Source organism: Phalacrocorax carbo, chromosome 2, assembly GCF_963921805.1.
Source record: "Phalacrocorax carbo chromosome 2, bPhaCar2.1, whole genome shotgun sequence".
NCBI lineage: Eukaryota > Metazoa > Chordata > Aves > Suliformes > Phalacrocoracidae > Phalacrocorax > Phalacrocorax carbo.
Genome location: NC_087514.1, coordinates 48,627,698 through 48,771,876, shown reverse-complemented (window position 1 = coordinate 48,771,876; position 144,179 = coordinate 48,627,698). Strand labels below are relative to the sequence as shown.

The 144,179-nt window shown below is 40.5% G+C and overlaps 2 protein-coding genes across 4 annotated transcripts; both read left to right on the top strand.

The window, feature by feature from the left end:
• The first annotated feature begins 69,132 nt into the window (after positions 1–69,132).
• LOC104052638 (desmoglein-1) lies at positions 69,133–91,370 on the top strand. The gene is made up of 16 exons (XM_064445447.1): positions 69,133–69,232; positions 75,891–75,926; positions 76,296–76,424; positions 77,129–77,284; positions 77,431–77,578; positions 78,477–78,640; positions 78,893–79,027; positions 79,570–79,755; positions 79,937–80,196; positions 81,103–81,245; positions 81,394–81,612; positions 82,779–83,339; positions 85,234–85,382; positions 85,878–85,938; positions 87,531–87,739; positions 89,145–91,370. The coding sequence occupies exons 1-16, from the start codon at positions 69,185–69,187 to the stop codon at positions 90,114–90,116; spliced, it is 3,576 nt and encodes a 1,191-aa protein (XP_064301517.1). The 5' UTR covers positions 69,133–69,184; the 3' UTR covers positions 90,117–91,370.
• A 14,406-nt stretch (positions 91,371–105,776) lies between these two features.
• LOC104053132 (desmoglein-2) lies at positions 105,777–129,860 on the top strand. Of its 3 annotated transcripts, XM_064442807.1 has the most exons (16): positions 105,778–106,047; positions 108,599–108,722; positions 112,307–112,342; positions 113,189–113,323; positions 114,512–114,667; positions 114,937–115,081; positions 116,308–116,468; positions 117,248–117,382; positions 117,528–117,713; positions 118,680–118,939; positions 119,793–119,935; positions 120,576–120,803; positions 122,107–122,337; positions 123,367–123,495; positions 124,621–124,982; positions 127,048–129,860. In XM_064442807.1, the coding sequence occupies exons 4-16, from the start codon at positions 113,216–113,218 to the stop codon at positions 128,053–128,055; spliced, it is 3,252 nt and encodes a 1,083-aa protein (XP_064298877.1). In that variant the 5' UTR covers positions 105,778–106,047; positions 108,599–108,722; positions 112,307–112,342; positions 113,189–113,215; the 3' UTR covers positions 128,056–129,860. The 3 variants fall into 3 exon arrangements, with proteins under 3 accessions (XP_064298876.1, XP_064298875.1, XP_064298877.1); XM_064442806.1 differs by lacking the exon at positions 108,599–108,722 and having other exon boundaries at positions 105,777–106,047; positions 123,367–123,491; positions 124,617–124,982; XM_064442805.1 differs by lacking the exon at positions 108,599–108,722 and having other exon boundaries at positions 105,777–106,047.
• The last annotated feature ends 14,319 nt before the right edge of the window (positions 129,861–144,179 follow it).

Genomic DNA, 144,179 nt, shown 5'->3' with positions numbered 1-144,179 from the left:
AATGTCAGAGTTTACAATCCTAATCCACATCTATCAGGCATGGAGGCATGACTTTATTCCTTTGGCTTTGTGAAGAAGCCTCGCAATTAACTTCAGACAGAGATACAAAGTAAATAAATTTCATAGGTACCCTTAAGAAGACATAGTAAGACAACTTTCCTTAAAAAGGCCTCTATTATCATATGTGTTATTATCATAACTTTTCAGGCATAGGCTGCTTTTCAGATTTTGCGTTCACAGACGCACGCACCCCTCCCAAACCCAAATCCAGCTTTCCCACATTGTTACAAAATTGCGCAGAGGAATAAACGGTAACAGAAATCTCAGTTTCTTTGTGTAACAGTGCCAACAGTCCACTGTGTCTCTGTCCCTTACCTTCCTCCCAGCTTGCAGGGTTTTGTGTTCACCTGATGCCTCAAGCCCCCTGTGCCCCCAGCCCCCAGCTCCCCTGGAAATCCGCCCTGAGATCCCCATTTTGACTGGAATCAAACTCCCCCCTAGTGAGCCAGAAAAGAGGTGTCAGAAAGCGATATCTTCTGGCTTTCTCCTATGGCAATTTTCCCTGTTCCCCCAGTCACTGTGATGGAAATTTTGCATATCTCTCTCCCTGCTTATCGGGTGTGTTTAAAAAAATGCCTCGGCATGGGACAAACAAAGAGAGCAACACAGGGATGTGGGAAAGTCCTGGAAATGTGGGGGGTCACCATCCTTAGCATCTTGCTTTACTGCTCAGCATTGCAGGGCTTATTCAGGCCTGTAGGGATGGAAAGCAACTATGGAGACTTGGTGCACTTCCATTGTCAAAGTACCAGTTCCAACCTTGGTAACTGAGAGAGAGTCTTTGCAGGATCACATGAAGTGTATTATTTATACATAAGTACTAAATCAGAGTTCAGGCTGGGTTAGAAAGTGACCGGCAGAAACTGAAGTGTGCAGGCAAGCATTGTCTTTCTTGGCACGGGACCTGAGCTTAGTGTAGAAGGTGATGCTTCCTTTGGTGGTTTTTATTTTTATTAATTGCATAAATGGAAAATAGGTTTGAGCCCTATTTAATACTGTTTTAAAAACAGTTCGTGTGGTTAAACTAAATATAGATAATGCTTGATTATCTGCTTTTATGGATACTTTGTCAATGACAAAGTGATTTATTAGTCTATTTGCTCTTGCTTTTCTACTACATACTTGCAGAAACGGCTTCAGTTCTTAAGGGAGAGACCCAGGCTGGGTCAGAGTGCAGTAAGGATGTTTAAGGCCACTTGTCAGAACTGGGGCGTATGCTGCAGCTGTGCTTGCTCCTCCTTAGCCCTGTGTTTGAAGCACCGTCTCTGCCAGGTCCATAGCTTCGCAGGATTATGCTCTGTGGCTGTCTTGGCTTGTTTTGTTTTGCTCAGGGGAAGAGACTGTACTTGTCAGTTGGCAATATGGGTATTGTTTATCTTCGTTTCCAGAGCCATTAATTGAATCCTGTATATTTTTTTTTTTTTTTTGGCATTTCTTGAATGCCAAGGAATCTTGAATCCTGTAATTTTTTTTGCCATTTTCTTGGCATTCATGAAAAGCAAAGACTTTTCATCCTCTTTTTATTTTTTCTGACCTGGTTTGAAATACCAACACAGTTCCTTTGAAAATCTGTAAAAAGAAGTTGATAATTTCCACTCCACAATTCATTATTTTCTACAGACACAGTATATGGTGGGAAATGCAAATGTTTACTAGGTTATATTCCCTTCCTTTCATTGGCTGCTGTGTGAAGTAAACACATTTCATGTGTGTCTTCGTGTATCCTCTGAAGTATAGAGACTGAGTGATGTGCTGTTGGTAATTCTAAATTATTTCTTTGTTGTTCTGTTTTTCACGAGTACCAAACTATAACACAGAATAAATCTCTGTAATTATTAGCTGAAATATCAGCTTTCCAACCATGGTCTAAGTGGCACAAGAGAAGCACAATTTATAAAGTGTCTTTGCAGATTTTACTTACTTTCTTCTGTTTTCATGGATTATTTTTTGTATCCTTTTCATCTATGTCCTTTTGAAGACAGCTGTGTTAAAATGCATAATTTAACAGGAAACTACTTGCTTTCAGGATACTAAATGCATTTCAGTTGTGACAGCTTTTTGTAAGGGTTAATCTTTATGATGATATCTAGTTATGATTTACAGTTATGTTATTTCATAGCTTATTTCTTTCAAAGTATCTAAAGAAAGCAATAAAATACTGAAAATCAAAAGCAAAGACTGCAAATGCATCTTGTAGTCTAGCATGCTATACAGCATTGTATACCCTTTACCCAACTTGTAACTCATTAACATGATAGGTATGTGCTTATGCATGCATTCATTCCATTTCTCATTTGTTTCCAACAAAACACATTTTAGGAGATTGATTATTGTAGTTCAGTATTTCTCTTAACTGGGAGATTTCCTTTCTTAATACCTCTTTACACCTTTAAAAATAACCTAAATGACTCGATTCATCATGTAAATTTAGACTGCTAATAAAAAATTAAAACATGAAATGATACTGTCAGACTACCAAGCTATGTATTTTCTTTCTGATGTTATACAACACATTTGGCACTGACTCACCTGACACATTCATTGCTGCTACTGCAAGTATCTTGCAGATTATCTTAAAAGAAAAAGCATCAAAATCAATTGCTAATGCTGAGAAGGTAGGAGATTGTAACCTGAAAAAAAATCACAGGTTTAGATTTTTTTTTTAAAATGGGTTTATTGTACGGGGTTATAAAAGAAAGCTCTGAAACACTGCTCTAAAACAAGGTCATAAATGTTGTGACACAAAAACCAGCAATTGTGGTCAGCATTATATTTTGACATGAAAAACTAATTTGTAGATGCTGTATAAGCTAGCAGTGCTTTAAACCTTTAGTAACAAATGCAAGCTGCCACGGCAGACAACGCGTGGCTGTGCCTGTCACATCTGGGTGGCCTTGGGACCACATGCAGGTTTCAAGAGTCCCATGTCCTAGCTCTTCAGGAGATCTTCTGTGACAAAACCCAAATGATGCCTGAAGTGTCACACAGCCCTGAAAAGAGGGTATGGTCTGTACACTCTCCAGTGTGCCATCCTGGCCAACAGACACACCCTACCCCTTCAAAATAGGGACAGAGAATGAATTCGCAGAGTAAAGAGAGCTAAGACAAGGGCTAGGGAGTGTGCAAGCCCCATTGCACGTTTGCTGAGGAAAGAGCCCTGCAGTTTTAGTCTTTCGTGTCTGGTAAAGTGTGGTTTCTCTGCAATTATCCCAATTTGGCCCGCAGGTTGTAAATAGAAATGGTTAGGTTAGGGCAAATTAAAACTCTAATCAGGCAATCCATACTAGTTTGTAGCATGGCAAAAGCTATAAACTCCAGAACTAATTTGCCAGCCCAGTTGCGAGCGAAAAGGAAAGAAATGTAGGTCACAGGAAATCATCATTTTTAGATATGAACTGTTCATATGCACATCAATCCTCATCTCCCGTATTTTGTGAAGGTCCATGGCCTCTCCAGACTTCCTAAACATTCAGAATTCAAAGTTCTTTCAGAATAAGATTTTGAAGAAATTTTGCATGACAGTATTTCTTCTTGAAACAAGTTTGCTCTACCTGGGAATCAAGTGAGCTTTAAATCTCCTATTAAATTCCACCTCCTTCAGCTAACCTTTTTGACCTCCTGTGTCTCCTTGCATCTATTCCTGTGCCTAATCCTTAAATTGTTAGTGTTGCAGTTGTTCAAAATAAGCTCTAAACTTCTCAGGGCGGGAACCTTGTCTAAATTTGTATTTGTAAAACACCATCCACACACTGTGCACCTGGGGCACTATTATGGACAGTAAATGATCATGAGTCTTCTTAGTGAATAACAGATGTGTCTAAAACTCTTTTTCCATGTACTCATTTGGAAAAAAAAGCAGCTTTTAAGGTTTACAATAAAAGTTATGCTTGGAACATAAACATTAGTGATACTAAAGATATTTAAATGCTGTTGCTTTTATCAATAAGAAGTGGAATTCAAATTTAATAACTGCAAGCAGACTTCACTGTAATTACCAATTATCTTTCAAAAACATTTAATTTTCTAATTGTGTTACTACTGCCATAAAGTAAGGAGGCATTGTCATAAAAAAAATATCTTTAAACGTAATTTGAACCTCACAAGGTCAGGAAGATATTTAAATCAAGTGTTTTGCCTGGGCCTACATTAAAAAAAAAATACACACCTACCATTGTTGACTGTATACCCTTATAACTCCACAGAATTTCAATGCAATTACTCTTGATTTGCACTCTCCTGTAAGAAGCAAGCACGTCATGTTTTTCCTCAGGAAATCACTGCACCAAGGATTGCTGTAGGCTGTATGAGCTTGCTAGGAACATGCCACTATATACCTGCCTCGTTCATATCCGCTTCCCTGGATCCATTATTGGCCACTATTGGAGAGAGGGAACTGGGCCAGCTGTGGTTTGATTTGGTACAGCCTTAGATGTCTGTAGAGGACTTAAGCTCATCCCATAAGATGCAGACCTAACAAGTAAAATTAAGACAATACAACTGTTGGTTAATAATAATTTGTGATACTTTTGCAAGAACCAACACGATTTAGAAGACTTGTTTCCATAGACAAAAGCCTGGAGATACTGTTTCAGTCTTATCTGACCTTCTGCAGCAAACCTCATTGGATTTGATTCTAATCTCACTTACTTTGCAAATGAGAAGCAGACTTCATGGAAATGAATGGAATGTCATAAAACTGGATTTTAAATTAGAATCAGGCCAATAACACTCTTGTAGAGGATTGTAACACAATTCACTTCAAAGACGTCTCTATGACCTAAATGTGAAGATAAGGGGAACTTGGTTTATTGACTTCATTTCAGATTTTTGCTTGAAATTACTCAGAATGTAATGTTTTATTCATAGTTCTAATTCAGATTTTAATGCAACTTAATTACAGTCCTATAAAGATGTGCAAAATACGATGAAAAGCACAAAGGTGGATTCAACATATGAATACCGAGGGAAAGCCAAGTTTCTCCAGTGCTGTTAAAAGGTCTCGTATTTCATGGGATTTACCAGATTGTACAGAGGCTGGCAGAGTTCATGTAGCTTTGCTGAACATCTGCTATGAGCTGTAATCTGGGGACAATGCGGCTGCCAGAGCTCAATTTCCAACTTGTCCTGAGGCCTTCTTATGCTTATATATGCCCCACCTACAAATGTGCTTAACTAAAAGGCTAGTACTTACGAGTGACGTTCAGTCAGCATTTTCACACGATTAACTTGCCAATTAAAAATGGGCTTGGTACTGAGTTTAGAAGTTAACTTAGATACTCCTAGCTTGGGCAGAGAGTTGCTTTCAGGCAGGGTGAGGCCAAGTGTGATTTTGTGGATGTCACGCCTGCTTGGAGAAAGACGCCGTGACTCGCCAGGGAGCTGGCGTGGCCTTGGCCAGAGCACTCGCTCCCTTCGGCCCTTTTCCCTGGATTGCAGCCAGAGGCAAAAGTATCGCTGTGAGATAGGAGTATGACTTTCATCCAGCGAGTGGCTGCAACTTTGCCCAGTGCCACTTCTTTCTTTACTGTGGTTTCTTTCACATCCTCAGTATTACTGCTGTACTTTGGCATACTCTACTACATATCATGGTTTCAGAAAAAAAAAAGTAATTTCCGTCATCGGTTTAAATTCTTTAAAATAATTACTCTGGGCATAGCATAATTACATGTTGTTTCCACTGTAAGAGGAAAACTATATGTGTCTGGAATTTGATGACTGTAAAGTACAAGAAAGAAGATTTACAGGGTTTTAAGTATATTAATTATATATATTTTATACTAAGAGAGAAGATAGAAGGTACCACAAGGATGCCTTTCCTCTAGGTGACGTACAGACAGAACAAAACAACAGTTCTCTGTTGTTGTCTGTGATTCTCTGTCTTTGGAAATGTCTCTCTGAGGGCTTTTTTGAGAGGAAATCCTTATCTTGGAGATAAAAACATGAAAATATCTAAAAAATAATAAATTGTTCAGATGTGGTATTGCACGTGGAAAATGCACACGTCAGTCTGGAAACAAATCGGTTATTGAATATATCTAATGATACGTATGTATGTGACATTCAATTTGTGCAAATAATTGTGATAATTTTGAGTATGGGTTAGATGTTTGTTATTTACATATATTTTGTCTGATATTTGGCTTATGTATTTACACATTAACACATGAGGTGTTGCGACATTACCTTCTTCACTTCCTCATGTAATAAACAAAAACGTTTGGATAATCAGAAAACAGAGCTTGATTATTTTAAACAATTGCAACAATTACTTTTGGTCTGTACTAATATTCTGAATTAGTCTGAATAATAATGAAGAAAATTATATTTCCCTATCACTGTCCAAATCAAATAGCAATACAAGTTCTCCCAGTGGCACTCGTGTAGGTATCACTTGTCAACACCTCCTACTCTTTGTGATCGCTTCAAGGCCTTATCTTCTGTACAAGCTGAAACTCGATTCATTTACATTTTCCCTTTTCAAAGCAACAAGTAGTAAAAGCCAGAAACTCTCTGAGACCTACATTTTTCACATGTTCCCTCTCACTGTCATTCAAGCCTCTTATGTCTTAAGTTAGCGTATTTTCCAAAGGAAATAAATGACACTCTGAAGAAACATCCCACAGATTTACTTCTGACCATCTCACTACCTTTGCTTTATTTAGTAGCATGGTGCAGATCTTTCAAGTGGAGGTATTATGTTTTTATGGTCTTACAGCATTTTCTGCATTATTGGTGCTTCCATAATACAAAGAACCTATAACGTTAATGAGAATCAAATGTCAGCAGACATATTTTAGTAGCTATTCCAGCCAGTAATTTTACTACTTTCATAGGCTTATCTTTTTTTCTCCAAAGATTACGTTATTATTCTTAATCAAACTGTAGAAAAGGTCCATACCATTGAGCCCCAAAGTACCTCTTTGGTTTCTGGGAGAAATTATTTATCTTTTGTTTAAATAGGTTTTTCATTTTTAATATCCTGCCTGAAAGCTTATTTGCCATTTTAAAATAATGCTGATAATTTGTAAAGACAGAGAGCTAATAGCAGCAAATAACATTCAGTGTCAATTCATCGAGATTAACTGGTGTAGACAGAAACAAAAATGAAAAAGTATATGTAAGCCTCATATGGTGAGGCAGGCTCCCTGCATACCAGACTTCTCAGCTCTGAAGTTCATATGACGGTTAAAGCAAAAACAAGGTCCTATCGTATTTTCTCTGTTTACAATGAAATATGGGAGCTGAATTCTGTCTATTCATTACATTGCCTCTGTTCACCAGTAAACTACAGAAGGCAAATGCTCCCCATCAAAAACAAGTTCTTCAGTTAGCATCTGTTGGCAGGCATCTCTGAAGTGAGTGGCACTGTGCCTGGGGTGTCACTCAGCGTAAACGCTTTACCTGCTTTCTTCAGCACAGCAGGATTTTTAAATTAATCGTAGAAGGCTGCGTTAATCACCCCTTCATGCAGCACCTTCCTCCTTCTGTCAATATTTGTGATGCCATCTTTCTTCAGTCCATCTCGCTCCCTGAAACACATTCACTGACCAATGTCAATGATGTATGTTTGGTTTGTGTATCCAATGGTGTATGCAAGGCTGTGCTGGCTTGAATATTTTATTGGTTTGCAAGACTGTGTAATGATGCCTCAGAGACATATCCTGATTAGGAATGATACTTAAATTGCCTCGTACTTCAAAGTTTTTAATTTTAAACCACTTAAAATAGGAACCTTAGTCTTGTTAGTCCTCCATTAGCTACAGATGATTGGCTCGCTCCAAGGAGCACCATCTGTACTCCTTCCATATATAACAAATGTGGGTTTAAGGTGACACAACCTTGACTGCTAACTTTTGTTTTGAAATGTATTTGTAGGCCAGGAAATGAACAGTAGCAGGAGAAAAGCAAATCACAACAAATTTAAGGAAATAGAGGATAACAGCGATACATTTTCAGTGATTAAATAACCTGATAAAACTACTGAATTCTTTTTGTAAGAGCTGAAGAGTGTCAGGGATTTAATAAGCACTTAGGATCTGCTTGACATTCAAAAGGCTGACACATTCAAGCAAATCTTTGTCCTCATCGTCTCCAGTCTGACTAAATGGTGATAAAATGATCAGCCCCCAGAGTTGAGTTTCATAATATAAGGCTATAAAAGACCTTTACAGGGTCACTGAGTCCAGCACCTTGTTGTTGTAAGCAAAACGTCAAAGATGTCCTTTCCCCAAAGCTATCAAGTTCCTATCTCCTAATAATTAGATATGTTGTTCGTTGTCCTTTAATTATAATCTCAGTGACACTGCAGAAAACTGATCCCTTCTTTGTTTACATTGCTTTAATTCATGGAAAAGTAGTACACCTTTGGGTGGAACATACACAGGTTCCTTTCCTTCAGTTACTGTTATAAACCTCTCCTATTACTTACTGTAACAAGATGTAGTTAGCATTTGTATTACAAGACCATAGGATTTCTGCTATAATTTGTGGGAACGGTGTATGCTCAGCAATTATAATATTTTTGTAATAGGACACTGATTCATTGTAAAACAGCTTTGTAAAGAAATACAAATAAGAAGACAAAAGAATGGCTTTTTATTCTTAACATTAAATAATTTTTTCACAAGTCACTGAAGCTTTTTAGAAGACAAAGCCAGAAAAATGTCCTTGACCCCAGATATAAAATAGTAATCTTTAAAGTGATACTGTCTTTCCAGGTGAGAGGAGGGTGTTGCTCAGAGGGTCTCTGTCACACAGATACGCATGACAGTTCTTGAAGGACTTCAGTACTCTTGGGCTGACATCAGGGAAAAGCAAGATTTAGGGTATATAAGCAATTTTTATTTGTCTATTTGATTTTTCTCTAAAACTATGGGTTTTTACTGTGAGGATAAATAAAGGTTTGAATTTAAGAAATTGGAGATTACCAAAGGAAAGAAATGTTTCCAATTTCAGTCCCAAGGACTTTACTGGTCGGGGGTAGCAGACTTGCAGTTTTCGACTGTGTGATGGAAATGACAAAGCCTGACAACTGTGAGGTACCTCAAAGTGACCAGAGGGGGACAGAGGCAAAGGCTTCCCATTTCTGGCTTCCGTGATTTGGCACTATTTCAGGGATGCCTCTAAAACAGAAATTCAATGATCTGGCTTGTCTTCCAGTCATTACCACTTTGTTTTAAATTTCCCTCTTCCTTTACTCAATCTTAGCTGAATCTGAGATGGTGGGGGAGATTGGTCTGATGTCACTACTTCTGCTATTGAGACAGACAATGAACAACTGATGCCTCTTCACCCTTCCCATGCCACTCCCCATTTTTTATGACTTTATCATATATCCCCTCAATTGTCTGTTTTCCAAGCTGAAGTTTCCTAGCCTGTGTAATTGTTCCTTCCATAGAAGTCATTCATACCTTTGATCATCTTTATTGCTCTTCTCTGGATCTGCTACAACTATTCCATATCCTTTTTTGAGGTGGGAGGATCAGCACTGCACAGAACATTCATTATGTAGGGACAAAGCAGCACCCCGTTAATCAGAAGAAATATTTCTCCAATAATTTAAAACATTTAATTCTCTCAATTACCTATTACAAGTAAGGGTTTGAAATTCAAGACTGACTAATGAATACTGCTTTTGGCATAGCAAATTCAAGTTTGTTTTTAAGTGATACAGCTCCAGGCAAGCTTATGTTTGCAAGCTGAGTTTGACTATGCTGAAACCAGACAACATAGATCCAGTTCTACCTTTGAATGCTTAGATAATAATGAGTCATGCTAACATATGCTGTCTAGAACAGTTCAACCCCAGCTAAAGAATTTATTATAAAATATATTAAACAGGGACACAGACACGAGTGAGTCATAGATGTTAGTAGACCGGAGCAGTCCAACGTACTAACAAGCAATGCAAGTGAGATTTGTCTTCTGAAAGATGTCCATGCTCTGGTGATAGCCCAGCTGGGACCGCTTGTCATACAGTATGAAAGTGCAAGCCATACAGTGAAAGAGCATGCCCTGAAAAAGGACACCAGCCCTGCCTCTTTCTCATATCCTGCTGCAGTTATTAAAAAAATTATTTAGCAGAAATTCATCCCAGACATCTGACAGGCCATTTATGAACATAGGCAGGGGATTAACTGGCCTGAATTAGCTCTTATGTAAGTGATGGGAGAATTTTACTCTGGTTTTTATTGAGCTTGTTATAATTCTATTAGAATTATAACTTACAAGCATAATTTATCCTTTTTGGTGCTATAATTATAATTTTTTTCAGTTTTTATTTAAGGAACGGTTACAATATTGTTTTAAAATCAAACATTTCATCAAATTATTCTAAACATGATACTTTAATCAATTTAGTAAATTCATTCTTGATCAAAATATCACGTGACCTACTCAGCAGTACAGAGAAGTTTCAACAGAGAGGCACGTCTTTCTTGAATAAAACCAATTGCTCCTTGCATTTTACAAGTGTTTTTACTTTAGGTATTATTATGTTTCTCAGATTTATTACTGGATTGTTTTGCAAAATTAAAGCTATAGAAAGTATTTTCTTCCTATTTTCCTTTAATTATGCATAAGTTGTAGTTCCATAATAAGCTTAAAAAATCATTCATGGAGTCCAAAGTGAATACATATTTTAACGAGCATTCATCTATTTCTATGCGTTACCAAGAAATTTAAAGCAAGGAGAAAAAACGTTGTTGGTTCAACATTATGACTGAAAAATTGAATAACACCATGTAAAGATGTTGAGGTTTACATTTCCTATCATATGAATTTCTGATTCGGAGTATTTGTGTCTTTTGTCACAGTGCTGTGACAACTAAAGTATTTCTCCCAACCTGTGCATTCAGCAAAAAATAAATTAATTAAACAACACAACAAAAGCTTGAATTTCTTTATTTTGGACCTGTGAATTAACCAAAGACAACAATCTCAGTGCAAGAGACCCTCTGCTCTGCCTGAGAAAACTTTACCAAATTGTCACATTTCTTCAAAAATACCTATAGTCATCTAACAAGTTTTCGCCAAATAAAAGTTTAATGAAGAATTAGCAAAAGATTCTTGAAATCACTCTGAAACTCCAGAATACATTATCACTTATTATTTTTAAATGTGTAATGAAGATTTATACGTCTTCTATGCAGTAGTTTCTTGTTGAGCAGGTTTGCGTTGCAATAAGTACTCCACCCATGCATGTATGAAAGATTAGCAATGAAAGGAATTGTTGAAAAATATAAGCTAGGGATGAATTAGTAAGTGTATGTCATATAAGTTCAGTTTGCTTTGGGAGGAAACAATGGAAAATACTCTGCGCTAAATCAGCAAAAAAAAATACTGAATTTTTCCTGTGCGCTTTGAGGATGGGGTTGGTGTTATACAGAGTTCAGTAGTCACATTACACTCCTCTCAGGCATGTCTGGCCTTCTGAGATAAACGTAAATTTGACTAAACGGAGTCAAGATTACATTTACTTCCCAACTCACCTACAAGTTGCATCTGTTCAGAGGAACGTAAATAATGCTGCAGTAAGAGGAGCTGTTGAATGTGTTGCAAGCAGATTTTGCAAGATACGGGAATCATGCTGGAAAAGCTTGTGATAAGACAGGACCTACGCAGAGGGTTGTTCCTGGGGAAGAGCTGATAACAGTTGCCAGCTGCACGTGACGCATGGTGTCAACAAAGAGAGAGGCTAGCTCGACGTGCTCCAAAACCTGAGACATCACCACGAGGTAACAGGCTGAGAGGGGGGCCGAAAGAGTGAGTGATCCTTTACTCAGCCCATGTGACTTGACAGGTCTGGGCAGGCTGTAGATGAAGCCTTTGAAACTGTAATTCCTTGCTAAGGAATGAACAAGGGATAATGAATGTATGGGAGATACCACACTGAAATCACACATCTCTTCCTTGCAATCCGTCCACTGCAGTGTGGCCCAGGAAAGGGCTAACCACAATCCAGTTTTACCTAATCTAGTGAATGAGTTGACATCATCTCTTGAAGTTAGCCAGCTGTGTATAGTATGAGGGCCATAAGGATATTTACAATTAAATCTGTAGCACACAAGCACAGCAATAATTATATGATATACTGATATTGCACATAGGGTCCAATGCCAAGGTTATGTTTCACACGGTCCAGCTATGATCATCCACTAGCAGGAACATGAGCAATGCCACCACCATGACAGAATAATATAAAAGATGAGCTGAAGTTGGGCAATAAAAAAGCTTCTTCAAAGATCTGTAGCCTGCAGTGTAGCCCCCACATCTACAGATCCCTGTTCTGTGTCACAGCCGAGGTTGACAGCACTGGAAGTAAATCAGAGCTGATCAGGCCTTTGAACTGTTCTACTCCGTGAAGCCGGCCTGTGGGAAACTGATTTTTTTAATCAAGAGTTAAAGATTTAATTATGCCTTTTAATTATAAAATTAAAATGTTGCTCCATAAAATAGTTAACTTTATTGTGCCCCTTTTTGTTTTCCTCTGATTACTACCCTCTAGTGACTGATCACCACCCATCTTACTCTGCTATTACTTCTTCAAGAAGGGATCATTTCAGGTAACAGCAAAGATTCCTGTAGTCAGCAATCACAGCAATTTAAACAAAACTAAACAGACGACCTTTCCTGCTTTCTGGTTGATATAGCTAGTGCACAATCTATAATAAAGCTTTTAGTCAAATGAAGTTCAACTAGCCCTCTCATTAGAAAGGAGCACTTGGTGAGTGAAGTTCATTCGGTCTTTCTCTACTTTGTGATCTGTGTTGGCTAAATCCTCAAGATTCCATGGGCCCCGAGCCCTCCGTTCTGCTGTTTTATTCATAGTCTCCAGAAAGTACCTCCCAGCTCAGGACATGCTCCATCACTAGAGAACTCTGCCCAGCGTGACACTGGGACTTGACTGCGCCACTGCAGTCAGTGTGAGTTCAGCAGCTGACTTCAGCAGTTAGGAACAGTTCTTAACCACTAGAAGTAGGAGAAATATGCTCATGTAGCACAAGTTGTGTAAAGGGTGCTAACATTCATTTTTTTTAGCCATTTCACCAGCAATAGAATACACAGTCCTTAAATTCAATTCAGAATCTTCCTGTAGCATATAGGGACAAAGCTTAGATCTTATGTGAGGATCCTGAAGAACTGGGGAGCAACATAAACTGACTTCTCAGCAGTATTCAGGAGGGAAACTTAGTGGTTAATCTATCGCTGTAAAGAGGATTAAGAAGCCACCTATTTGCTATTTGAATCTCCTTTTTGAGTTAGATGCTTAGATCAGTCCTTTCTCATAAATGTGGGAAGACAGAGTTTAAATCAGTCATCTATAGTACTCAGGCTGTAGTGCTTATTCTATTTATGGGGCATATGCATTTAAATTCATCTTCTGCCTCATTTCCGCACTACTCATGGGAGTGCCCAGAGGTATTAGGTATTAACCGTCTGCGAAGACAAGTTCAAAATGTCTCTCCAGGAGCCTGTTGGTTTTCCCGCTAGGCCGGGAGTTGGGATGCTCAGCTTTGAATCCCTGTTCCAATGAACACAACATAACATATTTAATGTTTATTGATAAATTGACACTACCCACTCCTCCTCCAAATATGTGGGTTTTGTGCCAAGAAATTGCTTACAGGGACCTCAGAGAGGACCTCACAGAGCTAACTCAGGGTTTCCCAGGGCTGGATTTGCCCTAGTAGCTTGCCTTTCCATACCCAGACTAGCTTTTCTCAAACCCCAATGACAATAGCAGGGGTGCACACAGCCTTTCATCACATATATCGTTAGATTTAAAACACTGTAGGCCAAATACTTTAAAAATATTGACCTATGTACAGCCATGTATTTTTACTAAGTGATTTCCAATGCCCTGTGGCTATTAAGGCTCTTGCGCTGTTGCTGCTGCTTCACAAACTGCTGAATAAACACAGACCTCAGCGGGAATGCTTGCAGTGTAATCTGAACACAGTGTGACTAAACAATATGGAGGAAAGAAAACAATAGCACAGCTATGCTGTTTCTGCTTTTCAAGTTAGCACATCGTGCCCGATGGAAGGCAGTGAACAAGAGAAGAAAAGGGGAAGGACGGTGACAGTGAGAAAAATGCACTTCTATTGCCATTTGTTGGCTATCGCACAGCTCAGCATCACCCAGTATTTCTGAGAGATTTGAAATCTCTGAATCTTCTTTTGTTTTCTGTTCCATCATGTCATTATGAGCATGTAGTCCTGCCCCTAGAGGAAAACCCTGCACGGATTACAGCTCATGTGTCAGCTGAAACACTGTCCAGGACTTCTGAAATTACTGTCTAAACCCTAGATAGCTTCCTTTGGAGAGATGATTCCTCCAGTGTGTCTCCCCACACCTCCAGGAGAACTCAGGCCTGACCATAGCAATGTGTATAAACAGGATGTACGGAAATACATGCCCTTCTAACCTTTTGCCCTCCAGTGCACAAAGTAATGAATGCCATGAGAAGGATAGATTTGTCTATATTGAAACTTGGAATTGACCCTGAAGGGCATGTTTCACTTGGGCCAAGCCACATGAACTGCCTTTCCCTGTCTCTATCTTATCTAGAAAGCAGTCTCATCTCCTCTTCTGAACTTTGCTCCTCACGGAAAATAGAAATAGAAGTGGGTGTATATGTGGAAGGGGAGGAAGTGAAGAAGTCTGGGAAAGAAAGCGATGGATGGCTGAGGGTGGATTTCCTATGTTTTGGGTGTGTCCTTGCAATGGTTCCTATGAGCCCTGTAGAATACAGCTGAGCGAGGACAACAGACTCTAAAATTCATTCATGCTTCTAAGCTCAGACTGGATGGTTATTAGAATGAGATGGAGAAGAACATGCTAATGGTTTTTATTAGTACAGATACATATAGCAAGTCTGTGTTTGAGAACTGATCAGAAGTGTAGGTAAAAACAACTTCTCGCTAGTCATATGAAATATGGGATTCCTCATTCCTTATTTTCTGTCCTCCCCTCATTCTGTCTGTTGAACAATTATTTATCAATAGTTTTAAGCATCTACAAATATCTGGTGCTATTTAGTATGTTTTTACGGTCAGGTTTTATTCAGCTGAATCTGGAGTTGTTGAGCTCGGCATTAATACTTTTAGATTAAGGAAGTTGTATCCTAGCTACACTGGCAAGTTACTTACATCTACAGCTAGAAAAGGATATAGGGAAATAATTGATAGGTATATACGCAGGATCTGCAAAGCCTCTGTCACTTGCTGTCTCTACTGGCAGTAGCTGCATTCCATCATCATTACATTACCACCAGTAAAGACCCATCAGCACCTAAAAGTCTGATGCGAGGACTGCCTGTAATGCCACTGTGCTTCTGTCATACCTGTGCCTCCCGATGTTTGCCAAACTGGGAACATGGATCCAGGGATGGCTTTAGGCTTAGGCAAAACAGGAAACCGCCTAGGTCAGTAGGCTGCCAAATAATCACAGTGCCGGTGAAGGCACTACTGGGGCAGCAGCTTTGCGTTGGCGCCAGGGCAGGGCATCAGCTTTTCCAGGGGCTGGGATGGCTCGAGTGGCCAATCCCTGCCTTTTGCTTGGAGCATTTCTTATTGCGGCCCCAGCTGACCTGATGATAGGTCAAGAGGAGAGCAATTGCGTGTATCTTTTCCCCAGGAGCAATTAAGCTTTAACTCCTAAATTCCAGGATCTTTTTCCAGCTTGTCTGTGAGTAAGACAGAAACATAAAGACTCCAGCAAAATATATTAGTCATGGGTATATCAGAAACATTGAGAAACTCAGTCTTTATAGGGAAATATCAGATAACAACAACCAGTTAGAAGACCATGTGACATTTATGGAGATTATCAGTAATGAGCAAAAGGCCTGTAAAGAAGAACTGCAGAAGAAACTGTCTCAGTGGATGAAGAATCCTGTAGGAAAGTGCTTTCACTGTGTGGAAGGATCTTGTTACCTTTAGTGTCCTTTTTGTACTGTTAGACAAACAGGAAGCCAAGAGTCTGGTAATGTTCACCATGACTTGGTAGAAAGGACGGAGCAGATAAATTCATTGATATACATGACAAAACAAAGAGTGCCTTGAGCACGCAACTGAGATGACAAAAGGCAGACCAGCCAAATGATTTCGGTGGATTTCAAGCTCTGCCACATGCAGAGAAGACTGAGGATAGTATTGAGATCAAAGGACTTTTGATTATTACCAGTGTTTAATAAAATTTGTCCTTCACAGATAGAGGTCTGCAGGGAGGTAAGTTGGAAAGCAACCAATGTCTCATGTTTGTAGAGCAAAGGCTACATTGCCAGAAATAATCTTTGTTTTTAATTTCTCACAGATCTTAACAGTACAAAAGTGAGACTCTGCATACTTACTACCAAATGGTTTACCTTATATCATATAGACTATATTGTGCATTTTTTTACTTGTGATATTCTACACATAACGCAAGAAAAAGTAAGTGTTCACGTGTTCTAAATATTTGGTGTTAAATATATTTGTCCCACATACTCTTTCTTTCTTTCTGCCCTAAATAAATATAACTGTAAAGAAATAACACGTCGCTGTAGAATAACATTTAAATAATTTTTAAAAAGTAGTTTTAACTAATACTAGTATTTTTTTGGCAAAAAAAAAAATCATTATTCTGGAATTACTGAGCTATTTAATTTTAAATGAAAGAACATTTGTCTTTTTTTCTCACCTATTCCATGGACAATAAATATTTCTGAATGTATGTATACATATAAATATTTAGAGGGACATATATTTCAAAATTAGCTGAAGGTTTATTTTAGCATTTCCTCAGTTGTGAATGAAACCTGATTTCCAGAAGACTATTGTTTGTTCAAAGTTGGGGAAAATATGATGATGCCCTTGGAAAAATTCACACTGCAAGCAAAAAAAGTGGAAAAGCAAACACAATTTTGATATTAATATCGATACATAAGTTTAGTAAAGATTCTTTTAATAGAAAATAAGTTTGTATTTGTTTCTTACATGGAGAGATGGTAGTGTCTTTCATAGTAGGATGGGTTAAAGCAATGCTTTAAAAAAAATCTGAAGTGAGATCTCGCTAAACTTATTAAAAATAAAATAAAATAAAATAAAATAAAATAAAATAAAATAAAATAAAATAAAATAAAATAAAATAAAATAAAATAAAATAAAATAAAATAAAATAAAATAAAATAAAATAAAATGAACAGTTGAGGTCTATATGTTAAAGAAATTGTATCACTGACTTTCAGATAATGGTTCAATTTGCAATTAGCTCCCTTTGGGCCACTCTGCTTGATAGTCAAAACTACGTATGTCTGTGAATGTATTTATGAGAAAATAATGTGTCTGTTCCAATATTATGTTTAAATGAAACAATAGCAATTAATCTCATTCCTTTGCCATGAGTTGTACCATGAAAATTTTCATTCCACATAGCTGATTTTTATACTTTTGCTGTTCCATTTGCTGCTGCTGCTTTCAATGAAAGATCTTTTTGGAAGATTGCTGTATGTTCATTGGTGCAATGTCTACTTCATGTGTTTCTCTGGGGAGAGCATAGTTTTTATTATTTTGCTCGTGTCTTTATGGTTAATAACTACTGATAATACAGCAGCACACTCTCTAAAATGTCTCTTCCCATTTAATGCTTTGCAGTCTCTCCACATTTGTTTAGCAGTGTAAGTTTGATAACTTTTCTCACCCACTATGTCTCTTAAAAAGGTTTGAAGCATATGGGACAGTCTTCTAGCTCCTGTTTGAAGGCAAGTAAACACTCAAAACAGTCAGTGCTTTTACATGGTCAAGGTCATACATCCTTATGTGATGACCTTGTTATTTCTGTTCTTTCCATGGCTTTTTTGAGTTCCCTTGTGTTTTTGTAGGTCAACAGAAAGACCAGTGCCACATATCTTGTCCCGGACCCTGTCTGTCCAGCTTGGGTGATGACACTGTCTTGCTGGCACCACCACTGCCATTGGAGTAGCTGCAGGACCACGAGAATACACCAGCTTTTCCACCACATCAAGGTCAAGCACTCGCTAAACGTTTGTGTTTTCTTGTTTTGGGAGAGTTTTGTTGTTGTTTCTAATATCAGAAGTTTACTTTTGAACTTGAACAGCTTACTATTAAAGCTCATGGGTAGATCACAGAAAAGACACTAACTCATAGCTATTTATATAATAAATGTATACATAGGAGGGGCAGATGGGCATAGAATAGCCTAAGCAACTAAAGCCGTGTGCAGACACAGTGAGATGCACGCATACCACAGAGGGTTTTATTGGAAAAGAAGCAGAGGGCCCAGTGGTGATAAACATCAAGAAAAACTGCACGTTTTCTCACGTGTGTTCCCAGACCCCAAATGAATTATCAGTAGATCAGGTTCGTTTGTTTGTTTTATTTTTATACCCATGTGTACAAAATAAAGAGGGCAACTGTTTTAAACAAAGAAGAATGGTTAAAATGCGAGGTTAATGAATTGTTCACTAAAGGAGAGTGAAAGCAGTCCTAAAGATGGACGTTACTGGATCTTCTTCACATAGTCACGCTGATAATTGATACTGATTGATGGGCAACCATTAAACTCAATATGAGGTTACCTACTGGTTTGTGGCAGTTTATTCATAAATAGCATCCTTCTCCTGAAACTTCCTTGAAACATATCACAGGGTAGGAATGTCTGTAGCCAGTTTTACAGGGAGGGAAACCAAAATACAGAGCTGTGAAGTGGCTTGTCCAAGGATGCAGACTCTGCTAGAAGGGCCCAGAAGATTCAGATCAGCTGGGTCTTAATACAGCCTTTAACCATTGGCTGATTTGTCTTTCTTAATATATTGGATCAAGATTAACTCAAGCCAAATAATTTGACTGTTATTTATATCACAGTCATTAATAAAACTTACTTTTTTGAGAGAAGCCCTGCTGTAGAGTTTGCTGGGGAGCTGGAGCATTAGCTGGGTTACTGAGGAAAGCATTTAAAAAGTCAGCATCAAGGAAATAGTGGTATGGCTTTATAGTGAGCATCCCTTTCGTGGCTTACTTCTCTGCCCCCCATATGCACTTCAGGAAATGCTATTCCTCCTTTTGGGTTTTCTGTCTCAGGGATGGCCAGGTATGTCCCTTTTATGGTTATATTGTGGTTCCATTGCCAGGGTTGCTCTACCAAAAGACTGACAGCAAAGTGATGTTGCTGTGGCAATTGCTGTGTGCCCAAAAGCCCTGGGAAAGGGAAAAAGCAGCAGCTCCCCCTTGGGCCCAGCTGCACATTGGGTCCTGCCTTGCTTCATGATAGGGCAAGGCAGCTCATAGGAAAAACACTGTGCTTTCTGCCAAAGCACCCTGATCCTTCATCTCTCTCATGTGTGTTCAAACCAGTGTATGTTCGGTACGGTTTGCAGGGCCAGGAAAACTGGCTTCCAGAGCTGGAGTCCTCACTGAACCTTGGAGTCACCTCTGGCAAGTGATCCAAATGGGAAAAAAGAAGTTTGACATCCAGGGTCCCATGTCAAGGTGCAAGAGAGCATGCTAAGCCTGCCTGCACTCAAACCATGGACGGTTTTGTTTTCTTTTATTCCTTCCACCTCCCAGCCCATCCTCCAATGAAGGAGGAAGGAAGGGGCACAAAATATTAAATCTCTGGGGTTACGTTCCCAATCCTAAAACTTGTCTGCAAGCAACCTTGCTTAGACCAAGGAAGAGATCTAGAATTAGCCAATTTATTTTGAACATATTCCAGATGCTTTACACAAAGTCTATTCATACATTTATTCCGTGTGAATCTGCTTGAGATATATGAAATTGTATGTACAGCTAGAAACCTTGTAAAAGTACCTAAATAATGTAACATGCATAACATGACAGGGAAGTCTGTACTCTGCAATAGAGAAGAAATCCCTGGGCTAGTACTGAGCTAGCACTGTTAACTGCATCAGTGGCAGGTTGTATTCAGATGAGTTAGCTGAAAAGCTGTTATGCCATTTCAAAACCTTACCTAGTGTTTCTTCGTGGTGCTATTATGTGCCTGTGAACACACATATTAGCTCAGGTATCAATAGCCACACTCTGTGACATCATATAGATGTTCTCCTGAGTAGGTTTGTTTTTAAAATTTTAACTCATAGTGTCCTTGTGCTGAACAGACTTTGTGGGACATTCTGATACAAAGCAGTACTGACTTCTATCAGGACTGATTCCTTATTCTGTAGCCTAGTGTTGTGGTTTAGCCAGTACAGAATACTTTAAACAAATAGCATCAGTAATTATTTCTGATGGCAGATGACAGGCATTTCAGGTGTCCTATTTTCACCATGTAAGAAGAATGCTGAGGAGCAAGATTTTGGTCTTTTGGAAAAACTGTCCAATTATTTGTTACTTATGAATAAAGCAGTACTGATGACAAGAGAATAAATACATTTTGACATGTTTGTCCAAATGTCAGATGAGGCCTTATTTTGATTTCTGTTTCATTTCTGTATTTGTCAAGGATGATAAATTCATCCAACTCAGATTATCCAGCTCAGGTCTCTCCAACTAGGAGAGCTTTGGTTTCAAGGTACTATAGAGCTGCAAAGTTTTGTTTGTTTTTTACACAAGCTTTTAGTTTGTTTTAAACAATAAATTGCTCCTGTCTTCCTCTTCATTGCAGCCTTTCCTGATCTACCCATTCCTTCTTCATTGACTAATAAATATTTGAATCACTGCAATTCTTTAACGGCTTCCTTTGACTTTGTTCCCCAAAGTGAAGGAGGAAGGAATGGGCTTACATCAGCATTACAGTATGGGTGGAAGCTAGTCAGCAGGGACTTCTGGGTCATCTTGCAACTCAGCAGTGCACCCATGCCAGCTGTACCCAAAATGGGACAGTGGACATCTGGGGCATACTATCACATCCTGACTTCTGCCTCTCAGCTACTCAGGCTTCATTATGTGTGTCCTGTGGTCTTCGGCCACATGTCAATTTTCAAAAGTCAGCAGTAGAACCTGTGCCTAATGGGTAAATCTGGCTAGTTTCCTAAGCATTTGTAATGATACTTTCATATTTAAAACATTGATCTAGAAAGAATGACAGATGGTATTTGTTGTGAACTTGGAGAGAGTGGATGATGCATCCTTCCTAACATCCACTTATAATTTCCAATCTCATAGAAAGTTAGATAGATAATAGGTCCAATAGTAAGGGATGTTTTCTTGATAAATTAAAGTACCTAACATAAGACTAGGTCCTGGGCAATGTGTTGTAGGTGACCCTGCTTGAGCTTTATTGGACTAGGCAATCTCCAGAGGTCCATTCCCTTCTCAACAATTCTGTGCTTCTGTAACTATAAAAGGATTCTGGTTTTCACATATTTATCATTTGGGTACTTGTATTTCCTTCCCTCTTCTTTTTTCACTCACACTTTTATTAACTTGCTTATTAATAACTAAAAATACTTATTAATGAAATTCAAATAATTCTTTGATATCTTCCCTGAGACAATGCTTGTCTTCTAGAGAAGCCAGGCTGAAATATGTATAGACATACATGCTAGTTATATGGCATTAGGTAGATGAAGTGTTCTACAAGCAGCTGGAGGAAGTATCACAATCAGTTGCCCTTGTTCTAGTGGGGGACTTCAATTCACCAGATGTCTGCTGGAAATACGACACAGCAGAGAAGAAACAGTCTAGGAGGTTCCTAGAGTGTGTGGAAGATAACTTCCTGACACAACTGGTAAGTGAACCTACCAGGTGAGGTGCCTCACTTGACCACAAGAAGACCAAACACAAACAGAGAAGGACTGGTGGGAGATGTGGTGGTCGGAGGCGGTCTTGGGCTTAGCGACCATAATATGATTAAGTTCTCAGTTCTTGGCGAAGTGAGAAGAGGGGTCAGCAGAACCACTACCATGGGCTTCCAGAAGGCAGACTTTGGCCTGTTCAGGGCACTGGTTGAGAGAGTCCCTTGGGAGGAAGTCCTGAAGGGCAAAGGGGTCCAGGGAGGCTGGGATTTCTTCAAGAAGGAAGTCTTGAAGGCGCAGGAGCAGGCTGTCCCCAAGTGCCGCAAGACGAACCGGCGGGGAAGACGACTGGCCTGGCTGAACAGGGAGCTTCTGGTGACCCTCAGGGGAAAAAGGAGAGTCCACCACTTTTGGAAGAAGGGGCAGGTAACACAAGAAGAGTACAGAGACCTCGTTAGGTCTGCAGGGAGAAAATAAGGCAAGCAAAAGCCCAGCTAGAACTCAACCTGGACACTGCTGTAAGGGGTAACAAAATATTTTTACAAATATATCAACAACAATAAGAGGATCAGAGGCAATCTCCATCCTCTATTGGATGCAAACATTACAACTGAGGATGAGGAAAAGGCTGGGGTACTAAATGCCTTCTTTCTCTCAGTCTTTAACAGTAAGACCAGTTATCCCCAGGGTACTTAGCGCCCTGAGCTGGAAGGCAGGGATGGATCACAGAATAAACCCCCCACAATCCAGGAGAAAGCAGTTTATGACCTGCTGCTCCACCTGGACACTCACAAGTCTATGGGGCCGGATGCGATCCACCCTGAGAGAGCTGGCAGAGGAGCTCGCCAAGCTACTCCATCATTTACCAGCAGTCCTGGTTAACAGGGGAGGTCCAAGATGACTGGAGGCTTGCTGATGTGACACCCATCTAAAAGAAGAGTCGGAAGGAGGATCCGGGGAACTACAGGCCTGTCAGCCTGACCTTGGTACCGGTGAAGGTTATAGAGCGGTTCATCTTCAGTGAGCTCACCAAGCATGTGCAGGACAACCAGGGGATCAGGCCCAGCCAGCATGGCTTCATGAAAGGCAGGTCCTGCCTGACCAACCTGATCTCCTTCTATGATAGGGTGACCCACTTGGTGACCCACCTGGTGGCCCACCTGGTGGATGAGGAAAAGGCTACCTGGACTTCAGCAAAGTCTTTAATACTGTCTCCCACAGTATCCTCCTAGAAACACTGGCGGCTCATGGCTTGGATGGGTGTACGCTTTGCTGGGTAAAAAAACTGGCTGCGTGGCCAAGCCCAAAGAGTTGTGGTGAACGGAGCTAAATCCAGTTGGCAGCTGGTCACAAACAGGGTTCCCCAGGACTCTGATACAAAGTATCTTTATCAATGATCTGGATGAGGGGATCGAGTACACCCCCAGTAAGTTTGCAGATGCCATCAAGTTGGGTGGGAGTGTTGGTCTGCTCAAGGGTAGGAAGGGTCTGCAGAGGGATCTGGACAGGCTGGATCAATGGGCCAAGGCCAACTGTATGAGGTTCAACAAGGCTCAGTGCCGAGTCCTGCACTTGGGTCACAACAACCGCATGCAATGCTACAGGCTTCGGGAAGAACGAGTGGAAAGCTGCCCAGCAGAAAAGGTCCTGAGGGTGCTGGTCAACAGCCAGCTGAATATGAGCCAACAGTGTGCCCAGGTGGGCAAGGGAGCCAACAGCATCCTGGCTTGTATCAGGAATAGTGTGGCCAGCAGGAGCAGGGAAATGATTGTGCCGCTGTACTCAGCGCTGGTGAGGCCACACCTTGAATACTGTGTTCAGTTTTTGGCCCCTCACTACAAGAAAGACATTGAGATGCTGGAGCGTGTCCAGAGAAGGGCAACGAAGCTGGTGAAGAGTGTAAAGCATAAGACTTAGGAGGAGTGACTGAGGGAGCTGGGTTTGTTTAGCCTGGAGAATAGGAGGCTGAGGGGAGACCTTATTGCTCTCTACAACTTACTGAAAGAGGTTGTAGTGAGGTGGGTGTTGGTCTCTTCTCCCCGGTCACTAGTGATAGAACAAGATGAAATGGCTTCAAGCTGCATTATGGGAGGTTTAGAATGGATAATTGGAAGAATTTCTTTACCAAGAGAGCGGTCAGGCATTGGCACAGGCTGCCCAGAGAGGTGGGGGAGTCGCCATCCCTGGAGGTATTTAAAAGACGTGTAGGTGTGGCACTTCAGGGCGTGGTTTAGTGGTGGACATGGTGGTGTTGCCTGATGGTTGGACTTGATGATCCCAGAGGTCTTTTCCAACCTAAATGATTCTATGATTATTTACAACCTCCACTACAGGAATATCACTGATTTAAGTACTGACTCAATTTTATTTTTATTTTCTTGTAGTATTGGGCCAGTAATGGTAAGAACACTGAAGAGTTACCTTCTCATCATCATCTGAGCTGTATTGTCCTCATGGGATATTAAATTTAAGATGGAGCATGCCATGTAATGTCTGTGGAGTTTGACTTTGTGACCCACAAATATAAAGAGAGAATCCATAAAATACATAAATAACAGTTAAGTTTATCTTCTAGCTAAATGGGAATAATAAGGCTGTGTGTTAATACATTATTCTTCTGTTAAAATGTGACCTTTGATCTTTGTTAACTACTCCAACGTGAACAGTGCAGTGCAAACACATCACAAATGATGGTGCAGAGTTTCTTCCTCTTAATGCTCTAATGACTGCAAAGCCCCTTGTTTGCCTGCACAAATATTTTTTGCATGTTTCATGTATTCGCTGTGGTATGTGTTTTGCATATTTTCAGTAGCAATTTGTCTCCTTCTCCTTATGTTTTAGCAAGGATGTTCAGAGCTTATTTAGGGCGGGTAAACAGGTGTAAAACCACTAATCTCAAAACATTTTATACCAAGTTGCCAAGCACAGTCCTAGAGGGTCCAACAGCCGCCTGCTCGGCACAGACTCCTGCCTGCTGCAGACTTATGGATATGGGACTGCCCAAACCTGCCAGATTAAGCTGGACCCAGCTCCTGAATTCTTCTTTCTCACAGCCTCAGTATCAAAGGTTCCCAGCGGTATAGCTCATCTTTCCAAGGACAAACTTGACTTGAGTCACAGAGGTATCTTTTTGGCAAGGGTTCAAAACCTTATCAATCTTTATCAAGCATAATAAAGAGCTCCATATCTAGATGAAATAACAGCCAGCTGCATGTGCTTTCCTGCCTTAGCTGATTGCTGGGCAGTCACTTAGGTCCAAGATCCCAGGAGATATAAAAACACTTCCCTCTCTCTCTGTTACAAACTTCTTTCAAAACACAGACCACACTCTCATTCCAGCTACAGACATTATGGTCTCTCTCACCCTCAGTTACCAGGTAGACACCATCAATATAATCATCATCTATTCCCTCTGCAGTCATACTCAAGCATCAGTCTTCTCAGAAACCTCCCCAAGGTAAATGCATTTAGTTTCCTCCCCTTTGCTAGGGTTGAAACCAGGGAAATGTGTGTATCCCACACAGAAGCTAAATCATTAAAGGCAGTCTTTTTGGCTTCTTACACATAAAAATATTAATAGAATGTAAAGGAAAGAGCCGTAATTTCCTCTGGGAGAATTATAGACAAAGGAGCCACACGTGAGCCCGGTAGTCATGTTGCTTAATATAACTTTGGGAAGCAATTATACAGGCACAACACTCAAACATGAGAAGAATGGGATCATTTTTGAAAATTGTCAAATACATGAAATGCAAAAGATGCTTTAATTTTAATCTAATTTCCTTTTCTGGAAGTGCTCTATTGGAAGCATGGATTTATTTTAGTTCCAGTGGAAAAAAAAGCATTATGTCATTTTTACTTAGAAAGACACTCCCTAATTTATCATACCATAACCAAATTACGCTTGAGAACTACTTATCAGTAGGTGTCTATTATACAGCAATGCATTAGCCTTAGCATGTACAATGCCTTTGGCATTCAACAGGGCATATACTGGAAATAAGAATTCCTTTGTCATTTGGCCAGGAAAGTAATTATCTTCATAGTTCATAATTTTATAATAATCCGTTAAAATTAGGTGTGTCATCTGCAGAAGCTCATGAAAAAATTAACATTCTGGTTCTTATTTAGCAGCTTTATCTTCTTAGATACTTGCAAAATTCATGAAAACACTGGCTGCATATTCATATAAATTGGTTTATCTTTCCACAGTGTGTCTTGGTCATAGCAGTCACAAAATGATAGAGTTTTGGATTCTTGAAGAAGTAAGAAGGGGTGTCAGCAGAACTGCTATCTTGGACTTCCAGAGGGCAGACTTAGGCCTGTTTAGGGTCCTGGTTGACAGAGTCCCCTGGGAGGCAGTCTTGAAGGGCAAAGGAGTCCAGGAAGGCTGGACAACCTTCAAGAAGGAAATCTTAAAGATGCAGGAGCAGGCTGTCCCCATGTGCCGAAAGACGAGGTGGCAGGGAATAACACTGGCCTGGCTGAACAGAGAACTTTGGCTGGACCTCAGGAGAAAAAGGCCTTCAGAAGAAGGGGCAGGCAACTCAGGAAGACTACAAGGATATCGTGAGGTTATACAGGGAGAAAATTAGAAGGACCAAAGCCCAGCTAGAACTTAATCTTGCTACTGCTGTAAAAGACAATACATTAGCAACAAAAGGAGGGCTAAGAAGAATCTCCATCCTTTATTGGATGCAGGGGGATACATAGTGACAAAGGATGAGGAAAAGGCTGAGGTACTTAATGCCTTCTTTGCCTCAGTTTTCTGAGTTTCTGACTAGTTGTTCTCTGGGTACCCAGCCCCCTGAGCTGGAAGACAGGGACAGGGAACCGAATGAAGCCCCCAAAATCCAAGGGGAAATGGTTAATGACCTGCTGCACCACTTAGACAAAAACAAGTTCATGGGGCTGGAATGGACCCACTGAAGGGTACTGAGGGAGCTGGCAGAAGTGCTCAATAACAACTTCCAATCCTTTATCAGCAGTCCTGGCTAACCAGGGAGGTCCCAGTTGACGAGAGGTTAGCAAATGTAACATCTATCAATAAGAAGGGCTGGAAGGAGGATCCAAGGAACTACAGGCCAGTCAGTCTGACCTCAGTGCTAGGGAAGGTTATGGAGCAGATCATCTTGAGTGCCATCACATGGCACATACAGGACAACAAACTGATGAGGCCCAGTCAGCCTCAGTTTATGAAAGAAGTCCTCCTTGACTAACCTGATCTCCTTTTGTGACAAGGTGGCTCGCCTAGGGGATGAGATAAAGGCTGTGGATGTTGTCCACCTAGACTTCACTAAAGCCTTTAACACTATTTCATACAGCATTCTCCTGAAGAAACTGGTGGCTCATGGCTTGGACAGGCATACTCTTCGCTTGGCAAAAATATAGCTGGATGGCCAGGCCCAAAGAGTTGTGGTGAATGAAGTTAAATCCAGTTGGTGGTCAATCACAAGTGCTGTTCCCCAGGGCTAAGTTTTGGGGCCAGTCTTATTTTAATATCTTTATCAATTATCTGGGTGAGGGGATTGAGTACACCCTCAGTAAGTTTGCAGATGACACCAAGTTGGGTGGGAGTGTTGGTCTGCTCGAGGGTAGGAAGGGTCTGCAGAGGGATCTGGACAGGCTGGATCAATGGGCCAAGGCCAACTGTATGAGGTTCAACAAGGCTCAGTGCCAAGTCCTGCACTTGGGTCACAACAACCGCATGCAACGCTACAGGCTTCGGGAAGAACGAGTGGAAAGCTGCCCAGCAGAAAAGGTCCTGAGGGTGCTGGTCAACAGCCAGCTGAATATGAGCCAGCAGTGTGCCCAGGTGGGCAAGGGAGCCAACAGCATCCTGGCTTGTATCAGGAATAGTGTGGCCAGCAGGAGCAGGGAAATGATTGTGCTGCTGTACTTGCACTGGTGAGGCCGCACCTTGAATACTGTGTTCAGTTTTTGGCCCCTCACTACAAGAAAGACATTGAGATGCTGGAGCGTGTCCAGAGAAGGGCAACGAAGCTGGTGAAGAGTGTAAAGCATAAGACTTAGGAGGAGTGACTGAGGGAGCTGGGTTTGTTTAGCCTGGAGAAGAGGAGGCTGAGGGGAGACCTTATTGCCCTCTATAACTACCTGAAAGGAGGTTGTAGTGAGGTGGGTGTTGGTCTCTTCTTCCAAGTAACTAGACATAGGATGAGAGGAAATGGCCTCAAGTTGCACCAGGGGAGGTTTAGATTGGATATTAGGAAAAATGTCTTCACCAAAAGTGTTGTCAAGCTTTGGAACAGGCTGCCCAGGGAAGTGGTTGTGTCACTGTCCCTGGAGGTATTTAAAAGACATGTAGATGTGGCACTTAGGGACATGGTTTAGTGGTGGACTTGGCAGTTCTAGGTTAACAGTTGGATTCAAGGATCTTAAAGTTGTTTTCCAACCTAAATGATTCTACCATTCTATGATTCTTTTCCCTCCTCTCCCCTCCAAAATACAGACCTTTAGAAAAAACTAGAAATTTCAGGTCACATTTAGTCTACAAAATCCCACACATTCTGATTTTCTGTCCCCAGTTCCAGGTATGCACAGTTGAACTACATATGTTCACATGTTTATGCATGATATCAACTCCTTGCTGCTATTTCCATACTAGCATGACAAACATTTCAGGTCAGATACCTGAGCCAGGCATGGCCAGTAAGCTCTAGCTTACCTTTGGTACCCTCAGGAGGCATTGTCTCTGAGAGAGCTCTCTGCTGCCCCTTTTCCCAGAGGAAGAAACGATACACGCGCTGTGAACACCACCACTAGCAGATTGTGTCATCTTGATATGCTGTTTCATGTGCTGTTTATTTAGTGTTATTTACACTAAATAATGTATTGTAAACTATTATAAAATATAAGCTATTGTAAACACTATTTATTTAGTGTTTACTTAATCCCCACCCATGTGAGTGGAGTTACCAGGCATGCAATCTACGATAGTCCACAAGTCTTTGAGCCCAAGGTCAGGCAACTTATATCTGACTTCCTTACATAGCATGTATTACAAATTAGACCAGCCTTTTGCTACTAGATATTTACCAAAAAAGGCTGCACTAATGGTACGACTTCAAGTGACAGAGACTGCTCCTATACACTCTTTTCAGTGACTTGGTTTTACTCAAAGAAAAGTAGAGATATTTAATATAGAATAACTAACAGTTTCTGATGAAATTTCAGACCACCATCCATATGCCTTCTTCACAAGACACTGCATTTTAACCATTGGGGATTGCAGGTGATCATCAAAATCCATATTAACAGCCTGTCTTACAGCTAGGAGACCACCCGATTACTCTGATTAAAACCATCTTAAGCATCACATCACTTGCAAGTCTCGTATCTCACATAAAGACCCAAAATCAAGTAAATTATATAAAAATAAAATGTTTAAGGTATTTGAAGTTCTGATCTTTTTTCATATAATTTTATTTCTCCATCCATGCTAAGACTGTGTTTGTTAGGATGAACCCCTGGTCTGATGGTCAAGCAAGTCTCAAGCACCCATTCCTAAGATCCCATGTAACTCTACTTCCTCCTCCAAGCTGCTGTCACTTACAAAAATTGTTCTGATGACATCATGAAGAATCTTTTTGAATGTAGGGTTTTCTGTTGGACTTCAAGAAAACTGTACTCTTGCCAAAAGCCCAGCTGCAACATAGTGAGGAGACTATATACATAAACACATATGTAAAAATGGCAGGAAGATTAAACTACTTATACTATTATTATTATTTTAATTCTTCTACATCATACTGATTCACTGAAAAAAAAGAACATAAAGATACATTAGTCTGCTCAGAAAGTGACAAAGTTACATCAAAAATATAATAATTCAATATTTTCCAATTACACAGCTCATAGATGGGAACTGAGGGAGAAATAATTCATCAGTGTAAAGGAATTAAGGGGTCTTTGTGATCTTCTAATCTGATACAAAAAGCGAAGTCATGCACAAACAGAACAAAGGAGAGAATCAGAATTACCTGAAAAAGTGTTATTTAATTTATTACAACTTTATTTTTACTCTGCTAAAAAAGTCATACAAAGCTTTCTCATTGGTATCAAAAGTATTAAATACAATGGCATTTTGACACAGATTCCACCTGAAAGGCTGAATCCTGTGAAGCCACAAAACACAGAAACGGTTTCTGTTTACCCATTCATAGGAGTTATAACCACCTAATAAAGTTAATTGACTAAAATAGTGTTTTTACGGAGGGAAAAAGGATACTTGCCTACCTACCTTAAAGAGGAAGCCAGTCTTTGGTGGCCTGTGGCCATACCAGAGCATCCTGTCCAGTGACCCAGTCAGCCTCTCTCTATGCAGGGATAACCCTTAATAAGTGGATCTTATGGCAGGTGTAGTATAGTGGACTAAACACAGCATTAAAACCCAGCCTTCCTGATCCCAATAAGAACGTACATAACCACTCATGTATATTTCTCTTTCCTCTAATAAAGTATCTGCATCCCAAAACATGCATAATGACACCTTCCTTATGAAAGTATTTTATTGGTTTGTTGATGTTTATAATATTATTGGAAGGTGACTAGTTCTTCAGATGTCCTTTTGTATGAAATCATTACTCATTCCTGAGTCAAATGGAGACTGTATTGTCTTCCAGGACAATTTTTACTGATTAAGAACCTCAGCTTTTATTGTTAAATTCAAATATTCATGCAAATTTACACCTTAGCTTACTTACCTCTTGAAAACTCTATGTGTGACAGATACTGGTACTTTTCATTACTATCAAGACATTTTTAACAGGTAAATATAGAAATACCAGGGCAGAAAGGAGAAAAAAATAAAGTATTTCAAATGAGAGCAGAGGCAGGCAGAACCAGTGTCCCCACAATCTTGACTGCTAGGAAAAAATAGATTCTTTAAAATAAATATTGGTGGCCATTTTAATAAATGTGTTGCTACTACTGAGGAATAAGGTTAATGTTTTCTATAGAGTTCTTGCTCAAATAATTGAATGGGGCTCTTGAATGGTCCAGCCGTACAATTAAAAAGCAATCCAGAAGAAAACATTGAACAGATTCAGAGCACTGCAACAAGAAACAGGATTGTCTCTGCTCTTTTAGCTTTAACTTGATGCCAAGGACAGAGTTATTGTCTCCATAAAAGTGCTGTTGTTTTTCTTTGTTAATCCTCCTTGTTCCTATGACAAGGACAGATGATTGTGATAAATTTTGGGGGTTTTTTCTGAGACAGACTGGAGCAGTCTTGATCAGAGCTGATGACTCATAAGCAAATAAAGGTAGAGGCTGTCTTTAAAAAAAGGTCTCTAAAAGTCTTTCTTTAAACTGTTATGATAGTTTGTGCATTTTTAAATTAGTTTTTTTGTTGTATGTAGTGTAATGTTTCACATATTTTGGTCATGTTCAGAATAATGTTTTTAGTAGGTTTGCTCTTGATGAAGTTAAAAGTTTCAGCTGTCTTTACAGTATTTTTCTTTTGCCTTTTCACTGAAATTGGTTTTAATTAGAGCTCAACATGAGCTCAAGGTTTTGGAAACTCCTGTCTGCTTCTGGGAGAGAAAACTGCATTCACGTGTAATCTGCAGTTGGTCAAATATCTCATAAAGTCTGTTAAATTGTTTTGGAAGCTGTAGTTTGTCATACAAAATAGCTGAGCTTAGGTAGTGTCTTCTCTAAAATGTCTACCAGCCAAAAGATAAACCTGCTAGACAACTCTCTAGGGTGGGGACTTTTTGTGAATAATTAGCCTTGAGCAATGAAACTCCAGAGCCACACCTGGGTTGAATCTTTGATCTGACTTTATAGACCTAGAACTGAGTTATAGGGTTTATGCATTATCCTGATGTTGCAGGCGATAAAATCTTTACTCTTGCATGCATACTGCATCAATATGTATGGGTGTGTATGTATACATGTATGTATCTCTCTCATTCACATATATATATATATATATCTCGTAAAAATGGATGTTAAAGATCACCATTCAATTATGTTTCTCCATTGTTCATTCTGGTGTAGTTTAATCATTTTTAGGATTTGTTATTTTTTCTTTCTTTCTCATAAAAGATGAAACTCAATGACACATTCTTTCTTGATGGCATCAGAACAATATGTAAAACAATCAGTGTGCTGACAGAGCAGAATCTTTACCTGACCAAGCAGGTACACTTGTCAAAGACCGTAAAATTAAATAAATTAATTGTTTACAATGTCTATGTTTATTTTTTACACATAATATCAGATTTTTTTAGACAGTTTTTATTAAATAAGAGAAAGGGCCAAATAGTCTCATGTATCTGATCTAGCTGCATATGGTCTTTACTGGACAGTGTACAAGAAGTGTGAACTGAATGGTTATCAGTTTGCCCTCCATTTTAATCCTTGATGCATTTCCAGCTCTACCTGTGGCCTTGGGCAAATCCCTGAACTTCTCTGTCTACCTTATACCTGCAATAAGAATTATAATAATATAGAATTAATTGGCTATTTGTTTGCCATTTTGAATATTGTTAGATACATTCTTCTCTTGTTTATATCAATTTAATATCCCAAGTGAATAAATATGTGACTGTGTAACAGAAAAAAATCAGTTTCTAGCCTCATACTTAATATTATAGATCTCTTGTATCATTAAGTTCTGTAAATACAATTGGGTAACGCACATGTTGTTATGAAAATTGTGAAGAATAAAAGACTTTGCTTCTTTCACCCTATGTAGCAATAATTGCTTCTGATTTAAAAAAGAAATTGCATGCCAACTATGTATTAAAGCTCTAGGTCTATTAGAAAAATTATTCTCATACAAAATTATTAGAAACTTGGTCTCCTTACCCACTGAACTGAGAAGCTCACCAGACCATTGTCTATTCACTTAATAAAATATGCCAAACGAATTGTTATGAGTGCTAAGTTTTTGCTGTCTGTAGTTCTTCAATAACATCAACAAGTACCTGTGTGTCTGGGCTGTTGAACTTGCTTCAGTCACACTCCTCATATGAATATTCAGATGTACTGAACTTATGCTGTTGATACCACTAAGAAATAACCATCTGACTAGTGGATAAATTATCAGGCAGGTATCTGTGAATTGTAATTCTTTCATATCTTTCACAGCGTTGAAAAAGTCAGGCTAACTTGAACACCCAAAGAGAAATTCAAGACGGTGGCTCTTTACACGCTGTCTCTCATGCTGAGATACCAAGTAACATGTTCAGAGCACAGTTTCTTTTTAAGACCCACGCAAAATGCTTTTGGCAAGCTGTTACAGGGCTGAAATCCACTTCAGTTAGCATTTTAGTTCAGGATTCATATATTCAAGCACTCCAAAACTTTTGCTAAGATTGTTGGTGGCAACAGAACTGGAGGACCGGGTGATTTGTCCAGCACATAGCTCAAAGGCAGCGTGCTACCCGGTCTCCTCATTAGCCTTATTTCCAGTCACACTGCACAGCTCTTTTTATAGTCTTCTGTTCCTGCTGTGGGTGCACTGTGCTTCCCTATTTCTGAGGTATGGTTTTTAAAAGCTGTGACTCCAGCATGAACTTTTCACTTGCATGCTCAGAATAATCACTATTTATTTTTTGTTATTTCTCCCTCATTTGCTCTGCTCAGCTAAACCCCAGACTATAAAATTCTGCTTTATTATGGCACACGCTCCAGCACAAAACCTGGACAAAATGCAATTCCCGAGTAGTTACAGGTTTGAGAATGATGGTGCCCATCAGCAAAAAATCCTAGTGGGAAAAGATGAGAAACCTCTATATTCTGTAAGAAATAAGATAACAGAAGGTGTAAGAATTTCCCCCCCCCCCTCAGATTTCTCACAGAGTCAGCAAGATTGGGCCAGCTTTTGGCTGCTGTAATTCACGGTCTGGTGCATTAACCAACATCCACTTTGGTCGATGGTAACACTTCGGGCTGTGAACGGCCATGCTTGAGGAACCGGTTCACAGCCATTTCTGTGACCCAGCTGAGGGGAGGCGATCATGAGCAGAAAGGTGGGGCAGACATCCCCGGTGCTATCCTTTGAAAATGCCTCGGCATTTATTTTAGTATGAGGTGCTTGTAATTCTAGAACTGGCAAAAAACTAGAGAGCATACTAGAACTGAAAAAATACAGGAAAAGAAGATTAAGCTTTCAGAATTCGATTTTAGACTTTACTTTTTACTCTAAATAAAATGGAACTAGTTCAATGAGTTAAGCTGTTCCTTTGTCCCAGCTGGTTTGTCTGTAAGAGCCTGAAGTAAGATTCACTTTAGAAAGGTGAGATTGTACCTAACTTGCTGTGGTTAGCTAGGCCACACTCCGTGACTCTTCTTTACATATTCTCTTTCATTTAAAGCTGTGATCACTTCCTTAAAAGAAGCAGGCAGAGCTGACTTCCAGGCTGTGCTGATGGTTCCAGACGCAGGCTTCTTAGCACTCGCATGTTTCATCTCTGTGGTGTTAAAAACAATTCAGTCTTGCCAGGTGAAATACTTCAGGATCGTGCGATGTTTTACTTCCTCATGTGGTTCTCACCTTCAGATAGTAAACACTGTCCGGTGTCATAAGTACAGGTTAGTTAAGATAAATATTTTTTTTATTTGTTTGAAAACGTGTCTTTTACATATGGATTTTGTATGCGTATGTAAAACATATATGCAACGTATATCTAATACATATGTGAATAAATAGGAAAATCACAAATATTATTATAAGTAAAAGGTTTCCAGCATTGGTAGTCGCATGCCCATTTAAAAAAAAATAAAATCTGCTTTGATTAGTGAGCAAGAATTATTTATTCCAGAAGTATTTCTAAGCATTTTTTTTTTTCGTTAACAGGAATAATTTCTTCTAAAAGTATTTTTGTGTAGTCAGGCAAACAAACGGTCTTTGTTGTTAATACCATTTTATTGGGCTATTTAGGACACATAAGTAGAACATACTCTAACACCCCTCCTACCCCATTCCTCAGGATGCACTCAATCTCCACGTTTTTCCTAGGGAAGCACATGGATCCACGGCCAGCTGTTGCCACTGCCGCTGAGATGCCAGAGCAGGGCTCAGGGCGTGTTAAGCTGCTCTGTCACGTCAGGTATTGCTTAGTCCTAGGAGGACTACAGCTCTGCATCAAAGGTGCAGAAGGCTAGATACTCTGGAATGAGAGGTAGGAAAAACCAGAGCACTCAGCAAAACACACCAAGGTGGCAGCATGCTTCTCTTGTCAGTATCATACCAGCTTCGGTAAAAATTGAAATTCACAGAAATAGTAAGCAAAGCATGTAGTTATTTTTGAAGGAATAAGTGATATAGATAACAGAATTATCATATCTCTTCAGCCAGCAAATGAAAATTCAGTGTTTCTACAAATGGAAAAATTGTAATACTGCTACTTTTTAACGACATTTTGGATTGTGCATGTAATTCGCAAGTGTGGTTTTTTTCTTGATAGATCTAATGTGGAAGCCCATCAAATTCGCTGTGCTTTTCTTCCTCCAAAGCAAATAGAATGTGGCTTAAATTTACTGTCGGTAATCAAACCACCTGACAAAAAAAAAAAATTTCATTTTTTTGCTAAATAGGTAATGAATATAAAAACAAGCTCACAATTGCCATTCTTTGTGTAGCATTTTCACTGCTTCATACACTGTTTTATGGTATAGTTAATACTAATATTTGATCATTTAGGGTTGACATTTCTTCTTTGAACTCTAGTGCCATTTCAAAACAAATTTTTGTTCTATGAGAGATTAGTGGTCAAGTTTATGAGAGATTAGTGGTCAAGTTTTTATTAAAAAACTTGAAAATAATTAACCGAGCTTGCACTTACTACAGGAAATCTGTCAGTTTCTTTTATGCTTAATCATTGCTTCCTTCCAGGTATGGAAAAGATAAACAGGTTTATAAAAAATTTATTTTTGTGTTTGTCTGGTTACCACCCAACAGTGTTTGAGTCCTCCTCTGTTGTTTTGTTACTCTTTGTCAGTCTCTAACTGCAGTTTGTTTCTCAGCTCAGTCTTCTGGGACTGTTCTGAGGCTCAAGGTGCTCTCTCTTTTTTAGTGCCAGTCATATTAATAAACAAATTATTTTTCTCCAAGTGTGGCAGCACATTCTCTACAAACTGAAGCCAAAAATGGCTGATGGCACAAACATGATTAAAGAAGAAGCCTCTTAAGGTATGACTTACCTTAGGAGATAATAAAATGTTAAAGTGTTGTATCATCAATTTAATATTTCCTTTAATTATGGTCAACAAAGATAGCTTATTTCCATCCAAGAAATTACTCTTAGAAAAGAGTTAATTACATCCAAGGTTTCAGGAACTCATTTTATATGAGAAATACCATCTATTTTTGTCCTTACTTTTAGTATTGTTAGTCAGCGTAATGCATAATGAACAATTTTGAACCAACCAGGAGCACTGTCGTTCACACCTACTTTATAAGCATGATAATGTTGTATGTCATTGGCTATAGTAGTCTCTCAGACAGGAAATGCTTTGAAGAGTCAAAAGGAAGATGTCTCCAGAACAATTTAACTCCTTCTGCAGTCCTCCAAAATATTTTGATTGACACCCAAATGCTACAGCACTTACTCAGTCAAAATGACCTTCAGAATCAAGAGCTCTAGCTTAGGTAGTCATTTTTCCATGTGGAAAGTGTGCAGAAAATAATTACAGTTATAAATGCTTGTAATATGAAATACATAATTGCTACTTCTCACTTTATAAATGACTGTACAAGGAAAGATTTAGTAGAGAGTAATGGAGTAGAGAATAACTACTTAATGGTACCTTATGTGAACAACTCTAAGCACAGTGGGCCTTGTTTCCTAATCAGTTGCACCTTTTTACATCTGCATAATACTGCTGATTTTTTTGAAACAGCTCTTAATAGTATTGATAGTAGTAAAGTGAACTGAGAAACAAGCCTACTCACTATTCTTCAAAAATATTAATATACATGATGAAACACATTGGATTGCATACCAATTAAGTAGAGACTAACTTGTTAAGACTATTTTTCTGGTGTTTTCTTGGACTGTGTTATTTAGTCAAAGCTAAGAGACAGGCAGCATCTTGTTCCCTAAAATGTGTGTGCCATAAGGTTCTGCACAATCTGAAGTTCTCTAAAGCCCACTGATGCATTTCTTCACAATTTACATTTTTACACCTTATCAAACCTGAAGAAGATATCTTGTCCCTTTCACTGTTTATGTTTTCCTTGTGTGTTTATCATTTTCATGATCACCATTCCCTCAAAGACCATATAAAATCCAACTCAGATCTGAAAAACTCTGTTGTCCTTTGTGTGGTTAAATGAAATCCAGGAGGAATGACTTAGCAAACCAAATCTACCTCCAGCCAGTTTTGCTCACCCTTACTTATCTCTGCAAAAAGCCAGATGAAAACAATCTGTAAATTCTGTAAATGAATGTTAAACAGCAAATGTATTCCAACTTCAGAAAACTATAAAGACTAAAAGCTTTCTTACCAGTTTAGGCTTTCTTTTCCTTCTTTTTTTTCAGAGATTTGCAGATGTGTTGTACTCCCAAACAAGGCTAATAGGCACTGAAAAGAGCAAGGAATGCTCTGATAACCAAGTTATCAGAATGGAATGCTATGATAACCAAGCTGCAACCTGCATGTTGATGTACAGATGCTAGTAGTGATTTATCAACACGATTTCCACATACAAGTACACCATTCAACGCACATCAACACATTCATAGACAAAATACACATTCACTGTTAGAAAACTTGTAGCTATGGGAACAAATTCTGTTCAGTGTAACCGCAGTAAGTTTGGGTTTAATTAACATCATTCATTATTCAGCAATATATGTAGTTTTTAAATTTTAAAGGAGGAAGCAATTCCATCTGTGTGAGTTACGTCAGAAACATACTGCTTCTGGATAAAAATACTTAGTTTCACAAATATGAGACGGAGAATGACTAAATAACCAATATGCAAAATAAGTTCTAAGGTTCTGAGGATCACAAGCGGAATTGGATCCTCAACTACTGCAGAAAAACTATCAATAGAACAACAAATTTGTTATTATCCTGATAACCCTCATATATAAACAGGCACTATTTGTAAGACATAGAACCCAACTTTCTGATGTCCTAATCTCTGATTAGTCTTCATTTCATGTGGGTCCTTTGTCGGATGCCTACAAGAGAGCTACAAGGTTGATCAAGGCCTGAGAAACCTGGCCTATGATAACAGTTTGAAAGAACTTTTATTTCTTAGTCTAAAGAAGAAGAGACCCAGAGGAGGCAGTAGAAGGAGGAAAGTAGAAGAGGAGGAAGGTAGTTTTGACATAAGTGAAACTGTGGGAGGATCTGTGGGAGGATGTCTATACAGAGGTGAGGTGGTCTAAGGCAAAACAGACTAAGACCCTTTTCCATGCCATTTGTGATCATCTCTCAGCCCTGAATATGGGCAGTGTGCCCGCCTAGCTTTCTTTCCTTGCCTTTACCCTCCTGGACCATCTTTCCCATCCCTCCCTAATTCCCAGAGAGATAGAGCTCTCTGAGAGCACCACTGGTCCCCCTTGACACAGGAACAGCAAAATCCGCCACAGCCCTTCCTACTGCTAGTCTCTTTCCCTTCCTTTCTGCCTTGGTTGTCCCCCCATCTCCCAGATTAACTTTATATTTCCAAAGAACCTTGAACATGCTCTGTGTGAAGGCCCTCAAGGACTTCATGACTGCCAAATAGTGAAGTTCTGTCTTACTTATAGGATACAAAAACTTGCAAGTCTGTTTTTGGGGAAGCCTAAAACATTGCAGAAACATTAACTACTTGAGCACTCACAACAACTTTTTAAATACTGTCATATGATCTGTTTGGTTTTCAGAGGGAAAAACCGACCCTGGGAAGCAGCATGTCTTGCCACACTTTTTCCATTGCAGAAGTAATCAATGTCAGGGGAGACAATAAAAGATGGGAACTCCTGGGCCTTGGACTTCAACCTCTAAACTCATAACAGTAAATTTATCTGTCTAGAAAAAAGAAACATTTAATTATTTGGTAGACTTGCCTTAGGTCCATACCTTTATATATCTGAAAACTGATTTGAAATGCATATAAAAAAGACTTACCTAAAGTACCCCTATATTTGGACTGTCTCATTTCATTGTTAACTGTTTGTCCATTTATGTCTATATTTAGATTATCTGGTTCATAATAAGCTATTTTCCCTACTGAAGAACAGGTTCATTCATTATTTTGTAAACTCACTACTTTTTTTTTTTAAAGCTCAAAATCAGGCCCCATATTCCTCCATTATCAGATGCTTGTTAAACTGGAGCTCATCCACATGCTTTCTGAGGTCAATAAACTTAAAGTACTATTTCACTTACCTGTGATGTCATTTTGTAAATGATTCATTTTAACTAACCAGGTATACTTGCGGATTTATGTAAAGTCTGAATGCATTTTATTAGCTTCCTGAGAGATGTATTGTGGCCAGAAAATGAAAATGTAAGAAACATGGCTGGAGTTTCTGTCTGTTTGGTTTTGTTTGTGTGTTTAATGGATGGAAGAAATAATATTACTCCACATGTTGAATAAAGCACACATTTCAATTATGACTGCAATATCTACTTTAAACTTGAATTGCTGTACAAAATGAAACCTCCTCTGACAAAATTCTTTATTCTCCATTCTAATGTTTTTATTTATAAAGTGTTTACTCCTTTTCTTGCAAAGGGAGAAGTAAAGAACTAAAAAAGAAGAAATATTTATATCCTGAAGGTGATGGACTCGAGACGGCATTTCACCAAACTTTGATACATTAGTTATTGCATATGGTGATGATATTGGGACAATGAAACCATGTTGTTGAGATGGAAAGTACTAGAAAGTACCTTGCAGGGATGTTTTATTTTCTACTGGATGTAGAAATTAGCCCTTCCCATAGTAAAATTGTTATTATTCCCTGTAACTGTGAAACCAGAGGGACATATTCCATGAGATAACTCACACCCAAGCTTTTTGTCACAACTTTCAGATGCTTAACAGATAAAGAAATGTATTTTAAAAATACGCACGTAACTTTTGGATTTTAAGTTTTTCTGGGTTGCCTTGTCCTTTGTCTTTATTTGTATTTATTCCTCCTTCTGTTAATTCTTGTATAAAATACAGTGACTTAGAAAACTGCAATCAATCAAAATTCTGTCTTGGTTTTGAAGAAGACAAAACATTACCCTGTACCTACAAAATGTTAGAAGATACTAGAATGAAAATCGTTATTATTCCACAGGGTTTACAGCTGACTGGACTCCTCTGCCATTTGCACCTTCATTGATACTTTTTTTCTTAAATTCACACATCAAAAAGAAAGAAAAATGCTGTTACACCTGAGGTGTAATACTGCCACAACAGAAGTTGTGATGAAGTGATAAAGGAAAGGGCAATATTTGAAAACTTATACTGCAAGCTGTTTGTTTCACATTCAGAAGGGGAAGTATTTGAGGGTGAGGCTGCATCCATGTATTTACACCATCAAGGCTTTTCCCTTGCTGTTGAAAGTAACTCTCCAAAAGCATACGTGTCTCAGGTTCCTATCAAGGCAAAGCAGCTGGTACCTGATAGCATTCTCTCTTTCTCTTCTGGATCCAGGCCAATTGCTATTGAAGTCACCAGAAAGAACCCCTCTGGCCTGAGCAAGAAGTTAAATTGGGCTTCCTTGGGTTTGTGGTATAGTGTTGGGCAAGACACAAACCCTCTGTCCCATAATTAATTTATCTGCATGCTACCTTCCAATATTATACCAAGCCAAGTTAATACTGCATTTGGAGTGTGCAGTTCTTTTATGTTGCATTTCAAGCAGTTCAAAGCAAAGTCTTATTTTAGGTACCTATATATAATTACCAAACTGAGATCATCAGATGTTAGAGGCAGATAAAATCTGTAGGGTACACAAGGATATTACAGAGCTGTTGGGGTGTTTTTTCCTTCCTATAAGATAATTAACTTTCTGTTTACTACATTATCTGGAAAACGGACAGCATAAGATGGGGACTGGCTAACAAAGACTAATAATAATTTTAATGACATTTACATTTTTTCCCTTATGAGGACTTTAAAGCTATGATACATGGATGCCGTAATACTGCATTAGATGAAATTTTTAAAAAGTGAAAGTAAGGAAGGACAAATTCTACTTCAGATACAAGAAAAAATACCTTTTATAAGTTGAAAGCCTTTTCTTATGGCTTACACTCAGTTTTAGGCAGGAAAGTTTCAATTTCTGAGGAAATTTGTAGGAATATTAAGTAATAAAATGTATACATGCAATTTTTTATTTCAGCTGAAACGTGATTTAAAGGACAGAGGAAGGATTGGTACAATGCTTGCTTCCAAACTCAGGTTGAAGCTCTATCCTACAAAAATCAGATCAATCACAGAATCAGGCTTGCTGACCAAAAAGTATTTAATTGTCTTTACGATGTGGACCAGGACTGATAGGTTAGGAGTATGCGAGAAAATTAGTAAAGGAAACATTTAACCTTTGTTCCCAAACACCCAAGGTAAATATCATAACCAAGCCCTGAAATTTAGTTAATGTGGGGAATTGTGTGAGACTCATCTGACTAAATGGATGTTTACTACACCAACACAAACATCTGAGCTTAGGCTTTTTTATAGTCAGCAGAGATCTGACCAATAGTTGATGGATTTGTCTCATCCTAAACTAGATGCTTACATCTGGTCAGATTAATTTTGACCAACGTGGCATTGATCATACTTACTCTACTTCCACTGACTACAGATGGTGACTAGGTGATCCTATGTTACCTGTGTGACTAGCTCAGATGTAGACATCTACATTGTAGACACTAAAAACTTAGATAAATTAATATTGGCCCTTGTGATACTGTGAACATGGTTTTTGTAAGATTCACTCATATGTTAAACAGATCTAATAGATCTTGCATGAGCAAGGCATAGTTTCAAATAGCCAACTGATTTGGTTACTTTCTTGGAATAGGAAAGATCTGGGGACAAATCTTTGTTCTTAATTTTTCAAAGCAAGGACTGAAATCAATATATTTTACATCCTATCAAAGTCTACTAACTACAGGGCTACCGTAGTTACTATTCTGATGTGAATGGCATTTAAAGCTTTGGAAGATCCCCTTTTCACTCCAGTGCAGTACAGGATTCATTTGAAAATCTCTAATAGTTCAAAGGGATTAAAAAAATATCTTTTGCTCATTCCAGTTCCACACCTTTTTTTTGCCACAGTCTGTGCCTCCAAGGCACATTTGAACATCTAACCCTTTTGATCCATCTGGTGAAATATATACACAGAGCGGGAGTAATTTAAAAGGGGAGTTGACTTACTTTAATTTACACATTCATATAGCTTTCTGCTATCTGCTTAACATGGCACACTCTTACCTGGTCCCCTGCACACTAATTGAACCAGGCTTAGATTGCCTTAGAAATTCTTAGCCTTAGACTATGAAGGTTAAATTCAGGGATGATCTATCAGATGAACAGGAAATCCAGTGTGGATCTAAGGTGGTTTACATACCTGGCAAATTAGATAAACTTAGATTACCACTAGAGTTCTTTCATCTCACAACTGTAGTTACTTTAAATTTACATAAAACTTAATTCCTGAAGGTGGCAGCATCATGAGCAAATCAATATACAGCTTTCAATGCATGTAAAAACCCAGAACGTGACCATGTAACTATAAGAGTTAACACTAATGCCAGATATGACCTTTTAGCATGTATAATTGAGAGTAAGTTCTGTGCTAGCAGTTAGTTCAAGGTTTGCACTGAGTATTTCCATGTTTTTCTCTTGAGCTGTAAAACTTAAAAAGGACATCCTCTCCCTTAGGTGCCTTTTATCATTTCATGCTACTGGTCTTCATGAATTATTACAACCATTACGTACCAGAAATGGTGAATTTTGAACATTTTTGGCTTCTTTATTTCACAAAGGTCATTTTACATAACACAGGCACTGTAAAAGGGCTCACATCATAGATGGATTGTCTTCTCTATCCACTTTAAAGCCCTTTTCATAATGTGAACACTGTAGGGAGTCCCCATTTGCCTACAAGTATTTTTTTTTTTTTACTTTATTCTTCATAGTTACCAGCTATGCCTGTGTAGGCTGGCTGGTTACAGAAAAAGGAGGGCATAAGTGTTCACACACCATTGTCCCTATGTATACAGAGGCATGAATCACCCATTTGCTTATTTCATAAATAAGCAATCTTTTTTAAAACTGCCTTTGGTAGCAAACACTCGATCTCATACTGAAATCAGAGGAGTGAAAGTTCCATTATGCTTAAAAGATTATGGGATAAACTTTTATTTAACTAGACTCGAATCAGAAAAAGCAGAGAAGAGGTACCGGTCGTACTTGCAAAGTCGCTGGGACAGCCAGAGGGAATTTCACTCTGCCCCCCAGAGGAATGTAAGTTTACTCCATCCCCATCTCAGAAAAAAACAGGCTTTTCAGAGAGGGCGAGTCCAGCCTTTCACACCTGGGTAAGCAGGGCAAACCACCCCATGCAGGGTGGCGTAGCTACCGGAGGGTAAAGCAATATGTGGGCACGTTCCCTGGTGCTTCCTTCTGGAAGAAAGAATTTGCATCATTCCTTGATAATGGCTATACCTAAACATTGCAGACTAGCCCTCAGTTCTTCCTAGCCATTTTCTGGTATGCAGAGCACATTTTCCAGTCCATCAGGACTCTCTCCTTTCTGTAGCAGAGGCCTCTGGTTGTCAGGTTCCCAGAGCAGAAACCTCCAGACTAGTGTTTTGCCTTTTGGTCTCATTCAGCTGGTGAGAGTGGCCTGGGGTCCCTGCACCTCTCCTAGCATGCTGTTCTCTCAGAGGCATCCAGCAAACAGCCAGCTCCATAAAGCACATACTATTTAATTAGAAAAAGCATTTAGGAGAAAACATGCCTTAAAAGTGTTGAAATAGCATGAACAATACTTAGCTTACCTGCTTGTCACATGGTTTTTTTCCACATCGAAATCTTTTAGAGGGTTTGCCTCTGTCTCGCTCTGTCTTACATCTGTCAGTGATGAGATGGGTAAAATACCTTTTCTCTCATGTCAGAACCAAGATTCTCTGCATTTTCAGATCCTGTGTCTTCTAACACTTCCCAAACCTGACCAAACTAGTCTAAGCTAGTCCCACAGGGCAATACTTCAAAAGGCTTTTTTTTCTGCTTAATTTTAGTATTGCAACTTACCCTCATTATTTTCAGTTCCTACTGCAAGCATTCCTTGCGTTAACAGATAAGCCAGGAAGACTTTAACAAACAGCTCTGTAAAAATGCGTATATAACCTCAGTAAAATGAGGATAGTTGCTATTGAATAGTCTGTGCTCCTATAACATCTGCAATATTAGCACAGATGAAATGACGCCAGTGCTGACAGCCTGTTATTTGTGTTGGGGAGTTCCTGATGCAGCTTCTTTAGAATTTTGCTCCAAAAATTTCTTTATTGGCTCTCTCTGGCAAAAATGCAGCTTTTATGTTAGAGATCCACTGCATTGCCTCTGGCCCCAGGTCTGCCAAGGCAGAATTAGCTCATCCCTGGTGTGGCTGCACTCTAGTCAGTATTATAGCTGTGGTTTTGTTTTCACCTGGGCCGCTTCACCCTCCAGACATCCTTGTAGACTGAAACATGAAGACAACATGTTGGAGTATATCACAAAGAAAACTTGACTGGCTGAGTGGTATTACCTAAGATAATGGCAAGTGTTACTTACCTCATGTTCTGAATAATCAGAAAAAAATAATAATTACAGGGAGATTTTTAAAAATATATACAACGAAGGGCAAAAGCTAAATGAAGTGGAAATTAGGCCTGTGACTTCCTTCTGTTTTTGAAATAAATGTAGACTTTTAGAAGAGCCCTGAGTGTAACAAGGCATATAAACTGGACTGTGCCCAGACAAGGCAGGGGCCATCTCTAGAACGCAGTCCTTCTTGTATACCCTTCTTGCAATGGCCGTTTGTCTGTCTCCTACCTCTGTATCCATTCATCTCTGGTGACTGTCACACAAAGAAGGCAGAATCCCAGCTCTCTATTCCTCTTTCCACTCCCTTTTCTCTTAAGAGCAATCCTTTCAGAAATCTGTTTTCCCCACTTCTACCCAGAGCTGTCACCCAGGCTATGACTAGATAAGCCATAAATACTTTACAGGCCATTCAGATCTAGCTGAATGATAAGAAAGGTCATCTAATTAGCTGCTGCTTAAAAGCTTTTGTCAATGATTGATTTAAATCCTTGCATTTTTAAATTAATTTAAAGTTTTTCTTGTTTTACGTGCCGGTTGACAGTATATCACATATTTTGGAGTGGAAATGAATCTATATTTAGGGAAAAAAATGTCAATGCAATTGCACAATAAGAGCCTTGGAGCCTTTCCAGCATTCGCAGGTTAAAGATGTCCAAGGGTGTTTTATAAAATGGTAAACAGACACATACCTGATCTCTTAGTCACAGGTAGAGTTTTACCATTACATCTGGTAGTTGCACCTCCAAAAAATATTCACAATTTTCTTCTGACAATGTGAAAGTGGCTGGAATTAATCCCAGGGATTTTCTCCATTTAAAATTATAAACAACAATGCCTGATGTGCAAAGATAGGAGAAGTGCAATACAGCCTTCATATAAAAAAAATCCTTTTAATGCACATGCCTGTGCTTGATGATCTAACACCTATAAACAGATACTTCCAATTTGTAAGTACTTCCTTCTATTAACCTAGAAGGACCAAGATGTGCGGCATAGGTATTTGTGTGCTCTAAAGCTCATTTGTGCTTCTGCTTTTACAGGCTTTACTTAGAGAAAGCCTCCAAATGAGGTGTTTCAATTGTATCTGAATCTCCAGATATCAGGCTTTCATGGGAACCGAGAGCTTCAGAAAGTGGTTTTTAAATCAAGGTGACTTGGCTTGGGAGTTTACATTGGCTCCTGTCCAAGCAGAAAGATCCAAAAGAGCAAATTACACCTCCACACCCAGTTAGAAAGTCTGCAGGTATTAAGTTGTTTGTTAGGTAGTCATTGCGTTAGTAATTTTAGCCGTGCTTGTTCTTTGTGGAAGGCAACAGGCTCTTCCAGATAGTTTCAAAACATGGCAGGGCAAAACTTGATCCTATTAAAACTAAGTTTCTACACGAACTGTTGTTTCTTGCTTCACAGGTTTCCTCTGCTCTTCTCAACCAAAATTATTGCTAATGTCTCTTTCTCTGTGAAATATTTTTTCACAAATATTTATTTCAGAAATGACAATAAAATCCTTTGCTTTAGGGAAAACATGAAAAATCACAATGTTCACAGCAGACTCCTTTGCCTCAAGGGCCTGTCATCTTATCCTTGTTATCTTATACTTCTCCCAATTGGAAGAAAAACTGTACCTCTCTGTTGCAGAAAAGTTCTGCTACCTTTTAGTTTTTAATTTAAAATAAAACATGCTTGCACAAGGACGGTAAATCAGATAAATGCTTTGTAAGCTTCCTTAGACTTTTGAGTTTCAGGATTACTTTAAGCTGTATCTCAGTTTTGATCAATGAATGCCTTATTATAGAAGCCTGGTCAGAAATATTTACTTTTCTGAACAGATTTGGCTCGTCTTCAGAAAGCAAGGATGACTGAATGATTACAGTAACAATCGTATGTTTCACTTGGCCCTTTGCTGTTGTACTGAAAAATTGCTCTTGGAACTTCAAAATGAGTGAAAAAGTCTAGAGCTGTCACCTTACCTCCTTAACAGCAATGAAACATCCCAGCTAATTTCAGTGAAGTGCAGACTTACCCCAATTCACAGAGGTGTAACTGAAGGTAGAGTCTAGTTCAAAGACTGATGTGCACATAACCTACAAGCCCAGCCTGTTCCTCTGGCTCAGTGGGACTCCTCATATGAGGAGGGAAAGCAGGATTGTGTTTTGCAGAGGGAAACATTGATTTAACTCTTACTGTGTTAAACCACAACACAACCCAGAGGAAGTCTGTTATGCAGCTGTCTACAGTACCTAGCAAAGACAACCTTCCAAGCAGAGGACTCCAGTGCAATGCAGGGCCCTCAACCACCCATATATCTTTAGGATGTAGCTGTGGCAACCAGACATGCAGAACTTGCAGGAACAAATCTCTCAAACTTCCTTTGCCTTGCATACTGCTGTGAAATTGCTGTGCAGACTCCTATCCCCTCACTGAGGAGCCCAGCTGTCCCTCAGGCTCAGTGACTACTGCTGACAGTGGCTAAGGTGGTTTGAATTATGCTAGCTCGCAGAGGTGATTCATCCTTCTCATGCCCATGTCTCCAAGCATGCTCAAAATCAACATGTTTCAACTTACGTATGGTTTCTAGGCCCAGAAAGGTTCAGCTGTCATTGCTGTGGACTGTAGGATTAATTTCCAAGTTTAAGAGGCATGAATGCCTCCTTGTTGGTTGAATTTGTAATCTGCAAATGATAGGATAGACTTCCTTTTGACTTCTCATACCCCTGTGGAATTTCTCATAAATTCAGCTCCAGCATAGACATCGATGTTTATTTTGCAAACTATGCAGAAGTGAGCTGGTAACATATCTAAACAGAGCATAAGCCTTGAGGCTTCTTTTCCAGCCAGCTGTCAAAGCCTTGAAACTAGCATATGTTTAAGGCACTGAAAGGACTGTGGAGCATGAGTCTGATGGAATTTGCGGTATTCATTTATCTCTGGAAGTTTACATGTCCTCCTTGATGAATTAGAGCTACAAAGTGACAAAGCAAAAGATGAAAGAAGCTGCAAAGGAGTAAAAGCCTCTGCAGTTATACAAGTTGCTTGGAAGCTTGAGTTCACCAAGCAAAACTTTGGTTCTTCATTGAAAATACTTTCAGGGATGAACAATTGATCTTGTACCTGGATGGATTGCACCTTGATGGTGCTTGACTCCAGCACAATTTATAACAACCACTCTAGAAAAGGACAGTATTTTCCATTTAATGGATAGTTTGAGCTCCGAAGCCAAAATGTGAGTAGATGCCTGACCCTGCGTCGCAGAGGAAAGGCGACAGGAGAGAGAATAAGCAACATGTACACCCTCACCACAGAATCATCCCTCTTTTTTTGGGAGTCAGCTTTAATTTTGTGCTAAGTGTCCACAAACATGTCCACAAAAATTGAGATCTTGGATGCTCTGATTCATCTTCCACAGGTGACTTCCTTCTCCACTGACTGCACAGGGAAACTGTACTTCTCCTTCTCAGATATGCCTGTTGCCTTTCTAGATACTTCCTTGTGGGACAAGTAAGCCATCTGGGGGATCACTTTTCCAGTGAAATATTGCATGAGGAGGAAAGGAGAAGGGAGAGCAAAGCAGACTGTGGCCTGGTGTGTGTGGGAATTATGGCAGGTAGAAAGGAAATGGCACAGGAGCATTTGGATACAGAGTCTAACATCCCCTCATCAATCACACTTACAATGATGAACAGTTACTAGGAGATTTTGAATGGCTGTTGCCCACCTCTCTCACTTCTCTCCTCTCAAGTCTGCTGTTTGTAGTGTGCAATTGGCCATTTATGTATTTAAATCTGATTGCATAGTTCAGATGCAAAAAAGAAGGAGAACAGGGAGCTCTTGATTAAAAGATGGAGACTGGTTTTGTAGAGACAGAGGAAAAGGTCTTGCAGCTCACGATGTCTTCTGGGAGGAAAAGCTAGTTGTGACTGTTGCTGGTGTCACTACTTGTGACAGGGAGTAGAGAGGTCCATAGGTATTTTCATGTGCCATAATTACGTACATGAGTGGAAGATTTTGACATTAGAGGACTCTCTGATTTCAGTAAACTATGGCATAGCAAAACTCAGAATCTGGAAGCTGTATGCTAGAGAAACACAGGCTGTAAATGCAGTGCCAGTTTTTCAGGTGGAAGTATAATAAATATTAAACAAATAACCAGGGGAAGCAATGGAATCTCCAGCATGTGAAGGCTTTAAGTCAAGACCAGATATATTTCTGAACTATGTATTCTGTTTCTAATGCATGGCAAGTAAAATTATTGTAATGGTCCCCTCTAGCCTTAAAATGTATGAACTGCTTCCTCTGGTGTAGCAACCTAATGCAGCAGGCCAAGGGGAGAAGGAGTTTACTACACCAGCTCCTGCTGCTGTTCTTAAAACCACACCCAAAAGGTAAGGTGCTTCAGAGGAAATTGGTGCAGTAGGTTAATGAAAGGCAACAGTGACCAACACAGAGACAGGATTCATCTATACTGCTCTCTGTACAAGTACCATTTGCACCAGCAGGGGCAGAAGGACCAGGAGAAGCATCTGGGAAATCACAACTGAGGGTGAAAACCAGGATTTAGGAATGTTCTTCTATTGGTGATGGTGGTCCAACCCTTTTGTTTTGGTTGCTATGTTTGCACCTTTTCTGAATGTGGTACCTTTCTTTTCCAGGAAAAAATATCAAGTGCAAACTCAGCTCACTGCAGCCACCACAAATTACTTATCTGCAGTTTCCTCAAACTTTTCCAGATGGCCTCCTCCTACTCAAAAACTAGTTGAACCTGCACTGTATACCCTTTTAAGGTAAAGAATCAAATCTGAAGTGATTTGGAAAATGTGAAGGTTTTGATGTCCTTTCCTCAAATCATTTCAACTTTATGGTAAAATCAGATTTCAAAATGTTAGGATTTTTTCCAGAAAATGAGAAACTCCAAGATTGTGCCAACAGGCATAATTATATCAGATAATATTTTCCACCCATTTCTAGTGATCAACAGCAAAGAACAGCAGAAATAGTGTCCATAGTGGCAGCTGGTTTTGGTAGGGTTTTTTTTTAAGGATTGACTTTTTATTCATGATAAATCATGATTGAATTTTAGCAGGATTCTTAGAAAAACTGTTTCCGCCCCTAATCTGTGGATTTGCTGAAAGCTGAAAGAACTACATTCACTGAAGAGAATGACAGCCTGCTTTTTGCTTTCTCAGCAATTTCCATACCAAACTACTGGCTGTGTCACTGCCTTTCTCAGCAGTTTCCTAAATCCAGTTGTACCAGTAGAGTGAGGTTGATTTATTACCCTTATTCTAGCTTTTTTGACAACTGTTAAGAAAAAGACTGTTATGTTATTTTAGAAGATCATGTAGTTTACACAGAAAGAACCAGTAGCTTTCATAATATACAAAGTTCTCATTTTAAGTTTATTACAGGCACCTAGTCCCATTATCCAAAATATTCAGTATTCCTTTATTTTAACAGATTCTTTGGGTTTTTTTATTTCTTATAGATTCTTTACATTTCTGGTTTTGTCTGCTGTTCCTTTCAAGTCTAAAATATCTCAGCAATCACTTAAGGGGAAAAAACAAGTATTTTTTTTCAAGAAAGATTCCGTTGCACACCTCACAAGTTTTCTTGTTTCCCCATTGTTGTTACCATTATTAATACCATTACTACTAATATAAAACCTTTATGCCACACTGTAATTTTTAGAAACATGACTAAAAACAAATTCTCTTTCCCAACGAGGCTTGACATTAATTAATAAAAAAGATAGACTCAGTTACAGTCAGATCACGGTCCAAAGGTGGGAGGGCAAAAATAACATATACCTATATATATATGTATAGTTAGCAGAGTGGCATGTCCTTGCACAACATGCAGCATCCTGTGCATCGCTTCAAGAAGCCGTGCTCTCCCAGTTGACCTGAAGTCAGTGCTTTGCTGAAGTATGCTTCGGGTCCGCGCACCTTTCTAAAGGTAGCTTGCCAGACCTGCACTTTTCGGAGTCACAGCTGAAACAGTGGACAAAGCATCTGCCTCGCCAGAGTTTGGCTTATCACGTTGGATGTGGGGTACAGAAACTGTTTATCAGTTTCCTGAGTGACTGGCTGTTTTCTTAGGTGTGTGCCTGTACTCAGTGCACTATAAAGCCACACCTCTCCATTTTCACCACTCTCCTTCCCTGTCTAATTACATGTGCACTGTCATACTCTTGAGAAACCAAGTGGGTAACTTGCTAATATCAAGACAATTTATTTTTTTTTTTATGTTGAGGCATCAATTTTATATCTAACAATGACTAAGACATTTTTAGTGTTTAATCTTTGCTTCTTCTGACAACATCCTTTGTTGATCATAGTCATAAAGGCATAAACCACTGGTAATGTTTTACTTTTTTCAGAACAAAACACTAGTGTGAAATCCAGTATTTGAAGACTTGTCTTTGTTCTTACTACCTGCTTTTCTCTTGTTGGCTTCATTTTCTCACCCTTTGTCTTTGTGCATGAAGAAACCCAAACGGTTTAAAAGTATCTTAGAAGCTCAAAGATGGCAATCTGTGGGTCAGTGGCCTGTGGGTTTTTTTAAATTTGCTACAAGAAGCAGCTTTCTCTCAAGGTCAAAGGTTGGTACATCCCTAGCTGAGGAATGTATGCAGGGGGAGGTAAGGAATTTGGGTTCAGCCAAATAGCAGACAATTTAATACTGTCTGAAGTTACACAGGTATCTCACCAACTTCTGGCACATGCAAGGTGTTTATACATTCCCGTTACATTCCTTAATTTGTGAATGTATGTTCAAGTATGTTGCCAAATTTCATGCATGCATTAGATATACCAAATAATCAGAACGATCAGTGCCTGGAATAACTTATGTATCTTCCATAGTGGTGAGGGAGCTCTCCTCAGAGAGTGCACCAGAAGAGGAAGCTGGTGGGGGCTCTAAAGGTCTGGAGGGTGCAGATCCCCCACTGCATGTGCCAGGGAAGGACCTACCATGGTGACAAGGCCTGCCCTCTTGAGGGGCACCTCTGAGACACCCCCAGAGGTGCCACAGGGCTCAGCACCAGTCCCTGAAAGTACATACTGCCACTGTGGGTGTGTAGCAGGCACTAATGAAAAACAGTCACTTTTTTGTATTATGTATCATATTTGTATGGCTCAGGTCTGAACTATTTTAGCCAAAATGCCATGCAAATAAAATTAGAAAAATATATATCTGCTGGTTTGATAGGGTTTTCTAGAGGCACTTTTCCCACATAAACCACCGGAAGGAGGAAAATAACAAAAAAAAAAAGAAATAGTCAACATGGAGAATGCATACTTCTCTAGAATTTCTAGTATACCTAGAATGATTGTTCAAGTGACCTAAAGCAAGCATGACTTCAAAAATGTAATGTGTCCTTTAGATAACACATACAGGGCGAGCGAACACCTGGCATCAGTTTTTGCAGTCCCATTGGCTCCCCCATGCTCAGAGGCAGCCCTGTCGTCACTGTGCTGTGGTTGTTGTGGTGGGTGATATCTGGGAAAACTGAGAGCAGACAACAGAGAACAAGGAGTTTCAAGAGGTCTAGTAAAAGACGCATTAATTAAACTGGTGAGCAACAGGAACCAAAACTTTGCAGGGGGGCAATGCCCTTCTTCCACATTATGGTGACCAAACCAGAAAATTAATCTCTTGAGATTCAAGAGGAAACAAACCCAGGTTGATTTATGAGAAAGATCTGGGTAAAATGCAGAACTTTATAACAGACCTAAATCTCTGCATTGTACACAAATGTAATGGAAATTAATAGACAAATGTTTTTGTAAGAAGTGTTTAGAAGAGAAGCTTCAATAAATGCCAAAGTGGATATTTGCTTGCACAGAATCTCAGTTGTACATGTAATCTCAGTAATTGCTTCCTTCTAATTAGACTTGTAATAGGTACCCAACCCAGTCTAGGTGTTCTTCAGCAACTTGTCTGAGATGTCTGTGGGCCAGATTGCAACAGAAGCTGACACAGGAACGATGGAGCAACGCACAGTGAGCCTGGACATCATTAAGTGACCAGTGCAAGGGTCAGCCATATCTTCAGTTCGTGCACAAGTTTAATTCAGGCATGGATAAATCATACCTGTCTGAGTAAGCACCCACCCAACAAAGGCACCAGGGTAAGAAGCATAATGTTAGAAGCACAGTCACTTCAACTTTATAAATAGTCAGAAAGAGCCATCTATGGCGGCTTATCTTTGAGTTGCCTTGAGCAGGTGACACTATTGACTATATATGTATTTGGGATGCTTACATTAGTCAGGTGATATCAATGCAGGCTTTGGAGGGATATAAAGGAAAGCTGGTCCACAGAGCAGGCATGATAGGCTATTGGAAACAGGCTGCCTTGTACCAATAGCAGACACACAACTTGTTAAATGCTGCTCAGTCTCTGGTTGTCCACTTTAGGCCCTGAGGGGATTTATTTCTTGGTTTTAGGGATGTGAGAGATCTCCATCACCTGTTCTTCAGCAAGGCCCTAGCAAGGGTGGCTGTTTAGGTCTTCTGGTGGTGTTCATATTCACCTGTGTCAGGAGAATAAATTAAAAGCATGAATCACATAATTTAGGGCTCTGACTTCATGGATCTGTATTGAGGCCTCCTGTAGAGGCACTTCTTACTCTCCTTGATTACATAAATTAAGAAAACCCATTTCACCCACAGAAGCAGATTTCCCCTTATGGAACCTGTTTCGGAGTTCAGTGAACTCAAAGATATCCTTTCCCATGAATTCAATAATCTCTGGGTCAGTCACTTCCCAGAGATGAAAGACAGAATCCAGAACAACTGGAGAGATAAAACAAGCTGATCTTCATTTCCAGCAACGCACCGTGTTCATCCTTAATGGTGCATAATGACTGTTATTTACAGGGAAGGCTGGCTCTTGATTAAAAGAAAAGTTTAGTAGTCATTCTTAGAAGGTATGCACTTTATTTTGTTGTGTAAGTCTCCATCATTCAGTAGGATGCCAGTAAATGACCTGGAGAAGGTGACTAATGAACTACTTGCTGCTTCTCATAGCAGAGTGCATTCAGTGAAATAATCAGTCCTCATGTTTAAAACAACAGAAGGAAGAACTTTTTCACATTGCACATAACTAAATCTGAGGAACTCATTGCCAGAGGATGTTTTGGTGGTATAAAAGTGTTAAAACAAATTAATGGAAGAAAGGTGCATCCAATAATGTTAGGCATAACTGTATGGATGCAATTTCCAGCTCATGAAGTTCGTAACCACCAATGACCCTTTTCTGTGAGTTCCTTTCTGAACTTGGCTATTACACTAAGCAACTGCTATTGGCCACTCTCGAATGCAAGCTGTTAGGCTAGAGGGAACTTTGGTCTGATGTCTACGGCTAGTGATGTGATACATTCTTATGTCATTACCTCCACTTAATATTGTTAATAAGACATCTTCTCACAAATTCAGTATACAAGCGTAGAATATGCAAAGATCTTCAGCCATACATAATGCTTTATAGACTTTGTCTGAAACATAAAAACAGTTCAGATGCATACATTACTAGTGCTCATATAAAACCAGAAAATAACAATGCCATTGCATTAAAGAAGATGATGTGTAATGCGTTATGTAAATAAAATGTAAACCAGAATTCTTACATTGTGGAAAACACTAAAATATTTATTTCAGGCTTTTTTCCCAAGAAAACAAATAAAAAATCTGACATCTTAAAATATTTTTTGTGGGTGATATGGAAATTTGTGATCATTTCACAAAAGCTGGTTGTTGAAACAGAAAGAACAGGGGTCACTAAGGAATTCAGTAATTTTTATTGGTCACAGAATATTGAAATACCGCGGTTGTCCCTCTTCAAAGGAAAAAGAAAATAGCATTAATTTTATTTGGTGATTTCCATGTCTAATTACTAATTTTTAATAAAGCACTGTATTAGAGAGGTGGTTTTGACTAGATACTGTTTGCAGTGATATGTTAATGATGATTGCTGGACCATATGGCTTCCACTTTCTCATTGCCTCAACACTCAGATGCAGGGTACACCAGAAAGATCTGCTCTGCAAAAAAGACATGGGTATCCATGCACCAAAATAATCTGGAGGGGCAGGGCAGCACCTGAAGTCATTATCAATGTAGCGATGACTAAGACAGCAAAAAAATCCAAGCAAATGGGTACTTCTTCAGGGAGCCAGTTCATACTTGAATAAGGCTGGATTCAGAATGTGTTTGTGCTATTTAGTCATGCAATTCACACACTAATCAATGCCTGAGCAGTCAGATTAGACAAGAAGCTGCATGCTTTGCTTGTGGCTCATATGCCTGCTCTATTCAGTCAGTTGAAAAGAAATGATCATACTCCCAGTAGTGTCATGACAGCTCGCTTACTAGTGCTATGGACGTGTAAATACTCCCTGAGTCTCAGCAAAGGCAGCAGAAGACTGCTGACCATGCCCTGCAGCAGCGTATACAAAGACCTGATGATTGCTATCTAAAACCTATGTTGGATTTCTATAATCGCCTTCAGGCATACTCCGTTAATTAGAGTACAGGCTCTAAGGGCTAGAAAGAAAGGCATTGGTTTGCTTTCTCTCATCTGTCCTTCCTTTCTTCCCAGGAAGAAGGCACAGTTGAGGGATTAGCTCTACTCCCACCACATGTGAAAGCCTTGCGAGGGGCACTGGCCCAGCAAAACTCCTGCTGCCTCTCCTTTAGCTCCACTGCAGCAAGAGCAGGAGGGAGAGCAGGCCTGTCTGTCTGTCTCTCACATGACTTGCAGGTGGAAACAGATGGCCAGAGCCGTACATAAACTGGGAGGAAAAGATATTCTCAGATTATGCTAGAAATAGAGGTGGAACAGGGTGCCATACCAGATAGCCTAATCAGGTATTTCATTGCTAATTAAAACCAGAAACAAGTGAGTGAGTATGTACGAAGTGCTAAGATTGACAAGCAGTCTGTTCTGAGATACGTCTGATGTTAGCCAATGGAGATTAGGATGGGAAAAGCTCATTAAAATGCCCTGCCTTTTAAAACCCACAGGTGAAAAACCTTAAGATGTCTCCTTTAAACTGCTATCCAGAGTTAGACAAAGCATGGCAGTGCCATTGCAGGTGCCTGGCTCTAGTGCCACTCCAAACACACAGCCCTCCTCAGACCCATCGTCTTCACCAGTTCTTGCCCTCAGCACCCTCTCGTCTGCCATCCTGCTCAGCAGCTTTCAGGGGGAAGGATCCAGGTGCAGAACTTGTGCAGGGTGCCTGAGATAACGCAGTTTTCCAGACAACCAAGACTTTGCTTGAGCCAAGATGGGAATGTGACTTTCGATCACATTCTGTTGGCAAGAGTGGAAAATAGTTGAAAGTAAAACTAGGATGAGAGCGCTATGCTTCAGGGGTTTACTTGCCTTTGGGCACTGAAGGCAGTAAGACTGGATAACAATATAACATTGCTCAGGGTTTTGACTCCATGGGTGTTTTGGTGCAATATATTTAAATAGAGATGGTGAGTTTGTTTGTGTGAGTTTAGACATACATTCCTGGTTCATTTGGGGCTGATCATGGACTTGAAATATATATATATGTAAAAATATGTGTATAAATATATATATGAATATTTATCTAAAAAAATCCAAATTATCCTGTCATGAATGTTGAGCTTTGCAAGCTTATACACAGACCTTATCCTTGCTGTTTACTTCTCCAATTCTTAAGTGGTACGTGTCCTTGCATGCCCTCCACCTGTGAAGACAGAACTTCTGCAGCATGCGTGAGGTAGCACCACCATTCAGAAAACAGTTTAATTTAAGGTAAGATGGGAATTTTTAGCTGCAGCTGATATCAAAAGGCCAAACACTCGTACCTTTGCGTCTTACTAATATCCACATTGCAGAAATATGAGATGTCAATGTAGATTTTTCTTTTTAGTTGAGAGAACAAACTGCAAAATTGAACTGAGTACCCCGCATTTTTAACAGCACTAATAGTCAGTGAAATTATTCCTAAAGCCTAGAAAAAAATCTCTTTACCATGTGCAAAAGGTTAGCAAGTCAGCTGAGGGAGGCACAGTGGAAGAGTGTCGAAGGACTCCAGACACAGTTTTATAACTGTCTATGCCCAGGCATACATCTGCTCTTCACTTGCTTATCTGAAGTCAAACCTGTTGAAAGTGATATCTAACTTTGCACCATCTCAAGCAAATTCACCTTTAAAGCATATAAGTGTAGGGGTTTATGCTTTAGATTGCCAAGCCAAGATTTTCTGGTTGGGTTTTTTTCTAGTGGCTGCTGAAGTTAGACTCTTAAAATCATCTTTTGAAGTGATGCTGTTACCCAACTCAGTTTTCTAATTAGCAGGCCTGATTTTAGCAGCACTAATCTGGTGATCCTTGACATGTTTGAAAGTCATGCCACTTAGATGCTTGGACATGACTTTACAAACCTGTTACTTGATAAGAACTTTCAGAGATGTTGCTTGAAGTTGAGCCTCCACTTGTCACAGAATTGGTCCTGGGTAGCTCCAGATTGCTCTTATAGTTCCTAGAGCTTCTTTCTTTTCTTGCTTCTTTGGCTTTTTTCTCCCTTAAATCTAGGATTATAATTGTTCTTTGTCCCAGCACAGAGGTTCACTTCTTTATCTGTAAGCAGGATCGTTCATGAGCTTTCTAATACATTTTCAGTTAAGCAAAATACATGGTAAAAGCATCTTTTCCAAATGAATGTTAGTGGTTTACTCTTTAGCCACTAAAAAGCCTGATCTAAACAGTAAAATATAGAATACAGTTCAGACATTAGGGTAAACATTGGTTTAGCCACCCTACTATTCTCCAAACCTAGCTTTAACTTCCCTCACATGCTCTTCCTTCTTTTGTTTTTTTTTTTTTTTTTGGCTTCTGTGGATATAATATAAGCCTTCAGCATTATTTAAATTCCAGAAATGTAATCAGATACCACTAATTATCTTTCACACAACACTGATGATTCAGAAAACCTGAAATAAATAATTGAAGAGATAATAAAGTTAAAATATTTGCAATTTAATATGAATAGTAGGGGGGTTTTTTTGTTTAATAAGCTATAATGGCTGCAAGATGTCTGGAACCAAATGCATATAGATATTTTCTTTTAGAGATAAGACAAAAGCCTTTGGAAAGTACTACATGCTCTCTGAGGGAAGCAGCAGAATGATGTTCCTGAGACACCATTCTTTCTCTGCTCTGCTTCTTTGTACACACCATGTACATACCCACGTATGTACATGGATACAAGGGACATAGTATCACCTGAATAATTATAGACTTGGTTTACAGCATCCATATAATGAATATATCATTTATTCAGAAACTGTGGTATTATACTGACCTATAAAAACAATTTAAAGTGCATCCTCAATTCAGAGGACAGAAAGGAAAGCAGGATTACAAGTGGAGAAGTGGAGTTCTGACTGCTTTAAAATATTGGCATGAGACTGAAAACTCTTTTTAAAAATTGTGAATCTGTTTTCTGCACTGCGAGCTCCTCAGATGGGAGACCATGTCAGTGTGAGTTATTTAGCAACAAACACAATGGGACCAGATGCCGAGGGCAGCCTCTGGGCAGTCTCTGGGCAGTCTCTGTGGGCTACTGTAACACAGATTCCATCATACTAGTTATGAGGTGACTTCAGTTTTGGTTTTGATGCCAAATATAATACAAAATACAGCATTGCCCTTCAATAAAACACACATTTCATGGCTTCTGATGGATGTTTCTACTAACATTACAGTCTCTTTAGTTCTGATGATTTTTCATTATTTATCTATCTGCCTATACATATATTTCCCAGGTACTGCAAAGACCAACTTTCCAATAGCTTTTAATGAAGTAAGACGTTTTATGAGATAATTCTAGAAGCATACTGGGTTTTCTTCACTTTTTTTTTTTTACAAATCTGCTTTTTACTTTTTCATGCATTTTATGGTGAGAGACTGATTGCTCTCCAGTGCTTCTGAGGTCAAACAAATGACAGTGTCTCCTTCACTCCTGAATCTATGGCATCTGTATTGTGAGTTTGGTTCTTTGTCTCCAACCCTACAACAGAATAGAAACTTGTGGTGGATTATGTCCAGAAGCTTCAAAATGCTGACAAGACATTGGCACAGCACAGGACAGTACATCAACTTCACCCATGCCCAAAGCAAGTCAGGCAAGTTACCAGCTGAGATAGATTTATAAATTGACCAGTCTTCAGATAAAATGGTTAAGCCATTGTATTAGATTAATAAGAAGGAAGTTAATTATATAATGCAAATGATGTTTTAACTGTTGTGAATATTAAAAAAATTAATATATTCCATTTATTTTACACTCACATAACCTTTGCTTACTGTATGAATTAAGCAGGTTTTCTTTCTCCTATTGTATCAGAACTTTTTATAACTTTTTTTTCTCTATTTAGTAAAGTAGGAGGAACCAGACCACTGTACAGGCAGCTTTGTTTTCTCCATGCAGCATCCCAGATTTAGTAACCTGCAGTGAAGCAGCACACAGGTCCTGTTGCTGACCTGTCTAATCTTCTCATACTAAGACCATTTCCTCAGCTCAGCAACAGGTATACCCCTCTGGTTTCAGTTCCCTGCTCCAAGGCTTCTTGTCCTCATAACTAAACCCCTCCAAAACAGCAGCTCCAAAAACAATGTCAAAGGCTGAAGCCAGTGAAGATACAGATTCATAACAACTTTGCTAATCCCACCAGGAATACAAGATGTTCATAGAATCACAGAATGGCTTGGGTTGGAAGGGACATTTAGAGGTCATCTAGTCCAACACCCCTGCAGTGAGCAGGGACATCTTCAGCTAGATCAGGTTGCTCAGAGCCCCATCCAACCTGGCCTGGAATGTTTCTAGGGATGGGGCATCTACCACCTCTCTGGGCAACCTGTTCCAGGGTTTCACCACCATCACTGTAAAAAATATTCTCCTCATATCTAATCTAAATCTACCCTCTTTTAGTTTAAAACTATCACCCCTTGTCCTAATCACAACAGGCCTTGCTAAAGCAGTTGTCCCCATCTTTCTTATAAGCCTCCTTTAAGTACTGAAAGGCTGCAATAAGGTCTCCCCACAGCCTTCTCCGGGCTGAACAACCCCAACTTTCTCAGCCTGTCCTCACAGGAGAGGTGTTCCATCCCTCTGATTAATTTTGTGGCCCTCCTCTGAACCCGCTCCAAAAGGTCCATGTCCTTTCTGTGCTGAGGGCTCCAGAACTGGATGCAGCACTCCAGAGTGGAGTAGAGGGACAGAATCACCTCCCTCAACCTGCTGGCTATGCTTCTTTTGATGCCACCCAGGATGCGGTTGGCCTTCTGGGCTGCAAGTGCACATTGTTCACTCATGTCCAGCTATTCAGTCACCAGTACCCCCAAGTCCTTCTCCACAGGGCTACCCTCAATTCCTTCATCCCCCAGCCTATATTGATATCATGGGTTGCCCTGACCCAGGTGCACTTGTCCTTGTTGTACCTCATGAGGTTCTCACAGGCCGATGTCTCCAGCTTGTCTAGGTCTCTCTGGATGACATCCTGTCCTTCTGATGTGTCAGCTGCACTGCTCAGCTTGGTGTCATCTGCAAACTTGCTGAGGGTCCACTCAATCCCACTGTCTATGTCATTGATGAAGATATTAAACAGTCCTGGTCCCAGTAGAGACCCCTGGAGGACACCACTCGTCACTGGTCTCCATCTGGATGTTGAGCCATTGACCACTATCCTCTGGATGTGACCATCCAACGAATTCCTTATCCACTGAACAGTCCACCCATCAAATCTGTATCTCTCCAGTTTAGAGAGAAGGATGCTGCGGGGGACCATGTCAAAGGCCTTCAACTTCATTAGTATGAACTGTAAGTCTCTAGCTTTATTATTTTCTGTGATACCTAAGCAAAAACTGTGTAGGAGTTACTGAGTATCTCCTTCCTTTTGTTTGACTTTGAAGTAAAAGTTAAGCTAAGTTTTGTTCATGATGGATACGTTTAGAATTTCTCTCTGTGCTGGGAGGCCATTGCCTTCACCTTCCTCCAGCACTCCTGCCTCCGGCTCAGTGCTATGGTCCTGTGCCTCTCTATGACTCTGGTGAAAATGAGATAGGAGCAAGGCACAGTCCATTGCCTACAGATACTCATTCGCCAGAAACAAAAGCAAAATCTAGTCTGGGCAAATACCAGAAACCTTTTATATACAACTGCAGCTACTGCTGTGGAGCCTCAGGTTGTTACAAGGCCAAGGCCAAGCACCCTTGGATCTTGCAGGAGGGAGTGGGAGACACTGCATCCAGGGTGTTTCTGAAAACCAAATAGAGGAGGCATTAATCAGCAGTAAAACCCAGAAAAGGAAATTAAGGCAGTCATCATCCCCATCTTTAAAGAATAACTTGTGAGATTGGCCATTGCATATGAAGCTTGCCACTTGCTCAGAGACTTCTTTGATCTTTACTGCTCCTGGCTTGCTGTTGTTTTCTAGACCCTATCTGGTGGTCTATTACCCTGCCTTCAGTTCTTTCTCTCTAGATACTGAAGACAGTCTAAGTAAACTCAATGAGAGAAAAAAAACTGCTGATCATCTTTTCCTCAAAGAGGTACAGTGGCAGCAAGCAAGGAAGCTTGGGATGGTTCAGCAGTAAGTGAATTTAGACACATACCACAGACATGTTAGCTCTTCACTGGTCTTCCACCTGTGCACATACTGACCAATCATTTTCTCTTGAGGCTATGAGGACAAGATTAATTCTGCCTCCTGAATTAACTCTTCCTCAGGAGATAATAGTGGATAAGAGAGGATAACTTTGGGGTTGAGAGAGATGGGGAGGGCTGTGTGCCTCTTAGACTTTCTTGACTTTCCACCACGGTACTTGAAGACCTCTGAAGAACTTCACTGGTCATACCTGGTGTATTCTCTGATATCACCTCCCAGCTGCTGCCACCATGGGCATGTGCCAGTGAATTTTCTATTCTATACCAGAAGTCTGTGCTTTGTGGCTACAGACCTGCCTTACACAGAAGACTCAAAGGAGTGGCATGGTGTCATGGTTTATCCCCAATCAGCAACTAAGCACCACACAGCCACTCGCTTACTCCCCCCCACCCCAGTGGGATGGGGAGAGAATCAGGAGAGCAAAGGTAAGAAATCTCATGGGTTTAGATAAGAATATCGTCATCATCACCATCATCATCATCATCATCATCATCAGAAGAAGAAGAAGAAGAAGAAGAAGAAGAAGACGAAGAAAGGAAAAGGAAAAGGAAAAGGAAAAGGAAAAGGAAAAGGAAAAGGAAAAGGAAAAGGAAAAGGAAAAGGAAAAGGAAAAGGAAAAGGAAAAGGAAAAGGAAAAGGAAAAGGAAAAGGAAAAGGAAAAGGAAAAGGAAAAGGAAAAGGAAAAGGAAAAGGGAGGGAAAGAGAGGCAAAACCCAGAAAAAAGCCCAAATGATGCAGACTTTCAGCACTCTCAGACTGACGCCACCAGTCCCTGAGCCGTGATGATCACTTCCTCCAGCCAGCTCCCCCCAGTTAATATATTGAGCATGACATCATATGATATGGAATATCACTTTGGCCAGTTTGGATCTGCCCTCTTAGCTGTGCCCCCTCCCCTCCCGGCTTCTTGTGCACCCGGCAGAGCATGGGAAGCTGGAGAAGTCCTTGAGTAGTACAAGCGCTACCCAGCAACAACCAGAACATCGGGGTGTTATCAATGTTATTCTTATACCAAATCCAAAACACAGCACTATACCAGCTATACAATGAAGAAAATTAACTCTATCCCAGCCAAAACTATGACACATGGTTTGTACATGGGTCTTGGAGAGTTCCCGGGCTGTGCAGCCAAGCCCAGGAGCTGGGAAGTGCTCCTACGCTTGTCATAGCAGAGATACGGCATGAGCATTAATACTGACTTTCAATGGTGGGACTCATCATTCAGAGGGGGTCATGCAGGCAACATTAACCTGCATGTAAGCCTAGACCCTACTGCAAACCCTACAGTCAGTCCATCTGGCTTCACTAGAAGATAAATCTCCCTAGCTGTTTATTACAAATAACAGGAAAAGCATACCCCAGATTGGTAGAATAAGAAGGCAGCCAGGAGATGCTAGCTCCCTGAAAAAGTAGCAGATGACTATTACCTGGGGCACTTATGAATCTGAACATTTTTCTGTTGCTGTTGACTCCAAAAGTTTGACAGAGAAGGCAGGCATCATCTCAGAATAAGCAATTTCATGACTGCATTGCTCTAATCATTCTCATTTCTGCATACTTTGTTGTTCTTCTTTACCTTCTACTCCTTGCATCATGTTTAATTTTTCTAGTTTTGTTGCAAGGCTGTCTCTCTGATTATATTCCTAGGTTTGCCCCACACATCTTCAGCAACTCAGAAATGGCAATATCATCATCACGATTATTATTATCAACAGTTACTAATAATAGCAGTAAGCTGAAATGAATAGGCTGCAAAAATCATCTATTCTGAGGAAACTGAAAAATTGCCTTTGTCATCATCCTGCCTAAATCAAATTTTAACATTCAATTTCATATCCAGACAGATGGGTTGATAATATAAGGCATGGTGGTGTTAATCAGGCTGATAACAAGAGATACTACCCATCCTAGCAACTTTTTTTCTGAGAGAGAAATTCTTTTGGACCAAAATGGATGCTTAGCGGTCAGAAATAATCTTGACAGGAGAAGTCCGTACTCCATAAAAGTTTTATCAGCAGCCACAGTGATCCCGCTGATATTCAAGTGAGATTCCCAAAACATGTCAAAACATAAAGTATATGATGAAAAACAGGCCTGTATATCATAAGCATTGCAAAGTGCATCCGTGTGCCTTACCTGTCAAGTAATTCCCAGGAGCTCCAGCCCCATAAATGTAAAATAAGATCTGTCAGAGGTGAGTGCATACCCATATGCCACTTGCAAGATATCTTAAAGTGCAGCAGGTGAGACAGAGTGCTATCCCTGCTTTGCTGAGGTATTCCAGACAAGTCACTTCATCTTGTTGTACCTTGGGTTCCTCATATTAAAATATGGCAAATGGTGCCAACTTCATCATAAACTGCTTTGATAGAGCTAATGGCATTTTCCCATTTGCCTTCTGTTGCTGTTACAGAAACTCTTTTTTTAGCCTTCCATGTAGGTCTGAATATAACTTTGATAAAATAAATTAAATCTACATTCCTGTGTGCCTGTCAGAAAACAGATAGTTTAGGAAAGACTTAGGCTGGCTTCCACTTTCAGAATGGAGGTCTGTAATAACTTAGGGATGACAAATCCTCCAGGTAACTGCTGGGGAAATATGCTTCCTTTAATCAAGGAGGAAAGGCTAGAGCAGAACAATTATTTAAGTTGTTGGGGTTTTTCACTTCCCACACAGGAGACTTTCACTCAGGGCTAAGTCTGAGACTGCAGTATTAGGGGGTGTGTTCATGGTTATCTCCTGTAGATCCAAGCCCTTGCTACAGCCCAAAAGGGCTGTCCTACACATCCTCTGCCCCTAGCTTGTCACCCTCAGCTTTTCCTCCCTGCCATCATCTACTGTGGATGTTTAGCATCTTTAAAAAATGCTGGGTTTAAGCCATTTAGGAAACCTGAAAATTATTTGCAACCTCTCACACAATTGAGTATATGCGTGTTTCTTACAGTTGTGGGTAATATAAAATTGTATAAATATGTATGCTTAGTTAAGAAATAAAAACTGCAAAAATATTTAACAAAACGTCTAAAAAAAAAAAAAAATCAGAAAGCCAAAATGAAACTCCCCCTAAAAAACCATACTGAAGCAAAGCCAAAAAAAAAAAAAGAAGGTAAACTGCAAAATAAATATTCCTAAAAAAGAAGAACTTTACAAGATGAGATCGATGTTATAAAACTGAAAGCTAAAGGGAATATACTAGAAGTGATAAATCTTTTACTTTAAAAATTCAATTAAGACATCCACATTAGCCTGTTCTATAATAGTCTAATACAATCATGATGAATTGATGAATAAGTCAGTTCCGGGTTTATCATCCCAGACTGTACTATGCTTACTTTTAAAGGCACATTTAGTTTCTTTCATGTGTTTTCCCTTTATAGTACAATTCTTGTGTAATGTTTAGCCTACAGGAACATTAATGTTAGCCATCTGTGAAAATACCTGCAGCATACGTCTGACTGAGATACCTGGTCTGACACCCCATTTCCCTAAGTCGTTTAGCATTCCCACTTGGTAACCTCATTACTCATTCTGAAGGGAAGGGGCCTTGGGAGCTGGTTTAGCTCTCAAGGATTAGCTCTCCTTGAGCAAAGTTTTCCAACAGCCTCCACACTAAAGCAAGTGCTGGAGATCGATTTATGCCAGTAGGAATTTCTTATCCGCAACTCAGTTACTTCTTCATTATCAGTGACTACCTCCTCCTTCACCTGTGACACAAACAAGCCAACAAAATCACAGAGCCTTTCCTTTTGTAGTCATATCACACTGCAGGATGATACTGATCCTTCAACCCATCTGTAACGAGAACAAACTTATGGGTAAATTTAGGTCATATTGATTTCATTATCATGCGTTTTGCAAATGACAGATAATGTATTGGTCAGTTTTGTTCAATGAGGAGCACTAATTTAGAGATGCAATTAATAATCACATAGCATTGCCAGAAATTTTATCGAGTGAAAAATTTTACCACGGTTTGCCATCTAGATGAGACACAAAAGTTGTACTTAGCCATCTAAATATAAAGAAAGTTTCTGTTAAAATTAAATGCACAGAGCAGCATTCTATTATTGTTATTACTGCTTTTACATGTATCTTACACCACTAACTTTTCTGCATGTCTCCCTCTCACTGGACATCTTACAGATTCTGCAGAAAAATCAAACTTTGTTTCTCTGAGATGTGGCCACTTTGTGGAAGGGCTACCCTAGCATTTACCTAAATTGTTCTCAGAATATAAAAACATGACAAGTACCAAAATTTTATCAGAATACACATATATCCCTAGCTTTTCTGTAATTAAGGTATTTATTATTACTTCATCATGTCATTCTTTGTTATTTCCTGGTCTTTTTTTCTAGGTCCTATGAAGCTTATTTTTTGCTTCTGCATATCGTGCACCATGGGAAATATTAAAAAATAATATATCTCCAATGTCTCTGAGTATGAAAATAACATAGGCAGAAAGTAAAGCAGCTTTTCTGAGTGTGGAGCAGATTTATTTATTTTGACCTTCAGAAAGGCACTGAGTGGGCACTGACGCAGCAAGGACAGCAACTGACCCTTGACTGGGGGACTTGTGAGTTGCTGACCCGGGGCAAAATCCCCACTCTGGGGCACCATGACAGGGGCAGGCGTAAGTCATGTAAGTGCAGGACAAAACGTATTCTTTTGAGATGCTCAGAAAGTTGTCTTAAATGTGTACATATATATATATATATATATATATATTTGTGTGAAAGTAGGCTGCATCAAATACGAATGAATGTCGTGGTTTAGCCCCAGTCAGCAACCAAGCACCACACAGCCACTCACTCAGGTTTGAAATCAGCTGTGGGCTTGGGCTGATGATGCAGTCTTGGAGGCTTAAAAGCTTATGCCCCATTTTAAAAAATTACTCAGGAACACTGTTTTAAAAGTAATGAGACCACTGCAATAGGAAAAGGGTGCGTTCTGAAACATGCAAACATGTTAGTTACTTTGCACAAATGGAAGTCACTAGGAACTGGACTCTTGGCTGGCTTTGCAATACCAGTAGGTGACTGGCTGAACTTTTAGTCATCAAAATATGTTTGAAAAACCTTTCCATGAAAAGAAAAGTGAAATTTTAATTAACTGCATTATACGCCAATTATATTTTGAATTTTACAGCTCTGTTTACACAATGATCCAAGGCCCTTTCCTCTGCTGTTCTATAAGGTGCTAGCAGGGTTAAGAGGAAAAAAAACAAAAATCTTCTTACAAAATGTAAAGAAGATAAAAGGTCCAAGATGACTGTTAGGTGGATGTCACTAATTCTGTCTTATTAACTCCAGTATTCCCAAAGGGTAATGGTCAGAGGTTTAGGATTTCTTTTTCAAGTTAAATCAAACTACTGTAGCTTTTTCGGTCATTTTTGTTTAGATTAAACTATTTTTTTAATAAATAATGTGCAAATTATATTTTTGAAAGTCTGAACATTTGTTTTGAAATCCTCTTTGAAATTACGTGACAAATTTTCCCACTGAACAATTGTTCTTATTTATCTTTTCTGACAAGTCCATGTGCACTCTTCTTCATAATGAGGTATGGCACAGAGAGATATAGTGTAAGACCTGGGGCTTTTGTTTTCACATTTGCTGGGGCTATTATTGTTGTTTGAGGCATTTTATCATCTTTTGGAGATCAAATTATCTACAACACAAATCCAACACAACAAAATTGAGGTATTTTGGCCTATAAAAGAACATACATATTTTATATTTGCAAGAAATAACTTATTCTATCCAGTGGTCAAAATGGAAATTCAGAACTGCCAGGAGCCATTTTGAGTGATACACACTTTCAGCCTTTCTTGGTTTTTATCAAGGCTTCTATATAGCTTTCACATGCACTGATTTCTCAGTAATCTAAATAAAATAGGTTTTATCAATCTTCTTTCAAAGATACTACAAAAATAGTGTACTGACCCAACTCTCTGAAAGCCTGTAGAAAAGTTCGAGAAGTATGCGTTCTGAAGCCGTGTTTACCCTTATTCTATGTATTTCCCTTACATAGAAAGTATAGAATTAACTTTTAAATTCCAGGGTACCAGCCCACTTCAACCACTGACTATTGCATTAGTAATATGGATATTTTACGTGTTACTGCAATGATGATCATACCAGTATGACATGAAACATTAAAAAACATACAAAAATAATATTAAAAATTCTGCAAAATAAAAAAATAAACCTTCCAAACCAAACATTTGAAAAATCTACAAGGAAAACTGCTTTAAATTTGGCAAGGTTTGGAATATTTGATGAAGCAAAAGTTCTGAAATAAGTTACTCCGATTCATAAAAGAATATGCATATTTTATACGCATGGGAAGCTGGAAAGGTCCCTGACTACTACAGGTGCTACAGCGAAGAGAATTAACTCTTTCTCAGCCAAAACCAGCACAACAACAAATAACTTCTTATTTTTACTTAATCCAAAAGCAAATTTCAGATGGTTGAAAATTTCCCAGAAAAGGGAAAATCTAGATGTGATCCATGTAACAGTTGCCTGTCCCAGTTTGCCTCACTGACTGGATGGGCATGTTGAGCTCAGTACCGACAACTGCGTGGCAGCAGGGACATGCACCGCTGGCTTTGGCAGCCTCAGCCAGCTGCAAGGCAGCAAAGCACCCATGCTAAGCGGTGTGTAGGCATGGCATGCTGCGAAGCTGCGAAGCTGCTTACCCAGCAGGAGCATGGGGCCTTGTCCTGGGACGTGCTGAGTAACCCCAGAGGTGCTGAGCCCTCTTTTCCCAGCGTGAGTTCAGTCCTGGGAGATGTGGTGAGCTTGGCAGGCTCAGGAGCACACCAGTTGTATTGCACTTTCAGGGATGAAGCGTGCAGCCTCCTCCCAGGTACAGTGGCAGAGCAGAAGCTCATTCATTTTCTTGCCCATTATGGGGCAGTTCAGGTGTCCCAAGGGTGCAAGGAGGGACTTGCAATGCCTCTGCTGCAGAACGGAGGGACCTATTGCTGAGCAAAGTGGGGAATCCTCTTTGATTTCTCTGTCCCTCACATATTTGTGTTCTTGCCATCCAAAATAAAGCCAGAAGTGAGCTGTGCAGCACATCTTCCCTTCACTGCTGTTCTGAGCAGCTTTCCAGCTTCTCTGGCACAAAGCATGGGTACATCTCCCTCTCCACCATGTCAGCGAGAGCACAGCCCATAGGAAGGGAAAGGTATGGCATGAGGAGGCTCTGCAGTTGGTGAAAGCAGAAAGTTTTCTTCCTCTGCTGCAGACATTCTTGTGGCCTAATGAATAAAACACTATTTTTTCCCCCAAATTAATACGTTCCCTCTTTAATGACAAGCCATTCTGCTCTGAGTGCTGTACGTCTGTCAACAATGTGCACGGAACTGACTTCTTCACACCTGGAAGTAAACAAATGGACTTAGATTTTAACTCAAACTAATAATTTCTTAAAGTCCATATTCTTTACAGTAATATTCATTAAGATCTTCTATTGTACTTGGTGCAAGGAGAAAACTGGTGATTGCATTCAGAGCAATGATAAGCTACCATTTTAATGATTCCTGGTGTTGTGAGTAATTTATAAATCACTTGGTATCTTCCCAGCAAAGCTTGCCTTCTGTTTTTAAAATGTACCCTTTCGTATCCAACAAAGTGTTTCAATGCAATAAGAATTAAGGTGTGTCTCTTAGCTTTTACCTGCCAGCAATAATGATGTTGTCAAGCGTTTCAGGTGAGACCAGCCCAGGATTTTGGGGTGGGGAAAGACACTCTGTTATACAGCATCTTCAGTGCTTCCCTCAGAGGGAGGCAGAGACACCTTGAAGGGCTGAGTATAAGGACATCTACCGAGTGTCTTTTTAAATAGACACCAGAGTTGGGGGGGGGAGGGGAAAAGGAACAGGCTTGTAACCATAACTCACTTGGACTTGTATCCGAGAAGGCAGATGCCATGGATTGGCTCCCTCACCGAATGGCTGCTTTTCTGTTCCTTTTATTGGTAAGTCAGATTTTAAAACAATATTTGTAAATTCTGTGATTATGCCAGTAGAACTTTCCTCAGCAGACCATTACATTTTACAGTGTAAATTACCCCCAAAAAGATCCTGTGAAATTTAGCATAAAAACCAAAGCTGTGCTTATTTTAAACTGCACTTCTGAAGATTCTATAGAAATAATTTAGTTTTCCATTAAATGCTGGTAAATATTTATTTTCATTTAGACTTTCTGCAGTCCGTTGATGTTCAATATGTAACTTTTTATGTTCAGTGCATGACTTTTCAGGTGAATGTTGCCCGTGGTTACTATTTAAGAAGTCACTGTTATTAATAAAAGTCTTATTGTTATAAAACTTCTAATGACTGGATATAATTTGGTTCTATGTCTTTATTTTTTTATGAGTTGAGGGAATATGAAGAGCAAATATCTTTTTCTAAACTGATTAGCCAGAGCGCTTCAGAGCTGACCAAATCCTACAGCTATATTAAAAAAACAAAAAAACATGAAGTTTAGTGAAGACCTTAGCTGAGTAAAAATCAAGACATGGCCTATTATTTCACGTTACGAAGAATTCCTGTCTTGTGGTGCATTAGTGTCTGAGCCGCCATAAGCTGAGCAAGTGAATGCATGATGAAAGTGTCACTCTTTTGGTTTGTGTTTCTCACTGTAAAAGGAAAGTTGTGGCTATGGTCAAGTGGCATAGCTGTATAACATGTTCATCAAGGCACAGAAATTATCCAGAAAGGATTTGAAAGAATTATGGAGGCCCTTCTACTCCTGCAATGTGATTTTTGCATGGATTATTTTTACTGCTCTGTGCTGATCTTCTGAAATTAGGTAGAAGTTTTAGGCCATGAAGATTGAAAAGCGTAGGATTTCTATTATAGTTATATCACTCTGTGGCTTTCACACAATTTTACATTTTAGACAATGTATTAGTAAGAGTAAATGTTTGTTAACGTCTCATTACTGACGTCTCTAGAAATGTTATAGTCAGGGAAAAAGTGTTTGTTGTCATAGAATATGAAATCCTAAGACGTTGAAAAGATAATCCATTAATTTCAGGTGACAGCTCTGCAGTCAGTAGAGTAGATACAAGCAACACAGGGCAGCTGCCAAGCAGACAACGACAAAACTTGGCAAAAGCAAGTTACGGTTCGGATGAGTTTCTGCTTGTTTAATGCAGCACCGAGGTCTCTCAGATTGGCATGTTGCATGTCACACTAACGCTTCTGAATTTTCGTGTAGCATTAGTGACTATTTGTTTTACTCAGTTACCTGGTGATGCATACTCCTGATGTGTCAAAGTTTAAAAAAAGAGTTAATCTGTCCATTCAAAAGAGATTTTACTGCTTTCTCTTCTCTCAGCAACTCTGGAGACATTTTCATTCTTTATGTATATTACTGTTAAAATAGTGACTGATGCAGGATATTTGTTGGGTCAGGAAAAGGAGCAATTGTGAAAATTCCTATTACATTTTGATGACTATCAAATATTTGAACTTCTACTACCCAATCAGAACAATTGTTCTTATTATGCATTCTTCTGCACAGCAGTGTTCGTGGTGGCCTGTACAGTTTAATAGCATCTTTCAGCACTTTATAGAAAGCTGACTGACAAACTGTAGAGATTAAATAAATTAGAATTATGTATCCCATTTTAGTGTATTCTGAGAAACAGTCTTGGGTTTCAGCTTGATTAATCTTTCATGAAAATCACCTGTCTGAATGGTGTATCTGGTTAGTATATTGTTAAGCTGTATCAAATAAAATTGTTGTGAAGTAGTACACTACTACACTTTCAAGAGAAGAAAACTTACCAGCCCCGAAACTAATAATTTCCTATATGCATTTCACCATTGGTGGGACTGATTCTGCAACCCTTGCTCACGTGACTTCAAAGGCGTTATTCTCATGAGTAAGGGAGTTCTGTTTGTGATACTTGCAGAGACACGTTTTATGGAAATAACCTGTTTGATCAGGTATGACTCTTCTCCTGCCAGCTATCATGTGACAGCTAATGATTGTAAATTCACCACATCTCTTATATGCACTTTTGTCTGGCTACATTTTCCCATGTGCTATCTATGCTGCTTTCCCCCCCCCCCCGCCCCCCCCAAGTTGTTAGGCTATGGTTATACCTCCTACGCATAACTTGGTTGAACATAAAAATATTAAGGGGCCAAATCCTCTCCCTGCATATGCATATGAAATGTCTGCTAGGATATAGCCAGGAACCTGCAGGCTCTTCTGCCAAAGAATTTTGTTGTAGAAATAGAAACTAAAGCAATTCCACATCTAGGAATTATCACTTCAGATTAGGTTCTTAAGTCTGTAGCGTTACATTCCTAAGTAACAGTGGCCCCTAAGCAAACATGCATTTGCAGCTAGAGCACCCTAAGCCATATTAGAATTCAGGTTTTATTGAGGAGACTTACCATGACTAATTTGAGAAACTCAAATTTTAATTATAATGACATACACCCTCTATTGAAATTACTTTTCTGTTCATTTTTCTAATGGTTAAGCTCAGTTACTGTATGGAAATTCATTATATTTGTACAACTCAGCAGAACAGAAACAATCTCAGTGGAAACTTTCCCAAAATGGCCAGTTCTTTGAATAAACATATTTTAAAATAAATAAAACTTTGTAACGTGTTCTTCTGGCTGACACGAGCATTGCCATAGCTCTTCTGAAATAGCAATGGATTTTCCATCCTGGGTGCAATACAAAATATTGATGTCAGTTGCTAACACAGGAAGCAATAGGAACACCTGACTTCTGCAGAATTAGAAAACAAAATGCCAGAAAAATCACCCTGAAAAACTTCCCCTTTAAATTGGAAGAAGCACATTCATTAGTGGCCTACAAAAATGAAAAGCATAGACAAAAACACATTCATGTTTTGATTTAAAAGTGATCAAATGGCTGCTTTTTAAAAGATGAGGTTTTGTCTAATGTTTCAACTCTGCTTCTCATTATTTCATATGCACTGATTTATCATTTTTTAAAGGGATGCAGAATGAATAAAGGGAAGGGTTCGTTATTTCAACTCTTTACTAGTCAGAGCTTTGGCTGAGTAAGAAAGACGTAAAAGTCCCAAAACGCTGACACAACCAGAGCTACCATGGCACCCTGATGACTAATATAATATGTGTGAGTTCTCAGCACTCCTCCCATCCAGCCCAATAACAATACCGCTGCTGACTTCAAAGAGAGAGAAGCAGATCCAAAATGAATAATGCTGGGAACGTTTTAAAGGCGTGTTCAGTCATTCAGATTTGAGTAGGTGGAGGAGGGAGGATTCCATAATTGCGTATAATATTGCTTGGCACTCAATTAATGATTAGTTAATTCTTGTTTGTAAATTGCTTTGAAGGTGCAAAGAACCATACACATCCTATGGGCCTAATTCTGTTCCCAGTTACATCAGAATAAATCTGGAATAACTCCAGTGTGACTCTAAAGTGTCATTTTGGACACAAGGTTCAGGTTCTGTACCATTACAATAAAACACAAGCTTTCAGGCAGGCCACTGTGCAAATGACAGTCACCATAAACATGTTTCCTGTCTGCACCTCTCCCAACCCAAACCAAAAACAGCTTGTGCAATAAGCCTCTAGCTTCTCTACAAAGTTTCCATTTTTTCAGTCTCTGAGAGACTAACAGGACTGCAAATGTTTATATAATTCTGATCAGCATGCCTACCCCAAGGTCCTCAGGATGCATCCCACACATTCCAGTGGCTCCTATTGCTTTAATTATCACTAATCACTGAATCTATGGAAAGTACTGTACTTGGATACTAGTTTAGAAGGGAAATCTGTTCACTACCTAGAAGTATGCTGGAGTCAGCTGCTAGGAGACAGCACTTCTCTGCTGGAAATAGCACTAGAAAAAAAAAGGGGTTGTATCGCAGAAAGATATTAGAAATAGACAGCTGGTGTGGAGGGAGCCTTCTAACTGCTGGTGATAGTGGAGAATCAAAAAACATTACTTGGGGAGGCAGAAGAGCCTCCGTCACTGGATCAAGTTGGATAGATGTCACTCCAGAATTGTTGAGGATTAGCTGGTGAACTAGACAACCTCGTCTGGTGTCTGCCTGCCCTCCTTCCTATAACACAGCTGTAGCTGAGAGAGACATACCAAACACAGTTCATCGGATCAGCCTTTTCAAATAATATCACAAACTCTACTAAGGACTGTGGATTAAAAAACATGAAGACTTCTTTCAAGATTAGCAACGCATAGCAGAATGGGGTTTTCCTTAGTTAGCACGGGACAAGTGTGGAAGTACAAAGCCTAAATTTACAGTCCCAGCATTACTGATACTGATATTCCTGCTCAAAAACCAAGGGTGAAACTCCAGTGTAAAATGTATATTTTTCACTGCTTGAAAACAGAAATCCCTATAGGCTGAAATCAAGTGGTTAATGAATATTCATGCCCTTAAAGAACAGGCATAATTCTTATTTCAGAGATACTCAATGCAGTTTGTCAGTTAGGCCTGCTGACCATTTGAGTGATGTGGCTGGACATGAGATACTAGTTTCACTGTTAAATAACAGAATAGGCCACAGGATGCAGACAGTAGACAAGATTCACTAACATTGCACTGAGAGGCGTATACCCATAGTTTTCTGGGTCAAGACAATTGCTTGCATGCCAGAAGAGATTTCAGCTTAAGGGTGGGGAGGATTTCACTTTACTCACAAAAGGAGGCTCTGCTCCGCCGGTGGGAACAACTGATAAGAGACTGAGACGTTGAATCAGTGCTATTCCAGGTGGACTTTATCACTCAGGCTCTCTGGTGAGGGTGTAATCTGTCCCTTCTACTCTCCCATGTTTCCCCAGGCTCCAAGGGGAAATATAAAAGAACAGGCCTGAGCTCCGACTGGGGTGAAAAACCCCCACAGTTTAAATGGAGTCTGATATTGTCCCTTCTCTGAGATGAGTAATGGCTGCACATGAATTTGAAACCCATTCTGCAGCTGAAGATTTAAATAGTCAACAAGACATAAACTCAGATTAAAAGATGTAATCATGCTTTTAGCACAACATGAACATATTGTAATAATTTTCCCCCAGAGTACTTTTCTTAACCATTTATGTCAATAAATTGCTCAAAGAAACAAGAAAAAAAAATCCTTACTCCAGCAATAGTCAAAAACATTTCAAGGTATATGCACACCAAATGGGCAGATCCACAGTCTGAATTCCCTCATTCAGAAGCAGATTAGGGCAGCCCTTATGTGCCAAGGTCTCAGGGAATGTTCTGGGCCAGATGACATCACTGGGGACATTGCTTTGTAAATGACAGATGGTGGACCCCTTACAGCATATAGGTAAATGAGAAAAAGAGGGAGAAGAGAGAAAGAAGGGTGAAGCCGCTGTTCATTAATTTATTGCATATAAGAGGTTGTTTTAACATGAGGTAAATTGAAAAAAGTCTGTGCCCATCTTCCAGCCTTGACAGAACAATGCAATAAATTTGAAGTGAGGAAAGTCCCATGAGGTAAAGCTACCATAGAGAAAAAGATTGCCAGAGATTTTATCCAAGTATAACTGACATAAAAGCCACCAGATAAAATATGTCAGCCAAAACAAATAAAAGCTACTCTACAGTACTGGGAAATAATAAGGAAATTGGAGATTGATAACTACAGCTGTTAACAACATTGGGCAAGAAAAGGGAAACTCTGCAACACTTTTTGAGTCACCTGGATATTTTGTTTCTCCCAATGATGAATGAAGCAAGCATCCAGTCCCGCAAATCACATGTTCTTAACCTTTTATCATCTGAAGAGAGCAGAGGCAGGTCCTAAACTCAGAAGAGATGCTCTGAAGAGTACATTCACCAAGTGAACTTCATTTTCATATTTTATTTAGGAACAAGATTAACTAAACTATGCCTTCTTTTAAATGGTGCTAATCAAGAAATTGAGGATTCTCTATTATTTGAATTTTAATTTTAAATTACAATATTGCATCTGATCCTGCCACCTTTATTTACTCAAGACTTTGGTTGCATAGTTAGACCTCAAATCAAAGCCCACAGCACTCCAGGAAAATCTGCCTGATGACTGCAGTTGGCTTTCCATCTTACACTTAATTTCTTCAACCTCAGTGGGAAGTTTCAATAAAACATTTTTGTTCTTTTTGGATAAACTACATAGTTATGTACTCCAGGTCTACTGTGGAGTTTCTTAAATAAGGAAAAATAAAGAATAAGGAATAAATTCTTTAGAATATATAAATACTCCTCATTTCCTAAACATACCTTTTAATAACAACTCTTGCAACCACTTCTTTCTTCAGCTGAGGAGTTACACCCTAAAAATCTGTGCGAAAGCTGTATTTTGATGTAGGTATAACTTGAAATTTGCTATGGCACATCCATCCAAAGTCAAAGTGCTACCCTGAAAGACATAATTAATTTTGAAGGTGTTAACTGTCAAGTAATTCAAGTGATGGATATAGAAAAAATGAATTGCATGAATTGCACAAAGTCATTTATGGAAATCCTGTAGCTACCGCCTAGATAGGCTATTGCAATAGACATGAGAAAAAGTAGTGCTCCAGTCCTGCAGTAGGGCAATGTATAGCAGTTGCATTTTGCCCTGAATTTTTATATGCCAATCTTCTTGTTCTTGCAGGTGCTCTTGGATTTCAGCACAGGATTTCATGTAGAGGTAATATATATTTCTTTAGAACCTGATTTTCTGCTCAATGAAATGTAACCACTCAAAAATTAAATGGAAAATACTGAACTAAGACATTTCTGAAGATTGAAAAAAAATATTTAAATATTAAAGAGTTACAGGTAAACCTGCTCACCCTCTCAAGAGAAGTTCTCTTGACCACAAGGGAGTATCTCATACACAGGAATAATTTTAAAGTAAACATGTACAGTCTTAGAGTTTGGGACTCACAGGCATATAAAAAAGCACATGAACTATAAAAAACACTTTTCTCCTTATTTTTGGAAATTCTGAATGTTTGTATTACTTTAAAATGGATTGCGGTTGCTGGTCATATGATATTGGAACTCTCTGTCAAAGGTAAAAGAATGGAATGAAAATGGAACAACAAAATGGAAAACCTTCAGAAGACAAAAACGCGAATGGATCAAATTTGCTGCAGCCTGTAGAGAAGGAGAAGATAATTCTAAGAGAAATCCAATTGCCAGAGTAAGTAGAAAGAAAAACAAAAGTGTTCACTGTCTAGGAAGTTTTTCTAAAGACAGGATGATAAAAGCAGAGAGGTTTAAACATATATTTGCTTAGAGTAGTCAAAGCGAGGAAAGTAGAATAAAAGAAAGATGATGCAGTATTTCCAGATCTCCTGAGACAGTCTCATAAGGTGAACTCACGTGGCTGCTGAGGAGTGACCAAAGGCTTCCTAGAACACTGACGTCTGTCTACCTCCTGGACAGCTCCAACCACAGTCTCTTCACGTGCAGCACCTGTGTACTAGATCACAATATTTTTCTTTTCTCTGTCACCTTGAGAAACCCCTGAGCAGAAGTTCAAGGATAGGGCATGACTTCTGTGGGCAACAGAGCAAAGATGTCTTCCCAGCCTCTCAGCCTGACTGTAACCTTACTGAGGTCCAGCCACAGTGTGATACTCTTGGAAGTTTCTCTCTCCACTTCCCTGCCAGAAGATTCAAGAGAAATAGAAAGCCTATCCAGCACTTAAGGGGAGATGATCTCGAGGCCGACTGTTTTGTAGAAGAGCTTTCCGTTGGTTCTGTCAGTTGTGTTCTGTCAATCTTGTGATATGTGGTTGAGAAACTGAAATTATATAGAATTTTTTACTGGAACTAATAATAGGGAAAAAAGCCCTGCAGGTGTCCTCAGTAAACTAGCATAAATTATTATCTATTATTGTAGATCCGATCAGACTGTGAAGAAAACAATCCAATCACATACAGCATCTCTGGAGTTGGAATTGATCGGGCCCCCTACGGAATATTTGTTATTAACCCAAGAACAGGAGAAATTAATATAACGGCAATAGTGGATAGGGAAGTAACCCCAATATTTGTTGTAAGTATTCCCTTTTTTCTTTTACCTTCATAATGATGGATCCAGGGTGGGGCAGGGAGACCAGAAGGAGGCAAATCCATTTTTTTCAGATTGTTACTTAACTTACTTCACTTTTGGTTTTAAAATTAGAAAATCTTTTTATCTAGATACGTTGCTTTGCTAAACACTCAGTGACGGGTGTAGATTTGGAACCACCTCTTGAACTTCGAGTCAGAGTTCTGGATATAAATGATAACCCTCCTGTATTTGCACAAGCTGTATTTACAGGATCTATTGAAGAAAGCAGTATGGACAGTAAGTAACTACGTTATGCCTATTATAGTATAGTTAGTGAAGCTCCCAGAATACAGTTAATATAAACCTGGGGTGCTCATTCTATGTTTTCTCAGGCCATGACATATATTGACCAGGGCTACTGCAGAGGAAGGAGTGGCAGATGCTTCTCCAAATGCTATTCAAGCCAGGGCCCAAGCTCATTGCCTAAAATTAAGCAGCGATGCTTCCTTCCCCCTTTCCTCCCACACATTGCTGAATGTTCCAGTTTCTAACCATACCATCATGCAAATTCTTTCAGATGTGAAAATTTTAAATAAATCAGTTCGTTCCTTATCATTAAAAAAAAATAACATTACACCTACATTTATTTCCTTTGAGTGTATATAAAATACATTTTTTACCATTTTTTCTATTTCAGGTATTTGTATTTGTAACCTGAGTATTGCAGTTGCAGCAGAATATTACTAAATAAACCCTTACTTCAACCACAAAAATGGTTCCTTTTACCAAAAGTACAGCAATCAATATTAGGCACACCAATAGCACCAAGGCAATGGTGCCTAACACTCATTTTTTACTTGCTAGAAATTCTCATTTAAAACTGTAGAGATTTCTTACATTAATATCTACAACCTCAGTACTTACTGTTTTTACATAGCCCCCAAGGTGACTTAAAGAAGTTCAGCGAAGAGCTGCATTACTCCATCTGACCTCAATTTTTAATACATTTTAAAGTAATTAACATTCAGTCACAATCAGTACTACAAAATTAAACTTCTTTCTTTGCAAATGTCAATGAACAGATAGAAATCTATCCCTTTTATACACCAAGATGTAGCATTGTCTTGAGGAGTTGTTTGCATGAACAAAATAGATTTTCTGATTTGTTTTTTTAATTATTATTTTTTATTTTTAGACACACTGGTGATGAAAATAATTGCATCAGATGCAGATGAACCTAATCACTTGAATTCAAAAATTGCCTTCAAGATAGAGAGTCAGGAACCTTCAGGTCCACCCATGTTTATTATGAACAAATATACTGGAGAACTCCATATTGCAAATTTTCTTGACAGAGAGGTAACATTTCTCTTTTCAAAGTTAAACAACATGATGTTGTGGTGTATATATGTTGGCGGGGGGGGGGGGGGGGGCGGAGAAAAGTTGTAGTTTTTACAAAAATTAAGGGAGAAATGCATTTTTTCTTTATGTTACAATAAAGCATCTAAGGCAAAGCCCTGCATTAGGAAATAGTAGCAAGACATGAGTATTTATAACATTTAAGATGTACAGGTAGTCCTTCTAATATGCTCATTTCTTTTTCTGTGACAGCAACATAGTAGCTACACTCTTGTTGTGAAGGCATCAGACCGGGATGGAGCTGCAGATGGAATATCATCCCTTTGTAGCTGTGTTGTTAAAGTTATTGATGTCAATGACAACTTCCCAACTCTTGCTCAAAGCTCTGTAAGTTTTTAATACCAAAAGCAGTAGCACTGTTTTAAAACCCTGTTCAAAACCCCAGATGATAACAAAGCCTTTCCTAACGCGCTTTCAAATGCTTTCACATTTGAATGGCCCGCTAGATTAACAGGGTTGTTTCCTTGAAGCATGCTCAAAATCCAATCCATCGCTTGCACAACAATTCTGATAGCATACACATAGACTATTTTTGTATTCAGAGAAATCAGTGTCAGAAAAATCCAGTCATTCAAGTGTCCAGACCTGCGCAATATGGCCAGATTACATAGATTAACCCAATCTTTCTATGATCTTTTGTTATAGAAAGCACAAATCCATTTCCTTTAAACTGCCTCTGCAAACACTTGAGGTGATACAGCTCTTCAGATCTGCAGCCAGAATCACAGTTTACCTAGAACCCATGATTTTTATTAAATTAGCATGGACTGCGGGCAGGACATCCTTCAAAAGAATCTCTGCAGTCAGCTGTGTTTTCCTCACATTATATATTTTAGTGTTCACTAATAGGTATTTATCTGTTATTCCAGTTTTCAGCAAGTATTGCAGAAAATGCACTCAGTTCAGAAGTGCTACGTATACAAGCTCTGGATGCTGATGAAGAGAATACACCCAATTGGAGAGCAAAATTTGTAATTTTATCTGGTAATGAAAACCACTGGTTTAAAATTGATACCGACCCCAACACAAATGAAGGAATCGTTCGAGTAGTTAAGGTACGTATAAATCTTGTGATTCAACTGCTGAAATAATAATCTTAAAATAGTTTTCATTAATTGTCAACAAAATTAAATGAGCAGTAGAAACACTGCCACTAAACCATTTAAAATAGAAAATATATAATAAAATTAAAAGAACTCCTATTTATTTTTTAGTTCTCTGTGGTTTATCTTTTAGGAACTGAATTATGAACAACACCAAGTTCACCCACTGACTATTGGTGTCATCAACGAAAATTCCTTCCACAAGTCTGTTGCGCATTCCTTCCAAATGTCTGGAACACCCCTCACAATAGCAGTAAAAAATGTGGTTGAACCACCATATTTTCATCCATCTTCAATTGTGTTTTCTCTATCAGAAAGCACAAGAGTGAATTATATTGTGGGAGCATACACAGCCATTGATGAAGACACCGGAGCTATTGCATCAAATGTCGTGTAAGCTCTGCTCTGCTTAACACTCTGGATGGAATAATTCTTTTAACTGAGATTTCAATGGGATGAGGAATAGGTATTTTAAACGATGCTTTAAAAAAAACAACTTACAAAATACTACTAGATTAGTAATAGAATAGTACGTGCTTCAGCCCATTTCTGTGCTATGATTGCTTTTGTTTCCTGACCTACTTTCCTTAGCTTTGTGCACAAGACAAAGAAAATATCATTGTTCTAACAGGTGTAACTTAAATAAATCAGAAGAGATTTTTTTTCTAACCCAACCTAAGAATTTTTTTTCTCAAAATGCCTGCTACAAATAGGGAATTCGTTAGCATCTCTAAAAAAGCAATAAGAAAACACCAATAATGGGCAATATTAAACAATTAAAATAGGTCACTACCAGCTCATTCTACAGTAAAAAAAAAAATTATTTGAACATTATTTCTGCTGAAATTAATGATAATTAATGGGACCATAATTTGCTTTTTAAATGTGTGTAGAAATAAATGCATGCAATTTACAAAGGTTTGAAAAGTTTTCATAAAGCAGAGAGATATGTTAGCAAATACAACCGTAGAATATTATAGGAACAGCTGTGGATTTAATTACTGATATCAACAAGGTTTCTAATAAATGTTTACAGGGCCCAGAAAGATTTTACTTTTAGACTATGATACCACTTTCAAAATATAAGGGACTGCTATGCATTTACTTTATTCTTAATTATTTTTCTAGTCTACATCTTTTGAAGTCTACAGGCATTTTGCTTGAACAGGGTGAAATGCAATACACCGTAGCGCAGCCTGAAGAAAAATATTCCAAAATGTCAAATATTATTTGCAAAATGAATATGTAATACATATATTTGTAACATAATGCTGAGTATTTGTACTTCATCAAATACAGGTATAGTATGGGTCGTGATCCAGGTGCCTGGTTCAGAGTCAACCAAAACACTGGTGAAATCACACTGAACAAAGTTATTGACCGGGAATCAATCTATGTAACCAATGGGCAGTACAGAGCAGAGGTTCTGGCTATCACCAGAGGTAAGAAAAGACATTAAGTTTTCTGAAACAAAAGTCTCTTTGTTGCAGATTTCTTTCAGTGTTTCTTCCTGTTTCTAGCCTTCGCAACCCGAAGTGCAATATTTATAGTATCAATATTCCCCCGATCACAAATATCTTCTTTTTACAGGTGTTCCTCAATATACTGCTACTGGTACCATTGTGCTTTCAATACAAGACGTCAATGACAATTGCCCAACTATTAATACTGAGTTAAGGAAAGTATGTATGCATTCCCCATCAGTGATTATCACAGCAAAGGATATGGATGGTGATCCATATGGTCCCCCCTTTACATTCAGCATACATGGTGAACCTCAAACTACATGGATTATCAGATCAATAAATGGTAAATTAACCTACATTCTATAACAGAATAAACCATTGTAATAAGCTCTTACCTAAGATAACAGATTAGAATAACCATTTAATAACAAACAAAACAGTTACTAGAATCTATTCTAATCTCACTTAAATGTGATTTTATGCTCAAATGAATCCAAGAAATTCCTCTGGTTTTATATGTGTGTGTGTGTGTGTGTGTATATATATTATATTAGCACTAGAATCAGAATCATTACATGTGTTTTATCTAGTTATCACCTTTTAAAGGAAACTAAAAATATAGTAATAAAAATAGAGCAGCAAAACTGTACTTTACTTGAGTATGGCTATGATAAACACCTCAGTCTAAACCTACTGAGGTAATTCAAAAGGAGTAATTTGATACCTTTTTATTTCTACATTCTCTAAAAAATTCTAAGCATATGACAAAACTCTCAAATTTCTTTGTTAGAGTATAAAGTTATTAGTTGACAGAGCTTTACTTTTATGAAAGGCATATAAAAATGGCAAATAAAGATTACAGCTTTTGCAATTTATTGTACAACTTGTACTTGTATTTCTAAGAAAACATTTTAGTCAGTGCCCAGTGAAGCTTTTCTAGTTTCCTCCAAAAGGATATAACAAACTAATGAATTAATCAAATCTCATACACTGCTAAATGACATAAATTGCATAACTTACTGTATACATAGAAGACTATATTAAGTGGCAAATACAAAAATTACAACTACTCTTGTGCCTCCTGTTTGTTCTAAACAGATGTAAGTGCGTAACTTGAAATACTTTTGAAAAACACATGTAAATTCCTTCTGAGAGAAAAAAAATGTATAAAATTTGCAGTTCGTATGCTCACCATTGTACAGATAAAGATCAGGAAAAGCAGCAGTAGATATAAAAAGGCATTTGCCCCTTTTATATTTCTCAGGTTAAAAACTGATGGCTACACTGATCTGGCTCAGGTTTTCCAAAGGAAAAAACTAGCATACAATGAACATCATAAGTTTCAGGTTTGAGTAAGTACTGTAGACACATAAGTAGCTGAAGATCTTAGAATGGGAATGCTTGGTCTTCATTCTGTTCTATGAACATTACTCACAAAAATTACATATTTGTACAGTATATATAGTCAATATCTTAATCTAAATATTTTTCCCTTTTTTTTTTCTGCAGCTTCCTCCGCAGAACTAGTGTGTCAGAACATTGACTTTTACATGTACAGGATCTATATCAGTGTAAAAGATAACCAAGGCCGAAGCTGCCCTAAACCACATATAATTCCTGTGCAAGCTTGTCAGTGTGATAGTCGTAATTACTGCACCAATGGGGCCACAAAAATAACTATCATCGGTGGTGGTGGCAGAGGCACTGATGTTAGTGGTGATGCTGGCAGTAGTGGAGGAGCAGCAGGAGCTAGTGGCGGTGGTGGTGGTGTTGGTGGCGGTGGTGGTGGTGTTGGTGGTGGTGGTGTTGGTGGTGGCGGTGTTGGTGGTGGCGGTGTTGGTGGTGGCGGTGTTGGTGGTGGCGGTGTTGGTGGTGATACTGGGCCTGGTGTAGACCAAATGGAGGACCACACAGACGGGCAGGTTTACACTTATGGATACGGTGATGAAGGATATACTCCAGCCACTGATGATATTTATAATGGAAATTTGGGCAGACAGGCCCCATCTTCTACCACACTTAGCGGTGCTGCCATTGGCCTGATGTTTCTCGGTGGATTAATATTTGTTTGTAAGTATAAAATTCAGAAAACAATTTAATTAATTTTCTAAAGAGTGTATTTTTTAAAATTCTTCTAAAAAAAGGTGAATTTTCTGGTTAACTATTAACCTGTTGGCTCCCATGGGCCATTTGACAGAGAAAAACTTACCTTTTAAATTTTAAAAATTTCTATATATTTTATATTCTATATATTTATATACATATTTCATTTAGAAATAATTACTTCCTTCCCAAGACTTTGGAGTTTTTTCCTAAGGTGTTATCCAGGTTTGTTCTCAGGCCATCAGACAGGGTAAAAATATGTAGTAGAAGATTCAGAAGATTTTGGGCAAGAGCTTCCACATCACTTACACTTTGCAATTCATACTTCCATTCCATTACTAAAATGAATGCGGAAGTATGAGCTCCAAGTCAGCTATGAAAAGATGTAAGAAATAAGCTTCCTTTGGACTCAAAGCCAGATTTCAGTAGTAGAACAATAAAAATAATAATCTTAAAATTTGAACATTTTGGCTATTGCTGCCAAACGTCACCTCTATTAAAAACAAGTAGCATTTGTGATAACAGGACCAAACCAGACCATTCATTGATATGTCCCAGTATTTTTGAAGAAATATGAGTTTCAGGGATAAGAATGACTCAAGTTAGACCTTATGCAAGCAATTACTTCTCAGACGACCACAATCAGATGTGATCATCTCTCTTTCACGGCCCGGGCGTCAAGAAATCAACATCTAAAATTTCCCAGTGCAGTAATACTGACTACAAAACCAGAGGAAATGGGTTTTTCCCCTGATTTTTTGAGGAGGCCGGTTTGTTTTGGGTTTTGATCTTTGATTAGTAGGAATCAACAAACACAAAATTTTGAAGCTGCAAAAGACTCTTTTGTTTGTAGCTCCAGGTGGTTAATGTTACAGGACAGACTGCGTTTCTTCCTTTGGGAATCTCTCCTAGTTGGTAGTCTGGAGTAAATATGTCCTTAGCTGAGCAGTGTGAGGTAGCACTTTGTACACTGTGTAGTCCTTTCCCCTTTCCAGTTCACTTTGATGTTAAACTGAGAGTTTTAGATGCTCTGCTTAGTCTCGTGTAAGAAACTCTCTCTCTCCACTCCCTCTGCAGTGATACAAGGTTACTAACTTAGCCATTTAGGTTAAGGACCTAAAGACAGCCGGAATTAATATTGCAGTGCCTTTCTAAAACGAGCAATGTTGGCATTTAAAGCATTCAGCAATTTCCAACACTGAGTTCTTGAAACAGCTAAGCATAATACAGCACACTGGGAAACCTGACTCACTCTACACAACCATTTGTTAAAACTGGGGTTTAGGGTTTGCCTCTATTGTTTTTTCAAATCAAGCATTATGTATATGTGATGTCAAAAATGCAACTGGAGCCTCACCCAAAGATCACTGTAGCCAGACGGATATCTCTCCACTGATTCTCATATGTCTATTATTACTAATGTGTATTTCTTTTCAATTACAATATCTGAAGAAACAAATGTATGCATATATATATCAAGAATGAATCTCACTGAATGCTATACATAGCAAGACTGGTTCTGTTTGTTTAATTTTCATATGTATGCAACTTAAATTCATTCCGATGAGATAGATCAAAGTCTCTTCCCAAGTGTATAGGCATAAAGTTGGAGCAACAGCCCTACTCCACCCCCCCTTTGCTCTGCTATAGCTAAAGGTACAAATTATTCTGAATTTCCAAATACATATATTTCCAAAAGCAGCTGATGGTTCTATAAGCCAGACTTGCAGGCTGCTTTGTTTGAAACATTTTAAATTACATATTTTCAAAAGTTTTTGAGCACCTGCCCTCTGGGGAAAGCAACAATTCCTGTGAGGAAGAGATGTCCTAAATCACTCTTTCCTGTTTCTTTCCTGTTAAGTGATTCCAATTTTGATGTCAATGAGTGACTGTTGTGGATGTGGACCTGGCGCTGCAGGTGGAGTTGGAACTGGATTTGAACCTGTACCTGAATGCACAGAAGGGGCAATTCATCCATGGGGAATAGAAGGCGCACAGCCTGAAGACAGGGTCAGTACATCCTATATCCCATGTTTCTAAAACTCACAGTAACTCGTATTTACAGAAAAGACTACATTTAACTAGAAGCGTGAAAGTGATTGCAGCACTGTGTTGTCATCTAAAAGAAGCCTGACATTGTCAACAATTGCCAGGCAGATATGAAAGGTGATTCTTAATTAACATTTGCAGATGGAGTTTGTGTGTTTTAAGTTGTGTTCGGTTAGCTTGGCCCAACAGTTTGATGTTACTATTCCCTCAGCTGAAACACAATAATTAGCAAGCTTTTTCAGTGCAAAGTAAGACAAGGTAACACAAACCATCCTCACTGATCATCTTTTACATTGACAATGAAAAAAACTCGGAGTACATTTTTTTTTATGGGGATGGTTATTAGTAGCTGTTGTTAACAGTTTAGACTGCTAATTCGTTAACATGATTCACAAAGGCTTGGTCTTCATATGGGAATAACGTCATCATTCAAAGAGTCAAAATGTTGTTTTCCAGGATGTCTCACATATTCTTGCCCCAACAACAGCTGCAGGAGGTGATTTTGGTGAACCCTCTGGTAAGCAGATCCTAAAATCCCCTATGTATGCTTTCATAAAATTATCTTTCAGAACTTCATGTCTTCTGAATCAAGCAGCACTTCGGTTTCACAGCTGTAACTCAACCCTTCCACCTTACATCTGCAGTCAGTCAAACTGTAGCTAGTAGGACTTCCAGTATGAATAAAGGACCTGAGTTTTCAGCCTTTGATCAGATTCATTCCCACAAACTACATTTATTTTGAAAAATCTGCCAAGGCTTTCAAATCTCAGGCAATTTTTCCTTATCATTCCAGCTAGTGAATGGTCTTTTCAAGACACCAGTTTTAGTAGAAATCGATCTTGAGGCCACAATAAGGAAATTTTCTTTCCTAATTCAGTGGTGAAAGTTTCAGTTCTTCCCAATTTTCAGGCTCTGCTTCCCGCAAGGGAGAATAGGACCTGTCAAGTAGCCAGTTAATTACTGATCATTTGTGTTCATAGCACAATAAATTTATGCTTCTGAGATAAGGCTCCCCCAGGAATTCAATGGCCATAGAGAATAAATCAAGCTGTGCAGTGCCACTTTCTCTTTTTCCCCATTCCTTCCTCCACAACAGGAAGGATGCTGGCACAGATCCATTTTCACTAGTTTCTGGCAGGAAGAAAAGGCATTCTGCAAGACAACTTCTCTGACGACTATTGATTATTCAAAAATGTTCTCATCCTTAGAGTAAAATCAAAAGAGAACTTTTGGGGGCATAAATATAAATTAAGAGTCTTCATTCTTAGAGAAGTTCTGCTGCCATGACAATTGAAATGTTTAAGACTTACACATATGGTTTACTTCATTTCCACTGTTGAGTACCATTATGGTGAAAGCCCCTGGTTCAAATTCTATAAACTGGAAGTAACAAGATTAAATTTTAAAAACAACCAACATAATTTAGCCTATGTTTCTTAATGTAATCATAGTCAAGACTACTGTATGCAATTGGTTTATTATATTACATGCTAATATTTAAGAAGACTCATTCCTTGTTATCATATATGAAAAAATCTGGAGAAGATAAAGTCCTGTAAGTATGACTTTATAATTTATTTTAAAGGTCATTTTCATTCTGCATTATGAATGCTGGCCACTATTATGATCTAATATTGTTCTCAGAAATCCCCTGTAACAATCTAACTAGAAAATGTGAAAGGAGTTACAAAGCTGTTTCTTTTATAAAAGATTTTAACGCAAAACAGTTTTAACCATGATATGATCATATACATTTATGTATTTGCATAAATATCCATAAGCATTTTCTGATTTTCTAATGTAAATCCCATGACAGCACATACGTGCACCAGACAGAAATCTCTCCAGTCAATTAAACAAATACATCATTGATTTTCTAATGTACATATGCACATGCTGCCTAGCCTCAGGAATAAAATCAATGTCTTAGCTGTCTGCTAATATGCGCTTAATTTTTATTGCGGTTTCAATGTTTTGCACCTGTGACTGAAATTAGTCTAAAATACCTTTAGAAACTCAGTAGTATCATTGTACTATTTGTAAAAACAACTGGCAAATTCTGTGTAAATTTTCAAAGAGCACAGGAAGAATAACTTTTTCTGTTTTCAGACATATATACGAACACATATGGAGGAGGCGGAGTAGTAGCTTCTGGTGTTGAAGAAACTACAGGGGTTGGCTATGGCACTGGTACTGGTTACGGAACAGCTGGAGGAATTTCTGGAACAGGAGAAGTGAAAGGGTCAGTTGGAGGAACAATAAAAGAGTATCGAGAAGGAGGGGTTAACATGGCCTTCCTAGACAACTACTTCTCTGAGGTAATCCTGATCTTCTTTGTGTTATATCTGTGAGCCTACTGTTAGATTCTCCTCCCCAAGTTACATGGTGGAAATCCAAAATAACTCCACCCAAATTGAAACTTCCATGATATAAGACTGGTGTGAAAGCAAAGCTGACTGTACTAGTAGGACAAACTGCTACACTAGTAGTCCTAGTTTTGAGCGACTGGCACAGGAGATTTGATTGCTCAACAGCCTTTTTGTAAAACTGATGGACACAGCGCAGTTATGGGTAGCAAGCAATTAAATGATTTCAGCTTCATAAGTGACCACCAAATTTATATATTTGCCACCTTTTTCAGTTTATGAATAGATAAGAACTTTGTGAAATTGTTCACATGTACTTCCTGTACAGCTTAATTAATGAAGTGACTTTAACCCTTCTGTTCCCTAAATGACTTGCTAACTGCAACTGACACAAATATGCAGTTTTGTAATTGGCAGCATATTAATTAGCCTTTATATATGGGATAAAAAATGCTGTGGAATTTAGATGATTAATGCATTAATGGGATATATTTTCATAATTAGCATGAACTGTGAGTCATAAATACTACAATTGCATATATCACCAAAATATCAATTAATATATAACAGTCGCTGTATTTCAAAATCTAGACAATATTCACTGGAGGACAGAACAGTCCTGAAGTCCTGAGCATGGACTTCTCCCAGACCGCAATCTCCCTGCACAGTCTGGGAGCACTACGTATTAACTGTCTGCCAGCTATAAGCCCTCACAGATTATCCCTCCTACTGACCATCTCAATCTCCAAACCCTCTGCCTCTCCCTTCCAGGCCTCCCCTTCTGTCTTTCCATGCTTCCTCCAACATCACCCCTCACTTTTTTTAAATTCTCCGCTTTCCTGTCCGACCCCTCTGCACTGACCACCCCACCATCCCCAAGGCCATCATAAACCAGTGGTCTCCATCCTGCCCAAAATGGGTTCTGCTCTGGGCTCACCAAGGCTTCCCTCTGTCCCATCCCCTCTGTCCTGGCTTCTCCACTGCTCCCCTTGCCATCCTGCTTTGCTCCTCTGCCTACTGCTTCACCCGGATATTGCTGCCCAAAAAGTACATTCGTCCCCCATTCCCTTTCGTTCTCTCGCTGCACCCCACCATCAGACCCACTGATGGCAGACCAAATTTGAGATGCTAAGTGTTTGCAGAAACAAGAATAAAATATCAGTAACGTTTGAATAAAACTTATTTAAAGGTCACAAAAATGTTGATGATATAATTTATCTAGTTGTTGTTCTGTTTTTCAAGTCAGCTGGACCTTACTGTGGTTAGGGAACCCTTACTACAATTTGAGCCTTCATGGTTAAAAACCTGACGAGAAGTCACTCTGTTCTACTTTTTTTTCTGGTTTTGCAAACTGCAGAAAGCATTTGTGTATGCAGATGAAGATGAAGGTCGGCCGGCAAATGACTGCTTATTAATATATGATCATGAAGGCGTCGGTACTCCTGTTGGCTCTGTGGGTTGCTGCAGCTTTATTGGAGAAGATACAGATGAAACATATTTGGATACATTAGGACCAAAATTTAAGACCCTGGCAGAGATCTGTCTGGGCAAAGAGATTGAACCTTTCCCTGATGTCAACCCACCCTGGCCAAGCGTTAACGTCACCTTTCCCAGCCCTGAAAGTGATCTAAACCTCCCACCACCTGGAACCACCATCATTGTCAACGGAAGTGCACCTATGCCTCCCCCAGTCGGCACCACAACGGTTGTTACTGAAAACACCTACACATCTGCGTCAACCATACAGCCCCCAAGGCCGATGCCAGATCCTTTGCTCCACGGCAACATGACAGTGACTGAGACCTACACCTCCGGCTCCCCCTCTCTTGGTGTTGACCCTCTGCGTGCATCCAACGTTGTTGTAACAGAAAGGGTTGTCGGTCCTGCATCTGCCTCTGATTTGCGTGGCATGCTAGATATCCCTGATCTCACAGACGGGTCCAACGTTATTGTCACAGAAAGAGTAATCGCACCTAACTCCCGGCTTCCGACCTCTCTAAGCATTCCTGATTTGGTAGATGGGTCAAATGTGGTAGTGACAGAAAGGGTGTTCAGGCCTGCCTCCGGCATGCCAGGCAGCTTAATAAATATTCCCTCGGAGTTATCTAACACCCACAATGTGGTGGTCACCGAGAGGGTAGTGTCAGGGTCTGGGATGAGCAGCCTGGGTGGGGCAAGCCTAGGAGGGGCAAATCTGGGGGGCCTGAGCAGCACGAGTCAGATGCTCAGCGCCGACTGCCACCTTGGCCAGGCAATGGGCACGGCGTCCCCCGGCACCTCCCGGAGAAGAGTGACAAAGTACAGCACCGTGCAATACTCCAGTCAGTAAGCCCTCTGCCGGCACTCCTTCCCGCCGAAATCGCCATTTGCACCAACCCTCATTAGTTGCCACCCAACAAGGATATTTTTATTATTTATAACTAGGAAATAGCGCTAAAGTTTCAGGGATTCCTACTTGTGTGAGAATCTCCAAAGGCTGCCCTATTTCAAGGTCAAATTCAGGACTTTGTCAGTGAAGGGAAAGTTGAGGTTAGCTTTAAATTTCTTTCTTTCTCTCCACCTAGCACTACAGGTGTATGAACAGATACTAATGTTTTTGGAGAAAGACCTGATTACCAAGCAGAGCAGTGAGAGGGGATCCTTGTGTGCATTAATGTCATGTAGAAAAGTGTTAAAATACTGTACAGCTGAGTGATCTCTCACAATAAGTAGATTTGGGTTAACAGCACCTCACTGGCAAGGCAGGAAAAATAATATAATTAACAATTAGTCAACTCAAGACTAAATAAGCACTTTCAAATGCATCACTTTACTTCGCATGTAATTTAAGGAGCGCTACAAAATGGCACTTTCAATCATTTCTCCCATCACCAGCAATAGTTATAAATAATAATCATATAAACACAATACATTTGCATCACTTTCTGAAGTTCTCAATAAAGCAAACACTCTGCCATGGCCTGCCATGTTGTTACTCTCATGGCAAGGAGTGTGACCAGCAGTTTGCCACAGCTGGTGCTGCCGCATTGGCACTGTCACCTAGGAAGATGTTGGCTTCATCTTTTCTCCATTACCGTTACAGCTTTACTTAAATCTAAAAGGACTTCAGTGATAACCAGGAGCTCTTAGTCAGATTTTTGTGCCAAACTATGACTACCATTTAAGTCTCCAATGTCATTTTGCATTAAGAAGGCTATAATATATCATGCCAGTTTGCTTTTCTAATACTGATAAGAAAATAAGGTCTTAGAAGCTTTGTGATGTGGGGAGGCAATAGCAAGTATTGTGTCACTGACACTGGTAGCTGAAGTCCTTCATGAAAAGAAAAAAACACTTGGGAGCAATATAAATTTGCTAATAAGCAATGTGGAGAACTGTTATTTTATATGTCAATGTATATTGCATTGATATTTTGAAAGTTTATTTGATTGTCTTAACTGAGAAAGTCTTTATGATTCTATAATCTTAATTAAATCTGGCTTTTATTTTCCCACAAAAACAGCTCTACTGGACTCTGTTATTCTAATAATACCTGAAAGTGGCTTAGAATATGATCTGAAGGAGCAAAGTACTGAAATATAGCACCTATTTTATTTCTGTATCATATGTATAGTAACCATAGTGTACGCAACATCGCTTCAGTGTAAATACATTAGAGTTATACAGAGGGACTAGCTTTTTTTGCTAGACCACCAAATCAGTAGTTTTCCCTCAAATTTTGCTTCTTCAGCTTTGATGGATAGGTTAGTGAAAAGTTTAAGAGTTGTCTGTGACCCTCCCATTCTATAAAACGAAGAATAAAATTTCAGTTGCATATCCAGGTTAACTCATCTCAGAAGAACTGGATGACAAGTTTCTGAGCCTGGTATGAGGAAAAGGCTTTTTAAAAGATGCTTTTGGAAATGCAACTAGATCCCCTGCCAAAGACAACCTGCAGTGCCCTCTGAGTCAATGCCACAGCCATTAACATCAGTAATCCCCAGAAGTCACGACCAAATCCTAGGCTACATCAAGAACGAGTCCATTTCATGGCTTCAATTATTTTTCTGAAGCAACTGAGCATGCTAGATGCTCTCCTCATAATATCTGAAGTATTGCTGTTTTTACTTCAACCTGTAGCCTTGATTATCTTAAGGATCCCTAAAATTGCATTGAGTTCAGTGGCATTAGCCTCTCCTATATGTTATGTACCAACTATAAGTATGGTTTTTGGAACCATTCTTTAAAGAAGGAAAATAGGTGCTAATATATAAGGCTGTATCCTTTTATACCTGCAGAATTTGTGCTGAAATTCACTAAAATTATGACAAGCTCCCTTTCGTTTTGCTAACCACCTATTTACATAAAAAAGCAAACATTTGAAAGATGTATGACTCTCTGGACATTTAAAAAGCCTATCCAGTATAGCCAAAGCCCATCAGAGATATTTTTAATGTAAAAAAAATGAAGTCTTGTGTAAATATTTCCATAATCATCTTATGCAAATCAGAAATATTTTTCCTAATTGTGCTTCAAAGTAATATCTAGTCTTCAGAAGCACATGCTGAGTTCTTTGTGACCCACTTGAACAGCAATGATGTGTGAAGTACGAGTGTCTGAACTAACTATGGTCTCTTGCATGTCTAAAAATAGAAAGGGGAAGTATTAATAGGGAAAAATGTTTTTTCAAAGTACATCTCTTGGTTATGTAGTGGTTGTCTACTTCTAGTACTAGCTTTTACCAACTTTTTAAAGATAAATGTTTTATTATTTAATATACTTTCTTGAAAGATTTCTAGCATTTTTTAATATTGGTGTCTCACATCAAACAGCAATCACAACATTATCCCTCAGCACATTTCCAGTGCATTTCTGAATATTAATTTTTATTGCTGTGTAATTTTTACAAACTTTCTCAAAATTGTTTTCTTAGTGAGATGTGAACATTTTTAGGTAACTGCAAACTGTGGAAGATAAATGTATCTGAAGATGAGAACAATTACCTGGTTCATTAAAAATTCTGTGCAAATTCTTTTTCTAGATCTATTCTTTAAAAATAGCACATAGTTTAATCCTGACTAACAGGGATTAGTTTCGTTTCTTTTACTTCTGTTGTAATTTAGAAGCCTGCTTGCGGTCTACCTTTAATCATATTGTTTAATAATGAAGAATTAATGGTTTTCAGGAAAGAAAGACAACTTTGAGTAGTGATATTAATCGTACTCTAAACCATTCAAGCAAGAAATGAAGCATCAGCAGCGTGCAACACTGAGTCTATGACTTTCTTTCTTAACTTGGGCTTTGTAGAGCAGGATCCTACAATTTTAAACAGGCTTATTGACATCTTGGCAGCATCTTGGATACTGCCATAGAAAAAATAGGGCCACAAGCTGAGGGTCTCATTAGACTTCTGTCTTGGGGGCACTGTCTGAATTTGAACTGCAGATTTCAATTCTTTTTACTCAGTCCAGATTTTGTGGTAATAAATAAGACATTTAAACTGTTGTGAGCAGCACCTACTACCTGTAATATGAAAAGACCACAAAATTTAAGCAAAATTTTAAAAAAGCCTACTGTTTTGCTTGAATTAACATAACTGCATAATTGAAATGCTCCTTACTATTAAGTAACCAAATGCATAATTTTCGTTCTATTTAAAATATAGTTAATATTATGGTGTTATTGTGTTTTCACAAATAAAATATTAGAGATTTGTTTGTAATAATTTCTGAATGGCACTGAAAAAATACAATAAATAATCATTGGGAATATCATGTTTTAAGTAGAGTGGCTGAGGATATTTTTTTTTCCATTTATCAGTGTGAAGGGTAGTTCCCATAAAACTGCTGGTTTCACAGGAAAATTCTAGTATTAATTTTATTTCAGAAAAAAAAAAATTGCAAGAAAAGGTGTTAATCTAGAAAGCCAGGGCATCCCAGGGTGAAACTATATATCATGTGCCAAATTGACTAAGATCCTTCATTTCAGGTTGACAGGCAGACACTTGTGTCAGGTCTCACAAGAATTATAATACAATTTCCCAAAGCCATCATTCTCTGTGTTGTTCTCTCTTTAGATGGCCTTTTCTGTGATACCCTTCTGTCCTGCAACTCTGAAACACTGCTTCAGAGGAGCTATAGATAAACGCTGGAGTACAAGCCACAGAGAAGAAAGAGAGCAAAAGACACTTGAATCACAGTACATGGGCTGCACAGGCATCGCAGGTACATCCAGTGCATACAGGTCAAGCTGAGTTGAGCCAAGCAAAACCACTTTGGTTCTAAAAGTAAAACCAGTACATTTTGACATTTCTGAATCAAATTTCTTTCTAACATTCCAGACCAGTATTCATTATATTAATGATTTTTTTGTACAGAGATTTTTCAAACAAGTTGATGTGAATGCAGTAAAATATTGCTTTTAAAAAGAGAACCATATACCTACTTCTAAGTCTAATGTATCATTTTATTATGCCTTAACATTTTGTCATCTATTTTCTCAGTATTTCATACAGCATGTTTTTGGCACTCACACATACCTCAGATAATGATTTAAATATCTTTTCAGGAACTTAAGTTAGAAAAAATAATTGTCCATTTTCCAAATTATAGCAAGAATAATGCTATCAGTCTGATGACACTGTTAATTCCAGTGCAACAAAGATAATCTATCATTTATCTTCTGTGTATTTAAAACCTGCTTAAGTGGAAATAAAGCAAAATTCTGTTAAACAAAACCATTTGTTATGCCCAAGGAACTTCTGTTGAAATCTATGTGAGTACATGTACAAGTCAAAAATGGGTCAATAGACATAAAGTTCTTTCATTTTCCAAGTGCACCGAAATTTTACAAAAAGGAAAACAATTACAAAATTACAGTTGGTGACAGCTTTGGATGCACTTTTGTATAATGACGGATTTGTCGTATTTTCCTGTTGTGACCCATAGTTAAACAGCATCTTGTAATTCAGGATATAGCACAATAAGTTATGAAACGGGACAGTCATGAAAAGCCCATTTAGGAAACAAAATCTGCTTAATTAACATCCATCACATACCCTGTATTTATCATACACAATTGGGCCTATGTGCAAATTTAGTTAGCTAGCTGTTTAGCCCTTTTATCTTTCCTGTTTTTTTAGCAAAGCTCTAAAAAAATAAAACAAAATATATATATTACTTACAGGCTTTTTTCCAGCTCATTCATTAAAGATTTGATTCAAGCCAGCCAAAATCTAGGTAAAATAAATGGTAATTTTGCACCTGCAGGCTTTTTTCTTACAGTGATCCAGTACCAAAGGTCTGGGCAAGGGTCTGTCCACATGCCAGTCAATGCAGGGTGAGGTTGTCAGGTAGGTGAATTGTCTTGTGACACTGGACCAGGACTCAAGAGACAAAGATCTCCCCAGGACTCCTTATAGGACCTTGGTAAGTTGTTTAATTTTTCTGAATTTTCAATAAATTGCCCTTGAAAAGGGGAATGGCAAGTTAATGTTTTCCTCTTGGGAATAAGATTATAAATTCATCAATATTTGCAAGATGCTCAAGTCTCTGATGCTGAATGTCTATTAAAATAAATGCCATTTGATTGTAAAATCCAATCTAGATCAATTATTTGTATATAAACAGAAAAATAACATGCAAAATTTATTAATAATAGAAGGAAAGTAATGCTTTTCTTGTGTTGTTTCTGGGTATGTAAGCCTAACTCTCATCTCCTTGATTTCTTTAGTTAATATATTACTGAACACAAATGACCATGGTAGGCTGTCGGTGCACCATCAACAGGCTTAGAAAGGGACTAGAGAAATTCATGTGTAACCGGTCTATAAATACAAACAAAATAGCCTTATCTGGGTGAGTACATGGGGGTGGACTGCAAACAATGTCCATGCTTGCACACACTAAGTGACATCTCCCATTGCCATTGTCAGAGACAGAATGAAAATACACACAGCCATTTTTCTTCTAAGGCTTATCAATTTTGCTCCACTGTCACATGGGGGCGTGCTTTCAATTCGGAGTCTAATCCGAAAATTCTGCAGGAGTTTTGAAAGTGATTGCAAATGGCTTTCTTTATCACCTTTGAAAAGCTGCAGATTGTCTGGGATTTGCACTTTTTATAGAGGAATCATCTGAAAGCATCTGAAATAGGCAAGTCTTAATGGAAAGTTGTCAGTCTTAACATTGATGTTAACCAGCATGGTTTGCACTTTCTTACATTCATAGCTGCGTGGGAGAAAAATGAATGCAGTCCTTGGGTCATTTGGCATTTTTTGCCTTTTGCCATCAAAATCAGAAAATATTTTGATTCAGTAGAATAACAGTGGTCTCAAGGTGGTGGGATACACATCCTGTGATCATCCCACACAGAAATGTGCATGTCCATGGCCCACTCTGACAGAAGTATTACCAGAGCCAGCTCTTATTTTGTTTTTCACTGTTTGTGTTTCACAAAGTAACTCTGTAATTCTTTTTATCAATATAATTTTATACTTCAAAAAGAAAATATTATTAGGGTAAGTGTGCAAAAACTTGGCATCATCCTTGCATTTCGTTTCTCTACGAAAAGCCTATGTAGAATGGCTGCATTTTTAACAGTTGCATAAGCCCACTGGGGAATAAAAACGACAGGTCTTATGTGTGACAGACTTGCAGCACTTTACAGTACTTCATATATGTGCACTTCAGTGTAATATATCACAAGTTGTGCCACACCACACACCATAAATGTTGCAGACAAAATCGTCAGCAAAAGTTTCACCTCAAAAGTTCCACTGGCTTCTTTATACACACAATGAATTAAGAGCTTGCAGGATAAAGTTAGCATATATAATGAAATATCTGAATACAATAGGCCCTCATTTCCCTCATATTGAGGTACCAAAAAATATTAAATATGTCGAGAGCATATCTTTCTGCCCCACAAAGCAAACTCTTGCTGATATTTTTAACTTTATATTCAATTGAACTCCCTGTTGAAATCAGCTGTGACTAGACTGATTCATCTGATTTTTTAAGCTCCTGAAACAATAGGTCATTTAGCCTTAAAATAATTTCCTTGATTAAATTTGTCTAAGATTAAAGTATTTTCACTTGTGACGGGCCTTTGACACTAATATTTGATGACAGGCATGAGTCTACTTCACAGGATTACTTCTTTCCTCTTTTGTCATCAGTAAGCACTTTTAAAGAGCGTGGGCCACATGAAACCCCTACAGTATGAATATAAAGAAGTGGAGAGTGAATCTAGGATTCACAGTAAAGCCCACAAGCAATATTCAAGAGAAGAGGGGCTGAGGTGCAAAGTTTGCGTATAACTAGGCAATACAGCAACCTGGACACTCACAAGTCTATGGGGCTGGATGCGAACCACCCAAGAGTACTGAGTGAGCTGGCAGAGAAGCTTGCCAAGCCACTCTCCATCATTTATCAGCAGTCCTAGTTAACAGGGGAGGTCCCACATGACTGGAGGCTTGCCGACATGACACCCATCTACAGGAAGGGCCGGAAGGAGGATCCGGGTAACTACAAGCATGTCAGCCTGACCTTGGTACTGGGGGAGGTTATGGAGTGATACATCTTGAGTGAGCTCACCAGGGAAGTGCAGGACAACCGGGGCATCAGGCCCAGCCAGCATGTCTTCATGAAAGGCAAGTCCTGCCTGATCAACCTGATCTTCTTCTATGGTAGGTTGACCCACCTAGTGGATGAGGAAAAAGCTGTGGATGTTGTCTACCTGGACTTTAGCAAAGCCTTTAACACTGTCTCCCATAGCATTCTCCTAGAGAAGCTGGCTGGTGATGGCTTGGATGGTGTACTCTTCACTGTGTAAAAAGCTGGCTGCATGGCCAAACCCAGAGACTTGTGGTGAATGGAGGTAAATACAGTTGTCGACCAGTCACAAGCAGGGTTCCCCCAGGGCTCAGTGTTGAGGCCAGTCTTGTTTAGTATCATTATCAATGATCTGGATGAGGGGATCGAGTGCACCCCCAGTAAGTTTGCAGATGACACCAAGTTGGGCAGGAGTGTTGGTGTGCTTGAGGGTAGGAAGGCTTTACAGAGGGATCTGGACAGGCTGGATGGATGGTCAACTGTATGAGGTTTAACAAAGCCAAGTCCCGGGTCCTGCATTTGGGTCACAACAACCCCCTGCAATGCTACAGGCTTGGGGAAGAGTGGCTGGAAAGCTGCCCGGCAGAGAAGGGTCTGGGGGTGTTGGTTGACAGCCAGCTGAACATGAGCCAGCAGTGTGCCCAGGTGGCCAGGAAGGCCAACAGTATCCTGGCTTGTATCAGGAACAGCGTGGCCAGCAGGAGCAGGGAAGTGATTGTGCCCCTGTACTCGGCACTGGTGAGGCCGCACCTCGACTACTGTGTGCAGTTTTGGGGTCCTCACTACAAGGGTGGCTGGAGCATGTCCAGAGAAGGGCAATGAAGCTGGTGAAGGGTCTGGAGAGCAGGTCTTATGAGGAGTGGCTAAGAGGACTGTGGTTGTTTAGCCTGGAGAAAAGGAGGCTGAGGGGAATCTTTATCGCTCTCTACAACTACCTGAAAGGAGGTTGTAGTGAGGTGGGTGTTGGTCCCTTCTCCCAAGTTACAAGAGTAAATGTCCTCAAGCTGTGTCAGGAGAGGTTTAGACTGAATATTAGGAAAACTTTCTTCACTGAAAGAGTGTTCAGGCTTTAGAACAGGCTGCCCAGAGTGGTGGTAGAGTCACCATCCCTGGAGGTGTTCAAAAAATGTGTAGACGTGGCACTTCAGGGCATGGTTTAGGAGACATGGTGGTGCTGGATTGACAGTTGGAGTTGATGACCCTAGAAGTCTTTTCCAACCTTAATGATTCTAAGGTTCAATGATTCTTGGCAATATATATCCTTGGTCTGATTCCTAGGTGAAAAGAAAAGGAGAAGGTGTAAGAGCATCCAGACCTTTTCCTTGGGGCATGGAAGGGGGGTGTGGTGTGAGGGGATGCAAGGGGAAAAGAGAGAAAAAAAAAGTCTAATTCTGGGAAGTGATTTAGACCCCAGTACCATCCATTCAAGTCATTACAAGAAAAATCAAGTGCACACAAAGTTACAGCATCAGATTCTACATCCCCAATCACAAATGAACAGCACCTGACTACATCAGCAGCCCCTCTCAGATTACCAGGAGATGCTGAATAGGAAAGCCCAGTGGTTTAAAGGACTGGACCTTGCAGTCCCATCTGACTTGTTTGTGTTTTATTCAGTTGAATCACCTTCTGTTAATGAAAATGGGAACAGAAGCGATTCAACACAAGGATCAGCTCTATCGCCCTCTTTCCTGACAAATGGCCATTCTAATGCTAAGATCTTCCGGTAATGAGGATTCAACAGCCTGCCAGCTGATACAAGTCCGTTAATTACTACTGGAAAGTTCAATTGTTATCTTACTTAAATCCTCCTTTTTGCAGTTTCTCATCCTCTCTAAATGCAGAGAACACATAGGCCCTTTTTAAAATACCCTTTAAATATGATGGAATCATAGAATGGTCTGGGTTGGAAGGGGACTTCAAAGATTATCTAGTCCAACCCCCTGGGCTTGTGATTCATCCTGCTTTACTGAAGTTTCTTGGACTCTGTGAGGATATGGGAATCAAGATTTCCTTTTATCTTCAGATTGACCTGTCTATCTTTACTAGCTTGAATCATGTGACATCTGCAGACTGCCCTTCTCACTTTATAAATCAAAACTTTGAAAAATTAAGAATATGTATATAAACTGTGTCCTGAGATTTTTTGCTTTTCCAGTTAACTTGGAATTATTTTTATTATTATATATAAATTATTAACTGCTTATAGTATTTCCTTGGCCCAATATGTATTCTCAATTATCCTGCAAAAAGCTTTCAGAGAACGTTAGTAGTAGTTTAACGTAAACGCAACTAATGGCACTGTATTCCAAAATCAAACATTTCTTTTGATAATTTAGCTATGCAAAATACCTCAGTGAGAATAACCCAGCTAACCTCACAGGAATGATTAATATGAAAGCCAAGTCACAAAGTTCTGCAACAACAGTCCTTTAGGAAATCTTACAAATAATGATAGCACAGCGTTCAATTCCATACATTTTTTCAGCCTTGGGTATTTTGTATCGCTTTAATAGATTTCTTTCTCATAAATAGTTTACTTTTTTATGATGACCACCACCATAGATATATATGAGGTAATGTCCATGCACAAGGTGAAAGCAGTTATTTTTGCTCCAAAGCTTTTCAGGTGGTCTTAGATGGTTCTTTGCCATAGAAATGAGGTGAGTTATTTTAGGACATTTTCTTCCTGGTGGGTTGTGGGTTGACTTGTGGAGTCATGTAACGAATTCAGGGTAGGCATTAGAAGAGTATCAGCTCTGAATGGGTTAGTCTGCAAGCAGATAAATTAGCAGGACAATTAGAAGCAGAGCCACAGGTTGAAGCATCCCCTCCACTATACCATCATCAGCATAATTTAATGAGAGGTTTTCACACATGGATGGTATTTTGGTGACTCTCAACAAAGAACGTGAGTTAAATGTAGTGAAAAGATCCTAACACACCAGCCAGTTCCTACGCTTATTGATATGACAGACATTTACTCTCCAACAAGCTAGCCGACACTTGTAAAGAGCACAGTCTTTCAACAAGGTACTCCGTGGTGAAACGACCAATGGTGAGGGTTTAGTTAGCATTCAGATGCGTATGGTGCACACCAATGTAGCTTTCAATAGCCTTTTAAGTAGAAAAAGTCCTTTTAGTAGGGCCTCTTGCAATAGGACAAGGGGTAATGGGTTTAAAGTAAAAGAAGGTAGATTCAGTCTAGATAAGGAAGAATTTTTTTTATGATGAGGGTTATGAAACACTGCAACCAGTTGCCCAGAGAGGTGGTAGATGACCATCCCTGGAAACATTCAAGGTCAGGCTGGATGGGGCATTAAATAACAAGATCTAGTTGAAGATGTCCCTGCTTATTGCAGGGGGGTTGGATGAGATGACCTTTAAAGGTCCCTTCCAACCCAAACCATTCTATGATTCTATGAAAATTTGAAGGAACTTTCTCTGTTATCACATCCAGTCCATGGATAACTGGCAACTACATTATAGTATCTCTTTTATGAGCTGACTGAAATCTGCCCAAAAAACCAGTTGAGCTTTTGTCCCTGCATTTCCAACCGAAAGTCACCCCAAACCCCACCAATCTGAGGGTTCAGTTCTTCTAATTTCCAGGCTAAACTGCAGATCAGTTGATATCTTGTTTTTTGTAAGCCAACCCCTTCTAAGGTTACCTGCTGGCTTAGTGTAAAGGCATACACAATAATTTTAAGTATATTAGCTCATGTACCTCAATTGTGACAGAAAAAAATCACAGAATAAAACTCTTTTTCTCCTGAGACTGGGAATGCCACATTCCTGTATCTACAGTCCCCAAAAACTTACACTGTACTGCATCATTGCAGCTGATACCAGACTTGACAAATTACAATAAGAACAGTAGAGATTGCTTCCATAGCCCAAGCTGCAACTTTTCAAAATAATCTTCTTGTTGAATACAGTTCAGTTGTCCAGCATTGATGAAGATTCATGGACCAAAAAAAAGACTGATATTTCTACTTATGCCAAACACATGTATAAATTGGGAGAGGGGTGGCTGGAGAGCAGCCCTGCAGAAGGGGATCTGGAGGTGCTGGTCGGCAGCAGGCTCAATATGAGTCGGCAGCGTGCCCTGGCAGCCAGGAGGGCAAACCGCATCCCGGGGTGCAACAAACATGGCAAAACCAGCCGGCAAAAAGAGGTGATTATCCCTCTGTATTCAGCATTGGTGCGGCCTCATCTTGAGGACTGTGTGCAGTTTGGGGCCCCCAATTTAAGAAGGATGTTATGGTCCCTGAATGCATCCAGAGGAGGAGGACAACACAGATGGTGGAAGGGCCGAAAGGCATGTCCTGCGAGGTGGGGCTAAGCACTCTGTGTTTGTCTAGTTTGGAGAAAAGGAGGCTGAGGGGTGACCTCATTGCTCTCTACAGCTTCCTGAGGAGGGGAAGTGGAGAGGGAAGTGCTGATCTCTTCTCCCTGGGATCCAGTGATAGGATGCATGGGAATGGTTCAAAGCTGCACCAGGGAAGGTTTAGGCTGGGCATTAGGAAGCATTTCTTTACTGAGAGGATGGTCAAACACTGAAACAGGCTTTCCAGAGAGGTGATCGATGCCCCAAACCTGTCAGAAGCATTTGGACAATGCCCTTAATAATAATGTGCTTTAACTTTTGGTCAGCCCTGGAGTTGGACTAGGCAGTTGGATTAGATGATCATTGTAGTAAATACCTTTCAACTGAACTGTTCTGTTCTGTTCTGTTCTGTTCTGTTCTATTCTATTCTATTCTATTCTAATTCTATTCTACCAGCTGCACTGCAGAGCAATCATTCATTTATATCTACCTAAATGCTCTCTGTCATGTAATTTTTCCCAGAAAGAGAGTAATATTACCCTGAAAAAAAGGTCTACAGACAATTCCAGAGCCGCCTCGGTTGCTACACAGAGGAAAGCAACAAAAGAGTTGCTCTGCCACTCCTTGTTTCATGCACATAAAAGACGGTATTTCATGCTGTCAGACAGTAACAAAACGCCTGTGTTCAGGGCAAGGATCTGGTCTGGCTTTTACAGCTCCACCAATCCCATGGCTCGGCAGGCGTATTCATTTCTACAGCTGCAGCTGGCACCCGGAAAGTTAAACAGCCCAGCTGCACCGGAAAAGAAAAACCAGGCAGGTAGCAAACAGGAGAGTGGATACAGGGGAAAGAGCTGAGGAGAGAAAGATAAGGAGAAAGCAGCTGAGTGAGAGAGAGGCAGTAAAGCAAAAGAAAGGCGGGGGGGGATTATTCCTGGTGGTTATAAGGGACTAAACAGCTTGAATTTGTTTAAGGAGCATGACAGGAGGCATGGAGAATCAAAACCACAATTAACACACATGGGAAAACCAGGACTCTGTTCTGAGAGTGCTAACTGTTTACTTAAAGTATCAAACCCTGTTGCTTATGTACTTCTCTCCTCAGTTCATTAATTTTTTCCAAGGGCTGCGGTCCTGCAAGCACTTTGAGGCTGGTAACTGTACCTAATGCAACTGCTCCAGTCCCAAGAGCTGTCCAGGGGTTAGGAACCCTCTCTGTCACGTGCATATTTTTTCACAGAATATGCATTATCCATTATATATTTTGAATAACTAAATGTAATTTTGATATATTTATGTGCAGCCTTGATACACTGCTTTCTACCAGGATCTTTTCCCAAAAACTGACTGGCAGGTGGGGCCACGGTGCAATAAAGAATCTTTAAGCAATGCAGAAAAGATTAATGACATAATTTCAAACAATGTGAAATATTTGCATAACAGCTTCATATGAATCACAAATGAATTTCAACATATAATTACTAAGAATATACACTGGATTTTCCACCTTTACACTATTTGCTAAATACTGCACTTGTCTTGTTTGATTGACTTGCTTGTCTAAAAGAAGAAACTCTACTTTTCTAAGGAAAAAAAAAAAAAAACAACCAAATTGACAGCTGCAGCAAAGTTACCTTGGCTTTTGTAAGAAGCAGAGGCGGAATCTGCTGGTCTGACCTAAAGCACATCCTTGTCCTCCACCCCAGGGAAGCCAGCAGTTGCCTGGCACTGCTGTAAGGCATTACTCAGCATGAGGAGGGAGTGGTGGGCAGAGCTGGGGACAAGGCAATGTTTCAGGGGAGTCACCAAGGGCCAGCCACTGTCCCTTATACCGAGGCCATTCAGCACTTTCGTAACTTGCAAGAATACTCATGCTGACAACTACTATCCCTGAAAGCGAACACTCTCCCAAGAAAACTTAGGTTGTTTTAGAAGATAATTTATTTGCTGTTAAAGGCTTATCAAGAGAATTTAGACAGATGTTTGTACTTTGAGAAAAGAGCAACCTGGTGCGTGCCTCACACCTTGGAAAGCCCCTTTCCTCACCAGGCACTGAAGAAGGGCTCAGCTTGTTTTGAAAAGTAAGATGAACTTCCTCTTTGTTCTGTGGTGTCAGTGAACTCTGATCTGCTGCTGCTTCCAGAGGGAAAGCAAGGCTCTAATGGATCCTCCCATGCAAACTGATTGTATGGGCAGAACTGCAGCTTGGTTGTGGGAGAAGCAGCTGCCAGGTTAAAGTGGAGGAAGAGCAAAAAGAAATTCAGCTTCAGTGGTTGGTGACAAAGCTGCTGTGTTAGAAACAAATTGATACTGTTTGGCATTTATTTCATAACTTCAGGCAAATTATTTCTGTAAAATATGAAGAACAGAAGTTTTCCATACAAAGGAACTGAGGAACCTCCATAATAATATTTAAACTATTCCTGCTACGATCAATTAAAGAAGTCAAAAAAAGCCCCAAACTTTTTTATGATGACAGAGGGTCTTGTAGGATGTGCAGGACATGTATCTGACCCACGTGAGAGTTACAAGCAACATAAGAACAGACGTCTAAGTTCTGGCAAAATAATTTGCAGAACAGCTTCTCTCCATGGCTACTGATCTCTGTGAAGAAGAGATGATTCTACTCATTCCTCCTGTAAACACATAGGTAACTTCAAAGGGAAATCAGTGCTAAGGTTTTTTTTCAAAGGAAATTAAATTAGCTTTTTACTCTATCATATCAGCATTAAAAAACTGGCAAATAGTTGTAAATATATATATCTACTAGCACCTCATTAACTGTTCATTGGATAGGGAAACAAAAATTTTTTCAGAATTGCAGGGAGCTAACTTCCAGATTAAGAAGAAAGTCGCTAATCAAGGTTCTTGTTTTGCAGCCTTTTGATGCAAAGAAATACTTTCAAGTTATACTTAACCATCAGGCTAGGAAATGTAATATATAGCTAGAATGGGAATCTACTTCTAAACCACTAAATTAAAAGTAGCGTAATATGAAGCCTTTCCGAGACATGCTCTGCCTCATTTACCTCAAACAGAAATTACTAAAAGAGAATTTCACAGTACTTTTACTAACATTAGCCACACTGGCTACACTGGGCTGTTAAACCTGTACCGAACGACACCCCTGTCCTCAAGACCCTGAAGATCCTCCTCAGAGGATGTCAGGGTCTATTCTTGTGCAAACGTACATGTTTCTGCTTGGTTACAAAGTGTTCAGACCAGCGCAGTGACTCAGTGACAGAACTAAGAAAGAATACGGAAACCCTTAATATTGTGCATTTCGTGTATATTGGTTTCTTTGTTTCTGCCTTCTGTTTTCTTTAAATTAAGAAAATTATATTAATGCAAGGGTATCAGCAAACTCTGTAAATTGTGATATTCTAAGTAAATAATACAAATAGATAGACATAACTTCAGATTAAATTGTGAGGTAAGACTGTTTCCCTTGCGATCCCCATGTAAATTATAATTGTCGCAACTGACTTCACGCACGATGCGAAATTATTTATCGTACACTGTTACAACAGTTATAAGGGGTCATAATGTAATTGGAAAGGCTCCCAAAAGGCCAGTTCCCTCGCCAAGCCTTAACAGTATCACACGCAGTATCATAACCAGCCGCTTCAGAAATTATTTACGACAATTGAGCGTGATCTTAGAAAGAGTGATTAGGTACGTGCCTCTAAGAAGAGAGTATGTACAGGAAGCGTATTTAATTGTTTCGCCGTCGTGAGGAATCAGTTATGCCTTCATTAGCATCAATTAATCAGGTGTATCCAGGAAAGATCTCTGCCAGGAAAGAGGAGGAAGGATATGGCTCAGAGCGTAATAAAAAGAAGATTACAGGGACGGTTGTGCTAAAACAACTCACAATTTTATTCTCCCATGAGACTGTATTCCCCCCTATCAATTACTCGTTAATTTATCTTTGTGTTGTCACAGTAGCTTTGCACGCCCCCTACACGCTCCAACTCGCTTTTCTTGGCGCTGAAGGCCTGGGCGGGGAACAAAAACCAAACTTTGAACGCCCGAAGGAAACGGCGGCCCGCGGCGGGCTCCGGCGGGCGGAGCTCGGCGGGGCGGCGGACGGGGCTCCCCGCCGCGGGACGGGCGCCCCGAGGGCGGGACGGGACGGGACGGGCCGGGCCGGGCGCCACCTGCCCCCTCCCGCCACACTCCACCCACCCGCGGCTACTTGTGCGCCCCTCGACGGGCCGCCTCCATTCCCCTTCGCGGGCGGCCCGAGGAGGTGGCCGGGCCCCGGGCAGAGCGCGGAGGAGGCGGCGGCCATGTCGCGGAGCCCCTCCGCGGCGGTGCGGCTGCTGGCGCTGCTGGTGAGTCCGGGCCCCGACGGAGCGCCCCTGGCCGCGGGGGTCCCCCGGGGCCGGGGCCGGGGCTGGGGCCGGGGGAAGGCGCCGCTTTGCCGCGGGCAGGCGGGGGGTGTTGCTGCGCGGAGCTGTGCGGGGGAGGGGAGCGCGGTGAGCCCCGCGGGCGCTGTGCGGGAAGCACCGGCACCGAGGGAGGCTCCCGCGCGGCCGCGGGGAAGAGCCCTCCCCGTCGGGGCTTGGCAGCCCTCCCGCCCCCGGCCGCGTGTGGCTGGGAACGGCTTTTCTCCCGTTCTTTGGAAAGTAGATAAAAGACATCGCCGTTTGCTGTCCGAAAGCAGGTGGAGGTAGAAAACCCCGATAGGATCGGTAGCTGGGATGGGTGGGGTTTTCTGAGACACCAGGGGGAAAAAAGAACGCAGCGGAGAGTTTATATCGATGCCATCTTTGTGTTCAACATGTTATCTGTATTAATAAATTGCATTGCCTTTTTGAAAGAATGGTGCCGGGAGGGAAAACGGGTCATAAAGTATGATTTAAGAGAAGTCTTTATTGCCTTAGAGAAATAATACCAAATTCTTAACAATCCAAGACACTTCAGGCTTTCTCCTTCCCTGCCCTCACTCTTTTTCAGCCTTTAGACCTTCCATCCTATGAAATACGTTTTCAGGCTAAAAGCAAGGAATTTTTCATAACAAGCTGAGACCAAAACGCGTGGTTTGTTTGATTTGGACTGATGCTTTCTAGCCGTTTTTAGGTGTTTTACAGGGAACTAACTCTCCTTCATCTCTGCAGCATTGTTCTTCAGCTCTTCACCTTTCCAGGCTGGCAAAAAGCCCGCGGAAGTGAGGCCGCCACCACCCCGACAGAGGCAAGGGTGGAGGCCGGGCCATGGGCTGCGCTGGGTTGCTGCCAGGGAGCTGGACAGGGTGAAGTAATGGCTTGTTGCATGGTCAGACAGCAGGTGCTGTATATCGGCACCTTGCTAGCAGAGCTCGAGATCCTGCGGAATCAGATTTGTTAGTTGGAGAACTGTTGCCTGATAATTTTAATGTAGACTCGTGGCTGGCCGCAAATCAGCCAGCAACAGTTAACCCTGTTCTTTGCAGAAGGCTGGGAGTTACAGTTCGGTTGGAAAATGTTTTATCCTTGTTTTGCCCAAAAGAGCAATGGGAAATGTGTGGAGTACTACTTGTACAAAAGTTTTCACCAATTCTTTCTGTAATACCTGAAGCTACACCATCATCCATTTTGGTGGGCTTGCACTGGCTCAGTATGCTGTTGGTTTTGCCTGACGAAAAGAGGAAAATTACTTTTATCAATCCTCATCATCCACAGTCTCAGCTAAAGCTGAGGAGGGTACGGTATACTAAGTGTGAGCTCGGTTTAGTGCCTAAATGCCTCGTTGTCAGAATATTAAAGCAAATAAAACTGCCTTAGTTGGTTGATGTGAGGATTGAGGGAGTCACTGCTGGGTGTTGCCTTTTTTGTTTGGTTGATTTTTTGGCTTGGTTTTTGCCCTAATCTGGAGAAAGCCATTTATGTGGCAGAAAGTCTAGTTGCTTGTTAGAGATTAAGGTCATTTATATCTTACGACACGCAAAGATGGCACTGGTAACTTCAAAACCTTAAGAAACTACTCAAAAACAAAACCAGTCTAAAAGTAGTGTCTTCTGAACGTGTCACCTACCTTAGAAACATTAAGAACTCTAAGTTCTTCCTCTCCCTGTTCTTCCTGGTAGTACCTCTTGCTCATCTGCGCTCCCTCCCTGCCTGAGGGCTACATCCCTGTATCTTCATCCCTGGATCCCTCGCAGAGATCACGGCAGCTTTCCCCATGTCCCTGCCTCTGACTCTTTTCCAGGGATGTGTGGGCATGCCAGACAGTAGCGCACCCATAGGTTTGGGCTTGACTTGGCGTGTGTCCAGGGCACACACCCAGAGCCGTGGGCCTGCCAGGCGGGCACAGCTATTGAGGATCATTAGACTGGGAGATTTCTATGTCATTTTGAAAGGGGGTGGACATCATGTCTTCAAGAGATGAAATCTTAGAACACTTCCTATATTTGAGTGAAAGAAGAGTTGACAGATGGATGAATCTTACTACGCATGTAGCGAAACTTATTTTTTCTTTAAATGTCTTCTCACATTGTACTTCCTTGATGTTCGGGGTGTTAGACTTAGGTGGGGTATGATGAAATTCAGTCCAGAGTCCATTAGATCACTATTCTAATGTCAGAGCCTGCAGCAATTACTTTTCAAAATTAATAGAAAAAAGTTAAGTTTAAAAAAGAAAAACCAACATGATGCTTAGTTATAGAAAGAGCAAAGGTGAGATAATTCAAAGCAGCCTAGCTTCTATCACCTGTGACAAGCTGAAACTTGGTAAAAATTTTTACAAGCATTTGTGCACTAAGTCACAACTTAATATTGTTCCAAAAAAGGGGGGAAAATCAGCGCTATGGTAAGGTATGAAAGCAGGTGAGAAATACATATGATCTACTATTTTATCCATCCTAGTGAACTAATGTGGTGTTTTATTTTGGACACCAAACTACAGAATAAAGTGAACCCACCTGGGACAAACCAGAGGAAAGCAAAAAAATGCAATCTAAATTCAGGAAATCCTGTTCTATGATTCTTGAAGTGAGATCAAAGAACTGGGAACCGAGAAAAGAAAGTGGGTAAGATGCATGATAAATTTTCAGATATGTGAAGGGTAATTGTGAAGAAAAGGGAATTATAGCGTTCAATGAGAACATTATCAACATGGCAAAGAGGGAGATTAGGTTTGAGATTAAGACATCTCATTATAGGTGTTCGAGTTTCTGTTATGGTAAATGGAGATGCAGTGGATGCAAAGTGCTCCTATTTGGCTGGATCAAATTGTGCTTTCGAAGCAAATCTCCAGAGTGTGTGACTGATCCCTCCCAGGCGAAACTGCATTGGGAGGTGCATCCATCTGCTCGTACGTGTTTGGTCTGTGGGACCAGGCTAACTCTAGTCTGAAGTAACAGCCACAAAACGTGGGTTGTGTAGTGTTGGGTTCTCAGCAGCAACTGCTTTGCTCTACAGATCCTCTCATACTGGGCTTACAAAGTAGACATAGCTACAGTCAGTGGAGTCCAAAGGAAAATAGCAGATGTGAGCTGGCTTTGGGGTGAATTGAACTACTCTCTGATGCCCTTGTCTGTATTGGCTATATTTCTGTTGAGTATAACAGAAGTCTAGGCACTTAACGTTCATTTAGAGATTTACGTTTGTGTGCTTTAATCTGAAACCAAATCTTGTCCAAAAGGCAGTATGATCACTTGCAAAGAGCTAAAAATTAGAATAATAAAATTAAGATAAAAATTAACAAAGACTTCTCCATCTGTAAGGTTAGATATGCACCACCTTAGGTTAGCTAGTGAGGCTGTGGAACCTCCATCGCTCATTTTTAAGAACAGGTTAAACAGTTGTCAAGGAGCACTTAGTGTCGTTCATCTTGCCCCGGGGCTAGGAGGTGAACTAGAAGATAACCTTGGATGCTGTCCTCAAGCCTGCTTCTCTAAGTGTGGAAGATCTTCACTTGTACGTGTCTTCAACACCAAACTGGCTCGCAGGAGGTGCAAGATCCAAATCTCCCGACACACAGCATACATGAAAGACCACATTTCTAGGACTGACTTACTGTTTCATAGTGTAGCAAATACAGACACATACTTTCTTGCTTGCTCAGTCTGCATCTTTACATTATAAAACTAAGCTGCATGTTCCAAATCTGTCCTTTAGTCACTTCCTGACTATAGATGAAACGGATTTGGGCAAGAGCAGCCGTGTGCTCCCTGTACGTGGCAGTCGCTCCTTTCTTTCCCTTGCCCTCTCGCCTACTCCTACTGCTTTCCTGTAGTATTTCATTCCATTTCTGTTACCTCAGGCCTCAGGTTTTCCATCTCGTTTTCTGTAACCATCCAGGTTTTTTCTGACAATGCCTTCTTAGCTCTGTGTTTTCGACAGATGTCATTAGTAGATGCCTATTTTTTGTGCCAAGGCTATGATCCACTTCAAATGACACACACGGTTTTCCTACTCTTTCTAAGCCGTTCAGTAGAAGACAGCTCTAGGATATTAAAAAAAAAAGGGAAATTCAGAATTCAACACCTGTTGGATATGTGACTTTCCACTTTTTCTTGAAGAAAATTTAATTGAAATTTTCAATGAAAATGCAGGTTCTCTTTATATATTTGTCCAAATGTATTTATGCATGTTGTAAATAACATTGCCATTCTTAAACACCTTTTGTTGTTGTCGTAAAGTCCCTTAAGAGATTGCCCATGGACTACAGACTGAAAAGTACAAAAAGTAAAAGTATTTTTCACTGTCTTAGCAATAAAACAGAATGTTTTGAGGCTGCTTTGCAGCATTTACAAACCAACTGATTTTTACTTGTAGTTATCTTAATGAAAGACTTTCTGTTTATAATGACTAATGGGATTTTCGCTTTCTTGATATGCATCTCAGTGGAAGACCTGCTTATTTTTGAACTTCAGGCACTTTTGTTTATGCTATGGTCCTCAGGTTTCCAATACATGAAAGCTTCTCACCTTGTGCCTCTTCTCTCTGTTCTGTATTGAGACAGAAACACTTTTCAGTTTACCTGTAAGAACACACAAGGATGTTCACAATGACATCTTGACAACCATTAACCTTCCAAAATAGTTGCAGCTTTTGTTGGAAATCCTTGACTCTAAACCAAAATCCTCCTGTCGCTCTTGCTGGTACAATCTTGTTAATCATAAAAATAAATTTTAAAAATCCGTATAACTAATGAAAACAAATAAGATTAAGAATATTTATGAAAGAACTTGGTCTAAGGTGTAAGACCATGTAGCCCTGACAATGCATATCTGTTAGTGCTTGCTGATTTTTGTCTTCAGAATATATACATTGGGAAAATTGCCATTTGAAAAACAGTTTTGTTGTGCAAGTCGAAACAGCAGTCTGCTACATTGCTCAACACTGTCCACTGCATTGCTGCATTGTGTGGGAAAGAGGTAACATAGGTTTTTTTAAAACAAAAAAAAGCTGTCGTCAATGAAGCAATCAAGGCTGAGTCAGAGGAATGAATAGGGAGAACCCAGTCGGAAGTCAGAACAGTCTAGAAACCAGTCAAAGAGAATATAAAGAAATACTTCCTGACTTATTTCAGCAGAAAATGGCCTTTTCTGACCCTGCTTTGCCTTAGGCATTAGTATAAAAAAAATAACCTAAGATGCAAAATGGAGGTAGATACAATAGTGCTGAGAACAATAGAAGTATTCTCTTCTCTATGTATGCAAAGCTGAAAAGCTCTATTTGTTGGTTTCACATGTTGTAATAACCTACTTGTTGTTTCCCAATGCCTACATTTTTGCACTGTTTGAGGGGTTTTGTTACTTGCAGACTCTTTGGTGTGTGCAGGGTGGATGTGAACACGGGTCTCTGGTAATTTGGTTGAGGCTTAAGTTCCTTCCAGCTAGAATGAGACACCTACCTAAGGGTGTTTAAGGGCACACATGGCTATCCTGGTGCATGAAGGGATGTGGAGTCCCAATACTGGATGTTGGCATGTAAGGTTTTGTCAGGAACAAGCACTATTTGCTTGCTAGCATGCACATGTCTCAGCCTTGTTTAAATAAAGGATGTATGTAGGCCATTTATCCTTCCAGCAAGGTGCTAAGCAGAGAGCTGCTTCTGTCTGTTGCACTTCAGCAGATGTTTTGATTAGTCCTTGCTTTTAAACATTATTTAACCTGCTTTGGTGCCTGGTGCGGTTGGTAACCCACCACAGCCTGTGTAATGCATGATTTGCCCAGAAGAGGGAGCTTCTCCAGGGTGCTGCTGGCAACCAACAGTTCAATCAATGGCAGATTCGCATCGTTTTGGAATACTGAAGCATTATTCAGCACTTTAAAAATGGATGTTTATAAATGGCTGTGAAGTCTTCATTTGGTTAAAAAAAAAAGATTAATTGCTTGTTACCTGTTTCCTCCTATTAGTTGCTTATTATCTGTTTCCTGCTGGGAGAAAAGTGCAAAACTTAACGATTATATAATTATAGTGTATGTTTTAAATGTGAATGGTTATGGGTAAAAAAAAAGCTTTTATGGGTGAATAGTAAATATTAATTGATAGAGGTCAGATGCCCTCTTCCTTATGGCTTTGCTGAAGGAAGTAACGTCAGTTAAGTTTTAGTACTGCTAAAGTGACGTAGAGTGAATAATGCTTATCATAACTTCCGTTGCAGATCTGTTTGAATTATGGAAATGGACTCTATGTGAAGGTAGGAAAATGCTTTTCTTTATTACTGCCTGAGGCTTTTCTGAGCAAAGTGTCAAAGGAGTGCCTCCAGTTGATAAATATCTTGATTTTTACCATTTTCTGAAAGGTGAAATTTGTGTGATGAATAATGAAATGAAAGCCAAAATGTAAGTGAATAGATTCCTACATCCATCAAACTGAGTGGTGTTCGACTTTTAGAAACTTCCCCTATAATATTAAGTTTGTCGATGAAATAACTTTATGGAAGATGTTAACTGTGGAAACATTTCCAGATGTTAATTGGGAAGCCAGCAGTAGGGACTGAGCAGCACAGTAGCATGAACGGTGTCATGCAGAGTGAGAATGAGGGGTAGTTGAGCAAAAATAGCAGAGGCAGTAAATGGGTTGAATAGAGGCCTCCTGATTCATGTATTCTATATCAGAGAGAAGGTTGAGTATGAGGCAGTGTTAGTGGGATGGTAAAAGGGGTAACCAGGCAGAAATGGTGGTTTAAAACAGCCTTAGTGCCAAACTTCTTCCCACATCTGATGACAAGCATTTAAGTCTTCCAGAACAGGTGTATTTTCACCAACCCCTGGTCATGGGAACTTGCTCATGTAGTTAAAGCCTGTCTTACCTAATTCTGTCCCGATGAAAAGACTAGTGTAGTTTTCCTCTTCAAACAACTTGAGTAACATATAGCTCTTAGATTGTGGCTTGGAAGGCTAGTGTGCTCCGTGATTTCAAAGTTACTAGCTATTGAAAGAGCTATTCAGAAAAGAGCTATTCTGGGCCACAGCAGCAGCAATAGAGCATTCATTTGAAATGGCTAAATGGGATGCTGACATTCAACCTTGTTTTTTCACAGGTTTATAATCGAAATGGCAGAAGTGGCATGTTGTCTTATCCCAACAGCCTAGTCAGACAGAAAAGAGAATGGACAGTCCCTCCGGCTTTCATACGGGAAGAAGAGGACAATTCCTATAGGAATCCAATTGCTAGAGTAAGCCCAGAAAAGAGATAAAAACAGAATACACATAAAAATAGAGATGAAGATGTAAAATAAGGGTGTGACTGCACAAATATTTCCTGAATTTTAAAGGACTATTGAATGTCAGCTGAAGATTGGCACATTTCCTTCTGTTTCCTTCCTTCAGCAGATGAGCTGCTCTTGCAGCCTGATTTGGCTCAGTCTCTCATCTTTTTCTAGCCACCAGTTTTCATAGAACTTTTGGGAATGCAGTATCTTTGAGCTTTTTTCATTCCACCACCCCTATTCAGCTGTTGTTGAATTCAGCAAGTGGGTCCCAAAACTGCTGGTGGTGATTGAGGCGTGTACGTGGAGCATGACTATGTATGCATCATTTTTAGGAAACAAAGCTAAAAATAACCAAGGTGCCATCCTTTGTGCAAGGGTTATATGCATTTGGTTTTGAAACCTGGATTTACCATACCTGTCACTTCTGCATGTACAGTAGCTGCAGATGGTAGCAGGCTGTTACCCTTTGCTTGGGCTGCCCCAAGATGGTGATGCTGGCACAATGCACACATGCTTTTCCAGATGTTTCAGGTATTTGCTGACGGCAGAGGAAGGGTATAATCTCTAGTCAGTGCAGCCTCTTCTACCTGTTCCTCTCCAGGTCTGCCCTTTCTTCGATCACCGTATCACTTCCTCAGTCCTGGTCACGCTTGCTAGCTTAAGTCTAATCACTCTTAAAAAGTTGTTATATTTTATTTCCAGGCATTGCTCAAGTAACTTCAGTCTCCCCTGCTCAACTCATTGTTCCAGACTCTTTTTTTTTTGTTTTCCAATTTGTCTTTCTCAACATTTTATTTGCCCCTATCTGCTTGACCAGCCAGTTTCCTCCTTCTTTCCTCACACCAGCTTTTTACCTTATCATTGTGGTTTTCCAGCCTTTCCTTGCACTAGTATCCTCTCTTTGTCCAAGCAGACGTCCCTACTCGATGGTTCCCAGCTGTTGTGCTGCCCGTCATGTTCCTCATCTCCCTGCATAAGATCCTCAGACAGAACTTGGAACTCTTCCTGCATTCATCTCAACACTCAAAGGAGTGCAGGAAAATACGTGTTTCATATTTAGTTTTGTTCATTACAAAAGCAGCAAAAATATTTTATTTGCACTTTAAAATGTAGTTTTCTTTTCTAAACACTAATCTGTTATATTCCTGCTAGATACATTCTGATCTTGAAGATAAAGTAGTGGTGACTTACACTATATCTGGTCAAGGAGTAACAGAACCCCCTTATGGATTATTTGTTATCAATGGAAAGACTGGAGAACTGAACATAACAGGAAAGGTTGACAGAGAAAAGACTCCAATGCTGCATGTAAGTTGACTAGTAACTTTTTCCTTACAGGTGCCCTTCTATCCATTTTCTCTTTATTTTGTTCAAATGTGTTTGCTTAAATTAGTTTTAATCCAGTTTCTGGATATTTGTGTGTGTATGTATGCTTATATTTATAAGCAGATTATATATACTTACGTAATGCTTACATTTCTCAAATATATTATGTATATTTCTCTTTGGCATATGTATTTATATATATTACAGTCACTCATTGCATTTGCTTATTGCTTCTGTCTTTGTTATTTCAGCTCAGAGGTCATGCACTAGATAAGACTGGAGCAAAACTGGAAGATCCAATAGACCTCCCAATTAAAATCATTGATATAAATGACAATTCTCCAGTGTTTTCACAAAATATTTTTGTTGGTTCAGTTGAAGAATTAAGTCAAACAGGTAACATTATTTTTAACTGTTTTTTTTTTCATTTAGTTTTTCCCAGCACAGGCAAGGGCACAAGTGAATATACTCTGCAGCTGCATATCTGCAGTAACAAGGATGCATTCTCTTGCTTGTGTAGGCCAGGTTATCCACGTGTGAATCCAAGTTTTTATTCAGGGCTAAGCTGTGTGGGGTGATGACAGGAAGATGTCCACATAAAGGCAACAGAGAACACTTCCTCTTATGGCATCTTTGGTTCGGTGTCAAAGCTACCACAAACCCAGGGACCAGAGTCCTTCAGCAGGAATTGCAGGGGAAATGCAGTCTGCCTTCTGGCTTAGCAATCCCAGCCTATTTGGGAGGGACTCCACTCTGCCATGCTGATGAAAAGCCCTGCTTTATCTATGGGCTGGAGAGGTACTTCGCTGTTAAGCGCATATGGCTGTGACCTAACCCTCAAAGAATAGGTTAGTGGCAGTTTTCTTACTGATGTCAGTAAACATAAGAGCAACAGATTGTTTCCCAGAAGATAAGAAAAGATGGAGTAAAACAACCTAATAAATACCTGACATTGTGTCCCTTTCAATGTCATGGTAATCTGAAGAAACAAATTCTTGACCACTGCTTGAGTGAGGTATTGAGTTCCCTCAGCTCTCTTTCAAGTCAGTAGCAGCCATGTGGTAATTGCTTCTTTGCCTGAATTCCAGCTCATGTTCAAACTCGGGCACTGGACACTAAGGTACACCCTTTCCCAGAGGGCAGAATCCTGTGCCATGAGTTACAAGGGGATTTGCACCATGGGGACCGCCATGTATTTTTGAGTGAAGCTGTTGGAGGGCATCCATACAAAGCAATTGTTTTAATAACATTCAGGTAGAGGAGTTAGTAGTGCTCCCTTCAAAATAATGTGTGAGGGAAGTACGGCTTGTTGTTCAAAAACTTTTTCTGTCAGAATTTTTGAGAGTATTCAACTTGTTCTGTGGTTCTGGTGCCTTGAAATCTATGAGTTACAGATGTGTGGATACAATCTTTTTGTTTGCTAGAGCATATACTGTGAACGTGTACTATTTGGATTTTAGGAATGCTTCTTCAGTTCTATCCATTAAATAAATAAAGGCAAGAGCATCAGAAAATTGTGCAGTGCATCTGACAACAGCCTCTTAATTTGTGACATTACAGTAAAAATACTTGGCAGTGCATGGCAATGTAAACATACTATACTTTTGTTTGCTTTTCTACAGGTACAATTGTAATGAAGATAAATGCAACAGATGCAGATGAACCAAATAACCTAAATTCCAAACTTGCATTCAGGATTATTTCCCAAAGTCCTAGCGCTGCATTCAGTATAGATAAGGATACCGGCGAGGTTCGAGTAGCAAAAATAAACCTTGACAGAGAGGTAAAAAACCCCCTTCCATTTTTAATCTGTTAACAGCAGTCTCCTGATGCCTGTGGTGTCACCTTCAGCTCCACCTGCTGGGTTGGAGAGCTAGCCCTCTTACTTTCCTTCACCTCCCTTAGGATTAAAGCCTTGTCTGGCTGATGCATGTTTTTCAGGGATTGGGTGGTGTGGGAAGGGAGGGCAGGCGGGATCAAGGTCGTACTCCCCTGTCACCTTTCTAGCACAGCACCAGCCCGGTGGCTGCTGCTTTCCATCCCTCCCGTGCAGCCAGGGCAGCAGTTATGTGAAACAAGGGGTCATTTCTCTGTGCTGGAGGGCATATGATCACCGTCTGCAAAGCTGCTGAGTGCATCTAAATTTTTGTGGCCTGCTATGCAAATCACAGTGCAAAGAGTTAGAGGATGGGTGCTGGTGTGAAACAGCACTGAAAGCCACGTATTACCAGCAGCTTTACCTGCTTGTCTTTTCACTGGCCATAAAGTTAGTCAAAAAGTAAAGTTTCAGGTGGTGATCTGGATGTTAGCTCTGCAGCTGAGGGCAATATCTCTGCCCTTAGCCCTGTCCTGACGTGCAGGTATCACTGGTCCTGTCCCTGTTTATGACTGCTGAAGTTTTTGTATTTACCGTGTAAGTACAGTCTAACTCTTTGTGGGGGAGATGCAAAAGTCCCAAATCCTTTTCAAAGCCTCAGTTCTACTCCAACAGAGTCTGTCAAGGTAGTAATGGTGTGTAAGATTTTTAGCCTGGTCTAAACCCTTTTTTACTAATCATGGCAGACACACAGTAGCTATTCTTTGGTGGTGGAAGCAAAAGACCGTGGTGGTGAAGCAAGTGGGAATGCTGCAACATGTTCTTTAGAAATCAAGGTTTTGGATGTCAACGATAATCTGCCTGTGGTTCAAAGTAATTCTGTAAGTACATTTATCACAATATTTGGCATGTTCCTACACCTGCCGGTATCCCATTGCTTAATACAAGGCTGTGCAAACTTCCTTGCACTGGTGAAACAAGGTAGATCATGACATCTTTTTAAAGAAGGATGTTTTTTGATTGCAGTTTGAAGTAAGCATTGAAGAAAACAGAGCAAATGTGGAAATTCTGCGAATACAAGCATTTGACAAAGATGAAGAGTTTTCTGATAACTGGCTGGCAATGTTTTCATTTGCTTCTGGTAATGAAGATGGCTTTTTCCGTATAGTAACAAATAACCGAACAAATGAAGGCATTTTGACTCTTGTGAAGGTTAGTATATTCTTAGAGGTCTTCTTTAAATATTAGAATAATTTATTCCCTTTAAGTTGATGTACAAATTATTTATATTGAGTCAGTATGTAAACTCTAAATTTCCATGGTGGACACTCCTTCAACTTATTCTTTGTTGGTGTATTCAGTAATTCCATCAAAAATAATTATTTTGTCCAGGTGTACCATTTACATTCTGTGTGATCTCAAATATATCCCGTGGGACAGAAGTCCCCAAACTTCCCTTGTCACCAGGCAACAGTACTAACATGTGCGTTGTAGGCTTTCCCATATTTTTGCTCTCCTTGCTGGTCTCAGTTTAAGTTTCTTTGTTTCCCATGGCCTGGATAACGTTGCAGGCAACACCTACTCCATGGGCTACAGACTGCTTTATGAATTTCTATAAATTTAGATTATGAAAATATTTTTCCATAAATTGAATTTTCTATTTTATGAATCTCACTCCCCTTTAGTCCACAAGAACTGCAGATGCATAGTGCCCTAACTACCGTTTGGGTTTTTTTTTCTGTTCTGGTTCCCTTATCTGAAAACTGATAGTTGTAGAAAACCAATAAGCATGATTAAGTAAATGAATTGGTTTTAAAAAAGATAAAATTGGAAGAGCCAAGTAGTATTGAGCACTGATTCACTGAAAGTAAAGACTGAATATATGGGTAGGACTCATTGCACCTACCTTAGATTAGTTTAAATTCAGTAATATAAAGACATACTTACAGTGGCATCCATTAAAAATAAGGAGAGTAAGCTTCCTTATGTACTTTTAAAGAGTTGAAGCATTATGTATTGAGAGTAACGTGTTAGCCAACAGTTCTTTGCACTGTAGCTTCCTTATTTAAATAATTATTATTTAAATAGTATTATTTAAATATTAAATGTATGAATGTTGTCTAGATATCTGATTCTGTCAATTTCTGAATGATTTTTTTGTTGTTGTTGTTGCTCTAGGAACTGGATTATGAAAAAGTGCAAACCCGAAACTTGAGCCTTGTTGTTAAGAACAAAGCAGAGTTCCACAAGTCAATTAAAGACAGTTCTAAAGCACAAACAATTCCAATCAAAATTAATGTGCTTAATGTGCGGGAAGGCCCTATATTCCCTGGTGGCACAAAAATTATTGAAGCAAGTGAGAAACTGCAGATAAAAGAGATTATTGGGCAGTATCAAGCCTATGATGAAGACACTGGAAAAGTAGCAAAGCACATTAGGTAAGAATCTTTTTATAACCAGTCAGAAATCACATCTTACTGTAAAAATTTGTATATTGAACTGAAATAATTTCAGAGGCAATCGTTTTCTACTACGCATAATTCCCCTAAACCAACATCATCATCTTCAGTATTCTGTTCTGCAGAAAACAGCTGACTTGAAAATCCTACTTGTTTGGTCATATATGGTGAGACATGAGTGTTTGTGCTGAAATTGTCTGTGCTTGCACGATGATTGTTATGCCTATCTACTTTTGAGAGTAGATTTACTAGTCTTGACTTCATAGTCTGCAGAAACATTAGGAAGAAACACACAGAAACATCTAGCAATTGGACAGAAAGGTGTAAAGTAGATAAGTGTGCATGTGCATGTTTAGATTTTGAATCATAACTCTTCAGCCAAAACGTTGCTGATCCACTGCCGTAGCTTTTACAAATGGTGCAGACCAGCAGAAGTGCATACCCAGAGGTGGACCCCTCTCCCCCACACCAGTAATGTAGTCTTGCCTGGGTGGCTGCTGCTCAGCTTTTGCTGGGAGCAGGGATGGGTGGGAAGAGGACAGTGACCAGCATTGCAGCTCCCTCTTGCTCCGGTCTTGCTCCCTGGGTCTACTTTTTGTAATGCCTCCACACCTAAATCCTGGCTCTAAAGGGAAAAGCAGATTTCAGCATTCAGGGTAGGTTTATAATCTTAGGTTTATAGTAGAAACCAGTTCCAGTGGCAGGAGCGTCAGACCTAGGGATTTGTTCTATGCTTTAAACAAAGACTAAACATACGGTGAAGCTGCTTTTTCCTCTGATGGTTGTTTTCTCCATTATAAATGTGTACGTCTTTGTATGCAATTTTAATCAGGTACCTGAAAGGAAGAGATACAGCAAACTGGATCACAGTAGACTCAGTCACAGCTGAAATCATACTTGCCAAAGAACTCGATTACGAATCATCTTATGTAGTAAATGGTACCTACACTATCACCATATTGGGTGTAACTACTGGTAAGTTGAGAGGGTTTTGTTTTCATATGAATTGGTTTGTTTAGGGCTTAGTTTGTGTTTCTACACTACAGTTGGTTTAACCACCCTGTCTTTATCTGCCTAAAAGTTAGGTCGTAAGTGCAGTTTCCCATAGGCTCTGTATTTGGAGAAGACACACGGGGCAGCTCATTGAAACAGGATGAACCTTGGAATGGGTTCCCAAGAGCCTGTTTCTTTTCTTTGACGAGGTGGAGGTGAACTTCTTGTAAAAGTTTTGCAAAGACTAAGTCTGAAAGAAACATACCTTGTCAAGGTGGAAATTGCCAGTGTCCTAAGTTTTCTTGAATGCTAAGAAAGAAAGACTCCCTGAACTTATTCTGTCTCTAACAGGAAACCTCCTTTCATAATCTGCATGTTCCTGTGTAACCGTACACAGGGAATACATTTTTTAACTTAAAATAATACAGCTTGCCTTCAGAAGAATTTTGTCAATATGTTTATTAACATTAGGAATGAAATACTGCTCCCATAAGCTCCAGGGGGAGCTCTTTCTACTTATTTCAGCGATGTTTGTGTTTTGGAATACACTACGTCTTTTCTTTTAAGACTAAATTTTCACACTTTTCAAAACAATTTAATTTTTCTTATTTTATAATCTTAGATTTTCCTAGGAAAACGGCCACCGGAACAGTCATTATTCAAGTTACAGATGAGAATGATAACTGCCCAGTTATTGTGAATCCTGTACAGACCATGTGTTCAAATGCAGAATTAGTTAATGTTACAGCTCGTGATTTGGATGGTTATCCAAACAGTGATCCCTTCAGCTTTACTGTCATTGATGAACCAGAAGGGACAGCAAAAAAATGGATAATTGCATCCAGTAATGGTAAGAAAATATATTTTTAATTACTTTCAGTTCTTTGGAGTCCTAGTGTTGTGATTTGTCAATTCCAGCCAAACTGACAGCTTGTCTGATCCAGACCAAAAAAAAAATATATATATATAGGGAGCCAGGCATGAAGACACATCACTCATGTTCTGCTCCCTTCTCTCTAATGGCTATAAAAGTACAGCCATGTCTTCTGAGGCTTTCTCGGGCTCAAATAGACCATCTTTGCCTAGCTTGATGACCCATGTGTGGTGACCAGGTTTTCATGGGTAATCCTGGGATCAAGCCATTCCTGTCTTCCCACAAAAGGCATGCAGTGGTGGAGGATGCTTTTTGTTAAAACTGAGCTTGGAGATATGGTTGTGTTACTGGCTGCAGTTGCTCTAGCTTACAGATAAGTAAATAAATCTGTTTGCATAGCGGGCCTTGAAAAGAGGAAATACAGGATAACCTGTCTAAGATTGTCCAGCACAGTAGGAACAAAAAAAAAAGTCAGAAATCATAAATAATTTTAATAAGTATTTCAAAATGAGATGAGCATTTTTTTCGTACGTTTCTGTTCGTATAAGCCCAGGAAATGTTTGAAGCAAATGCTTCAGGTAGATGGAAGGCACCAGAAAATACTTTTTTACTCTCAGATTCATTATTCTGTCCTCCATAATCCTACAGCGTAACACTGCAAAGTGGAGTTATCCTAATGGCCAGGTTTAGGACCACAAAGGAATCCTCATAGCTTCCTCACTCTGTTTGCAGCCAGACTAGCAGTAACTGTAAAGCTCACAGCATTTCCAAATAGGGTGGTGTTCCCCAGCTGGGAATATCATCTGGGCATCCCTTGCCTAGCTGTGTCCTTGACGTGACACAGCCACAAGAGCAGGTGGTAAGTTGGCTCCCTGATCTCTGCCTGTGGCCAACAACAGATTAACCTCCTAAAGACTGAAGCTGGTTTTTTGTGAGTTCAGCCATCAGCTATCTGTATGTCGTGAAGGTTAACACTGTATAGATGGTTGTGCTTCTTCCATGGAAGTCACAGCTGGTGTGAAACTCTTTGCAATTATCTGAGACTGCAAGTGAGCACAACTGCTTTGTTACTGGCATGAATTTCTTGATAAAAATAAGAGCACATACACTGTAGCAGCAGCTGATTAAACTTAATTCATTTGCAGTACCTGGATTTACCTGGAGGGGGCTTGCTGGGAGGATGTGAAGGTTTTATTTCCCTTAGTTTACAGGAGTCAACTTCCTCTCCACTCATTTCTTGTGTCTTTTCTTTTTCTTTAACCCCCACCTTCTGCCTTAGGCACCAGCATACAGCTGGCACCACAAAACCTGAAGCTGGGCAGAACTGACATTCCTATCCTAATAAAGGATTTCCAAGGGTTCAGTTGTGCTCAAGCACAGTCTCTGCAACTGACTGTTTGTGAGTGTACGAATGAAGGCACGTGCGACAACAAAATCAGTGACGCTAAGCGAGTGGGTCTGGGACCAGGAGCAGTTGTGCTAATCATCCTGGCGTTTTTACTTTTGCTGCGTAAGTAATTGTTTCATATTATCTCAGAAGCACTGTAAATATGGTCTGCAAGGTATCAGGAAAGAAACAGTCTGGCTCCCAGGTTTTATCATCTTGATATATTCTGTGTAAACTAGTCTGTGTGAAGTCATGGCAAATCCCCTACTAGTTCTGGTAACATCAGCATTTCACCCTCAAAGGATTTCAAGCTGTGCATTTTGAAATTAGTATGTGCAACTTTAATATTTGTTTATGGTGCTGTAAATAACAGGTGGGGAAGCAGTAAGGAATCATTTTGGTGTTTCCCACACCTCCTTGTGTGAACCCTAACTCTTCCCACGCAAACCGCAGCACTCTTTCCACTCTTTTCTCCCTCACTGCAGCCCCAGGTCTGGTGCTTTCCTCTGAGTAGAACATGACGTTGTTCTTTGGTAAAACAAAATAGAAGCTCGAAAATAAGAAAGGAATGCTTGTAGTCAGGGTATGGCCATGTGTACCATTGCTGCATTTAAAATGGCAATACTTTATTGCTTGTACTAGTAGCAATCTAGCTGTGGCAGAACAAAGTTCATGCCACACGAATATACCCTGCTCCTGAAACTGGATTGTTTTGAGTTTCCCAGGCAATGATCTAGACGTATCACAGGAGTGGTAAGGTGGAATTTACATGATTCCATGTCACTATCTAGTAGTAAAAGAACAGGAGGATTTAGAAATGCTGAGATTATACAGTGATATTTAGGTCTTGGTTTTGGTATATGAGATCTTCGATAGAAGTGTAGCTATACAAATGCATGGTCATCTGCAGGACTGAGGCCCTGACAGGTTAATTGTCAGTTTACTGTCTAGGAAACCATACTGGCACATGTTTCTTGGAAATACCTTGAATATTTGGGAACATGTCATCATTCTTTATCAGCCCTCATACTGATCACTAACTCACTAAAGATACATTTCAGTATGAAGTTTGACCAAGCTTTGGGACTGGCTGTTAGCATGCTTTGACCCTAGTCATCACATAGTTAATGGCAAACTTCTGTTTCCCCATAGTTATTCCACTGTTACTGCTGCTGTGTCGCTGCGGCTCAGGACCGAAGGGATTTGCTGCAATACCAGACTACAGCGAAGCAATGCTGCGTCAGTGGCACAGCGAAGGAGCAGCTCCCGAGGAGAAGGCACGTATCCCTAATAGCATTTCTCTTTGATTTCTAACCAAGTGTTCAGTTTGGCGCTTGGCATCTCTTCCACATTATGGGCCGATGTTTCAGGGCTGCATAGCAGATTTGAACCGCACATGAACATTAATAAAAATTAACCCTGTGAGACCCAGTGAAGGCTGCATGGAAGATGAATTCCATCAGCAGCTCTAAAAACACCAGCCGTGGTGTTTAAATCCCAAAGTAAAGGGGAGGCAATCAAGCAAATGTTGATGGTATCTGAGCAAGAGATAGGAGTATCAGAAAAGCATTAATGCGGGGAGGGAAGCATTTCATTTGCAAGCCCGGAATGTTCCACGCCCCTTTGGAAGCATGGTAAAGCAGCAAAAAAATGGGTCGTAAAGCTTAGCTTCTAGTTGAAAGTTTCAAGTTGCATTTTAAATTACATCCCTGTGTATTTGCCTTCTTAAACAGAGCAAGTTCTTAAAAAAAAAATAAAGGGGGCAGAAAAAAGCGCAAATCTGCAGAGGGAACAGTGAATACCAAGAGGAGTTTGCCCTTTCTTGTTCTGCTGCAAAACCCAGCTTTCAAAAAAAAAAGGGCATGACACTGTTGTGCTTTTGCACAGTATCAAAGAAACAGAAATAAAAGACTTTGATTTAGGGCCAATCTCACACCAAATTCATGATAAAAGGCAATTAACCGGGAAGCCAAACTGCTAGAAAAGGAGGAAGGGCCAGGCAGTACCGTAGAGGCAGCCGGCAGTGCACACTCCCCCACTTTGTGTCTGGGGAAAGCTGGTCAGAGTCTGTCTTGGAACAGCTGAGCTCCCTAGAGTTTTGCAAGCCTTTTTTTTGGTGGGGTAGTCTTTTTCCCGCTTTCACTCCCAACCCTTTGAGTTTCAAGAAAACAATGATCTATAGAAACATTTCCATCATCCTCCTTAGGAGTGCAGTTGTGGAAGCTGCACCCTGTTTCAGGAGGCCTTTTACTCTTTGCAGCAACATGTCTAAGTGCAAATTCAAACAAGTCATAAGATGGCACCCTCCCAGGTCCCACCCAGCCCTGCTGCTGGTTTGGTGAGTTCCATGTGCTAGACAGCACAGCTTTCATGTCACATCCTAATTTGTGTTATTTATGTAGCCAGTGCTAAGCCTCATCCCACCCACTGCACTGGGGACCTCAAGAGGAGCAACCAGCGGAGCAGCAACAGCGGCGGCGGCGGCGGCAGCAGCAGCAGCAGCAGCAGCAGGAATGAGTGGAGGGGAAACTGCAGCAGGAGGAGGCAGCTCTGCCTGTCATGTAAGAGAGCATTACAGCACTATTACCAAGGAAAGATGGGAAGAGCAAAGACAACTCCTTTCTGGTGCTGAATATGGAGCCATGGTAGCTGGAGGGGCTGAAGGCATGGCAGGTGTAGAAGGCAAGACAGTGGTGGCTGGAGGAGGAGTCGCACTAGGAGCAGCAGGAGCCATGAATGAAGAATTTTTAAGAGACTACTTCAATGACGTAAGCATATGACCTGAAAATTCCAGTATTTTGATATTTACACTTAGCGTTGTGAAATGCCATTCATGTTACTGCAAAGAGATGAGTAGATACGTGTATACAAACAGTCCTGTTACAATGGCCAATGTTGTGTGCATGTGGCATAGGGGCATTAAGGATTTTGGGGTTAGGCTCACAAGCGGGACTTAGAGCATGACAATGCTCAGTCTTGTAGCACTGGGTGCTTACAAGATCTCCCACAACGAGACCCTTCTCTCAAGGGAGGTACTTGGGAATAGGATCAAGAATATTCAGCAATGATCAAGGAGCCCCTTGCCCTGGAAGAAGCCATGAGAAAGACTATGTGATATAAATCTGAGGGACTTAAACACATTAAACTGGCCTGTAGGGAGGTAGCTATGACTCATCATGAGTCACAACTAGGAACTTCATAATGGAGCAGGTTTTTGAAAGATAAGCCATAGATGTCAAACGGCAGAGGGTGGGTCTGCATTTTCAAAGTAGCTGATGAAGGAAGTGGTGCTGGGCTTGTCTCTGCGCAATAGCTTGGGTGAAGGACTGTTCTTCAGAAGTGTATGAGGCACATGTTGCAATCCCTTTCTGACTCTTTTTGTGACCCAACCATTGACCAATAGCCTATTCCTACTCCTTGCAGCTATTCCTCTTTGCATAATGCACATCACTAGTCCTTAGGTTGGTGAGCTCCTTATAGTGGAAGTTTCACTTCCATATGCCAGGGAGTTTATGGATTGTCCATCACCTGTACAAAACATCTTCGCACCCTACAGCTGGCTGATGATGGGGTTCTGCAGGGGAGTAGCTGTGCAGCTTCGAATCACCACCTCCACCCAGGGAAGGATGCAAGCTTAAGACACTTGTATGTCTCCTGAGAGCTGTAGCTACTGGTCTTCTGGGTGAACAGATGCGACAGTAGCAGCGCTTCCTAATATTAAGACATACTTTAAGCACTTCAGCTGCCTGCTGAAGTCTTGCAGGAGGGCTTCATAAAGGTCATACTAGAGTAACCTTTAGAACTTCTGGGAGGCTAAAATACCTCAGACTACAGGAAAGGGGGGAAAAAAAACCAGACAAGTTACCAAACAAAATAGTTTCAGATGTGTGCTGATTTTTGTAGAAGCATTTCAGGTAACGTGCCTACTTCCAGGATCAAATGCAGATAAACATACAGAGTCAGTTTGGGTCTGGATATATACCACATTACACAGATGCCTGAGCTAGTATGCATTCCAGAACTTCAAATGTGGCAGAAAAGTGGTTCTGAGCACAAGCCAGCGATCGTATTAGGTAAAGCTGGTTCAGCAGGCCCAGAGGATTTGGCTGTCTTCACTCCTGGAACTGGAGCTGGTGCAAGCGTGTACACGGATATTTGCGCTAGCACTGGCAGAGACTCCATTGCAGATGCTGCTTTCAGACTGAGCTGGCCCTGGAAGCACTAGAGTCAGAACCCATGAGCCCTCCTTGTTGCAAAGTGGTCTACACAGACCCTGAAAAATGTATATGCTGGACTATGTTCCCATACTTATCAAGCCATTTAACTTTGATTTGTTTGCTGTTGGGCTCCTTGGGTGTGATCCCACAGGCTATGCTATTGATAAAGGCCGTGGCAGGTGATGACGCGTCAGCATGTACTTATTAAACATTTGTTTAAATGCTAGGATTCTCTGAGGCATGGTTTTGGCACGCTCCCACAAACACCTAGCTACAGGTGAAGTTCATTCACTGAACCAAAATAAAAGCAATCTGTGAGGATGGAGCAGTATCACAAATGGCACAGTTTCTGGTAGGGATAGCAGCAGGTGGTGGTAGGCCCCAAGGTTTTCTATTTAATTTCAGATTTTTCTTCTCATCAAGTGTACTGTCAAGTTCAGAGTAACTTCAAAAATGCAAAAAGCACTTCTAGGTACTGCCCTTGGTTGGCTGATGGTTTCTGTGGGTTCAATTAAATTTTATTAACTTTTTTGACTAAGCATTCCTGATTTTTGGATTTATTAAGTTTAGAGCTGACATTAATGAACTTTTGCTTGCTTTTGTTTTCTGTCTGTAGAAAGCTGTCTCTTTTGCGGATGAAGACGAAGCCCAAGCTGCAAACGACTGTCTCCTGGTTTATTCCCAGGGAGAGTCCGGCTCCCCGCACGGCTCCATTGGCTGCTGCAGCTTTATTGAGGGTGATCTTGATGACCACTTTCTTGACGATTTAGGAGACAAATTTAAGACTCTAGCAGAAATATGCATAGGCAGACAGATCAACATGAAAGACGGTAGCTCCAGAAATGAATCAGGTTTTGGTCTTAGTGACACAAAGTCACAGTTCCTAGATCAGCAAAATGCTTCCAGCTCCAAACAAGCCTTTGCCTCGGGCAGCCACTTCCAGTCCGCCCCACCAGTGCACGCAGGTGGTGGCACAGGAACAGATACCATCTCCAAGGAGGTGGTCACGGAAACAACCTTTGCATCCCACTCTGGGCAGCATGATGCCCGGCCCCTTTCCACAGCCCATGCAGGGACCAATTTTACCATGACAGAAACTTCCTACTCTGCAGGGGCTCCTGCCCACTCAGCTGCTGTCTTTCTAGACCCCCAGTTTAAGGAGAACATAGTGGTGACAGAGAGAGTGCTGGCACCTGCATCTTGCTTGCAGGGTATGGTGGAAATCCCCATCTTGCCACATGGAAGTAATGTGGTAGTTACGGAGAGGGTGGTGAAGTCGGAGGGTGCTGGGCCAGGAGCCCTGACAGTTCAGGATCTCCCCGACTCCCAGTACGTCGTGGTGAGGGAGCGGGAGAGGATGCTTGTGCCTGCTGCAGAGCAGGGCTCGATCAGCTTCCCTGCTTTGGCAGAGGGGCACAGCGTGGTGGTGACAGCCTCAGGGATGCAGAGCAGAGCTGAACAGGTGGCAGGTGCCGGCTCAGGAAGGCAAGAGCACATGGTGATCACAGACTCCCTGCTTAACGAGGCAGGCTCCAACTTAGAGGGGCCACCTCCTGCCAGCGCCACGCTGAGCAAGTCTTCAAGGGTCACTAAATACAGCACAGTGCAGTACACTCGCTCGTAGCCTGGCCCTTTGCAGGGCTGGCGGTGTCCGGCACCCTTGTGTCAGTGTGCGTCTCGCCACGGGTTTTTTTCTTGAGACCTGAATCTGCTGGAGCTTTCAGAATGGCATGGACTCGCTTGCAGTAGTTTGTATAAATAAGGGTTGTGACCAAGAAGCTAGTAAGGATGTCCGCTGTTGTTATTAGGCAACACTGGCAGCGATGCCTTTGAAGTGGAAAGATGTGGGAAATATATATATTTTTTTCCTTGTTTGCTATTTTTGTAATTGCTTTTTATTATTCAGTTAGTGTAATAATACCACAGAACCACAGCTGTGTAATAATTGGAAAGCAGAAAAAAAAGTCTAAAATCTAGCTACTAGGATAGTAGCATGCAAAGCACAAGTTAGGTTTCTGAACTGCTGTTTAGTGTATCTGCCGAAGTCCCCCCTAAGGGGCATCAACTTCTCCTTGCCTGTTTGCCATCTATTACCTTGTGGGACAGGGCAGCTCCTCCTGAGCTGCAGCTGCAGATCTCTGCACCATGGTGAATTGTTAAGAAATCTCTCCTTCCTGAGAAGCCCAGGCCACCGAAGCCAGTACCTTCTCAGCAGTACTGACCTCCAGGAGGGATAGCACAACTTTGGGTTATCAGCGTTTGTACCTTAAGCCATAAATACTTGCATATTAGCACAGGGGTTAAAGAAAGCAAGGAGCACAAAAAGCTGAGAACGGCAATTTTTTTGGCACCTCGATGTAAAAAATTCCATTACTTGGTGTGGGTCTAGGCTGACACAGACAAGTAAGCATTTGCATCATATAGATGTTTCCTAATTGGTCCTTTAATAATGTTTGAGAAAGCCAAAACTTACCTTAGCTTTGGACCAGAGATTCACTCAGTGGCTTTGCGAGCAAAGTTTATGGCCCTTAGACATCAGCAGGATCTGCTTTACAAGATTAGCAACGTGGTTTTAATTCTATCTGTGAACTCACAGCTAAAAGCACAGAAATGCGGGTGTGTGGGTGTGGTTCTGCTGGCTGCAGTACCGCAGCTCGGGTCGCCTGTGTAATGCCATATGAGGCAGCTTTCCTTAGCTCTGACAAGACGAGAAAGCTCCCTATAATTCTGCAACACTTAAAATTACTTCTCTTTCCATGAGTTTTATGTGGTAAAAGCAGGATAGAGTACTGCATACTGTTTGGCACTGTGTATATATGCATATATAAATATTTATTTTTATGCAGTTTGAAACATTTTGAAATTAATTTTATAGCTATACACTCCACATGTTTTGTCAGAGTAGAAAGAAGTACTTTAGATCAGGTATTGGTACCATGTTTATCTCACACCTGTAAAATCAGCAAAGCTGGTTGTATGCTAATGCAAAGCCTGTGCACCTGCAGAGCTTTGTGGTTGCCTCCTCTCCTGGAGGTTTTCTGCAGCTGCAGTGTTATGTTTTCCACTGATACGTTTTGCCTTTGACTAGCAATTCTTTCAGTGTATTTGATTTTACTGATAAGGATATAAAAGTGGATTCAAAAACATAAAAAGTAGGAACTATGGCTATGCTCAACAGGGTGCATCTTGACAGATGGACCATTACATTAAGTGGAGGAGTACTTCCAAGCAAATCAAACTACTCTCTTGCTTGGACCCGTTGGTTATCTCTCAAACTTAGTTTTTGAAGTATGTGTCTTTACTTTTAAGCAAGCACTCAGTTTTAAGTGGTCACCACTTTTTCCTGCAGTTAGAATGTGTTTATTTCAGACTTTTTAATGGAGTATTTCTGTGGTTTTATGCAATCTTAAAATAAAGAACTCTACTGTATTTTTTTTTCATTCAGTTTTAAGACAGCTGCCTGGAAAAACACTGACTTTCCTATTGCAAATAAAAAGTTTAAAGACAGAATGAGGATTGGGATTTCCCAAACAGCCTGAAGGAATATCTGAAAGATACAGATGTAATGAAAGTTGGTTTCCTGCTAACTTACAGATTCTGAAAAAAAGGTGAATTCTGCCTGCTGGTTAAGCATGCTAAATTCTGTAAAAACTTGATGCAAGACAACAGCATCCCATCCACACATTTACTGGGCTTTGAGTAAAACTCTTCTAATGAGTTTATACTTCCAAACAACATAGCGTAAAATATTGTTTCAGTTTTAGAGTTGTTAAAACATCCAGTTCTTAACATGCAGAATAAGATGTAAGGGTCAGATGGTGTCACAGAAATCCTGACTTCCCGGTGTATTGTTTCTATATAAGCTTTTATCACAGATTAGCTGGTGCTGTAAAGAGTCTATTTGAATAGATTGGCTAAGAGTGAATCTCCATTATTTGGCTTAGTCTTGTACCAAGATTTCAGATGCTATCAGCATGTGCTAATACTGGCAGAACATCCATCAGATTAAATAAGTCACTTCTAATGGAGCTGTGTTTTGTAAGTGATGGTGGCTGGTGGGAGGAATGTACTGACCCAAACTAATGGAAACCACCGCTAGATAACCCTAAGACCAGGATTAGCCCCTACACACTTATCTTTGCAAGAGATGCCTCATTCTGACTTCAAAAGTAAAAACAAAGTCTGTAATTTTCTTATCTAAAAATAACAGGGCACGGTTATGCTGAAATACCAGTGTGATAGGGACTGTAGCCACACAGCTCTTCTGTGATTTGTTTTTCCTGCGGATCCTCACTATGTCAGACTCCACAAGTATAAACCAGCGCGCTGCAACGAGGATGAGGCAGGAAGGCAGATGGAGCGCCCGTTCAGAGCACCCACAAGAAAGTATTTCCTGTGTCATGCCTTGGTGTGTACTTGGAGCCAGGCTAGACTTTGCAAGACAGGGTGATCTCTTCCAGGCTCTGTTCTTTTCCTGGGAATTTGACCATCGTCCACCATCAAAGGCTTAAAGCTTGTCGGGCTTATCAGCAGTAAATCAGTTTTTACAAAGTTAAATAAATTAGCTGCTCTCCCAAGGAGAGTGATGGTGTTTATGACCTTGAGGCATCCCAAAAATGCACCACTCCGTCTGCTTGCACTGTCGTAGCAAGAGCTACTGGCTCTAGCTGTCTCCTCTACTGGCCACCTTCTCCCTCCTGGTGGCCTTTGAGCTCCCTCTGAGCTCAAAAGGCAGAGGCAACCATCTGCTCTTCCTGCCTTGTGGGTTGGAAAGCTGCCCTCTGCCTGGCACCAGCACAGCCTTTTGAATGTTCACCTGCTCCTCCAGGTGAACTAACCTGGGTGAAAACCAGGAGCAGGGAGGGCTTCAGTGTCAAACTCCTTTTGCATGCAAGGAAATGAGGCTGGCATGGACAGGACCCCAGGGGCTCAGAGTGCCAGCTGGGTGAAGTTTTGTGGGCCCATCTTGAAGCACACAAGCTAGGAAGGTCAGTCCCTAGGTGACTGAGGTCCTGCAGGTACTCAGCGCATCATACAAAATTTGCCAGCACACACCAAGCTGCAAGGCAGGCCCCCACGGGATCTGCTTTTGTTGGCACAACAAGAAAAATGGCTCCTATTCACCTGAGCCTGCGAGGCTTTGGCTGAGGGGCTGCAGCTTGCAAGCCACATACCCCAGCCCTGCCCACACTGACCTGGGCTCTGGTGGGGCTGCACAGCGTGTCTGGTGTGTGTCACAGCTGGGGGTGGCAGGAGCCAGAGCATGGCTAAGGACTCAGGATTTTTGGCCTTTCTTTCAGGGACTTCAATCCACTGCTCTCCCAGCCTGGGGTGTGCCATGTGGGAACACACACCACAACTCCTGCCCCATAGCCGACACCTGGAGCTGAAGCACATGCTTCTTTACAAAAGCTGCTGTGGATGGAAGTTTGTGCAGATTCAAGGCACAAGTGCATGGGAAAAGGAAGCCACTGAAGGTTACTGAAATGGCTTCCAGCTCTGGACAAAGCTGATAGCTGAGAGTCCTGGTGGGAAGACCCCCTTTCCTAGGCATCCCCCTATGGTGACTGCTGATGACAGAGATACAGGATGAGAAGGACTCTTGGCATGGTCCAGGAGAGGCTTGATGTCAAGGGAGAACAGGACAGCAGTCACCTGAGGCAAATGGAGAATAGATTAGGGAGGTGATGAGGAGAAATGGGGCATTTTGGTCTCCCTGCAGAGAATGAAATCCCTGAATAATAAGTGCAGAGCAGAGACCTGATTGACAGAGAAGCCATGCCCAGTGCTCCAACCCTCCCACGACAGCCTCTGCCAAGAAACAGCAGCACAAACATAGCCACACAGAGAGGTTGCAGTCTCCAGCTCCCCATTTCTCTGGGTGGCCTCACCTCAGGAGCTGGCATTTCAGGTGGTTAATTCTCCCCAGCACATTCTATTGCTCAGCACTTTAGCAGCTGAAGACCAAACTCAGGATCTCCCCCCACTCCCAAGAAGGGGATAGGTGGTGTTACAGTCTATGCAGACCAGATGCTGAAAGCTGCTCCCAAAATGAGCATATTATTTAACTTCAGGTGCTACCACGGAGAGCATCACCATGTCTGTGGCTCTCCATGACTGCCATGAAGGACAACTCCCCACGCAGTACTGACTGCTGCAGGATCTTGGGTTTTGCAGTCCAAAGATACAAAATAAGGTGTACCAGTGGCCCATGCCATCCTCCTCACTGCACCACATCTTTATTTCTGGGAAAAACCACCAAAGTAAGGAATGATGTGGATGTAATTTTGAGGCAGAGCAGGGCTGGGTACCTCCTCCCCTATTGCGGGGGGGTTGCAGGGGGGTGTGTGTGCAAGGTGTGTAGAGGTTATCCTTGTTTCTACAGCTCCCCATTCATGGAGCCAGAGAGGCTGTAACGAAAGGGGGCATGAGGGTAGGGGCCGCAGCTGAAAATTGTATTTTTATTTCATACTTAGCAAATTTTTTGAATTGCCATCATTACCTTGTATTAGCTGGGAAAGCCCAGGGAGAGAGGGATTCACACCATGCAGACATTCCCTCTAGTTACTTCATTATTTTCTTTTAGTTACTGAAATATGCGTACAAAGTGAAAGCACTGGTTTTAAAATTGCCCTGAAACTAATTTCCTAGAAGTACATAACGAAGTGTCTTCAGCCGAATGGTGGGAATGCCTCCAGCAGGTGCTGTGGATGCACAGGGGAAAACAGTGTGGCAGTTTGTTCTGCAAGGCGCTGGGGTGAGAGGTTTTATAGCCCTCCCATCTCAGATCCAGGCTGGTTTCTGACCTATGATTCAAATGTTTCACCAGAATATTTCTCTTAGATCTGTTATCTCTAGCAAATAAAACTCAGACATGAGATATCACCTTCCAGTGGTTAAGCAACAAACTGGATTGATTCCCTGGCTAATGATTTTCCAAGATCTTTGGAGCGTGACTAAAGTTTAAATCCTGGGGGAGCTCAGGAGTTTGAGAGGACGGTGCTGATACCACCTCAGGCCTCCCTCAGGCCTGGATCCAGCCTCCCGAAGCACCTGACTACTCTTCTTCTGCCTGGGACGGGGTATCTTGGAGCAGCTGTGGAACACAGGATGGTCGTGGATGCTGAGCTGCTGGGAGTAGCTCTGTGGCATTGACATGGTACCGGGCAGCAGGAGGGCACGGGCTGCAGCAGTGCCCTGGGCTGGGTACCAGGGGCAGGGCTGCAATAGCATCCCTGGGCGACCTCCAGCCTGGCTGGTTGCCTTCATCTCCTTCTGCTGCCCATGCTGGTGCCTTCCTCTCTTCCCTTGATTTCTTTCCCTTGTAAAAAACTCCTCTCCAACATAAGGCAGACTTTTTTTTAAAAAAAATCTGCAAGCATTACCACTTACTTCTTCCACCCTTTCTTGAAAAGAAACCTAAAAGCAGAGCTTCCAAGTAGAAGGAATTATGTACTTACAGCATCAGCTTTTAAGTGGAGCCAATTCACGTCTCCCAGATGACACATTGCACCTGATGTAACTCACATCTGCCAACACAGCTAGTACTGGCAGAGAGAGGCTTGCTCTGTGCAGAGGGGCACTCACCATTTTGCCATTTATCTGCCCCGGATACACCCAAGACTTTTGTCCTGTAGCCAGCAAGCATGATTTTTGCAATAGGAGGGAAGACAAAGCCTCTCACACTCCTTTTGAATCAGGACCCCAGAGAGATACTGTCAAGATAATAGATCTGTTAAAGAACAGTTTCTTTGTCATCCATCTGCCTTTGTTTTGTTCCTGTAAGCAAGATATGGGAGAGCTGGAATAGACATCCATACAAATATTTCTTTTTCCATAGTCCTCATAACTTGGAGAGGGGTTGTTCCTCCTCCCTACACTCTGCCTCACTGGAATAAAATATTTTTCCCTAACACAAACAAACCAAACCATATCCATTCAGAGTTTTGTGTGAGTTTTTTTCAGGCATCTCTTAAAACAAACAAGAAAACTTAAGTGTCAGATGGATGAAAGTGTGATTGTCCCCTAAATGCCCCAAATACCTTTTTCCAGGTTAATTGCCACCCTAATGGGTGGTGCTGGTGGAATTAGTTAGCAGTTGAGCTTCCTGCACTTTGGATAAATGGCTGTCAGCTGGGGCAGATGAAGCCCAGACTACAGCAGGTAAACAGCTGGAGCAGATCTCAAGGAGGTGTCCTGAACAAGGGGTAGAGGATCATTTCCACACCCCTGTTCTTTGAATTAATGAGGATTTAAATATTTGATACCGTGTGAAACAAGTCCAAGCAGCATCTTCGGATCCTTACAGCATCCTTGAAGCTATTAGTTAGGATGCCCTTGTGAAAGAAAGGGAAGATAGGATGGAACCGAACACAGGTCTTCTCTCACATAAAAATTTCCCTTACAGCTTGAATAGAGGCAACCACTATTATAAATTCTGCTAAACTTTCTGGGTTGCTCTGCTCATGTTACTTCATACGATTAGCTCTAAATAGTTGTGAGACATTCAGAATCAATTTTTTTGAAACACAGTTATGAAAAAAAAGTCTTAGTTGCCTTTAAATCCTCACCTTTAAAATCCTGCAAACTGGTTTAAAGTTAAAAGAAGACATAAGTACCTCATACCTGTTGAACATAACACAGTATTAGGAGCTGGGAAAGCAACCACAGTAAAATTGGACTCATAAATTAATCCAGGTCAGTATAGAAGTATAGTGAGCTGTTTTATGATTAAGGAAGTCTTTTAAAGGAGATATTTAAGCAAACGTTCTGCTAAAAAATCCTGAGCATTTAAGGCCCCCACTAACCCACTTATAAGAGATATTTCAGTGTATAATTTCCCCAAAGATCTCACCATTTTATTGTGATCCCCTTCCTACAAATCCCACTGGTAACTTTTAGTGCAGTCTGGCATCCTCCTGTACTGGTTTTGGCTGGGATGGAGTTAATTTTCTTCCTAGTACCTCCTATAGTGCTACGTTCTGGATTTATGACCATACCAGTGTTGATAACACAGGGATGCATTAGGTATTGCTGAACAGTGCTTGCACAGCATCAAGGCCTTTTCTGCTTCTCACATCGCCCTGCCAGCAAGCGGGCTGGGCATGGGCAGGAAGCTGGGAGGGGACGCAGCCAGGACAGTACACCCAAAGTGCAAAATCCAAAGGGAAGGGCAGAACATGGTGCTGTCCCAGAGTGTCTTTACTTATTTTTCAGACATCCTGGTCAAGTTTCTCACTGAGAAAGAATATTCCGCCCTCTGACAAAATAAAGAGAATACTTGTGAAGCACACGAATGGAACAGAAACATTCTTGATGTGATCTGGTGCGAGAAGCAAGAAAATATTTTGAGGTAGAAAGCTCCAGAGCAGTGAGGTTCTGCTGTAAATTCAATTTTAGGCTCCTGAAAGCAGATTTATTGCATCAACTGAAGTTTGGGATTAGCAGAAAAGGGCAATGGGACACAATATGTGATGGCATGGAAGAAGGAGAGAAGCTGTTATTTTTAAAATTGTTTCTGGAAGAGAATGTGCTGAACCTACCACTCAGTCTCAGCTTACAAAATTATCTGCCGCCTGTTAGAGAGAAATAATCTGCAAGGAATGTTTGCCGTACTGGAAGGAATTTGTACCACAAATAAATTAGAAGTTAGTACCACAAGGGCTCATTTCAGAGAGAGCCTCCTTTGAAAAGCCCTGCCCCTCAGATAACCCCTCTTTGTTTCTCTCCCACATCTACCTTTTCCTGCTGTGCTCTATAGCCAGATTAAGGGACCAACAAGAATTCAAATACTCCACTGTGCCACCTACTTGTCCAGCAGATTTGTTGTTGTTGTTGTTGTTGTTGTTTAGGAGTTGGAGTTTGACACTATCTGAGTGCATTAAGTTTGTTTGCAGAGCATTAGGAAAGAAATCCAGGCTTCCAAAGAAAAGGGAAATCTGCCTTCAGCATTTTTTTTCCTTTATTTACCTTGGTGACAGAATTATTTTTAGTTTTTTGTGGCCGGCTCTGTCTGCACAACAGATAAGCTCCTGAATCACAGTGATAGAGGAATGGCAGGCATTTTCCCTGGTGTCATGGAAAAGAGAATTGGTTTATTAACAAGAGATGACCAGCTGCTTCCCTAGAGGCCCCAAGGGTGTAACGCATTGCTTGAAGCAGAACCATTACATCTTTCCTTCTGTGCAGGAAAGCAGGATGCTCACTTCTCTGCCTGCCTCATGCCTGCAGCGGGCCCTGCGCCTTCCCTGTCTCTGCCTTGGAAAAAACGGTATTTTATAGAATCATAGAATCATGAAGTTTGGAAAAGACGTCTAGGATCGTCAAGCCCAACTGTCAACCGAACACCAACATGCCTCCTAAACCATGCCCTGAAGTGCCACGTCTACACGTTTTTTTTTTTAACATCTCCAGGGACGGTGACTCCTCCATCTCTCCGGGCAGCCTGTCCGATGCATGCCCAATTTCCCGGAGCAGGAGGAAAACAACCCCAGGGGTGGGAGGTGGCGGCATGGCGGTCCTGAGGCCACCAGGTGGCAGCCTGCGATCGCGCGTGTCCCCGGCCTCCCCGCGTGCAAAAGCCCCCGGTGACATTAGGGATGCCGCGAGAGGCTCAGCCAAGCCGGGGGTACGGGCCGGGTCACACCCGAAAACGCGGTGATACAGGCACCTCTGCAAGGGCTGGGGAGCAGAGCGGCTGGCAAAAACACCTTCACACCCAGCAGCACGATGCCGCAGCCAGCGAGGCTTTTCTGGTGTTGTTGCATCCGAAAGATTTTTTGGTTTGGTTAAAAAGGCATCTTTACCGGCATTTAACTATAACCAGTCATGCTCAATAAAGACCATGGGAATAAAGAACAAGGTCCTGGACTGCAATACAGCCTCTCTTTTCTGGTGTTTCCATTCCTGTAGGTAACAAATCCCTTCCAGAGAATAATGATTTTTCCAGCTTTGTCATTGATCTCTTAAATAAGATGCTTTCTGGCAACATACCAACACTTTCCTCTTCTCAAAGGACAAATCCCTTAGGAACCACTTACAGTATTTTTCTTTCAGAAGTTTTGACACATTTTGTAATGAAAAGAAACACAATACTCAACCTGATTAATAGAACTGCAGCTAACAAAGGGCGCCCTGGGGGACCAGTAAGTTTCCTTATCATCGACTAACGCTGGAGCAAAGTCTCTAGCAGCACCTCTCCATCCCCTTTTCCTTCACTCTTCTTCCTCTCAACTTTGCATGGTTTTAGCCTGAGGCAGCTCCACCAGCGAGCTGGGCTCATCCAGGTGATGAATCAAGCTACAGGGGCTGTGTGAAGACATCCAAGCATCCCAGTTCACTGTGTGGTGCTTTCTGTGTGATTGTCACTCTAAGTCAAAAGGAGCAACCCACCAGTGACACCTTTAGAAAAGAGACCTATTATGGATGTATTTGTTTTTTAACAGCAAAAACAAAGAAAGGATCGAGAGAAAAAAAATCACACAAAACAGCACTGCATGTCCCCTCCCTCAGAAAGCTAACAATCTTGTTATGTACTATGCAACACTATGCTTTTCACCCCTTTTCTCTCTCCTTGCTTCATAGGTTTTCCACAGAAAGCTGTTTTTCTTCTATGGGTGGTTCTTTCTTTCGTGGTTCATCCCTTCCATCCCACTGTGCTGGAAGAGTCATAAGAAACTAGACTTGACCTAGGATGAAAACTAGACCCTATTTGCCATGAAGGCACTATTATGTTTGCTTCATCAGGGTTCACTTAGTAGTTTCCTTAGCTTCTAGGCAAGGGCACCATGAGAGGGTCCAGCAATTCCTTTTCCTTCTGAGCAGAGCTCAGCCTGGGATGAAAGGCAAGTGTCATTCTAATGGGAGTTACAGAATCACGGAGTTACAGAATCACAGAGTCACAGAATGGTAGGGGTTGGAAGGGACCTCTGGAGATCATCTTGTCCAAATCCCCTGCTTGAGCAGGGACACCCAGAGCAGGGGCACAGGAACGTATCCAGGTGGGTTTTGAATATTTCCAGAGAAGGAGACCCACAACCTCCCTGGGCAGCCTGTGCCACTGCTCTGTCACCCTCACAGGAAAGAAGTTTTTTCTCATACTTAAGTGGAATTCCCTATGTTCCAACTTGTGCCCATTGTCCCTTGTCCTGTCATTGGGCACTTCTGAAAAGAGCCTAGTCCCATTGTCCTGACACCCACCCTTTAGATATTTTTAAGTATTGATGAGATCCCCCCACAGTCTTCTCTTCTCCAGGCTGAACAAACCCAGGTCTCTCAGACTTTCCTCATAAGAGAGGTGCTCCAGTCCCCTGATCATCTTTGTAGCTCTCTGCTGGACTTGCTCAAGCAGTTCCGCATCCTTCTTAAACTGGGGGGCCCAAAACTGGACACAGCACTCCAGATGTGGCCTCACCAGGGCAGAGTAGAGGGGGAGGATAACCTGTCTCGATCTGCTGGCCACACTCCTTTTAATGCACCCCAGGATATTGTTGGCCTTCTTGGCCACAAGGGCATGGTGCTGGCTCATGGTCAGCCTGCTGTCCACCAGCACTCCCTGGTCCTTCTCAGCAGAGCTGTTTTCCAGTGTGTCAACTCAAAACCTGCACTGGTGCATGGGGTTGTTCCTCTCCCAGGTGCAGGACCTTGCACTTGATCTTGAATTTCATCAGGTTCCCCTCGGCCCAGATCTCTAGCCTGTCCAGGTCTCATTGGATGGCAGCACAGCCTTCAGCCACTCCTCCCAGCTTGGTATCATCAGCGAACTTGCTGAGGTTACACTCTGTCCCTTTGTCCATGTCATTGATGACTATGTCGAACAGGACTGGACCCAGCACAGACCCCTGGGGAACACCGCTAGTGACAGGCCTCCAACCAGACTCTGCTCCACTGATCACGACCCTCTGAGTTCTGTTGTTGAACCAGTTTTCAATCCACCTCACTGTCCACTCATCCAACCCACACTTCCTTAGCTTATCTATGAGGATGCTATGGGAGACAGTCTTGAATGCCTTACTGAAGTAGAGATGGACAATATCCATTGCTCTCCCTTCATTGCTATGTTAATCACAGCAATCATATAGGGAAATGTATGTAATTACAAGGTGAGGGATAAATTAGTCACGCTGTCATAAATGAGCATTCTGACAAATAGCAAGGCTGCCATAGTCCTAGCAATTTAGTTTTCATGGGTGCAAGGAATTTAGTTCTTGATAACTTTGATCAAAGATGGAGTTTAGACTACAGATGACTAATCACAAAAACAATAGGATGCCTGTAGGAGTGAAAATAAAATGCTCTGTATTTTTGAAGGGTATTTTAATTTCTTCCAGAATACCTTCAGACGAAGGGCCCTGCCTGACCTTAGGCAAAATCTTTTTTTTTTCCAAAAGCAGACTGCTTATGGGGTAGCAATAAAAAGCAGAGGCTGTGCCTATCACTGCTCAGAAGTACACACTGGTCCCTCTGCCTGCTCGCTTCTCTGCTTTCCCCTGTCTCCACATGGCAAGCTCTCCCAGGCTCTTACCTCTGGAGTGGTCCCTGGGTACTGCAGTGATGAAGGCAATGCTACCCATTCAGACTGAAATCCCAAAAACCTGTTTCTCAGAGCTGAAGATCCTAGTGGACTTGGATGGGAAGGAAAGAAAGGGATCGAACTCCTGTCCTCATCCAGGGTGCTGTGCCAAAACAAAATTGCTGCAAGGGCAGCAAACACCTCCTGCAGCTTGCTGCTAAGGACAAAGGAATCAAAACCAGTTCTTTTCGAGTCTGAAGGAGACACATAACATCCATGGGAAAAATCTGTTCTGGGGTAGGAACTGCAAAATGAACATTTGCCTTGTGTTTGATCAGCTGAATTAGGACATCCCAGAAAAAGGAGTTCCATTTTTGAGCCCACTGCTCTAGTCTGTAGCTACTCTGGTGTGGCTGTTGAGCTACAACTGATCTTAGCAAAGGCAGTGTCCTGTTTGAAAATAGCGCAGTTACATCCAAAGAGAAACTACACGCAAAGCTAAGGCGGAGTGGGATGACAGGAGAATTACACAAGCTCTTCAGAAAAAAAGGACAGTGTGTATTCATTCCTTCTAAAATTTGAAACAAAAAAAACCAAACCAAAACCCTGTCTCCTTTGCAAGGGGCTCTGTAAAGCAGGATGTCCATCAAACACAAGGCCTTGAGTAGGCACACGAGCAGCACCTGTTTAACATCAGCTACAGTTCAAAACACAGACACTGCCCCAGAAAACATTATTTCAACCCTGTTTTTTCTGGAGTTACTGCTTCCCTGGAAGACTCAAGCATAAAAGACATTGAAAATACTGGTTCCCTGCAAAGCCAGTGTATTGAGCTGCCCACAGAACTGCTTTTCTATACATCGGTACTTTCTGTTTCTGTGTTTTCTGTGCCCATTGCCTCCTGAAAGTGTATCCCTTTGTTCACCTCTCTCCCTCCATATATCTTACCCTTCTGTTGCTTTTGCAGTTCATGTTTCTCACCACCCCTCCACGCCAATCCTACATTTTACTTCCACTTTAGCCAGGCAAGTCTTCTCCTCCCTTCTGCTCTTATTAAATGCTCACCTCACATTCTTTCCTCACCCTCAGTCTCAGGGACAAATCCCCACAATTCTACCCTTCTTTCTGTCTCCTCTTCCTCACATAGTCCTCCTCAGTGCAGCTTTTCTACTTAAAATAAGGTAAACTGCTTTCCTACATGAGGAGGCCTTTGCTCCTCGTGCTTCAGTGAATGCAGGTGTTGTGCATGACCATCCCCTCCTCCCAGCTGACAAATTACATCTCCTTCCCAGATTCCCTTTACTGTCTGCATCCCCAACACCTGTGGGGATGTGCTGTTTCCTGATTTTTCCATGCCCTTTTCACTGGTTCCCTCTCAAACCCCACTGTAAGCAATTTCTGCCACAGGTTCACCCTTAACATTCAATAATTACCTTGGCCACTCAGATTTGTCTCTGCCCCTGCTTTCTGAAGCTGCTTGACCACTTTTGCTTGAGAGGGTGGAATGATGTTGGCTGGGAAGAGAGAAAAAGAAACCGGGGATTTCTCCATGAAGGAAGCAAACGGGCAACCTGTGAAAGATCTGAACTTCCTAAGCCGCTTTATACACCCTTTCCTGCTTTCTTCCAAAACAAACCATTCAGAAGAACTAAGGTATGACTACAGTTTCTGTGACCCCCCCTTAAGAGCAGAGACCCTCGGGGGTACCCTAGTAGGCAGACCCAGCCTCGGGCACAGAGGCTGAATGTGGAAAGGAAGGGCCAGTTGTTCAGGATCCTGACCAGCCCCTGAGGATAACAGGTCTGTGAAGGGGTGAGAGTGGGTTAGGAGCACAGCAGCTAAAAATCAATTCTCAAGTAAGTAAATTAAATGTATAATTACACAAGAGTACTGAATAGAGGTTTCTGTTAACCTATGATCCAATAATCTTCTTTTGTTGCCACTTAGCAACAGAATTACAAACTGAGGACGGAAAGCCAGGGTGACTTAAAATTCCTTTCTTTGCTGAGCAGAGGGGAGAAAAGGTCCTTCTCTGGGCAAGCACAACAGGTTTTCCAGGTGCTGGCTATATTGCATCTTTCAGCACTACTATGCAGATGCTGGAATTTCAAGTTGCCCAAAGTCCAGCTCAGCTGGGCAAATAAAATTGTTTGTAAAAATAAGCAGACTTTACTCACAGAAATACAGGATTAATCCAAACAAATACATCCACGGACTGTGTTAACATCATACGTCGTAAGCAGGAGGAATGTGGAAGAAGGAACCAGTTGGTCAAAACTGCTGCACTGGGAATACTCTTAACTGGTGGATAAAAACAACAGTCATCACACCTTTTTGGGGATCCACAATGTCAGAGATGCTCAGAGAGTGGTGCAGGAGGGTGTTACCCTACTGCAACGATCCCTACCCAAAGCCACTGACCTTCATTGTCCACTCTGCACATGACAGAGTGCCAGCCTACCTCAGCCCTCTCCTAGATTCAGCTATTTTCATGAACATCAGAAAAAGTGTTAGATTTAGGTGTCTACCACCATGCTTTTTACATCTCAGCCTCTTTTTTCCATCTCCTTCTTACCCTTTTTTCCCTCTTCTTCTTCTTACCTTTTTTCCTTCTCCTGTGCTTTTTAACTAAAGATTCTGGAGCAGCCAGACAAGTCGTCATCTTTTGTATTGTTGCTATGAATCTGGGGGCAGAGAGGAGTTAAAAGACATGCTATAAGCTGTTTGACAGCCAGGCTCAGCCACGTCTCGGAGCGGCTGGTAAGACGGCACGCCCAGCTTGTCATTCAGCAGATTCTCCCCCATAGTCCAGCTCAGATGCCTTTTCCTTTGCATGTGTCCTCAGAGACAAAACTCCAGCAATGGCATCTTCCTCCCACCTTGAGCAATTTGTTCCCCGTACTGCGGAGGGGATGGGTTCCCAACCCAGCAGGGCTGTCCAGAGGCAGAGGAGGGAGGGGAGGTATTCCAGCTAAAGGGCAACAGACCCAAGGGTGCTGCTAAAATAAAAGTTTAATTTAATATTTACATTTTGAAAGGATTAACTTTGCTTTGCTGGGTTTGTTTATCTTCAGCCAAGGACATGGCTTTTTTTTTGATTTTTACAGTGATGTTTCGCTCTGAAACTGAGCAGCCGAAACCTGCCTATGCCAGACCCATGAACCCCGTTTAACAGAGTAACTTTGTACCACAGCGTGACCCCGCTCCAGGTTGCTTGAGTCATTTATTCCCAGGCCAAACCAACCATGGCGGCATGGGTCTGACCAAGAGGGCTGCAGAGCTCCACGACCGCTGGGTCCCCTGCCACGGGGCAGGGTCCCCTCGGGAAGGAGCTGACAGGCAAGCAAACCGTAAGGGCAGAACAGAGCGCAGAGTTCTGGCTTTCAAAAGAGCCCAGGGAGTGGTTTCTCAAAGCAATTCCACCTGCGTTGGTAGATGCTACTAGAGTATTTATGGACCTCTGCAGGAAATAAGCCAACCATCCATAAGCCAGTTGCATGTATGCAGCTTGCAGTTGTGCATGTCACTTCAGGCAGGGTGGGGGAAAAGTCTCATAAGCCATGTATAGCTCAGTGCTTTCATGCACTGAGTTTTCCCCAACTTCTGCATGCCAACCCTGGGTTTAATAACAAAAGAAAAAAAGACAAATTGCCCAACAGAAAGGAGCGTGACTAGCAATTACACACTTTTCCTGCTATTTACAGCCTTCTTCACATAATGGTATGAAGGAGTAAAATTAGCATGTGTTCTTCTTTTTATATGACTTTTCGTACTTTGCAGGGGAACTTCAATAGACTCATCAAGCTGATACTAATAAAAGATCTTCAGTTCTGTCTATAGTCAAATATTCCCCAGGTAATAGTCATGGGCTGTAGTTATTTGCTGGTTTTGCCCACCTCAGGCTATGCTTCTTTCATCATTTTTCAAAGACTAAAGCACCTACTTGCCAAGTATAATCTTTAAAATAAAAAGCTAAAATTTACTTTTTCCCTGTGACCAGAACCCCAGCAGCTCACAATGGCAAGCTCATGGGAAATCATCAGTACAAAGTAGTAGCCGATAGTGTCGAGAAGTCTAATACTGAGGACAGAGGGAATCTTTAAAATTGCATGAAGGAAAGCAGAATAAAGAAAATCATCCAGAGTGCATGTCTTTTGTCCTCTGTTGGGGGAGAATGTTAATTAGCAAGGGTGGATAAGATTTCAATCTGATATTTCAAAGTACTTTGAGGGATCCAG

What these genes read in the sequence shown, in the direction of transcription:
- LOC104052638 (XM_064445447.1), top strand. Translation starts at nt 69,185, where the DNA reads ATGGATTGGCTCCCTCACCGAATGGCTGCTTTTCTGTTCCTTTTATTG. An exon ending in CTTTTCTGTTCCTTTTATTG is followed by an intron (nt 69,233 to 75,890) that starts GTAAGTCAGATT and finishes TTGTTCTTGCAG; the next exon opens with GTGCTCTTGGATTTCAGCAC. An exon ending in GAATCGTTCGAGTAGTTAAG is followed by an intron (nt 79,756 to 79,936) that starts GTACGTATAAAT and finishes TTTATCTTTTAG; the next exon opens with GAACTGAATTATGAACAACA.
- LOC104053132 (XM_064442806.1), top strand. Translation starts at nt 106,003, where the DNA reads ATGTCGCGGAGCCCCTCCGCGGCGGTGCGGCTGCTGGCGCTGCTG. An exon ending in GCATTTTGACTCTTGTGAAG is followed by an intron (nt 117,714 to 118,679) that starts GTTAGTATATTC and finishes TTGTTGCTCTAG; the next exon opens with GAACTGGATTATGAAAAAGT. An exon ending in GAGCAGCTCCCGAGGAGAAG is followed by an intron (nt 123,492 to 124,616) that starts GCACGTATCCCT and finishes TTATTTATGTAG; the next exon opens with CCAGTGCTAAGCCTCATCCC.